General features: G+C 43.5%; 1 protein-coding gene across 1 annotated transcript; it reads right to left on the bottom strand.

The window, feature by feature from the left end:
* Nucleotides 1–32,690: 32,690 nt before the first annotated feature.
* Nucleotides 32,691–114,290, bottom strand: LOC126481634 (uncharacterized). Its single transcript, XM_050105532.1, has 5 exons — nucleotides 114,172–114,290; nucleotides 96,971–97,098; nucleotides 64,823–65,047; nucleotides 51,324–51,394; nucleotides 32,691–33,163 (listed from the first exon to the last, which is right to left on the bottom strand). Exons 1-5 carry the CDS (start codon nucleotides 114,287–114,289, stop codon nucleotides 32,764–32,766), a joined length of 942 nt encoding a protein of 313 aa, XP_049961489.1. The 5' UTR covers nucleotide 114,290; the 3' UTR covers nucleotides 32,691–32,763.
* Nucleotides 114,291–123,934: the final 9,644 nt, after the last annotated feature.

Raw genomic sequence — 123,934 nt, 5'->3', positions numbered from 1 at the left:
ACACCGTCAATTTGCTCAAAATATTCACTATTGAATAAAAAGTAGTTAAGGAAAGGGAATGACGAAATAGCACTGTTACGCCAGCTTTATACTTACTGCTGATGAGTGACAATTAGTTCATAAAAGGTACCCTAGGGAAGAGTGAGATGACATCGAAGCTTACTAATAATTCCGACTCGTTGAGGAGAAGTGCCTTCCGTCTATTAATAAAGTTGCTGGAGTTGCGAATAAGATGTGAACACTTCCCTGCGAAACGTCTCAGTAAAGACGCAAGATGTCTAGCTACGTTACACAATGGAGCACCGATATTGCTCGCAATTGAACTTAATGGTAGACCTTCTTTGTGTATTTTTGGAAGACCATACAAACGTGGTGGAACAGAGTTGCGAGGTCTTAATCGTTCTGCAACTTCTTGTGAAGGAAAAGAAATATTCAGCAAAGCTGTTGCTTTTCTTTCTACTCTCCCTAGGGGGTCTTTATCAATCTAAATCTTTTGGTCATAGATCTATCTTGGTAATGACACAGTGGCGTTTCTCTTATCCGCTGGAAGGACCACCGTGTGGGGATCTACTCGTAGCTTGCGTAGGACGGTCCTTTCCATTGAGGAAATGTTACTCATCTGGGGTAAAACTCTTGTAAGTGCGCGCTGCACTGGGAAGAGGTCTAACTGCTTCTTCAACAGCACTAATAGAATCAGTTAAAGGCAAGGTTCTAGGTGTAGGCGCTAAGTTCAAGCTATCAGAGTTTTTTGGAGGGGAGCCTCTTGTAGCTGTAGATGTAGGAAACATACAGCTGATCTCAGTAGTTAAGGACCCTAAGACTGTTGCAGTTTCAAGTAGAAAGAAGGTTCTGTTGTAAGACAGTTCACATGGTAGAGGTGTAGGCCAGCAGTTACAGGAAGTGTTGGGGAGTGAGTACCAGGCCACCAACCTTATGAAGCCTAGTGCAGAGTTGGCTCAGGTGACTGTTAACATAAGGGCATTACATAGGAATTTTACGAAAGAGGATTAAGTAGTGGTTGTGCGTGGAAGTGGATATACTATTGACAGGGGCAGGGAGTATGATGTAGGTGGTGACCTGGAAAAGATAGCTACTGAAACTGGTGGCACAAATCTGCATTTCGTGCAACTGTTTCAGCGTCGTACAGTTAAGCGTGTTAACGGAGTGCTTGAGAGAGCAACGAAGGTGGAGGGCATGGCTCCCATTGAAGTGGTACCAGTCGAGTCCATCAGCAGATCGGGTTTCACTAGGCATGGCCTACACCTCAATAGGTATGGGAAAGGGAAGTTGGCAAAGCTTTTAGGTGACGATGTAGTGGGCAGTGGTGGTATCACCCATAAAAAAGTTCCTGTAGTAGCTGGTGTCAAGGTTGCATCTTTCTTTAGACTGAAGTCGGCTGATAGGTATCCTTGCTTAAAGGAAGTCGCTCTAACAAGGGAACCACGTTCGAAAAACGTCAGGCATTCAAGTAGTGACTGAATTATCATATTTCTTAGGAATATAAGATGTATTAGAGGTAAAGTTACTGAACCGATTATAAATCTTGACTTTGACATTATTAATATCTCAGAGCACCACTTCAATGATGTAACAATTCAGAGTCTTTCGTTACCAGGATACAGATCAGGTCGTTGTTTTTGAAGGATTCTTTGGGGAGCAGGGAAGCAGCCATGTACATAAAAAACAGTATTCCACTTGAGTCTATAGATGTGTCAGAGCACTGCTTGGAACAGATATTTGAATGTTGTGCATGGACACTTCAATGTAGTGGAATTAAACTTCTAATTGCTTTATTTATAGGTTCCCTAACTCTAACTTCACAGCATTTCTGCTTAAGCTAGAAAGGGTTTTTGGTTCACTTTATAGAAAGTACAAAAATTAGTTGTCATATCTGGTGACTTCAGTTTTAATTATGTATGGGATTGTGCAAGAGAAAAGATGTTGGAAGATCTTCTAAATCCATATGATCTGATGCAGACAGTATATTTCCCAGCAATTGTATTGTATGGAACTGGGGACCTAGAAACGACAGACATGCTTCGTCCCCACCATAGCCCACAGAGGTACCCATCCCACAACAGGCTACAGCTGTCCACTCACCCTACCGCCGCCCCACACCGAACCCAGGGTTATTGCTCGGCTTCAATTTAGGTCGTAGGTCCATTGTCTTGAGGCTGTAATGAACTGTTGCCAAAGAACTTGTGTTACGTAAGTAACTGGCTCGTTCTCTGTCTACGGAACAGAAAACGAGAAACTATCAGTTACGAATATATAAAACATTCTCGGTACTCTCGCCGTGTCAGTTCTGGTTTTCTCTCTCAACATAAATAACTGATTACTCTTTATTGATCCTTAAACCGATCTAGACATTTCTGTGTAACATTGAGATATGACCGACCACTTAAGACAATGCATCTTTACCCAATATTATTTTAATTCCATACATCCTCCCCCCCCCCCCCCCCCCCATGAACTATGGACCTTGCCATTGATGGGGAGCTTGCGTGCCTATGTGATATAGGTAGCTGTACCGTACATGTAACCACACTGGAGGGGTGTCTGTTGAGAGGCCAGACAAACATGTGGTTCCTGAAGAGGGGCAGCAGCTTTTTCAGTAGTTGCAGGGGCAACAGTCTGGATGATTGTCTGATTTGGCCTTGTAACATCAAGAAAAACGGCCTTACTGTGCTGGTATTGCGAATAGCTGAAAGCAAGGGGAAACTACAGCTGTAATTTGTCCCGAGGGCATGCAGCTCTACTGATGGTGAAATGATGATGACATTGTCTTGGGTAAAATATCCCGGAAGTAAAATGGTACCCCATTTGGATCTCCAGGTTGGGACTACTCAGGAGGATGCCATTATCAGGCGAAATAAAACTGGTCTTCTATGGACTGGAGCGTGGAATGTCAGATCCCTTAATGGTGCAGGTAGGTTAGAAAGTTTAAAAAGGGCAATGGATAGATTAAAGCTAGATATAGTGGGTATTAGTGAGGTTCGGCGACCGGAGAAACAGGACTTTTGGTAACGTGAATACAGGGTTATAAATACAAAATGAAATAGAGGTAATGCAGGAGTAGGTTTAATAATGAATAAAAAAATAGGAACACAGGTCAGCTTCTAAGAACAGCATAGTGAACGCATTATAGAAGCCAAGATAGACATAAAGCCCACACCCATCACAGTAGTACAAGTTTATATGCTAACTAGCTCCGCAGATGAGGAGATTGAGGAAATGTACGATGAGATAAAAGAAATTTATGAGATAGTGAAGGGAGCTGAAAATTTAATAGTCACGGGGGACTGGAATTCGATAGTAGGGAAAGGAAGAGAAGGAAAAATAGTAGGTGAATATGGACTGGGTGAAAGGAATGAAAGAGGAAGGAAACTGGTAGAATTTTGCACAGAGCGTAATTTAATCTTAGCTAACACTTGGTTTAAGACTCATGAAAGAAGGTTGTTTACGTGGAAGGACCTGGAGACAGTGGAAGGTTTCCAATTGATTATATAATAGTAAGATAGATATTTCGGAAACAGGTTTTAAACTGTAAGGCATTTCCAGGGGCAGATGTGGACTCTGACACACTCTATTGGTTGTGAACTGCAGATTAAAACTGAAGAACCTGCAAAAAGTCATGAATTTAAGGAGATGGAACCTGAAAGAACAGGAGGCTGTAGGCAGTTTCGGAGAGATCATTAGGGAACGACTGACAAGAACTGAGGACAGGAAGGCAGTAGAAGAAAAATGGGTTGCTTTGAGAGATGAAATAGAGAAGGCAGCAGAGGACCAAGTGGGTAAAAAGACGAGGGTTGTTAGAATTCCTTGGGTAATACAGGAGATATTAGATTTAATCGATGAAAGGAGAAAATAGAAAGATCCAACTAAAGAGGTAGGAGAAAGGGAATACAAAGGTCTAAAAAAATGAGATGACAGGAAGTCCAAAATGACTAAGCAAGGATGGCTAGAGGACAAATATAAGGATATAGAAGCATGTATCACTAGTGGTAAGACAGATGATGCACACAGGAAAATTAAAGAGACCTTTGGAGAATAGAGAACCATCTGTATGAATATCGAGAGCTCAAATGGAAAACCAATCCTAGGTTCAGAAGGAAAAGCAGAAAGATGGTAGAACGATAGAGAAGGTCTATACAAGGGAGCTGAACTTCAAGACAACATTATGGAAATGGAAAAGGACGTAGATGAAGATGAGACGGGAGATATGATACTGAGTGAGGAATTTGACAAACACTGACTTAAGTAAAAAAAAAGGCCCCAGGAGTAGACAACATTCCGTTAGAGCTACCAGTAGCCTTGGGAGATCCAGCCATAGCAGATCTCTTCCATCTGCTGCGCAAGATGTATGAGACAGGTGACACACCTGCAGACTTCAAGAAAAATATAATAATTCCATTTGCAAAGAAAGAAGGTACTGACAGGTCTGACAAATTACCGAACATCTGTTTAATAAGCTACGGTTGCAAAATACTAACACGGATCCTTCACAGTAGAATGGTAAAGCTTATAGAAGCCGACCTCGGAGAAGATAAGTTTGGATTCCGGAAAAATGTAGGAACACGCGAGGCAATGCTGACCATACAACTTCTCATAGAAGATAGGTCAAGAAAAGATAAACCTATGTTTATAGCACATGTAAACTTAGAGAAAGCTTTTGACAATGTTGACTGGAATACTCTCTCAAATTCTAAAGGTGGTAGAGGTAAAATACAGGGAGAGAAAGGCTATTTACAAATTGTACAGAAACCACATGGCAGTTATAAAGAGTCGAGGGGTCACGAAAGGGAAGCAGTCGTTGAGAAGGGAGTGAGACAGGGTCGTAGCTTATCCCCAATGTTATTCAATCTGTGTATTGAGCAAGCAGTAAACTAAACAAGAAAAATTTGGCCTAGGAGTTAAACTCCAGGGAAAAAAATAGAAACTTTGAGGTTCGCCGATGACATTATAATTCTGTCAGAGACAGCAAAGGGCTTGGAAGAGCAGTTGAATGAAATGGACAGTGTCTTGAAAGGAGGATATAAGATGAACACCAACAAAAGCAAAACGAAGATAATGGAATGTAGTCGAATTAAATCAGGTGATGCTCCGGGAATTAGGTTACGAAATGAGACACTTAAAGTAGTAGATGAGTTTCACTATTTGGGAAGCAAAATAACTGATGATGATTGAAGTAGGGAGAATGTAGATTGTAGACTGGCAATGGCAAGAAATGTGTTTCTGAACAAGAGAAATTTGTTAACATTGAGTATAGATTTAAATGTCAGGAAGTCCTTTCTGAAAGTAATTGTATGGAGTGTAGCCATGTATGGAAGTGAAACATGGACGATAAACAGTTTAGACAAAAAGAGAATAGAAGCTTCCGAAATGTGGTGCTACAGAAGAATGCTGAAGATTAGATGGGTAGATCGCGTAACTAATGAGGAGATATTGAATAGAATTGGAGAGAAGAGAAATTTGTGGTACAACCTGACTAAAAGAAGCGTTTAATTGGTAGGACACATTCTGAGGCATCAGTGTACCAGTTTGGTACTGGAGGGAGAGTTGGGGGTAAAAATCGTAAAGGCAGAAAAGAATACAGTAAACAGATTCAGAAGGATGCAGGTTGCACTAGTTACTCAGAGATGAAGAGGCTTGCACAGGATAGAGTAGCATGCACAGCTTCATCAAACAAAAACAACAACAACAAATAAGTTAATGAAAGTAGTACAGTTTGAATTATTCTGTTCTAATAGGCAGTGGACAGTCTTATGTTAACCCACTATTTCTTTTAATTATTTGTAATACCTGCTGGAAACTTGGATTAGCCATTCATTATATGTTATAAAGAAACATTACAAAAGAATTTTTTCTCTTATCTCTTATCAGCGCATTTTCGTCGTTTTATCTTTTCCAAACAAAAACACTTGCGTCATTTATATGTCTTTACAGCTTTATCACCACTTACATATCCTATCAATGCATTGCCATCCTCTGCACATCTCAACACTTCGGTGTCATACCAACGGCCACTTAATAATGTAAATATATAAAAAGAATCATAAACCTCTAAACACGTTTCACATGGAGGTGGAGATGAAGGATCATTTTCTATTGGCACAGCTAAAGGAAACAGATGCAAGTAACTCAAGACAGCAACGTCTGATTCCATTGACTGAGCTATGGTCTTAGATTGTATGACTTCAGATTTTCTTGCCTGGTCCTTGGTTCAACAATCGTCAGTCTGTAAAATTGTTTCGTTCGGCGGAAACCACTTAGCATTATTAACTCCTGTTCTAAAGCACCACATACAGCTATTCAGTTCGACACAACGTTGACTTATTTCTTATCTTGAGATAATGTACGAGCTGTATCTTTGTTTTGCCACTTAATCTTACATACTCTCTTATGCTGTCATGTGCATTTAACTGGTTTAGCACAGTCCTCTCCAGCTGCTGCTGCTTGCTCACATTATCATTTAACTTTTTCCCCCTTATATATTCGTTTATAATAGCCCTAGTAGTTTTCACGTTAAAGAACAAATGCTCCACTGTAATATAGGTGCTTGGTGTTTAGCTTAAATACGAGTGTTTCTCAATACAACGTTCAATTCTGCTCTCTTTCCTTTGTATCTATGATTCAATGTTTCTGTGTATTATGGTCTAACCATGTATATTGTCAAATATCAGTTTTTTTTTACCTGTGCTTTACCGAAAATGTTTCCTGCTTGGTTAATTGTGGTTAGATAATCATTATTTGTTATATCCAATATGTAATGCTTTTGTCCTACTTTTTGATAATGAAAAAGATTAAAGATGACTGAAAAGGAAGTGAAGTAATCCCATCACTTAATGTGAGCACCTGGTAATCATCATTTACCTGGCAACATGAAGAACCCAGTGGCTCTCGGAGGTTTTGCTCATCTTAGCTGTTAGTAGTGAAGAAGATTAAAGGTGAAAGATTTAGTTCAGAATGGTCGAAGTGGAGGAAGTAACACCATGAAAGGAAAGTGAAGTAATCTCATCACTTAACTTGGGCACCTGGTAACTATCAACAGTCTGGTGACTCAAAGAACGCAGCTGCTCCCTGAAATTAGTTACTCATAGCATCTTTTGATGTCAACAATACTTTAACTCATTTGCTAGCTCCAGTTTTTACATTGGCTACCTCCACTGCACTGTGCGCACTGTTCTCATTATTTTTTTGAACTTGGGGTTAATGTTGGAAGACCTACATCTTGAACTCATTAGTACCATCTCATCAACTTGTTGCATCTTTTTCGTACTCTGCTTATTGCTTATATCCCTTCTTTAGCTGTATATTCTTTGATTCTGCTTAATGTTAAATACCTCTTTAGATTGACTGGCATCTTGTCTCTCCTTGGGAAACTTACCAGCCATTTAACAATGCTAAGTACTCCTCCTCCAGTTAATAATTCTTGTTGCGCTGTTTCCATGGAAGACTGGGGCAATTCACTGATGACCCAAATTCTTTATATAATCTACCTGTATGATACTTGATAGACATATATATTTTAAAAAGTCTATTAAGCTTCCTCATAATTCATTCACTCATATTTGATTGTGGGTGGTATTTTGATATGTAAATAAGTTTTATATCAAAATTATATTGCAGACTTTTCCAACCCTCTGATGTACATTTTGATCTATTATCACTAATGATTCTATCTGGTTTACCTATCTTTATTACTTAATCCTTTTTGATCCTGCCTGTGACTGGCTTACCTGTAGCCTATCTTAGTGGGTACAGTTTTGCATGCTTTGACAGCACATTCGAAACAACAAACAAATATATGTATCTTTGTGATGTGAGGAGTGGGCCATAGAGGTCAATGCACAGAATATTAATTATTTTTGCTGGGATCATGCTGTGTATCTCCACTTTCGGTTCTTTTGTTTTTTGACACACACACACACACACACACACACACACACACACACACACACAATACAGGTTTTAAAATTTTGTGTACTCTCTTTTCTCAGTTATTAAAGGAGCAACGTTCCTTAATTTTGTCCACAGATTTCTTGGCACTAAAATGAGCATATGTAAGATATATAAACCACATCAACATTTCAGCTTTATTTTCTGGGCTACAGACATTCCACCGTTTCTTTTCGTGATCTGCCATGTTATATAATATCTGTTTCTGTATGACATCATATTTCCTTACTTTGTCATTCGATTTCCTGTTCCATTCAGCTTTGATCATTGTTATGGTGTCATCTCTGTTTTGTTCTCTTTTAAATTTTTCATTTTACACTTAGGCTTGTCTTCATGTTTTATCTTTGTTAAATACGACATGGAGACTTGTTTCTGCCCTGAGTCAGTAAACCTGCGTTTTCCATACCCAGTGCAATCCGAATGATGAACCTGCAACAGTGTTACTTTCTCCTGGCAAATACCCTACTGTGAAATTGTACTTTCGCAGCTAATGCTCACCACGTTAGTCTGTTATGATTCAGTCTACAATCTAATAGAAATGACAGAGCTTAATGGTCTGTAAACACCTTTGCCTTTCTTCCCATAACGCAGTGTCTAAATTTCTTAAAAGTCCATACCGCTCTAATGCCACTTTTTCACTTATGAAATATGTTCTCTCCCATTTATTTAGGACATGACTAACAAAAAACTTCCTTTCAACAGTGTATTCACTTTCCACAAATTAACAGAGGTGAGATCCAAGGCCATATACTGAACTATCAGAAAAGATACAAAGAGTTACATTTAAATCTGGATGTGAGAAGTGATACAGTTAGGTATTTCATCTTTTATTTTTAGGAATTCTTGATCACACTCTTTTGTTCAAATCCAAGTGACATTTTGCGTCCTTAGTTCCTGTAAAGCATTTGCATTAAGTGTTTGGTAATTTGCGAATTTTCAGTAGAATCCTGTAAGACCATAGAAGGCTTTCATTTGGATTTTAGTCTTAGGTCTTGGAAAATTTCTGATAGCTTCTAACTTGTCTGCATCTGGTTTGATGCCATCAGCTATGGTGGGCTCTAGGAATTCAATCTCTCCTCTTTAGAACTGGGCCTTCTCTAGGTTTACATTAACGTTTTTTTTCTCACATAAAGATAGAACTCGCTTCAAAATGTCACTGCGCTCCTTCCAGTTATTTGATGTGATAAAAACGTCATCAATATACACCATAATTCTACTTAATAAGTGCTCACATAGCATCTATAATATACATACAAAAGCAGATGAGAGTATCTTTAACCCAGTGGCCATACTCTGAATTGATAGCTTTGTACCCCATAGATGAATATAGTATGTTTTTGAGAACTTTTTTGTAGCAGAATCTGCCAGAAGCTGGCTATCAGGTCAATACTTGTTAATACCCATACACCACTGAGCTTTCATACAAGCTCCTCTAGTACCTCAGGCCTATTCATTTGTGGTACAATGACCTTCTTTAAGGCTATGGAATGCATACTGAACCATTTTTCTTTGGGACAATTACAAGCAGACTGTAGTAATTACTTCCAGGGCGCTAAATAATCCGGCATTCTGTCATTCTTTTTATCTCCTTATCTGATGCTTTTCTTTTTGCTTGCCAGACGGAAAATGATTTAAATTTAGTCGGATCGTGACGCTTAATCTGGAAACCATGTACAAAACCTTTATGTACGCTGGTCTCTTCAAAAATTCTTTTTGGTCTTGAAGCAGTACTTCTTTCAGATCACGTGCCTCATCCTCACTTAATTCTTCAATATATCTGACCTTTTTTCTAATACTGACCTTTATGTTGACCTCTTCAGGTGGTGTCACTCCTGCATCCAAACACATACTTTCTTCCACTCTGAGATTACAGTACGTCTTTTCCCTGGCAACATGTTCCTTAGCATTATCACAGTTACTTTCGGTGTCCTCATTTCTCTCAAAACTAAATATTTTTACTACCTAATCATCTTTTCTCCCCATTACGCCCTCAGCAAAATTTATCATTACCCTATAGGCTGTTAGCCAGTCTGTTTCCAGTATTCACTAGATCAAGCAGTAGTAAAAATAAACGGACACAGTGCAGAAATTACGGACACAAGAGGCAGCCGTTCAAAAATCAGCAGTGACTTGGGAAGCTCAAATCTGGTTTACAAGAACAATGCACAGACCTGAAGACAGAGATTGACGAAGTATGTCAGGCTGTGTCCTCCTCAATTAGAAGAACGTCTGCTAGAAGAAAAATATAAAACCTCGGTACAATAAACATGTCAAGAAGTGATCAGCACTGTTCCCTCTACGGTTATTAATGACAGTGGTGCTACGATAAAATTTCATACCGAAACAAGAGTTACATACAGTCACATTCATGTGACAGTGTAAGCATGCATTCTCACTGTTGGAATCTGAAAAGCAGAAAATCAATATGTACATTAGTTATTTGAAGATTTTTCAGGAGTGTCAAGTGACTTTTCTTAGTAAATTTTGGTCACCAGAACAGCAGTGGGTGCTGGAATCAAAGTAGTTGACACCACCGAATTATAGCCATGGTAGTGACATGTTCCATGACATTCTGCAAAAATACTGGGAGCAGAAGACTTTGAGGATCCGCCCAAGGATGCTGAGTTGATAGATATTTTAAAACACAGATTGCCATTAATATTTCTCACCCAGTACAAGGACAATGAAGCTTTCAATAGAGAATGGAAACGTAGAATGTGAAGTCATAGCATAATTATAACTGAGACGAAAGAAATTTTACAACGCTCTACAGAAGGATGCAGCGCAATAATCCAAGAGGATTAGACGAATGTAGGTCATATTAAGATCTCCAATAAGAATATCGACGTGATTTTCAAGAAATGACAACTGGGTAGTGCGTCAGGTTTGATTCCATGCAGAAACAGTTGCACCTTCTGACTGTCTTTATTTCAAGTGGTTAACAGTGTAGCACTCAATCGCAAACACTGTTTATTGGAAATCCAGATTTTGGTTTGTGTGTGACCATCTTCAGTTCTAAAAGAAGTATTGGAACCAGTTGCAATAAGATATAATGCATGCCTTACTGTGTGTACAGTTGTATAAGCTTTACAAGCGAGTCAGTTATAAAATACCTATCAGCAAATGTAGTTTAAAACGTTATAGCTACTTATATGTACATATAGCCCCAACTGCAGTATTCATGTCGAAGGTTGAGTTCACGTAGAGGCCAATATTTACAGTTGGTACACAGCTAGCTTCAGTGTATGTCATACCAGTATAGAGGGCGGTCCATTGATAGTGACTGGGCCAAATATCTCACGAAATAAGCATCAAACGAAAGAACTACAAAGAACGAAACTTGTCTAGTTTGAAGGGGGAAACCAGATGGCCCTATGGTTGGCCCGCTAGATGGCGCTGCCTTTGATCAAACGGATATTAACTGCGTTTTTTTAAAAACAGGAACCCCTATTTTTTATTACATATTCGTGTAGTACGTAAAGAAATATGAATGTTTTAGTTGGGCCACTTTTTTCGCTTTGTGATAGATGGCACTGTAATAGTCACAAATGTATAAGTACGTGGTACCACGTAACATTCCTCCAGTGCGGACGGTATTTGCTTCGTGATACATTACCCATGTTAAAGTGGACCGTCTATCAATTGCGGAAAAGGTTGATATCGTGTTGATGTATGGCTATTGTGATCAAAATGCCCAACGGTCGCGTGCTATGTATGCTGCTTGGTATCCTGGACGACATCATCCAAGAGTCCGAACCGTTCGCCAGATAGTTACGTTATTTAAGGAAACAGGAAGTGTTCAGCCACATGTGAAACGTCAACCACAACCTGCAACAAATGATGATGCCCACGTAGGTGTTTTAGCTGCTGTCGCGGCTAATCCGCACATCAGTAACAGACAAACTGCGCGAGAATCGGGAATCTCAAAAACGTCGGTGTTTAGAATGCTACATCAACATCGATTGCACCCATACCATAGTTCTATGCACCAGGAATTGCAAGGCGACGACTTTGAACGTCGTGCACAGTTCTGCCACTGGGAACAAGAGAAACTACGGGACGATGACAGATTTTTTACACGCGTTCTATTTAGCGACGAAGCGTTATTCACCAACAGCGGTAACGTAAACCGGCATAATATGCACTATTGGGCAACGGAAAATCCACAATGGCTGCGACAAGTGAACATCAGCGACCTTGACTGGTTAATGTATGGTGCGGCATTATGGGAGGAAGGGTAATTGGCCCCCATTTTATCGATGGCAATCTAAATGGTGCAATGTATGCTGATTTCCTAAGTAATGTTCTTCCGATGTTACTACAAGATGTTTCACTGCATGACAGAATGGCGATGTACTTCCAACATGATGGATGTCCGGCACATAGCTCGCGTGCGGTTGAAGCAGTACTGAATAGCATATTTCATGACAGGTGGATTGGTTGTCGAAGTACCATACCATGACCTGCACGTTCGCAGGATCTGACGTCCCCAGATGTCTTTCTGAGGATATTTGCTATCGTGATCCACCGACAACGCCTGACAACATGCGTCAGCGCATTGTCAATGCATGTGCGAACATTACGGAAGGTGAACTACTCGCTGTTGAGAGAAATGTCGTTACACGTATTGCCAAATGCATTGAGGCTGATGGACATCATTTTGAGCATTTATTGCATTAATGTGGTATTTACAGGCGATCACGCAGTAACAGCATGCGTTCTCAGAAATGATAAGTTCACAAAGGTACATGTATCACATTGGAACAACCGAAATAAAATGTTCAAACGTACCTACGTTCTGTATTTTAATTTAAAAAACATACCTGTCACCAACTGCTGGTCTAAAATTGTGAGCCATATGTTTGTGACTATTACAGCGCCATTTATCACAAAGCGAGAAAAGTCATCCAACTTAAACATTCATATTTCTTTACGTGCTACACGAATATGTAATAAAGGTGTGGGTTCCTATTAAAAAAAACGCAGTTGATATCCGTTTGACCTATGGCAGCGCCATCTAGCGGGCCAACCATAGCGCCATCTGGTTTCCCTCTTCTAGCTAGACAAGTTTCATTCTTTGTAGTTTTTTCGTTTGACGCTTATTTCGTGAGATATTTGGCCCAGTCACGATGAATGGACCACCCTGTATAGCTAGCTTCAATGTACATCATACCAGTCTATAGCACCATCTACATATGTGATTTTTGGCAAATTATGCCAATTTTATTTTGCAGTTTGCATCTTTTATCATTTTAGTTATTATTTTATACTTTTATAAAGCTTTCACACATAAATCAAACAGGGTGGTTATAAATAAAACCAGGCTCTCATATTTACAGTTATGGATGTGTGGTGGTGATTTTGTGAGCTTAACAGTTACATCAGTTATTGTTGCATACTTTACACTTACACATAGTATAAAAAATACAGTAAATATTACCCAAAAGACTAACAGTAATAAATTTATTAAAACAGTGCTAAATTATATGTATAATTGAAGGAATTAGAACAGATAAAAATCGTGTTGTAAGATGTCATACCAGCAGCAGTATATTTAAGTTTTTCACTCTATCTCTGATGGTGATGGTGGTCTGTAGGAGAGCATAACCCTTTTCAGCCAATACTTGTAGTTTGTGCTTTTGTGACGCCATTTATTTAGGACAGTTGGGTGATTATTTAATTTTGTAGATTTTTCATTGCCTATGGAGGGGTAGTTGAGAGGATATCGTTGTCATTAAGTTGCCTGTGTTCCAAATTTTGGCACTTGCCCTATGGCTGAGGGAAAAACCTCGCACTCAAAAAAAAAAAAATAGCTGGGGCTCGTGCTTGTTGTTCAGCTTATATACTTTCATATTATCTCAGTGGTCTTGATAAAGTTATTTGAGATCTTGAAATTTTGTTGATCTAGAAAATTTCTGTTTGTTTGTATGGCAGACGAAAAACTTGAAATTCTAGTTGATGTCAAGAATATTGTCTTCCTCAACAGGAGTTGACTGATGTAATTTGGCTCAATAAGTTGTTCTCTCTCTATCAGGCTACTAAATCATCCCAAATCCTTGTAGGTGATCTTTTCCTGTTGACAAGTTGATTGATTTCTTCGTTATGCAGAGGATCTGTTGGAATGAAATCGATACTACACTCCTGGAAATGGAAAAAAGAACACATTGACACCGGTGTGTCAGACCCACCATACTTGCTCCGGACACTGCGAGAGGGCTGTACAAGCAATGATCACACGCACGGCACAGCGGACACACCAGGAACCGCGGTGTTGGCCGTCGAATGGAGCTAGCTGCGCAGCATTTGTGCACCGCCGCCGTCAGTGTCAGCCAGTTTGCCGTGGCATACGGAGCTCCATCGCAGTCTTTAACACTGGTAGCATGCCGCGACAGTGTGGACGTGAACCGTATGTGCAGTTGACGGACTTAGAGCGAGGGCGAATATTGGGCATGCGGGAGGCCGGGTGGACGTACTGCCGAATTGCTCAACACGTGGGGCGTGAGGTCTCCACAGTACATCGATGTTGTCGCCAGTGGTCGGCGGAAGGTGCACGTGCCCGTCGACCTGGGACCGGACCGCAGCGACGCACGGATGCACGCCAAGACCGTAGGATCCTACGCAGTGCCGTAGGGGACCGCACCGCCACTTCCCAGCAAATTAGGGACACTGTTGCTCCTGGGGTTTCGGCGAGGACCATTCGTTACCGTCTCCATGAAGCTGGGCTACGGTCCCACACACCGTTAGGCCGTCTTCCGCTCACGCCCCAACATCGTGCAGCCCGCCTCCAGTGGTGTCGCGACAGGCGTGAATGGAGGGACGAATGGAGACGTGTCGTCTTCAGCGATGAGAGTCGCTTCTGCCTTGGTGCCAATGATGGTCGTATGCGTGTTTGGCGCCGTGCAGGTGAGCGCCACAATCAGGACTGCATACGACCGAGGCACACAGGGCCAACGCCCGGCATCATGGTGTGGGGAGCGATCTCCTACACTGGCCATACACCACTGGTGATCGTCGAGGGGACACTGAATAGTGCACGGTACATCCAAACCGTCATTGAACCCATCGTTCTACCATTCCTAGACCGGCAAGGGAACTTGCTGTTCCAACAGGACAATGCACGTCCGCATGTATCCCGTGCCACCCAACGTGCTCTAGAAGGTGTAAGTCAACTACCCTGGCCAGCAAGATCTCCGGATCTGTCCCCCATTGAGCATGTTTGGGACTGGATGAAGCGTCGTCTCACGCGGTCTGCACGTCCAGCACGAACGCTGGTCCAACTGAGGCGCCAGGTGGAAATGGCATGGCAAGCCGTTCCACAGGACTACATCCAGTATCTCTACGATCGTCTCCATGGGAGAATGGCAGCCTGCATTGCTGCGAAAGGTGGATATACACTGTACTAGTGCCGACATTGTGCATGCTCTGTTGCCTGTGTGTATGTGCCTGTGGTTCTGTCAGTGTGATCATGTGATGTATCTGACCCCAGGAATGTGTCAATAAAGTTTCCCCTTCCTGGGACAATGAATTCACGGTGTTCTTATTTCAATTTCCAGGAGTGTACTTTGAGAATAACGTATGAAGATAATGCATATTTGAATTTTGGAAAAATAAATTTTGTAGGATTGTACTGCAAGAGAGATTCTGTAACTCCATTGTTACATAGTCTGTTGAGTCCATGTCTAGTGATTTTTTTCTCTTATTCTGTGTAGCATGTTCTTTGTTTCAAGTGTTTCGTAAAGGGAATTTGCTGGGAAGTCACAGCATGGATCTCCAATTATTCGAAGCATCCTCATGTCAACAGATAGAACTTTTTTTCTTTGATTAGATAACATCATCCATGCTCGAGATCCATATTCGAGAATGAGTTGGACAAATATTTTGTATGTGAGAAGTACTAGTACAAGGTAGTGGTTGTTCGGCTCCACATGTTCGGTATTTTATGAGATGTACTAAATTAAATCGTCTTTCAGCTGTTTAAGCATTTGAGAAATGTTTTTCTGAGAATTTAAGAGTTCATCTAGATAGATTCCGAGATGTTTTACGTTTGGTTGTGGAGTAATTTCTTGTCCACAAAGTCGAAAGTTGAGTTTGTGGGGGTCCTGTTGTTGGCGATTAGTAAGATTTCTATGTCTAAAAAGGAAGTTAACTTTTTGTTGGATTTAGGTCGTATTCTCCATTTACTCAGCTAGCTGATGTAGCTGTTGGACTGTTCATTGATTGCACTGCAGGTGGGTGCATGACACCAGTGAATGGTGTCATCCACATACAGGGCTATGTCTTCATTCCACCACCTGGATCTTAGAATGTCAGCGGTATACAGCGTATATAACAATGGGGAGATGACGGTGCTGTGAGGGACTCCCGCTTTGGAAATAAAGAAAAACTATTTTTGATGCCCTACTTGTACTTTACTTTTCTGTTTCCAATGAGATTAGCTATTAAGTGCCCTATTGATGGGAAATTGTATTTTAGCATTTTGTGACGAAATCCTGCATGCTACACCTTATTAAAACCATAAAGTCGTTTCTTCGGTGACTGTTTTGCCCATAATTCCCTTTAATTTATTCCAGAAGAGTGTGGGGTTAAGTGGGTCAAGTCCTTGTGACTCACTTTAACAATGTTTGCTCTGAATTGGCGAATTTCTGATCTGATTTGATTGTTGAGGTGGTTCCATTCAGTTTTTGCCCTTTCATTAGAATATCGTTTAATTTGTCCATATAATTTTCTTTTTTTCTTTAATTGGGTTAAGAATATGTTTAGGAAGCCCGTCCTTATGTTCTGTAATGGTTTTCTTTGCCCCATTGTTAGTGACAGCAGATTGCATCTTTTGGACGATTAGGTCAAAGTCTTCTGTAGTATTAATGCCTGTCAGGGGCTTTTTTCTTAAAAACTCTCTCCTGAAGTTCTCTGTATTAAGGTTGTTCGAGTCGATGAAAGTTTTGCTGTTGTGGTCCTCATTTAGATGTGGGTAACAGCTGTTGTTTTTGTGATGATGGGGAGGTGGTCACTGGAAATGCTATCACCTACTTCCACTTCACTGCAGAGACCAACAATTTATGGTGTGCAAATAATGTGATCAACTACAGAGGTTCCGCCGTGATTAATGAAAGTAGGTGAATTATTTTCAATGTGGATCAGATTGTTGTTTAGAGCTGCAATGAGGAGATTGCCGTTTTTGTTGTTGATTTTGTCACCAAGAACAGTGGATCTGCAATTAAGGCCTACTGTGATAATTGCTGGGCCCCATGTTGTTGTTGTGGTCTTCAGTCCTGAGACTGGTTTGATGCAGCTCTCCATGCTACTCTATCCTGTGCAAGCTTTTTCATCTCCCAGTACCTACTACAACCTACATCCTTCTGAATCTGCTTAGTGTATTCATCTCTTGGTCTCCCTCTACGATTTTTACCCTCCACGCTACCCTCCAATACTAAATTGGTGATCCCTTGATGCCTCAGAACATGTCCTACCAACCGATCCCTTCTTCTGGTCAAGTTGTGCCACAAACTTCTCTTCTCCCCAATCCAATTCAATACTTCCTCATTAGTTATGTGATCTACCCATCTAATCTTCAGCATTCTTCTGTAGCACCACATTTCGAAAGCTTCTATTCTCTTCTTGTCCAAACTATTTATCGTCCATGTTTCACTTCCATACATGGCTACACTCCATACGAATACTTTCAGAAATGACTTCCTGACACTTAAATCAATACTGGATGTTAACAAATTTCTCTTCTTCAGAAACGCTTTCCTTGCCATTGCCAGCCTACATTTTATATCCTCTCTACTTCGACCATCATCAGTCATTTTGCTCCCCAAATAGCAAAACTCCTTTACTACTTTAAGTGCCTCATTTCCTAATCTAATTCCCTCAGCATCACCCGACTTAATTAGACTACATTCCATTATCCTTGTTTTGCTTTTGTTGATGTTCATCTTATATCCTCCTTTCAAGACACTGTCCATTCCATTCAACTGCTCTTCCAAGTCCTTTGCTGTCTCTGACAGAATTACAATGTCATCGGCGAACCTCAAAGTTTTTATTTCTTCTCCATGAATTTTAATACCTACCCCGAATTTTTCTTTTTTTTCCTTTACTGCTTGCTCAATATACAGATTGAACAACATCGGGGAGAGGCTACAACCCTGTCTTACTCCCTTCCCAACCACTGCTTCCCTTTCATGTCCCTCGACTCTTATAACTGCCATCTGGTTTCTGTACAAATTGTAAATAGCCTTTCGCTCCCTGTATTTTACCCCTGCCACCTTTAGAAATTGAAAGAGAGTATTCCAGTCAACATTGTCAAAAGCTTTCTCTAAGTCTACAAATGCTAGAAACGTAGGTTTTCCTTTCCTTAATCTTTCTTCTAAGATAAGTCGTAAGGTCAGTATTGCCTCACGTGTTCCAGTGTTTCTACGGAATCCAAACTGATCTTCCCCGAGGTTGGCTTCTACTAGTTTTTCCATTCGTCTGTAAAGAATTCGTGCTAGTATTTTGCAGCTGTGACTTATTAAGCTGATAGTTCGGTAATTTTCACATCTGTCAACACCTGCTTTCTTTGGGATTGGAATTATTATATTCTTCTTGAAGTCTGAGGGTATTTCGCCTGTTTCATACATCTTGCTCACCAGATGGTAAAGTTTTTTCAGGACTGGCTCTCCCAAGGCCGTCAGTAGTTCCAATGGAATATTGTCTACTCCGGGGGCCTTGTTTCCACTCAGGTCTCTCAGTGCCCTGTCAAACTCTTCACGCAGTATCGTATCTCCCATTTCATCTTCATCTACATCCTCTTCCATTTCCATAATATTGTCCTCAAGTACATCGCCCTTGTATAGACCCTCTATATACTCCTTCCACCTTTCTGCTTTCCCTTCTTTGCTTAGAACTGGGTTTCCATCTGAGCTCTTGATATTCATAAAAGTCGTTCTCTTATCTCCAAAGGTCTCTTTAATTTTCCTGTAGGCGGTATCTATCTTACCCCTAGTGAGAGAGCTTTATTGGTAGATCCTCAGTGGGATGTACATAATATACAGTTTCAAAGAAGATTGGTTTCCCATATTCTCCTTCTATTTTTGAACAATTGCTTGGTGGGTGATCAGTTTTTCTGATAAATAAAGTTGCATAATGATCAGTTGTTTTCTATGAAAGATGGCGACTCCTCCTTGTGAATGTCAAAAGGACCCAAAGTCTTTCTGCTTTTTGTTGTCTTCTCTGATAGGTGCTAAAACTACTAAACTTTCTGATACACCACGTACAAATGTGGGAAGTATATCTGAATCCAGAAATTATGTATTCATGTATTATCTAGAAGGAATGTAATCATAAATAGGTCGCTATTGTCAGCTCAGTGCGTGTGTCGGTATGGGCCCATAGCAGCCAAATCACCGTGAGTTTCAAATAATTCCCAAAAATCGGAATTTCTCATGGCCACCTACTCATTAAGCAGTGTCTGATAAGAAATAGCTGATGGTAAAAAATTTCGAACTCTTCCAACGTGACCAAAGGCCTACCCTTCTCACATGGATGGAGTACCTTCATAAGCGAAGACATAATTGGTACACCACACCCACTTTCAGCAAGATAGGCAGAAATAACTGACACCACTGATTAGTTCACACAATCACCACTATGTGTGTATGGCTGTAAAATGTGAGACCCTGTTGTTAATTAAAGCCACATTATTTGCTTGCTGTGGATAAGTTTTTTAAAAGTATAAAATAGTAAATAAAGTGATAAGCATGTAAATTGTAAAATAAAGTTAATATAATTTGTCAACAGATCACACATGTAGACCGGTATGACATAACACTGGAACCAGCTTTGTAACAACTCTAAACAGCGGCCTCAGTGTGATGTCAAGCTTGGACAGGAAAAGTCCAGTTGGAACTCTGTGTATAATTATATAAGTGGATGCAATGTTTTAACTTACATTTGCTGGTAAGTATTTTGTTACACATAAAGCTCTGCAACTTTACTTATAGTAAGAAATGCATGTTCCTTATTTTAACTGGTTCTTATATGTCTTTTAACGCTGAAGATGACCATACAAGCACAGAAATCTGGATTTGCAATAAACATTATTTGCGACTGATTGCTGTACTCTTTATGGCTTGGGTAGTTCTCGATACATCCCAGCATTGAGGAAGAAATGAAGACGATATTTTGCCACATGGATCACAGGAAAACACATTTAGTTATGGATGCTAACCACTCTGAAACTAATTCTACGAAACTAACGTAATTTCTCACGGAAATGGTCCTCACTGTACCACTTGTCGTCTGCCTGTCACTCCATTTCTTGTGTCATTCCTCAGTTAATGCAGTCTCAACCTAACTATGAAGCGAATCTTGGCATGGAATATCATGGCTTCTGAGGCAAGACATGTCACAACTTATCTGATCAAGAAAATATACACTTAACGAAGACTCAAACAATTTTTATAAGGCAGTTCACTGCACCTCTCTTCACTTTATTTTTTCAATCTCATTTTCTTTCTACAAGCCGATAACATAGAAAACCATTTTCTTTATTAAATACTTCCAGCTTTTTCGTTTTGTTCATCTAGATACTGGAATTGTGAATAGTATTTCATTTCTCATGTGGGAGAACGCTACTAGGAAAATACGAGGCCCTGGTGCAATATTTGCAGTATATCACAAAAGCAAAGCAAATAACAAAATGAATATTAAGAAGAAAAAAGTGCAAAATACATTACTGCAATTGGAAAAGGGCCTACGCTTGAATGAGAATAGGTTATCTTCCAGTGTTAGTGGACGATGTCAAGGCCCCCTGTTACTCTACATGAGCATTCTGCAACTGAATTGTGATTTTAGAACTCCAAACTCGGCACAGTTAATTGGTCATGATGTCATTGACCTAATCGCTCATTTACATGCACACTGACTTACATGCAAGCACATGATGCACACCGACAACGAGCAGTCGATTTTGACCAAAATGCCACTTGAGTAAAGGTGGCTTAAAAGAAGAAATGGGAACGGCGGCTCCGAATTTCAATGAAGACAGCAACACCCTAGGAATAGGGGACAATACTACTGAAGTTTCTGTTGAAATTCGGATGGAACTTGATAGTTCAACAAAACTCCTGAAATGTGAGGAAGAATAACGAAGCCAGTATTAATGAAATGTTGCATATGCCTACTGAAATCAGACTTTACAAGTCATTTAGAATAAAATCTCATTCAATTCTGTTTGCAATTATAGAATGGTCAGACCGTGAATACATTATCCCCATTCACGCTGTTACGAAACGATCTGGGCTAGTTTGGACGCTGGAGAGATAAATAGAATCATCCTTCCATAAATTTGGAAGAGTTTGATAGTTGCCTCTTCATCTACAATTTCAACTTTTGCTCAGTATTTTTGCTTTTCTTCAATCACGATTTGTCTTTCCAACATTTGGTATGTTTCTACTGCAGTCAACTTCGATTAGCTGAAATAAATTCTTTCATCAGTCTCTTTCTATCTCCACTGTTGCATTTCGTATCTTTGGAGGTCGATTTAGGTCACCAAGCAATGGGAATCGTTCACAGTTTTTGGAACCGTGCGGTGCTGTAATCGAGTGTATTTTCACCTTTCGGGTCCTGATTTTCTTCTGGTTCCGTTCTGTTTAATTTGGAAGGCGGTCTGGCTTTATCTAGCGTTGGTGCAAACTGGTTCAGGGTTTCGGCAATCATATGAAAAATGGTTGAAATCTTTTCAGCTACTTGCCTTGGTGACAATTAGGCAAACATAGAGCATATATGAGAAGTGCGTTCTAAATATCTGCACAGTAAACTTGCAATTACTTCGAATCTATACTTGCAATGATATCCTCCTGCATGGTGAAATGGAAACTCTTAAGATGCTCACTTTTTGTTAAATGGAAGCTGATTGTAAGAGCAAATATTATCTTTTAAATCCATCATGCTGCTGATTGAAAATTATCATCCTCTGTAGCATTAAAAAAGAGTCATTGCCTGGTTATAAGTTGTGTATTAAGTGTATTTTGCTCTTTGTGAGAACTTATTTATGTTTGCTACTTTGAAGACTCATGAGGACTTTGTAAATCACTTGCATTATTTTGAGACCAATATACATACATATTTATAATTTTTCTGTGAAGTATTTTGTCCAATGTAAGCCATTTCATTTATTATCTTTTCTTAATGCAGCTACAGCTGTCATGCCACAATATTGTGAATTCTTGCTGCAGGTGACTTCATCAGAAAATGGTCAGATATGGCACAAACAGGTAACTAAATTAATTACATTCTACAATCACAAACCATCAGCAGTAAAAATTCTGTTCCTTTGACTTGAATTAAATGAAGCAGCAGAAGACTGTGTTTTTAAGATGTGTTTTGGAGTTAGTGGTCTAGGAAATTATTGGTTTGCCGCACGGGGTACCCATGCAGTCTCAGGTGCCTTGCCATGGTTCGCACTTCTCCCCCCATCGGAGGCTCAAGTCCTCCCTCAGGCATGGATGTGTGTGTGTGTGTTGTCCTTAGCGTAAGTTAAAGTTAGACTAAGTAGATTGTAAGCCTAGGGACTGATGACCTTAGCAGTTTGGTCCCACAAATTTCCATTTCCAAGTATTGGTTTCAGTTTTCTCTCAATACTAGATTCAGTGAGTACAAATAATAGGGAATGCCCTCCTTTGCACTGCTTGGGACCTTAACAGAAAGCAAACAAACTGTAATTTTTGGTTAGCTTATTTGTTATTTAATGTTTGTTCATTTAGCTACACAAATTTCATTTTTTTGTACATACATCAAGTAAGCATGTTTGCCTGTCACTATTCTACATATGCACCTTAATCCTTGTTCCATAGATCATGAATACGACATTTTGTTATGATGTGGAATGTGTCACTTTAACATAAGTTTTCTTTACATAAATTAATTAATTAATTAATTATTTTTACAGTTACTACTTCATATCTAAGAATTCATCTATTGAGTGGGAGTTGTCAGTCAGAAATACTTTAATTTGATTTTAAATGTTGGTTGGCTATCTGTCAGACTTTAAACACTTTTTTGCAAATGACCAAAGATTTTTGTGGCAGCATAATTCACCTATTTCTGTGCCAAAGTGAGACTTAATCCACAGTAATGAATATCATCCTTTCTTCTAGTGTTGTAGCTATGCACTTCGCTGTTATTTTTGAATTGGGATGGGTTATTAATGACAAATTTCATAAGTGAATGTACAGGGCTATTACAAATGATTGAAGCGATTTCATAAAATCACTGTAGCTCCATTCATTGACATATGGTCGCGAAACACTACAGACACGTAGAAAAAATCATAAAGTTTTGTTCGGCTGAAGCCGCACTTCAGGTTTCTGCCGCCGGAGCGCTCGAGAGCGCAGTGAGACAAAATGGCGACAGGAGCCGAGAAAGCGTATGTCGTGCTTGAAATGCACTCACATCAGTCAGTCATAACAGTGCAACGACACTTCAAGATTAAGTTCAACAAAGATCCACCAACTGCTAACTCCATTCGGCGATGGTATGCGCAGTTTAAAACTTCTGGATGCATCTGTAAGGGCAAATCAACGGGTCGGCCTGCAGTGACCGAAGAAAAGGTTGAACGCGTGCAGGCAAGTTTCACGCATAGCCCGCGGAAGTCGACGCATAAAGCAAGCAGGGAGCTAAACGTACCACAGCCGACGGTTTGGAAAATCTTACGGAAACGGCTAAAGCAGAAGCCTTACCGTATACAGTTGCTACAAGCCCTGACACCCGATGACAAAGTCAAATGCTTTGAATTTTCGGCGCGGTTGCAATAGCTCATGGAAGAGGATGCGTTCAGTGTGAAACTTGTTTTCAGTGATGAAGCAACATTTTTTCTTAATGGTGAAGTGAACGGACACAATGTGCGAATCTGGGCGGTAGAGAATCCTCACGCATTCGTGCAGCAAGTTCGCAATTCACCAAAAGTTAACGTGTTTTGTGCAATCTCACGGTTTAAAGTTTACGGCCCCTTTTTCTTCTGCGAAAAAAACGTTACAGGACATGCGTATCTGGACATGCTGGAAAATTGGCTTATGCCGCAACTGGAGACCGACAGCGCAGACTTCATCTTTCAACAGGATGGTGCTCCACTGTACTTCCATCATGATGTTCGGCATTTCTTAAACAGGAGATTGGAAAACCGATGGATTGGTCGTGGTGGAGATCATGATCAGCAATTCATGTCATGGCCTCCACGCTCTCCCAACTTAACCCCATGCGATTTCTTTCTGTGGGGTTATGTGAAAGATTCAGTGTTTAAACCTCCTCTACCAAGAAACGTGCCAGAACTGCGAGCTTGCATCAACGATGCTTTCGAACTCATTGATGGGGACATGCTGCGCCGAGTGTGGGAAGAACTTGATTATCGGCTTGATGTCTGCCGAATCACTAAAGGGGCACATATCGAACATTTGTGAATGCCTAAAAAAACTTTTTGAGTTTTTGTATGTGTGTGCAAAGCATTGTGAAAATATCTCGAATAATAAAGTTATTATAGAGCTGTGAAATCGCTTCAATCATTTGTAATAACCCTGTATGTATTGTGAAGGTACTGTGAATATCCAGAGTTCCTTAAATAAATGTCTGCAAGGTGATCTTGGGTGGGCTCCAGCTATTATTCTGATTACACACTTTTGTGCAATGAATACTTTCTCTCTTAATGACGAATTGCACCAAAATATGATGCCATATGAAAGCAGTGAACGAAAATAGGCATAGTGAAACGTCCCCTTTGAACAATTATACAGGACTGTGCTTAAACTGACACACAATATTTTGTTAGCGCAACGCAATCTGACTTTCAATAATCCCTACAAAAGAATGGGCCCTGACTAACAGTAAACTATACCTTTCACAAATCACTTACCTCACAAAAATCTTCGCTACTAAAGCTACTGCAATACAGCGAGAGCCACTACTGCCAGCTAAATAAAAGATTCAAACTATGGAAGGCACTAACTACTGATAGGGATAGTTAGCAAATGAAAGATATTAATAGAGAACAAACAATGTATTTACCTTGATATCATCATATATAAATATAGCAGTTCATGACAAATTTCAAAACTCCGCCATCTCTCTCCCCACATCCACCACTGCTGGCGGCTCACCTCCAACTGCGCAACGCTACGCGCTGTTCACAGGCAGCTGCCTAACACTACAATGGCGAGTATTACAACAATGCAAAGCAGCCACAGACTGCACACAGCACAGCCAGTGATTTTCATACAGAGGTGGCGTTACCAATAAAAAAACCTAAACAGCCTACTTACATAGCCCCCTTGCTCCCTACAAGAAAATTTTACAAATTTTTTTGGGCATTGGCCAATACATATTTGTTAAAATTTTTTTTCACAATTACAATAACAAAGATATCAAATGCACACACTTATTGATACAATGTTGGTCAAAAGCTAAAATTTTCTCACAGTCTATAAAGATAGTCCTGATTCATCACAGTAAAATAGCAGTGTTTTTCTCAAAGTCTGAGCTGTAAAAGAAAATGCACACAGAAGTAGTGGATTTCCATGCTGTCTTGAAGAAGTAGTGTTGTCCTTCCAACGGAAAGACAGTGCTGACTCTCGACATGCTGACAGAGCAAACCCACTGCAGAGTCATTCGAAGTTTTGAAGAGTATTGGTAGGTAGGTCATCACAGAGCAGACCCACTGTAGTCCTGGTATAGATTACGGTATTGGTGGGCCACCAGAGGTGCAGACCCACTGCAGTCCTTGTAGAAATAATGGTACTGGTGCCAGGGTCGCCTATGTAAGTAGGCTGTTTAGGTTTTTTTATTGGTAACGCCACCTCTGTATGAAAATCACTGGCTGTGCTGTGTGCAGTCTGTGGCTGCTTTGCATTGTTGTAATACTCGCCATTGTAGTGTTAGGCAGCTGGCTGTGAACAGCGCGTAGCGTTGCGCAGTTGGAGGTGAGCCGCCAGCAGTGGTGGATGTGGGGAGAGAGATGGCGGAGTTTTGAAATTTGTCATGAACTGCTATATTTATATATGATGATATCAAGGTAAATACATTGTTTGTTCTCTATTAATGTCTTTCATTTGCTAACTATCCCTATCAGTAGTTAGTGCCTTCCATAGTTTGAATCTTTTATTTAGCTGGCAGTAGTGGCGCTCGCTGTATTGCAGTAGCTTTAGTAGCGAAGATTTTTGTGAGGTAAGTGATTTGTGAAAGGTATAGTTTACTGTTAGTCAGGGCCCATTCTTTTGTAGGGATTATTGAAAGTCAGATTGCGTTGCGCTAACAAAATATTGTGTGTCAGTTCAAGCACAGTCCTGTATAATTGTTCAAAGAGGACGTTTCAATAGTAGGCTAATTTACTGATAATGTTATCACCAAAATTTGAAAAAATCCTATTAGCATAAGTAGCTGAGCCTAACCCTTTCATCAGATAATCGATGTGTTTCTTCCAATTCAATTTCTCATCAATGCACACACCCATAAATTTTGAGTATTCTACCTTAGCAATAGACTTCTGTTCATAGTCTATATTTATCAATGGTGTTATGCCATTTACTGTACAGAATTGTATAAACAGTGTTTTCTCAAAACTTGGTGAGTCATTTGCAGAGAACCACTTAATAATTTTCTGAAAGACATTATTTGCAATTTCCTCAGCTGATTCTTGCTTCTTGGGTGTGATTACAATACTTGTATCATCAGCAAAAAGAACTAACTTGGCATCTTCATGAATATAGAGTGACAAGAAGTTAATATATATTAAGAACAATAAGGGATCCAAGACTGAACCCTGTGGGACATCATTCTTGATACTTACCCAGTTATTGGACTCTGCTAGTTTTTGTAGACTATCTGTACTGTTAATTTCAACTTTCTAAATTCCTCCAGTTAAGTATGAATTAAACCATTTGTTCACTGTCCCACTCATACCACAATACTTAAGCTTATCTAGAAGAATTTCATGATTCACACAATCAAAAGCCTTTGAGAGATTAAAAAATATCCCAATGGGTGATGTTTGGTTATTCATTGCATTTAATATTTGATCAGTGAAAGCATATATAGCATTTTCTGTTGAAAAGCTTTTCTGAAAACCAAACTAACATTTTGTTAGTACTTCATTTTTACAAATATTTGATGCTACTCTTGAATACATTACTTTTTCAAGAATTTTGGATAAAGCTGTCAGAAGTGAGATTGGGCCGTAGTTGTTAGCATCAGATCTATCCCCTTTTTTATGCAATGGTTTAACAATAGCATATTTCAGTCTATCTGGAAAAATTCCCTGTTTCAGTGAGCTACCACATATGTGGCTGAGAATGCTACTTATTTGTTGGGAACAATGTTTTAGTACTCTGTTGGAAATGGCATCAATGCCATGCAATCTTTTACTTTTGAGTGAATTCATTATTTTCCTATGGTGGTTTAAATTTCAGTTTTATCAAATTGTGTAGGTACTACCTCTTCCATATACCGCCTTGCATTTTCTAATGAATAGCTGGAACCTATTTTGTCTACAGGACTTAAAAATGATTATTAAAATGTTTTCTACTTCTGACTTCTTGTTAACAAACTGTCCGTTGTGTTTGATAGAAATACAGTCTTCCTATACTCTCTGTTGCCCTGTTTCCCTTTCAAAAATATTCCAAATTGTTTTAATTTTATTATCAGATGTACTAATCTCAGACATAATGCACATATTTCTGGACTTTTTAATAACTTTTCTTAATACAGGGCAGTAGTTTTTATAATGTTTCATTGTTTTGGGATCATTACTCCTCCTAGCTATAAGATACATTTCCCTTTTATAGTTTCAAGATTTTTCATCCCTTTAGTAAGGCATGGTTTTTTACATGGCTTCTTACAGCTATATTTCACTGTTTTCTTAGGGAAACTGTTTTCAAATATGCTCACAAAGGTATCATGAAATAGGTTAAATTTGAAATTAGCATCATGTTCCCTGTACACCTCTTCCCAGTCTAACTGTTGCAAGCTTTCCCTAAAATTTTGAAGATTTAAACTGTTAATAGAACACACTATTTTGGAGGACTGTTTTGCATTACTGTATGGAGCAATATCATATACTGCAACTAGCTGTGCATCATAATCAGACAGACCATTCTTAACAGGAAAAGTTTTTATTTGATTAAATTTATCTTGGTCTATGGAAACGTTATCTATCAGTGTGCTGCTTTCCTGTACCACCCGAGTAGGAAAATCAATAACTGATATCAAATTGAAACAACCAAGTAATACTTCAAAGTCAAGCTTTCTATCTGACTCTTTCAGAACATCTACGCTGAAACCCCCACAAACAATAATAACTTGCTTTCCTTTGTCTGACAGATAGCACATCAAAGAATCCAGGTTTTTCAAAATAGTTGAAAGTTTCCCACTGGGAACCTATACACGGCTACAATTATAAAAGTGCCTTTATTTAGTTTAAGCTCACATGCACATGCTTCTATGTGTTGCTCTATGCAAAATGTTTTCCAAATTTTTCACAGTATGACTGATTTTAACATATATGGCAACTCCTCTCTCAATAGTGTCTCTACTTACATTTGCTGAAAGCTTATATCCACTTACATTTACCATTTCCATACCTGTGACTATATGATGTTCAGACAGGCATAGTACATCTATCTCACCCTCAGTTTCTAAATCTTCTATACAAACAAGAAGCTCATCTACTTTGTTTTTTAATCCCCTGATAGTCTGATGCAATATATTAACCTTATTTTTTACTGTGCTTTTATGTGAGTCTTGTGACATACTAACATTATTTTTAACTGTACTGTTATGAGAATCTTGTGATATTTTCACATCACTAGAACCTGCCTGTCTGAACCTTTCACTAATCTAAGTTGCAATCAATGTAGGATGACTGGATACTGATCTTAACCGAAAAAAGTACTCCCATGAGTTTCAGTGCCCCCCCCCCCCCAAAGATTTTGCTATCATTCCAGCCAGTTTACCCTTCCATTACCTATTGAGATGCAGGCCATGTCTTGTGAAGTCCCACCTACCAATACCATCAACAGGAACCAAACCTAAGCTTGACAAAGAAGCCACCTGAAGCAGCTGATATAGCTCCATATTGATCCTCCTGATAGAGCTGTTCAATTGGGGCTGGTCATACTGCATGAAAGCAGGAACCAAGCCAACATTTGTATGGTTTGTTGCAGTGCTATTTTTACCAGGTCACACTCAATATTGTAGCACTGATCCCTATCAATACTGTTTCCCTCTCCACCCACTACCACAACATGATTTTGCTTTGTAAAACCTTTGCACAATGATCCTACATCCTCTATCACTTGGCTAAGACATGCACTGAGCTTGAAAATACTTGTGACCTGGTACCTGTTACCTAATTTTTCCTGCAAAATCTGGCCCACACCTCTTCCATGGCTACTACCTAACAACAGAATTTTCCTCCTACTTTCTACTTTTTTGCAACAATTGGTCTCTTTTAAATATTTGCAGTCAGCATTTCCATTTCTTTTCTGGGGTGTAAAAGTTCATATGTTACTGCCTAGCTTAGTAGATTAGGACTCTACTTAACTACTCAAGGTAGTAGCTGGTTTTTAACAGACAGACAGACAGACACACACACACACACACACACACACATACACACACACACACACACACACACACACACACACACACACACACACACATCCTTACATCTGGGTGCCTACACTATGTTATAGAGCATGGGTTTTTATCGTTGCTTTACAGCCACAAATTCTTTAATTTAAAGTGTAATCTTGTAGTGTCACCAGCTTTCTTCTGGTGATGCCTGAGATGAAAGAATTTATCAGTCTTCTGATTCAGGACTATTGCAAATCATTGCTCTTAGTGTTTTATCAAGCAGTGGGTAAAACATACATTTTTGTGTGTCATATGGTATACTTATTGCTTTCTCCTGACTGCTTTACAGCACCAGTTTGTGTCATTTAATAGCAATGCCTATAAGCTTTCACATTAATTTTTCATTTCATGCTGTCACTACTCTCCATACATATTAATGTACCACGAGTAGACAGTAGTGTAAGATGATGGTGTCTTCTGTGGTTTTGGGTATATTTCATTTAATGGTGAAGATTAACATGAATCTCTTGTACAATGTGTTACATGATTCATATATTTCATTTTGTAAACATTGTGTCTGTAAAAATCTTAGATCTTAAAATTAAGATAATGGGAGGTAGGTTTCTAAATATGTTTGTGTAACAAAACATAAAGAGACTGAAAAGATGATGAGTGAAATTTATTGGCCAACTATTTTTCATATAGTTCATGAGATACTTCTTAAAGCATATAATTCACACTGTGACAAAAATGAAATGTTATGTAGTTAATAATTCAATGTTTTTTTTCTAGATTTGCAAATTTTGATCAGTGGAAACAAATTTGTTTTTATATAATGGTAACAGCTATTTGCAACAGTGGATTTTCCTTGCCTTCATGATGATTTAAGCGAATATGTCTAGATGTAGAAATATTTGTATAGCAACAACTTTGTAAATAAGTACACATATTTATAAAGATTCTTTACCAATAGAGTGATTGTAAAATACATAGGAGAGCACTGTAATGAAGTAGACATTATCGTTTTGAAAATTGGTAACAGTGTTGATGATCTTGCATTAATATTCTATCATGCACTAAGCAAGTTCAGGCACATCACAGACCTGCATTATCCAGAGGGATAGATTGGTGTGCATGTTTTGTAGTAAACTAAGAAGGCCACAGATGAGAGTTTCATTAAGTTTGATTAAAACACCTGTTTTGAGTTCTGAAATCTTTAGCTGAGGCATTGTTTCTAAATAAATTGGTGCTCTAATACATCACATCTTTAAGCACATAGCGGCGCATGATGTCAGCAACATACACAAGATCCTGAAGTAAATTGTCAGTTAATAAGTGAAATATTTTAGTTCACTAAGTGAGGTAATTTCTGGGATGAACTAAAGTAAAGGCAGTTACAAGCAGGGACAGGTATTTCTGATAATAATAAAAGCTTAAAATAAAATAAAAATAATTATAGACAAAATGGAAAGAAAATATGAAACAACAAAAAATGTTTACTATAAAATTCATGTCAGCAAATGCAAAAAAAGGATTACATGCTAGTTAAACCAAAACACCCATATGGAAGTGAATGCTTATTACCAACATATAAAAAGAACAACTAAAAGTAGTGGAGAGGGTAATCTTGAGGAAAATTCCATGTCCATTATAAAGCAAAGACTCTTGAAATTTAAGAACTAATGATGAAGTATATCGAAATATAGAAAACATGACAGAAATATTAAAGAAAGGAAGACTGAAATATCCGGGAAATTGACCAGGTTAGATGACAATAGGCTGACAAAACTGATGTCCAAGTAACTCTGGAAATATATATTAACAACAAGTTGGATCTGAGAAGTTGAAAAATAATTAGATATACACCACATAAAATCAGAAGAAACAGCAGAAAGAGATATTGTCAAAAGAGTTAAATTTGGAATTCCAACAGAGAAATGTAAAATGGTGTGAAGCCAGAGACATGGTGCAAAGATGAAATAGTATTGGAAGAAAGCAATAGAGGAAATAAGGCTTATTGTTATGTAGGTAATAAAATGAGAATTAAAACATGTGAAAGATTAACAGATGAAATTATAACAGACATAGGAATTAAACAAAGAGACTCATAAAGCCCACAGCTTAATAATGAACCACATTATTGATGCCATAAGAAGAAAACCAAGAAATGAAATGGGAAACAAAAGGATAAACATTACATGTGTTGATGATAATACTATAATGACAGCGAATGATGAGAATAATTTACAAATGTTACTTCACCAATTTAATAAAAGCACTACACAATATAACATGCAAATCTCATCTAAAAACAATGGATATAGTAATATAAAAAAGCTAAGCAACAAAGGGTAACTGGATACCTGCAAAATACTGTATGGAGAAACAATTTTATGACAACTGAGGGGCATCCTGTTATGACATGCTGCAAAAAACGAAAATGGAAAATATAAAACAAACATTATGGGGGTGGATATGAAGTTGCTAAGACAGATTTTGGAATACAAGATATAAATAAATGGATAAAGACAAGGAAAAGTAACTGGAAGGACCATGTAGAAAGGATGGACCGACAGGACTAGTTAAAATTTTTAATTATAGATGACTGCAAGGGAAATACGTGCATGGACGATCACCCCAGAGATATAACAGCAGTTGTCCCAGTAAATCCACAGTACACCAACATAATGAGGATAGCAAACAGAGGGCAATCCTAGTCAGCAGAAGAAGAAGAGGAAGAAGGAACTGAAATTATCATGTGGTCCTTAGTTGGCCAAAAAAGAAGGAAAAAATAATCAAAATAAATAAATAAATGTAATATAAGTCCTCTAGTTTAAACATTTTTCAATGTGTGCATGTAATTTTAATGGAATAAACTCTGTAAGTGTAGTTGTAAGTAAGGCTAAAAAGCTAATTCATGTGACCTCAATTATTAGGAGACTCCGTATGGTTGGCATAACAGCCATTCTTTTCCATTTGCTCAGTGTCACGTCTCTTCACAAATAAATAATGTTGTACATTAGGTTTAGAGACTTGTAAAGATGTTTATTGATTCGACAACAGACACACAAGAACATAAGCTGCAGAGAAATGAAGAGCTCTAAAATTAATGTACTGAACTAATAGAATCCAGATGCAGCAAAAGGATGTGTGTCGATAGTAAGGTGATTGCCGTTAAATCTGAACGTCAGTGGCTTCTGTGTGTACTCAGAAAACGGTCTTGCCAGCAAACCGGGACTGTGGGGAGGTGGCCTTCTTGAGGGCAGAGCGGCGAGGCATCTCGTCTAGTGGCGGCGGTTCGCGGCGCAGTGCGTCCTTGGCGTGCGGCGGCGAGCGCCCCAGGTATGGGGGTTCCCGTGCCAAACGCGAGGGTTCCCGCGCCAGCTGTGGGGGTTCCCGTGACAGCTGTGGGGGCTCTCGCGACAGTGACTCATTGTCGTAGTCGGGCTCCGGGATGGCGTTAGTGCGTGGGCGGCCAGGCGGTGGTGGGCCCAGGCGGAAGGGCCGTGGGATCTCCACTGTCGGCGCAGAGCGAAAGGACGACCAGGGCAGTGGCCGCGGCGCTGTGCCCACCACCGGCGACTGCACGGCCCACGGCGACGACACCCTGCGAGCAGAGCACACTACATGAGCAGCTGATAAATGACGACACGTTTGCTTGTTGGTGGCCGCTATATAGGCTCACAAAATACACTGCCTGTAAAAAACAAGTGAAGCACCCAGAAGATATGGCAGAATGTGTAGTGTAGCTTTGTGCACGTACACACCATCAGTGGGTAAGTAAATGATTAGAGCTGCAGCACAGGTAGAATGGCCATCAGAGAGTATTAGAGTTGTTCAGATTTAGTGTTGTTACCAGGCCTGGTAAGGTATAGAAGACACACAAACAGCATCAGATGTTGAGAGATCACTGTGAAAGATGCGGAGATGCCATTTACTCTTGTGACAAAGCATTGCCACAGTCTGAAATCGACCTCATTGTGGGTCTCCATAGAATCGTACAATATCCAGATTTGTGAGGCATTTGGATGTGAAAGTGGCCTGATGTGGGACTGCAAGCGAACATGAGACTCGTCTGGTTGAAAATATCTGACCTTCCCAAAAAGAAGATCGTTGTATTGTGTACCAAGTACATTCATAACCCCTTCACATTTGTGCCTGCCATTAGATAATAAGTAATGGCTCCCTGTAATATTCCGTGTCGTACCTCACCATTGGTTGAAGGTTAGTAACAGCCAGATTGTAGTTAATAACAAAACATTGACAACTGCATCTGGAATGGTGCCATGACCAGGAAGCATGGTGAATGGCATCACACTGTGCTCAGCAATGACTGTCATAGTCGAGTATGGTGGAGACCTGCGAAGAGATTAAATTCTTCCAATGTTTTGGCGAGGCATAATGCTGTTACTCATGATGTGATGGTGTAGGGAGCTATGAGATACGTTTTCAGGTTGCAACTGGTAATGACTGGGAAAACTTTGACGGCACAACGGTATGTCACGGATATCATGCTTCCTCATATGCACCTCTCATGCAACAGTATCATGGTGCCATTTTTCAACAGGATAAAGTTCATCCATGCATCCCACATCTGTCTATGAAGTGTACATACGATGCTCAAAATCCTAGATCTGTTCCCAAAAGAATATATGTGGGACCAGCCAAGATGTCAACTCCATCCATATCGCAGTATCCAGGTTATCAAGGAGCAGTTACAATGTTTGTGGTCCAGCTCGCTTCAGGAGGGGATAAAACAGCTTCATGCTACCCTTGCCAACCCAGTCGGTGCACGGTTCCTCACCAGAAAGGCTGCAACATCACACTGATAAATGGGCTGCCAAGTTCTTTCTATACTTGACTCGTTTTTATAATCACTGCAATAACTTCACATAACTTGTTTCATTTCGTTTCCACCTCCTCTACGGGGCGCTTCGCCTTTTTTTTTTTTTTTTTTTTTTTTTTTTTTTTTTTTTTTTTTTTTTTTTTGCCAAGCCTTGTATTAGTCACACCTCGAAAGTGGTTTTTATGCGCCAGTCAGCCTGAAATCTGTTCTGTACTCTAAGTCTATTTAGAGACGTGACACAGTGGTAGAAACGATACATCGCATTTCGACGTGCCCATCACCACACAGTGAATTAAGTTCCCCGACTTATTGATGTGCTGATGCAGGCCGACCAAAGTGTCTCCAAGGAATGAAGAACCACCCGCTGCCATGTAACACATGGTATGAACGAATGGCGGTCACAAAAAAAAGTCTTAACGACAGTGCGCGGAGAAAAGCGTCACACCTTGTCAATAACAATTGCTTTCAAAACCTAGAGGAACTGTTGTTGTCAGAGAATACAGGTCCAGGTATTTTACAACCCATGACTTGGACCCGCTCACGTCTTCCTTGCATGCACAGAACAGCACACTTACAGAGGGTGAACAAGTATACGAAAACTAGACACAGTACCTTGCTTAATACGGTGAAGGAAACCAGTCGGCATTCGAAACAGCTTCCAGTTCTCTCTGAAAGGCTAAACACAGGTCCTGTATGGTTTTCAAGGAAATCTTGGTCCTGTAAAATATCGGCAAGTTCAGGCAACGATGAACAATGTTGATAGTGATCACGTTCCCTTCTATTCAAACTAGACCACAAAGGCTGAGTAATATTGAGATCTGGTGATTGAGGTGGCCAAGGGGATGGGAAAATTCTTCCTCGTGCTCACCAAACCAGTCCTGGACGATGCGAGATGCGTGAGCAGGGGTCCTGTCGCCTTCGAACACGGCATCAGCATTGGGGAAAAAAAGCATTACACTGTGGGATGGACATGATCAGCCAAGATAGTAACACAATCCTTGGCTGTAATGGAATACCACGATGTTTCTGCCTAAATTATCACCAAAACCCCTCCATGTTTCACTGTTGTGTCGTAAACTCTACCAGAAGTTGGAAACCGTGTGAAGCAAGACTCATCCGGCCAGTTCACTTTTTTCCATTGCTCCAGCGTTAAGATTTTCTGGTTTCGCCACCACGTTTGATCTGTTACTGGCATTTGCATCACTGATGAGTGGTCTTGGAGTTCCAGTTCAAATGGCTCTGAGCACGATGCGACTTAACTTCTTAGGTCATCAGTCGCCTAGAACTTAGAACTAATTAAACCTAACTAACCTAAGGGCATCCATGCCCGAGGCAGGATTCGAACCTGCGACCGTAGCGGTCGCTCGGCTCCAGACTGTAGCGCCCAGAACCGCACGGCCACAACGGCCGGCAGTTCCAGTTTGCCCTGATATTCCTCGCTTATGGAATGACCTTCGTGTTGTTTTGGTACTGACAGATGTGACGTCTCCTGGCAAGACATTCACAAAATGGTTGAAATACATGTGAAAAAAAGAAACATTTATCTGTATTATTATTATTATTATTATTATTGTTTCATTTCTGTATGAACGGTTGTCGATTATGTAGACTCTGTAAAAAAAGAAATAATCTTTTTTCATTTTTATTTTTGTGCAATAATTATGTATCTATATTTTGCAAATAACGTCTGTGGTCGGCGAGTATAGATTCGAAGCAGACAATGATAATTAAAAAAGATAAAAAGGATGCATATTAAATTGCCTATAAATAGTGAAGGTTAAAAGATTACTCTCTCCGTCTTCTTGCAGCCGTTCAAGTTGTAAGAGCCTGTATCGCTCAATTGAGTGCTTGGTTAGCTTTCTTTTGTTCCTTGTTTGAGAAAGACGCCATTGGAGGCTGACGAATGAAAAAGGTGTGTACTTTAAATTTATGTTGATTTTTGAATACAGAAATTGTTAAAAATACTTTTAATAATTTGTTGCTAGCTTGCCCAATATTTCATTCCACATTTTTTGTCGTTTTCAGCATATTTAGAATTTTTTATGACGTAGAGCTGTGCAGCGATCGCGGGAGCCACTGTTGCGGCAAATTCAAATTAAATTGAATGAAAGCAGTTTTCCCGCAACTAAGCAGGCAGGTAACGGTACATTAAAATTATTTCTTTCAGCTTACCAGAGACCTGAGAAGTGAATGGTCGATTTTATTATGTCATTTTCGGGTGGACAAGGGCAACTGCTATTACAATATCAGTGACGTAAATAATTTAAGTAAATCAGAGCAATAAAATTTTACTTGTTTGATATCAAAGACGGCTTTGATGAAACCTGTTCTGGCTAATAATACAAAAACCAAATTTAATTTTTAGTTTCATGCTCTCGTGTTAGTAGTGGCAATCAATAGTTCGTATATTAAAATATTCACTGCAGCTTTTACGTTTAGCGAACATAGCATACTGTAACTTCTGTACGTGTAATAAGAGTAATTGCCGGCCTGTGTGGCCGTGCGGTTCTAGGCGCTTCAGTCTGGAACCGCGTGACCGCTACGGTCGCAGGTTCGAATCCTGCCTCGGGCATGGATGTGTGTGATGTCCTTAGGTTAGTTAGGTTTAGTCGCATAGTGCTCAGAACCATTTTAACCAATAAGAGTAATTTTCAGTGCATTTCAGAGATGAAAGTAGAGAAGGACATGCTTAATTTCGTAATTAGTTACAGTACTGATAACGTGTTTCATTTCTAACAAGCCAGGTCAGGGTTATATAAAAATAGTTTGCAAATTAAAGATCATACGTGCACAGCAGGAAATCTTTTAGTGTTGTGCGAATCCCCACGTAATAGATCAAGGTGCACAAAGTTAAAATATTTTCAACTGCAGAAACTAATCGTGAGAATAGCATTTTATCTGTTGTGCTCGCAACAATAAGCAATATACAGTTAATTAAAATATTATGCCATATAAACTGCATATAAAGTCAAAAGCGCGGTGGGGACTACGCGATACAGAGCTCGCCGTCGCGACGTTCTGTTCTGCAGTGACTTTTGCAGCCGTAGTCTTCTTATTTTTCGTCACTTCTTCAGTGACTGCCTGTCATCATTACTCAACGCACACTTCCGTCAGCGTTTAGATTTAACGGATGATCTTTTCCCGGTTTCCCTGTATGCTGTAAAATTTTCGACACAGTGCCTCTGGTAACACCAAAAATTCGCCTACCTTGGTTACGGAAGCACCCAACATACGAGCAACAGTAATTCGTCCACGTTCGAATTGACTCAGCTCCGGCATTATGTTTCCACAACTATACAGAACACTCGTCTGACCATGACTGATACTTACAACGTATTGAGGGCATTACATAAGTGCCGTTCGTGGTCAAATACATCATCGCAACGTGAAGGCTTGGCTAGCGTCTATATGTTCAGCCATGCCTTTCTCCCGGTGTTTTGTTTCCATGTTTTTGCCAATCTCTGTGCGTTATTGTTAAGACGAACACTTAAGGCACCCTATCGCACCTTCACTGCCCCACTAAATCACCTGACCTTAATCCCATAGAAAATGTCTGGAACTACCGGGAACAGCGATCTATATGTTCCAACCAATACCCCGCAATTTGGTAGCTCTACGCTATGCAGTCACCAAAGAGTGTCTTCAGCTGGTTTTGCCATACGTGAAGAAACATGTGAACTCTGTCCCTCGTCGAATTGAGGCCGTCATTAACACTACAGGCGTTGTTACACGTTAGCAGTGTGTTGTCTACTCCAGGAAGGTGAGTAATTCTGTGTCTTTTGTGCTTATCAACATGTAACAATATCAATATGCCCTATCATTTCTTTAGAAATATATACAAAGATCTTTGATCCGTTGATGATATGATGTACGGTTATTTTTATTGATTACTACTTATTACGCGTCATTGGTTAATAATCTGCCCCATATACTAGGTGAGATGAGGAATAAAATCGATCTAAGGTTCAAGTTATTTTTATGTCACCCCTTCACTGCCTAGCCTGTCCCTAAAGATGCTAAAAGTCTCTTAGCCAACACTAAGTCATACACGTGCCAAGTTCGTTTGACATTGCGCCAGTGCTTATTTGTCGACCCTCATCTCCAACAAGTAAGGTCTCTAAGAGTGCCTTACCCTTATCTTACTTTTTCGTAAATAGCAATCCATATGTGTGCCAAGATATGTTGAAGTTTCACCATGCATTCCAGAGTTACACCGATCAGCCATAACATTATGACTACCGACTTATTATCGATACAGATCCTTCCATGCGGTAGCAGTATCACCTGGCGAGGAATGACTGCTAGTGAGACACACGCACGGTGCAAGTGTGTAGAATGGGGAAGGCACACGATGTATGCGAGTTTCACCAACACCGACTCAAAGGAAGGGCTCGGCGCTTGTTGGTGACGTCACGTCAGCTAGGCACGGCGAACGCCAGGTCTGTTGCAGGCAGAAACGCCTGGGCGACCTGATCACTATAAATCACTTATTTTTGGACAAAATGTTTGGTATTTTTTTGGATTCCGAAGTTTTATTTAGATGAAAGATTTTCTTACTATCATAAAGCTACAAATGAAGATCATAGTTCTGTATTACTGAATCCTGCCGAAACAAACGTAGATCAATATGAGAAGATGCTTTGCCCCATTCCAAGCTTCGGAAATTTTACATTCAAGTAACTATATTTACTTGATCCATTTCGTTATCGAACCTTACCCCAACCCCCTTACAATTAACTCGTTTCTTTTATTTATTTTTTTTATTTTCGTTTGACATCGTCACTGGAAATGTGAACTAATTTACGCGTGTAAATGTCCAACTGTTGCCAGTCAATAGATTATAGTCGTTTTCAACGAAAGGAATTCTAAACAGGAAACAAAATAGCTTCATACATCGAAAATACTGCTGAGCTTAAACTTTTTTAAACATGCACATTAGAAAAGATAAATATTCCGCTCTTGCAACTGGAAGGAAAAACTTTATAAGATAAAAAAAAATTATTTGATAAAACAAGTATCTCTCTTTTGCCTCTTCTTCTGTCCCCCACCCCCTCGCCTAACGTGAGCAATCGCAAGATATTTCATTAACATTCAGTGCTCCTCACCCCATAGTCAACCAAGATACCTAAAGAAGAGCACCAATATGTTCACAGTTTCTTGTAAAAGCAACCCAGTACAAACGTAACTTCCTCAGATTTACAAGTAAGGTAAAGAAGCACGAATTCTGTTGCTGCTAGACCATGAAGTTGTTTTTGTATGTCAATCCTTAAAACAGGTGGAAATTTAAGTTCACGAGTACACTATTTGTTAAGAAGTGTAATGAATTGCACAATTAACTGATTGCAGAAATCTCTCAGAACAATGTGTGTTGGTCAACTACCGCCAATAGTTTCACATTTTCCTGTGTCAGAGAGGGAGACACCACCATTATGAGTATACCTGCAACAGACCTGGCGTTCGCCGTGCCTAGCTGACGTGACGTCACGAACAAGCGCCGAGGCCTTCCTTTGAGTCGGTGTTGGTTTGACCGAGGGCGGATTGTGGTGGTCCGGAGGCTCGGCACGAGCATTTCGTAAGTTGCACGACTTGTCGGGTGTTCGAGGAGTACTGTGCTGAGTGTATTCAAGTGGCGAAACCAGGCTGTAACCACATCTTCCCGGCCTACAACGTATGAATGTATAATGAGGGGTGACCGTCCAACAACACGTCCCGACATCCTGGGGTTGGACGGTCACCCCTCATTACATATGTCATACGTCGTAGGCTGGGAAGACTGACAAAATAGGACAGGCGACGAACTGTGGCGAAACCAACATCAGACTTTAATGCTGGGCAGAGTACAAGTGTGTCTGAACACACGGTTCACCGAACACTCCTATCGTTGGGCCTCCGCTGCGGACGACCCAAGCATGTGCCAATGTTAACACCACGACATCGGCAACTACGACTGAAATGGGCACGCAACCATCGGCGCTGGACGTTGGCGCAGTGACAGAGCGTTGCATGATCTGATGAATCCTGATAACTTCTTCATCATGCCGATGGGAGGGCGCGAATCCGTCGTCTTCGAGGGAAACAGCTCCTTGACACCTGTACTGCAGGACGGAAACAAGCTGGCGGCGGCTCCACCAAGCACTGGGGAATTCACTTGGGCATTTTTCAGCAAGATATTACAGAAGTAATGACACTTTCTGCGGACCTGGCCATCATTTTGCAGGACAATGCTCAAGCACGTACGGTGCAAGCTGTTACTGATTTGTTTGACTGATGGGGCTGCTAAGTAATATACCACCTACTGTACTCCCCTGTAAGCCCTCGTGAGTTCAACTAGATTTCTAAACTGAAGGAAACACTTCACGGCATTCGCTTCAGAACTGCTACAAATTTGTCGGGCAATAGACCGCGCCGCTTGAACTGTCAACACAACTGGCACTGCTAAGAGTATCCTCATCGCTGGCCACAGTTTATACACAATGGTGGTGACCCCTTAGAACGTCAGTAAAACTTTGAAACACGTATCTATTTTTTATGAGCTGTAAATGAATAGTTGCCACTATTAAAGTTCCAATCCTCGTATAAAGGAAATCTAGATTATGCTACAGGTTCAGTAACAATGGAAGTAGATGGGAGTAAAGTGATGGTCTCCTTTATTGGCGAACAGGGTTGACAATGGAAGAACAGAAATCAATGCCAATAGGTTACTGCAAGAAGAAAAAGTACATTTAGGAGCATAATGAATGAATACGAGATGGCAATGGAGATAGATCGTGTAAATCTTCACGGAAAATGCACTCTTTGCAATGTCAGGTTGCTGACGATCGTCAGATTCCCCAGTTATTCATTTACTTTTAGTGTTGTCAATCTTCTTCTTATACCAGCCTGAACTGTGTCTTTTATTTTTGATATTCTTCACTTTCAGAAGACAGCAAGGCCTCAGGGTACGTGCAATCTTCGCAATATCACATCTACATCTACATCTATACTCCGCGAGCCACCTTACGGTGTGTGGCGGAGGGTACTTATTGTACCACTATCTGATCCCCCCTTCCCTGTTCCATTCACGAATTGTGCGTGGAAAGAACGACTGCTTGTAAGTCTCCGTATTTGCTCTAATTTCTCGGATCTTTTCGTTGTGATCATTACGCGAGATATATGTGGGCGGTAGTAATATGTTGCCCATCTCTTCCCGGAATGTGCTCTCTCGTAATTTCGATAATAAACCTCTCCGTATTGCGTAACGCCTTTCTTGAAGTGTCCGCCACTGGAGCTTGTTCAGCATCTCCGTAACGCTCTCGCGCTGACTAAATGTCCCCATGACGAATCGCGCTGCTTTTCGCTGGATCATGTCTATCTCTTCTATTAATCCAACCTGGTAAGCGTCCCATACTGATGAGCAATACTCAAGAATCGGACGAACAAGCGTTTTGTAAGCTACTTCTTTCGTCGATGAGTCACATTTTCTTAGAATTCTTCCTATGAATCTCAACCTGGCGCCTGCTTTTCCCACTATTTGTTTTATGTGATCATTCCACTTCAGATCGCTCCGGATAGTAACTCCTAAGTATTTTACGGTCGTTACCGCTTCCAATGATTTACCACCTATGGCATAATCGTACTGGAATGGATTTCTGCCCCTATGTATGCGCATTATATTACATTTATCTACGTTTAGGGAAAGCTGCCAGCTGTCGCACCATGCATTAATCCTCTGCAGGTCCTCCTGGAGTACGTACGAGTCTTCTGATGTTGCTACTTTCTTGTAGACAACCGTGTCATCTGCAAATAGCCTCACGGAGCTACCGATGTTGTCAACTAAGTCATTTATGTATATTGTAAACAATAAAGGTCCTATCACGCTTCCCTGCGGTACTCCCGAAATTACCTCTACATCTGCAGATTTTGAACCGTTAAGAATGACATGTTGTGTTCTTTCTTCTAGGAAATCCTGAATCCAATCACAAACCTGGTCCGATATTCCGTAAGCTCGTATTTTTTTCACTAAACGTAAGTGCGGAACCGTATCAAATGCCTTCCTGAAGTCCAGGAATACGGCATCAATCTGCTCGCCAGTGTCTACGGCACTGTGAATTTCTTGGGCAAATAGGGCGAGCTGAGTTTCACATGATCTCTGTTTGCGGAATCCATGTTGGTTATGATGAAGGAGATTTGTATTATCTAAGAACGTCATAATACGAGAACACAAAACATGTTCCATTATTCTACAACAGATCGACGTAAGCGAAATAGGCCTATAATTATTCGCATCTGATTTATGACCCTTCTTGAAAATGGGAACGACCTGCGCTTTCTTCCAGTCGCTAGGTACTTTACGTTCTTCCAGCGATCTACGATAAATTGCTGATAGAAAGGGGGCAAGTTCTTTAGCATAATCACTGTAGAATCTTAAGGGTATCTCGTCTGGTCCGGATGCTTTTCCGCTACTAAGTGATAGCAGTTGTTTTTCAATTCCGATATCGTTTATTTCAATATTTTCCATTTTGGCGTCCGTGCGACGGCTGAAGTCAGGGACCGTGTTACGATTTTCCGCAGTGAAACAGTTTCGGAACACTGAATTCAGTATTTCTGCCTTTCTTCGGTCGTCCTCTGTTTCGGTTCCATCGTGGTCAATGAGTGACTGAATAGGGGATTTAGATCCGCTTACCGATTTTACATATGACCAAAACTTTTTAGGGTTCTTGTTTAGATTGTTTGCCGATGTTTTATGTTCGAATTCGTTGAATGCTTCTCTCATTGCTCTCTTTACGCTCTTTTTCGCTTCGTTCAGCTTTTCCTTATCAGCTATGATTCGACTACTCTTAAACCTATGATGAAGCTTTCTTTGTTTCCGTAGTACCTTTCGTACATGATTGTTATACCACGGTGGATCTTTCCCCTCGCTTTGGACCTTAGTCGGTACGAACTTATCTAAGGCGTACTGGACGATGTTTCTGAATTTTTTCCATTTTTGTTCCACATCCTCTTCCTCAGAAATGAACGTTTGATGGTGGTCACTCAGATATTCTGCGATTTGTGCCCTATCACTCTTGTTAAGCAAATATATTTTCCTTCCTTTCTTGGCATTTCTTATTACACTTGTAGTCATTGATGCAACCACTGACTTATGATCACTGATACCCTCTTCTACATTCACGGAGTCGAAAAGTTCCGGTCTATTTGTTGCTATGAGGTCTAAAACGTTAGCTTCACGAGTTGGTTCTCTAACTATTTGCTCGAAGTAATTCTCGGACAAGGCAGTCAGGATAATGTCACAAGAGTCTCTGTCCCTGGCTCCAGTTCTGATTGTGTGACTATCCCATTCTATACCTGGTAGATTGAAGTCTCCCCCTATTACAATAGTATGATCACGAAACTTCTTCACGACGTTCTGCAGGTTCTCTCTGAGGCGCTCAACTACTACGGTTGCTGATGCAGGTGGTCTATAGAAGCATCCGACTATCATATCTGACCCACCTTTGATACTTAACTTAACCCAGATTATTTCACATTCGCATTCGCTAATAACTTCACTGGATATTATTGAATTCTTTACTGCTATAAATACTCCTCCACCATTGGCGTTTATCCTATCCTTGCGGTATATATTCCATTCTGTGTCTAGGATTTCGTCACTGTTCACTTCCGGTTTTAACCCACTTTCCGTTCCTAATACTATATGCGCACTATTTCCTTCAATAAGAGATACTAATTCAGGAACCTTGCCCTGGATACTCCTGCAGTTTACCAATATTACGTTAACTTTTCCTGTTTTTGGTCTCTGAGGACGGACATTCTTTATCAACGATGATAATGTCCTCTCTGGTAAGCCGTCAGGTATTTTATCGTTTCGCCCAAGGGGGGGTCCCTCTAACCTAAAAAACCCCCGTGTGCACGCCACACGTACTCTGCTACCCTAGTAGCTGCTTCCGGTGTGTAGTGCACGCCTGACCTGTCTAGGGGGGCCCTACAGTTCTCCACCCAATAACGGAGGTCGATGAATTTGCAACCATTATAGTCGCAGAGTCGTCTGAGCCTCTGGTTTAGACCCTCCACACGGCTCCAAACCAGAGGACCGCGATCGACTCTGGGCACTATGCTGCAGATATTAAGCTCAGCTTGCACTCCGCGTGCGATGCTGGTTGTCTTCACCAAATCAGCCAGCCGCCGGAAGGAACCAAGGATGGCCTCAGAACCCAAGCGGCAGGCGTCATTCGTTCCGACATGTGCTACTATCTGCAGCCGGTCACACCCAGTGCGTTCAATAGCTGCCGGAAGGGCCTCCTCCACATTACGGACGAGACCCCCCGGCAAGCACACCGAGTGCACACTGGCATTCTTCCCCGACCTACCCGCTATTTTCCACGTGGTTAACGATCACCAGATGCCTGCGGTTTGGATAATAATACTTTAGTTTTCTTCTCTTGTAGTCAGTCTGGCCTATATCTTTCATCTTCAATATTCTTCACTGAGGAAGTAAGTAGACTGTATTAGAGATCAGTAGTTAATAAAGTGTTATGGATTTTGCAATAAGAAAAATAGCAAAGGAGATAAACTAATCAGTTCTGAAAGAAGTTTGTATGAGATACTTGGCGATGGGAGGTATAATGTTTTGTGAAAACGTGTGGTGGTACTTGGAGTAAGTATTTATAGATTCTCGGATTCGACTAGTAAAAGCACTTCAAATGTGGTGCTATCAAAGAAAATTTTAAGTTGATAAATAAAGTACGAAATAAAGAAGGGCTAAAGAGAATAGATGAAGGTAGAAGCAGGTATTTGTAAAGGGGAGGGGGAGGCGATGTGGGGGTCACAATCCTCTTCCGAAAAATAACATGTCACAAAAAGCCTTTATATAACATTTTAATTATAAATTTTAGAAGTTCCCCAGAACATAATCACGGGTTGCGCCTGTTTGGTTATCGGTACAGCTAGTAGGGGATCCAGGAATAGTTCAATTTGTGCTGGAAGGAGCGACAGAGAGGAAATGTGGTGTGGGTAGATAAAGACTAGGACATGCAAATCACATTATAGAGGAAGTTGCCTGTAATAATTACACAAACAATAAAAGAGAATGCAACGTGTAAAAATTAGGCAATGAGGAAAAGAGACCTCCAAAAAGTCACTCGAAACACAGTTGATTTAAAAAAAATCTTTGGTAGACGAGAAAGAAGAAGTGACAGAGAAAATTGACATCCTTAATGAGAACTATAAACCAAATCTATGGGTTATATATTTAGCGTGGGACTACGTTGGAGTCCATGGTTTGTTGAATAACTGATTTCATCAGCTAATGTATACCGAGCTGACAGAAGTCATGGGATACCTCCTTATACTGTGTCGGTCATCCTTCTGCCCGGCGCAATGCAGCAACTCGACGTGGCATGGAACCAACACTCGTTGAAAGTCCCCTGCAGAGTCTCTATAGCACCTCTTCCTATCGTACTATCTGTCTCACATCGGTGTCCAGCAAGCTCTTGGAATCCATCCTTACCCAGCGCATCCATCACCACCTCCACCAAAACCACCTCCTCCCCAACACCCAATGTGGCTTTCGACCTTCCTTCTCAGCCGATGACCAACTCCTCCGCCTCACTCATCTCCTCTCCCTCCAGCTTAACTCCCGTCGCTCCACCATTTTTGTCTCCCTCGACCTCGAAAAAGCCTACGACCGTGTCTGGCATCCTGGTCTCCTGTTTAAACTCCAAACCTACGCCCTTCCTGTCAACTACATCCATCTGATGGCCTCCTTCCTCTTCCACCGCCCCTCCTATGTTACCATCCATAATGCCAATTCCCACACCTTCTCTGCAGGTGTGCCCCAGGGCTCTGTCCTCTCCCCTCTCCTCTACCTCCTGTACACTGCAAATATGCCCCAACCCCCCCCCCCCACTACACCTCTTGCAATATGCCGATGACACCACATTCCTCACCCTCGATCCTACCCTCCAAAAGTCCCAACGCCTTATCCAGAATCACCTTGACCTTTTTGCTGCATGGTGTAACCAGTGGCCCCTGAAAATCAATCCTTCCAAGACCCAGGCGATCATCATAGGTTGTACCACTCGCTCATTCTGGCTCCTGAATTTCTCCCTTACCGTCTGTGCCCGTCCTGTCCACCTCACCCCCACCCTCACCTACCTTGGCCTCACCATTGACCGTCAACTCACCTGGATCCCTCATCCCTGCTCCATCCAATCCAAAGCCCACAACCACCTCCAACTCCTCAAACTCCTCTCTGGCCAGACATGGGGGTTGCACCCCTCTACCATCCTCCACACCTACAAATCCTTAATCCGTTCCATCCTTTGTTATGCCACCCACCTGGATATCTGCCCTTCCCAAATTCTATAAGTCCCTCCAGATCCTTGAGTGTCATGCACTCCGCCTCGCCTTCCGTATACACCTCCCGTCCCCCACGGGGATCCTTTATGACCTCATTCCTTTCCTCCATCTGCTCCTATTCCTGGAACATATCTGCATACTCTACACCTCCCGCCGCTTTGATCCTCCTCACCCCTTGGTTGCCCCTCTCCTCTCCCATCCCTGCCCCCTGCCACGCCTTCACTGTTGTGTCCCCCCTACCCTCCATCTCTACACCCTTCATCTCCTTTCCCAAGGTGGCTTCCATCAACTCCCCCCCCCCATATTATGCCCTCTCTCCCTCCATTTATCCCTCGTATCAACTCTGATCCTCACCCCCCCCCCCTCATTTCCTCCGTCCTTTTCCTGGGCTCCCTCTTCCCCCCCTTTCATTCTCTTTTTTCCCCACCTACCCGCTCTCTGCCCCCTTCTCTCCCCCAAGTCCTTTTGCATTTCCCATTCCCTCTCGCATCTACCCTGCCCCCCCCACCCCCCTTATGCGTCCTCTACCTCCTTCGGTTCCCCCCCCCCCCTTTCGTTTTTCCTCTCCTCCCTCCTTGTTTTCCCCCTAATCTGTCCAGTTTCCCCCCCCCCCCCCCCCCCCTCAAATGCCTTTGGCTATGGTGTGTCATCTTTGTGCTGACATTTTAGTGCAGTGTTTACAGTGAGTGTTCAGTGTTGTGTGTCTTTTCCGAAGTGTTGCGAACGGACATCATACTGTCGCTGGGTGTGATTTTTATATCTCTTGCGAACAGAAACCAGACTGTCGCCATGTTTTTTTAATTGTCTGTCTACTATGTTACCTGTCTGCTTCCTGTGTATTTCATTGGCATTGCCAACCCTTTGTTTTATGTTTTAACTTTCCACACTTTTCCGCCGTTTTACAATTTAAGTCACTGTTTTATCGCCTGCTTTTATTGTTTCTTATCTTCTTATTACGTTTTAAAAAGTCTGTAAGCTCCAGAGCAGCGCACTAAGCTGCTGCCAGCCCGCCCCCTTAGGGGGGAATCGAAATTCAATAAAGGAAAAAAAAGACTCTATAGCAGTCCATAATTGCGAAAGTACTGCCGGTGCAGGTTTAGCGGAACAACTGATCTCTCGATTATGTGCCATAAATGTTCGTTGGGATTCACATCGGGCGATCTGAGTGGCCAAATCATTCGCTCGAACTGTCCAGAACATTCTACAAACCAATCAAACAATTGTTGCCCGGTGACAGGGAGCACTGTCATCCACAACAGTTCCACCGTTGTTTAGGAACATGAAGTCCATGAATGGCTGCAAATGGTCTCCAAGTCAATGATTGGTTCAGTTGGACCAGAGGACCCAGTCCATTCCATGAAAACACAGCCTACATCTTTATGGAGCCTCCACCAGTTTGCTCAGTGCCTTATTGACAACTTGGGTTCATGGCTTTGTGGGTTCTGCGCCACACTCTAACCCTATCATCAGCTCCTACCAACTGAAATCGGGACTCACCTGACCAGACAACGGTTTACCAGTTGTCTAGGGTCCAACCGATTTGGTCACGAGCTCAGAAGGCTCGCTGCAGGCTATGTCATACTCTTAGCAAAGGCAATCCCGTCGGTCATCTGCTGCCACAGTCCATTAACACCAAATATGGAAGCACTTCGTACGTCCCACATTGATTTCTGCGGTTATTTCACGCAGCGTTGCTTGTCTGTTAGCACTGACGATTCTACGCAAACACCGCTGCTTTCGGTCGTTAAGAAATGGCCGTCGGCCACAGAATTGTCCGTGGTGAGAGGTAATGCCTGAAATCTGATATTCTCGGCTCATTCTTGACACTGTAGCTCTCGTAATATAGAATCCCCTAACGATTTCCAAAATGGAATGTCCCATGTGTCTAGCTCTAGTTACCATTCCGCGTTCAGAGTGTGTTACTTTCTGTCGTGCGGCCATTATCAGGTCAGAAACCGTTTCACATGAGTCACCTCAGTACAAATGACGGTACGGTCAATGCACTGTCATTATATACCTCGTGTACGCGACACTGTCGCCATCCGTATATTTTCATATCGCTGTCCCATGACTTTTGTCGTCTCAGTGTAAGCTCTAATTTGTCAAGTTTAAAAAAGACTGTGTGCTAAGAAACCTTTATTTCAGTTGCGTCCAGCTAATTTCCTGAATTAATATGGGCTAGAATTATGACCCAGAGGAGAAAGTTGGTGTGAACACATTGGGAGCCAACATAGCTGCCTTTACAGCATACTCTCGCCACAAGGGATATATGGCCGTCGAGAAGTTTCTAGATGTGAGGGCAGAGGAATACAGTCACCAGTTCCTAAAGTTCCTAGAACACCTGTTAAGACCACTCCTTCCCCGCAAGAATGGAACCGTCCTTTTCTCCGGGCTTGGCGTAGACGCAAAATACAAAATAGTGTGAAGCTTTTTTAGATCTAAAAAGCATTCTTTCTTGAGTTGCAGAGCTCGGCCCGAGGTAAGATGCAGGAATTAACACCGTACAGCACCATAGGTATTGTAAGAAACAGATCTAGCTGAAACAATAGTTACTCGTCCCTGAACTGAGGTCATAAGTAAGGCCGCCATCTGATTTTTGGGAAGTCGGCGTTGGGACTGGGCACTCGACGGTAGCTCGCGTGAGTGCTCGATGGGAACAACGACATAGTTGAAGAGATATTGTGAAGTCTATCATGACTAGAACTACAGAGAAACTGACAGACGCTTCTTCGCGCTGTATTACGCCGCCGTTAGTATCATCGGCGGAGTTTCATGCCAGCAGCAGCATTAACGCCGTTTTTTGGAGTTAGCGATGGCGGAGCAGCAGCGGAGCTTGCCTCATGTCTCATGTAAAGTTCCTGCAGGCTAGCGCCTCGTGCTCGGGCCTCGTATTCGCGTCTTCCTGGATCGTGTTAAGAAACGTAAAGTGCTCTAATATTTGCGAGTGGTGAAAAAAGCGGGTGGGACCCTCGTGGCACAACTACGATTTGGCTTTCTCTGCTTTGATGCCAGGTGCCGAGGTAACTGGGGAAGGGCTTCCAAAAATGGTTACCTATCAGAAAACCTACATTTCTTCCATAGTCCCATCCATCGAAGTCTTTTCATAACCAGAGCAACTGTTTTTCCTGTCCTTAACTGTATATCTGAGAGAACTCATCGCGTGATCATGCGTTTTTGAGAACGACAAGCAGGCAGGTCTTGCTGAACCCCAGTTCTCCACGCAGCAGAACTATAGAAAATGCTAAGGTAAGTGCGTTTAATTGGGGGTCCGTTATTATGATGTCTGGGTGCCATCAAAATAGTGTGGTTAGGTGTTTTGTTCACTCAGACAACGACAAAGGACGAAACCTGCTATGGTGTATTTACACGGAAGTGCCAAAGAAACTGGTACTCCTGCCTAATATCGTGTAGGACCCCCGCAAATACGCAGAGGTGCTGCAACACGACGTGGCATGGACTCGACCAACGTCTGAAGTAGTGCTGGAGGGAACTGACGCCACGAATGCTGCAGGGCTGTCCGTAAATCCGTAAGAGTACGAGGAGGTGGAGATCTCTTCTGAACAGCACGTTGCAAGGCATCCCAGATATGCTCAATAATGTTCATGTGTGAAGAGTTTGGTGGCCAGCGGAAGTGTTTAACCTCAGAAGAGTGTTCTTGGAGCCTCTCTGTAGCAATTATGGACGTGTGGGTTGTCGCATTATTCTGCTGGAAATGCCCAAGTGCGTCGGAATGTACAATGGACATGAATGGATGCTGGTGTTCAAACAGGATGCTTACGTACGTGTCATCAGAGATCCCATATCACTCCAACTGCACACGCCCCACACCATTACAGAGCCTCCAATAGCTTGACACTCCCCTGCTGACATGCAGGGTAATGAATTCATAAGGTTGTCTCCATACCCTTAGCCGTCTATCCGCTCGATGCAATCTGAAACGAGACTCGTCCGACCAGGCAACATGTTTCTAGTCATCAACAGTCTAATGTCGGTGTTGACGGGCCCAGGTGAGGCGTAAAGCTTTGTGTCGTGCAGTCATCAAGGGTGCACGAGTGGGCTTTCGTCTCCGAAAGCCTGTATCGATGATGTTTTGTTGACTGGTTCGCACGCTGACACTTATTAATAGCCAAGCACTGAAATCTACAGCAATTTGCGGAAGGGTTGCGCTTCTGTCACGCTGAACAGTTCTCTTCAGTCGTCGTTGTTCCCGTTCTTGCAGAGTCTCCTGGCGCAGTGACGTCGGAGACTTGCTGTTTTGCCGGATTCCTGATATGTACGGTACACTCATGAAATGGTCGTACGGGATGATAATCTGCCATTGTAGCAGCAGTAACCGGTCTACCAACTGCCCCAGACACTTATACGGGCGTTGCCGACCGCAGCGTGTATTCTGCCTGTTTACATATCTGTGTATTTGAATACGCATGCCTGTACCAGTTCTTTGACGCTTCAGTGTAGTTTGACGCGAATCCACTGAAGCACGCAACCACACTTCTACAAATTCAGAACTAGAAAGTAAATGCCCCAAATGATGGTTCCCTTATCATCCGTGTAATACAGGATACCGTTTAGTACCGGTACTTACCCGTCAGGTTTATCCCTCCGTTCACTGTACAGTGAGGTCAGGAAGTGGTGCTTCAGTGATTTTCTTTCATCCTGCAACAAAAATAATAACACTAACGTGAACAAATTGCTCCAAAAGGTCTTTGTCATCGAGTATTGTAATTGTGTGGTCTGCTGAGTGTAGGTTGCTTCTCAACTGCTCGACACAGAGTACACAGAGAACGCATTGTATGCTAATGTATATTACGCTATTTAAATCATGTTGCTCAGTTCCGACAGAGAAGAGTCAACTGGATTTCGAGCAAGGTAAAACATGTGCATTCAAAGTGCAATATGTTAGGCAGATTTAATGTTATGAGATATTGTAATAGAAAGGCAGTAACTTATAATATAACTGACACCACCAAAAACATTGTAATCTGTACCAATAATAAAACTGTAAAAATGTCGCGGCTACCTGTTAGTTTGCTTGAACACACTAGTCTCCAAAATCATTAGTCGAATTTTCATGGGTCTGTCACAAGTAACTTCGGCGTAGCTCGGGACAAAAAAGCAGGCTTCATTTAATTAAAATCGGAACACGAAAAAAGAGATATCTTAATTTAATCTAATATTGTCTGCTTAGCGTTGTAGTTCTAATATTTAATCATCACGGCATAAGCACCAGAGAAGCAATAGATGGCGCCGTTCGTTTCATAGTACACCAAATAACCAATAGATGGTGGTGTAAATTTTTTTTAAACTAAGTGACGTATTTTCGGAAGTTTTCGTCAGTTATACAATTAAACACCGTAATCTTATCTTAACGAACACAAACTAACAGCGAATTTAATTGGCTAGGACATGTGCATTTACTGATTTCGAAGCCGGCCGTTGTGACTGAGCGGTTCTAGGCGCTTCAGTCTGGAACCGCGCGACTGCTACGGTAGCAGGTTCGAATCCTACCTCGGGCATGGATGTGTGTGATGTTCTAGGGGACTGATGACCTCAGATGTTAAGTCCCATAGTGCTCAGAGCCATTTGAACTATTTTTTGAACTGATTTCGGTTTGTGTGTTAAATACTTAACGACACTGCTTTACTTCTTTCTAAAAATTTTTATTTTCTTTCCTTGGAAAAACGAACTTACTGAGTTTGCCTTACGATTTGGGTACCCACTTATCACATTCTGATTTCGTTTTGCTTACGAATAAAAATGCCTAAAAATGATCGAGTGTTTCTGAATACACTTGAACAGCTAAAAGACTGAGGCCTTTGCGATCTCAAGAATCCAATGAAGATCGTAAGGCGAGACTTGCTGCAGTTCGAGAACATCAGAGTGTAACTCGCTCTCTGGAAACTTGTTCCGAAAGTGACGTGCAACACATGTCTGATCGAGAGCATCATTCATTATCTCGCTCCTCAGAACTTAAAAGTCACTTATCGCCAACGTAACATCATAGAAACGAAAATTTTAGTGGGGAAGCGCGCAGGCGAGCGAGATTTTGCGCCCCGAATCCCACCAGTTGTTAATAATTTGTGATTTCACTTTAGACGTGCATACTTTCCGGTGAGCTTATTTTAAACCATGACCATAAACAAAACGCAGGACCAGACGATGCGTGTTGCAGGCATGGGCCTTACAGACAATTGCTTTTCACATGGCCAGTTCTGCGCGGATCTCTCCTGTGTTAGTGATGCAAACAAGCTCTTAGCTTGTGTCCCCAATGATACTATTTCAAACATTGTATACAAAGAAGCTTTATAAGTCAAAAATAAATACCACACATACGAAATCTTGGGGGAAGCTATATAAAAAAGAAAATACCGATGCAACGCTGGGTTTCTCAGCTAGTAAGGACTAAATTAATTTCACCTTAGTTGGAAGAACCATTGCGAAAATACTATTCAGTGGAGTACGAAGTTAATCATTCGTAATTTCCTTTTAAACTGCGCTATGTTTTCAACAAGTCGTTTGATATCTTTTGGAACGTTACCGGCCAACATCAGTGACGAGGAAATGAACTCACTGACCAGCATAGATAACACTGCTGCATCGAACTGCGTCGCTAAGTTACAAACAGCTTTTGTGTACCTGCAGAGATAATAAATGTTGAATACTTAGATCTTCACGTATCCGAATCCATTCTGTAGTAACATTAGAAAGCTCCTACCGTCTTTGCAGAGAGTTTTTTAATTCCTTGTATAGTTTTCTCCGAAAAGAACAAATTTGGACACAGCAAGGGACATCTACTTCAGTCTCATTTGCAAAATAATAAAAATAATCATCATCTGACTCGACAGTAATAAGCCATCCTGAAATCTACTGTCTGGTTGCAGGGTGGGCACATTCGCCTTTAGAAGGAACTTATTACCTCGAGGATGAGGTTGGCTTGTCTTCCACCTGCTCGTTACCCTTTGTAGCCCCGCTGGTCTTCGTTGAAACCATTCTGAGCAGCGACGAACAAAGACAGAAGTTCCGTGCAGATAGCTAACATCAGTTAAGGAAACGGTTCTCAAAAAAAATGCAGTCTCTTAGGTGGTATTAGTTGCTATTTGAGAGAGACGCAAGATTTCCTGGCCTGCACCCGCCCAGTTACTAATTCGAAGAACGTCAACAAACGTGCATGACTATCTAAGCGTTGCGCGCTTTATTTCTAGCACCCTTACGAGACGGACTGGCGTAAAATATGTGAATATAGACATTTATTTTAAACTGCATCAATTTTTCGTTGAAGTTATATGAATGAATCAAAGTTCAAAATCAAATGGCCAGTAAAATCTTTTTCCAATGCTGAAATACGTTTCTGTTGGTATATCTTCTTCTCATCGTATACGTTGTCGTTGTTAATGCAGTAGAACAACGGCTATTAATCATAAATATGGATGTGCTTCACAATCCTGTCTCGCAAGTAAACGCTTTGTACTCCACGCTAAACACCCATAATAGCTTCAGCTTCATCCATATTAGAACGAAATCCTCGTTTCAAAACACGCATTGCAGTTAGAATTAAGGTTATTTGTTCTTCATTCATCTAGACAATATCTGGTGCGTCTGGCTAAAACGAACTTCATTCCTGGTTTCCAGAAGTATTTGACATAATATGTTATACCTTAACAACTGACTGAACCAGAACACCTTGTAGTTTGAGAAATGTATGACTGACATATGTTTTTCTTAGTTGTAGGCCCATAAACAATTACAAATGAGCCTACGTCTGTATACTGATGATTAGTATACGTAATCCTTAGTTCTACACTGTTATTGGCATCAACAATGTTTAGTAAACTGTGGATCTGTAATCCTGGGGTAACAATAATCAACGGTCAAAGTAAGATCGGAACAGAAATCACGCGCATGACCTCAGAAATCGTAACATAGTGTCAGATACGTGCATGTGAACAAAAAACTAATGGTCTGTTTTGAGAATTAATCGAGTAACATACATGAAATACACTGAGGTGACAAAAATCGTTGGCTGGCTGCTGTGGCCGAGCGGTTCTAGGCGCTTCAGTCCGGAACAACGCGGCTGCTACGGTCGCAGGCTCGAATCCTGCCTCGGGCATCGATGTGTAAGATGTTCTCAGGTTAGTTAGGTTTAAGTAGTTCTAAGTCTAGGGGACTGATGACCTCAGATGGTAAGTCCCATAGTGCTTAGAGCCATTTGAACCATTTGAAAAATCACATATCAACGTACACATATGGCGCTAGTATCGCGTACACAAGGTATAAAAGGGCGGTGCCTTGGAGCACATACTCGTATAATTTGTAATCGGGCGATTCATGTCAAAAGGTTTCCGACGGAATTATGGCCACACGACTGACGCTGAACGTGGAATGGTTGTTGGCACTAGGCGCATGGGACATTCCATTTCGGAAATCATTAGCAAATACGATATTCCGAGATCCACAGTGTTAAGAGGGTGCCGAGAATACCAAATTTCAGGCGTTAACTCTCACCACGGACAATACAATGGCCAATGGCCTTCACTTTACGACCGAGTAGAGCGGCCTTAGCGTAGATTTGTCAGTGCTGACAGAAAAGCAATACTACGTGAAATAACCGCAGAAATCAATGTAGGACGTACTAAGAACGTATCTGTGTGCAGAGAAATTTTGGCAGCAGACGATCGTATGCCTTCCCTAAGAGTGCCATTGCTAAGAGAACAGCATCGCCGTCAGCGCCTCTCCTGGGCTCGTGACCATATTGGTTGGACCCCAGACGACAGGAAAACCGTGGCCTGGTCAGATAAGTCGCGATTTCAGTTGGTAAGCGCTGATGGTAGGCTTTGAATGAGGCGAAGACCCCCACGAAGCCATGGATCCAAGCTGTGCCGCCATCGGAGGTTCGAGTCCTCCCTCGGACATGGGTGTGTGTGTTGTCCTTAGCGTAAGTTAGTTTTAAGACAGATTAAGTAGTGCGTAAGCCTAAGGAGCGATGACCTCAGCAGTTTGGTCCCATAGTCCTTACCAAAAATTTTCACATTTTCCAAGCTGTCAACAAAGCACTGTGAAAGCTGGTGATAACGGTGTGGGCAGTGTTCAAATGGAATGGAGAGGGTTCTCTGGTCAAACTTGTAAGTAGGCTGTTTAGGTTTTTATGTTGGTAACGTCACGTAGCGCTCTGTATGAAAATCCTGGCTGTGGTGTGTGCAGTCTGTGGCTGGTTGGCATTGTTGGAATAGTCGCTGTTGTAGTGTTGGGCAGTTGGATGTGAACAGCGCGTAGCGGTGAGCAGTTGGAGGTGAGCCGCCAGCATTGGTGGATGTGGGGAGAGAGATGACAGAGTTTTGAGAGCGGATGATCTGGACGTGTGTCCATCAGAGACAGTAAATTTGTAAGACTGGATGTCATGAACTGATATATATATTATGACTTTTGAACACTATTAAGGTAAATACATTGTTTGTTCTCTATCAAAATTTTTCATTTGCTAAGTATGCGTATCATTAGTTAGTGCCTTCAGTAGTTAGAATCTTTTATTTAGCTGGCAGTATTGGCGCTCGCTTTATTGCAGTAGTTCGAGTAACGAAGATTTTTGTGAGGTAAGTGATTCATGAAAGGAAAATTTTTTGTTAGTCAGGGCCATTCTCTTGTAGAGATTATTGAAAGTCAGATTGCGTTGCGCTAAAAATATTGTGTGTCAGTTTAGTGTTGACCGGAATAGGTAAAGAGCGAAATGTCTGGGTACGTTCAGTTTTGCTCGGCTGTTTGAAAATCAAATAACGTAAGGGGTTTTCCAGCACAGTAATTCATTAATTTTTCTAAGGGGACGTTTCAAACTGAACTGATCATCGACTGAGAATGGCTATGTTTGGCTACTTGGAGACAATTTACAGCCATTCATGGATTTCATATCCCCAAACAAGGATGAAATTTTTATGGATGACAGTTCGCCATCTCACCGGGCCACAATTGTTCGCTGTTGGCTTGAGGAACATTCTGGACAGTTCGGCCAAATGATCTGGCCACCCAGATCGCCCGAAAGATCGAGTGGTTAATCCGTACACAACATCCTCCACCGGCACAACTTATGGAATCATGGGTGGTTACAGAGCCTACATGGCTCAGTATTCCTGTAGGCGACTTCCAACGACTTGTTGAGATCATGCCACGTCGAGTCGCTGCATTACGCTGGCTAATGGAGGTATCCCATGACTTTTGTCACTTCAGTGTAGTTGAAAACACTGATCACCTTACAGTTATCTGTGTATTTTTCAAAACCAGATTTTAATACAATTATAAGTGGCAATATATTGGCAACTGTTGCGCAAGGAAATCGGCACTACGTGATTCCATTTAGTGTATACTGATGGAAGTTTACCACCAAACAGTATACACTAAATGGTTAAAATGGCTCTGAGCACAATGCGACTTAACTTCTGTGGTCATCAGTCGCCTAGAACTTAGAACTAATTAAACCTAACTAACCTAAGGACATCACACACATCCATGCCCGAGGCGGGATTCGAACCTGCGACCGTAGCGGTCGCTCGGTTCCAAACTGTAGCGCCCAGAACCGCACGGCCACTTAGGCCGGCTGTATACACTAAACGCCAAAGAGTCAGCAGAGAACTCTAAAACGTCGGAGGTTCGAGTCCTCCCTCAGGCATGGGTGTGTGTTGTCCACAGCGTAAGTTAGTTTAAGTTAGATTAAGTAATGTGTAGGCCACTACCTAAGTAGTTTGGTCCAATAAGACCTTACCACAAATTTCCAAAAAGAACTGTAAAAGTTTTGGTGTCTGAGTGATCAAAGTAACCACGGCGTTCAAAGTGCCTCAGTTTACGGTAACTTGTTCGTAAATAACCTTTTCTGTTTATTATTGATATGTAGACTGATGCGCCAAAACGTGACGACCACGTCCTTAATAGTGCGTTAGTCCATCTTTGAAACGCAATACAGCATTTTACAGTATCATCAGATCCGACGCAGATTTATCCTGTTTTTCATTGCGGGCAAGCCTCCATCTCAAAATTCTGTGATGAGACATAGATGACCAGCATATTGTCACGTTACAGTGGTTGCACCGTTCTTGAACCTGTTTTCATAAATGCTCAATACAGCAGCACTTGAACAGCCGACTACTTCGTCAGCATGTTCGCCCCCAGGCGCCGTACGTCGAAGTCGCTCATGTCAGCGAATTTCCCCATTAGCGGTCCGTATTTTCGGTGGAATGAGTACCCACTTGACGGCGAACTCTTCCTAAGCACAGAGGGACGGCAGGCGTCAGGCGTGGGAACGGGGGGGGGGGGGGGGGGGAGGAGGGGAGCAAGACAAGTAAGTAAATGCTATTCACTTATTCCCCGCAGGATCGTCGTTGGGTGGAAGACGGTGCAACCTGGCTTGAGGACTGGCATGAGGTTGTGTGGAACCGGCGTCTTCTTCTGGTTGCTGCGGAAGAGCTTTGCTCCTGCAGAAAGTCGGGCCAACGAATAGTCGGCCGGTGGTGCACCTGATGGCCCAGCCTCTGAACGAGCCCCTTGGTGGACCGCTGTGCCTCGGCGTTGAAGATAATCATTTCCAATGAAATGAACACCCTTAGCTGCTTACAGGCGTTGACATACGTCAACGGGGACAGATGAAAATGTGTGCCCCGACCGGGACTCCAACCCGGGATCTCCTGTTTACATGGCAGACGCTCTATCCATCTGAGCCACCGAAGACACAGAGGATAGCGCGACTGCAGGGATTTATCTCTGGCACGCCTCCCGCCAAACCCACATTCTCAACGTCCAGTGCGTAAACAAAAACTGTTTACAACGTAACACAATGGCGTAGAGGAAGTCGAGACGAACAGTTTTATTCATGAAACTTGTTGTCTAGTACCTCAAACTGACCTACAAAAATGAGCTAAGTTACAGCGCTTGCGCGTCACGCTGTTTTTGCAACGTTTTCTCGCTCTGTACGTGTAAACTATTAGACCCAGAGAAAAAAAGATTGTGCAGTTGCCAGTAGGCTCTGTACAAATTTAGTTATATTTAGACGGTTCAACCATTTCGCAAATCGAGGATCTTGACGATTTTTGCCTGTTACCGACGTTAATACGATAACACAATGGTCCCTGCGACCAAGACTTTCGGCAATGTTTTAACTTCTAGTTTGAAGTCGGATAACAAATGACAAAAGAAATATTTTTTCGTTTGATATAATTATAAATTAACAAGTTTCTGATATTTTGCTTTTCCTGTACTGTGAAACCTTTCTTCTTGCCAAATTTCATGATCTTACGTCAAGGGGAGGGGCCCTACAGGTTTTAGCACAGTAAGTGAGTTTGCGACTAACAAAATATGTGACATAAATGGCCATATCTTTCGACTGCATAGGCTTAGAAACTAACGTTTATTCTATTGGCAAGGTATCATAGACCTTAGTATGCGACATAGATTTCAACTTCAAATGTCTACCTGTTCCTTAGAAAGAAGGGGTCTTAACAGACAGTCAGACAAATCATTTTTTCATTTGATATGCAGACTGACAGTTTTAGGATTTTTTCTTTTGGTTGTACTGTGACACCTTCCTTCTTGCCAAATCTCATGAATCTAGACCAACGGCAAGTACGCTGCGGCCTTTGATGAGTGAATTTGCGAGCACCAAGGTATGTGACATAAATGGCCGTATCTTTTGAGCGCATTGGCTCAGAAGCTTCACATTATTACATCGTCCAGGAACCGTAGACGTTTATATGTCGCCGAAATTTCAACTCCATACGTTTACCAGTTCCTGCGAAGAAGCACATATAGACAAACAGGAGGACGGACGGGCGGACAAAAAAGTGATCCTATAATAGTACGGTTTTTACTGACTGAAGTACGGGAACATAAAAATAAATAAGACCTTCTTGTTGGAAACTGAATGAATAATTTTGAACTGGAGTACCAGAGATAATACTGGAAATAATGCGTGGCGCGCACACGCTGTAGGTTAGGTGGTTTTTGTAGGCCAATTTGAGGTATTTTCCAGACTACACACACTATTAAGTATCAAATTGTTCGTCTCTACTTCATCTACACCACTGTAGTACTCTGTAAGTAATTATCGTTCACACCCTGTATAATTGCAACTGCATACCGCAGTCTACACTTGAGCTACACTATGTGATGAAAAGTATCCGGACACCCACGAAAAACATACGTTTTTCAGATTAGGTGCATTGTGCTGCCACCTACTGCCAGGTACTCCATATAAGCGGCCTCAGTAGTCATTAGAGATCGTGAGAGAGCAGAACGGGCGCTCCGCGGAACTCACGGACTTCGAACATGGTCAGGTAATTGTGTGTCACTTGTGTCATACGTCTGTACGCGAGATTTCCACATTCCTAAACATCCCTAGGTCCACTGTTTCGGATTTGAAAGTGAAGTGGAAACGTGAAGGGACACGTACAGCACAAAAGCGTACAGGCGGACCTCGTCAGTTGACTGACAGAGACCGCCGACAGTTGAAGAGGGGCGTAATGTGCAATAGGCAGACATCTATCCAGACCATCACACAGCAATTCCAAACTGCATCAGGATTCACTGCAAGTACTATGACAGGCGGGAGGTGAGAAAACGGATTTCATGGTCGAGCGGCTGCTCGTAAGCCACACATCACGTCGGCAAATGCCAAACGACGCCTCGCTTGGGGTAAGGAGCGTAAACATTGGACGATTGAACAGTGGAGAAACGTTGTGTAGAGTCACGAATCACGGTACACAATGTGACAATCCGATGGCAGGGTGTGTGTATGGCAAATACCCGGTGAAGGTCATCTGCCACCGTTTTTAGTGCCAACGGTAAAATTCGGAGGCGGTGATGTTATGGTGTCGTCGTGTTTTTCATGGAGGGCGCTTGTACCCATTGTTGTTTTGCCTTGCACCATCACAGCAGCGGCCTACATTTATTTTTTAAGCACCTTCTTGCTTCCCACTATTGTAGAGCAATTCGGGGATGGCGATTGCATCTTTCAACACGATCGAGCACCTGTTCATAATGCAAGACCTATGGCGGAGTGGTTGGATATCAATAACATCCCTGTAATGGACTGGCCTGCACAAACTCCTGACCTGAATCCTACAGAATACCTTTGGGATGCTTTGGAACGCCGATTTTGTGCCAGGCCTCACCGACCGGCATCGATACCTCTCCTCAGTGCAGCACTCCGTGAAAAACGGCCTGCCAATCCCCAAGAAACCTGGCAGAACCTGATTGAACGTATGCCTGCGAGAGTGGAAGCTATCATCAAGGCTAACGGTGGACCAACACCATACTGAATTCCAGCATTACCAATGGAGGGCGCCACGAACTTGTAAGTCATTTTCAGCAAGGTGTCCAGATACTTTTGATCACATAGTGTGTATAGCCGAAGTGCATTCTGCAGTACATGCTTCTATTTTCTTTTACGATGAATGCGTTTTCCTTAAGTTCGTTTTGAGGTTGTGTTATCCATTACAGCTGCAGTGCTTTTTTCTTTCGATATCCCGCTTTCTCTCCGATTTTCTTTTCATCTTTGACTGAGGTTCCTAGTCATAACCGAAATATTTTCTAGTCGGATGCAATAAATTCTCATAATAAATGGGGTCTTTTTTATTTTGGTTTCAAAATATGGATATTGATATACTCGTAATCACCATTATGTTTCCACTGAAGCGTGCGCACAGCTTCACTGGTCTAAGGCGTCGGCTAGCACCGTAATTTCCACTTTGCACCTTTTTTGCTCTATCGTCATCAGTCTTGAGGTATTATGATACCTCCAGATTTTATTTTTTTCTCGGGTGCGCAAGGAGCTGAACCTTTTCTGGCTTATGAATCATGTACGATACACATCACACTTGAGGAGCTCTCTTGTTCGTCACTCTGCCGTGCACCACGAGGTGTCAGCATTGATCCTGCAACTGCACAGCATATCACGTCGAAGTGAAGGTAAAGACATATCCTTTTCCGGTTACGGGTGTTTCCACCTGCTTTAATAACTTATTGAAGCTGTGCGGCAGGTCCTGGCGGAGGTTCGGGTCCTCCCTCGGGCATGGGTGTGTGTGTTTGTCGTTAGGATAATTACGGTTAAGTAGTGCGCAATCATAGGGACTGATGACCTCAGCAGTTAAGTCCCATAAGATTTCACACACATTTGAAAATTTTTGAACATTCCTCAGTTAATAACAAACTACAAATTAATATTATAACAGTTAAATAAATTTTAAACTTTTGGATATCATATACAGGAAGTTTCATAATGTTTGGCCGTCCGCCCCTGGTAGCTGAGTGGTCAGCGCGATGAAATGTCATTCCTAACGGCCCGGGTTCGATTCCCGGCTGGTTCGGAGATTTTCTCCGCTCAGGGCCTAGGTATTGTGTGGTCCTTATCATCATCATTTCATCCCCATCGACACTCAAGTCGCCGCCGTGGCGTCAACTCGAAAGACTTGCACCAGGCGAACGGTCTACCCGACGGGAGGCCCTAGCCTCGCGGCATTTCCATTTCCATAATGTTTGGACGATTTCAAACTTGAATAATGTGCGCTAAGAACAAGATATATCGACGGTGGTGCCAACTATAGCGCGGAGTATCAGGCTTCATCTCATACACAGGTCAGTAATCACGTCGTAGTGGTCGAAGCAACATTGTGCGTCCGTGGTGGAGTGCCATTTTCGCTATGGCGAATCTATCGTGCGAGTGCAACGTGCCTTTCGTGAGAATTTCAAGATTCAGCCTCGACATCCAGTTTCTGCTCGTGGAACGATATGGAATTGGGTAAGAAACTTCCGTGCAGCTGCCAGTGCATCGAACTGAAAGTCAACAGGGGCTCGGAAAACCATCGGCACTCCCGACAACGGACTAGCTCGCCTGATTCAACCATGGTCATACTTTCACTTACGGTGTTATTTGAAGGCGAGAGGGTACTCCGACTAGCCGAGAAGCTTGCAACAGAAGGAGGGTATGACGTCAAACGGGCCAACTTGGAGCAGGAAAGGCACCACAGGACATTTTAATTTTCACTGTCTATACTTTAACAAATAAGTATATAAAACTTTGTCAGCCTAACCAGGAAGGATTCAGGATTCACACTCATAGCAGTGGAAGTTCAAAAAAATAACAAAATAGTTCTTTTTACATGTGAAATTTCATTTTTTCACTTACTATTGGCTGCATTTGTTGCTATAGGTACATTTTTCTTCATAAGTAAGAGAGATTTTTCGATGCATTTTGCACTGCATACTAACCATACATACAGGTGTATGAAACTCAAGAATTAATTTAATTTATGAAAAAAATGAATGAGCTGTTACATTTTAAACATGTTTAGAAAAACTCAAATTTCATAGTTAATTATCTCAATTTTTACCAAAGATTTTAATAGATTTGAAAAATTCTAGAGTTTCATACACCTATAAGTATGGTTTGTAAGCTGTGCAAAATTCATCGAAGAATCTCTCTTACCTATGAAGAAAAGTGTATACAGCTACAGAAGCAGCTTGTAACAGTGAGAAAATGATGAAATTACACATGTAAAAAAATTATTTTGATATGTTTTTGAGCTTCCACTGCTATGAGTGTGGATCCTGAATCCTTCCTGGTCATGCTGACAAAGTCTTATGAATTGATCTGTAAAAGTATAGACAGTGAACATGAAAATGTCCTGTGGAGTCTCTTCTGCTCCAAGTCGGCCCGTTTGACGTCCTACCCCACTTAAAAGATCGAATCCACGATGAAACTTCGAGAATTCCTCCGGCAGTTAAGAAAGACGTGCTCAAAATATGCGTTGAAACGCCTCGAGTATAGTGTAGTCGCGAATGGTCGTCATCTGTCCGATGTAGTACTCTATAAGCAAACTGGAATAAATGCCTTACCATTTGTAGATTGTTCAACTTTGTTCCGTGATTAGTTTGTGTGTTATTCAGATTAGAAATTGTCAAAACATTGTGAAATATCTTGTATTATACCTGGGGACTCAATGTCAACTATTTTTATTTTTTAGCTTGTTTATTAGGCTTTACTGCCATGTTTAGAAAAACAGTTCAAAATACCCGACAGCAGGCTGCAAAGGCCTTACCTTTGTACAATTTGAGCAGTGCAAAGTGTTCCTTTGCGTCACTATTGACAGAAATTGCTTCACAAATTCCACAAAAAATTAAATTAAATTAGGACAAGTAAAGTTAATACCAATACATCTGGTAATATTAGGAAAGATAGAAATACTTCGAAAAATTTTGGAACGATGATTTTGTTTCAGTATAAAGAGTATATGTATCGTATGACTGTTTTTTTTTCTTTTGTCGTAATAAAGCAACAAGAAGCTATAAAGCTGTGTGCGTAATTGTCCTGTTTAAGTCCTGAGGTATCACATATGATACCATCTATAATAAATCACTATGTTTTCAATACATTTTTTAGGGTCATTCATTGTTAAGTAGAGCTAACACAAAGCAATTAACACAATAATGGCCCATTTATACTTTTAATATGTGCTCAGGACTGAAGAGGTTATGATACCATTTACCAATCGTTTCAGATGTAACTTGCGTAACACTTCTCAACTTAAATCAGGTTCAAGGAAATGTGCATCCTTGATGTGTCAGAGTTTGCTCTTAGTTGAAACTATAGGACATAATTAGTGAAAAATAATGTTATTTGAAAGTCTTAAGAGTATGAATCTTCACTGTAAGAAGCTTCTCGGCTTGGTATCTGACGGCGGTAGCTGTTCCAACAGTCGGATGGTATTGTATGACGTAGTACTGATAATATCTTGTTTCCTGTCACTGCCACCGTTACCTTTCAGTACTGCATGCAGCGAGTGTCTTCACTGAACACATCAAAAATTTAACCCATTTCCAGCCTAATTATATGGAACATTTCTGTGATTTTATCTTCACATGTTACGTCTGCTTTCATTCATGATTACATAGTCACACTGAACACTGTGGTGCCTGCTAGCTAAGCCCGACTAGTTCGGCTGAGCCGGAAAGCTGACGGTACTGACCGCGGCCATCGATTCTGCTGCTGCCATCAGCCACCAGGCGCAGAGTCTTCTTACCGTGAACGAGTAGTAAGAGTAGAGTGGGACGTACCTGATCGTCGGCATGGCAACCTCCACCGAGTGCCTGGAAACCCACCCAAAGCGCGGCGGCGACGTTGAGGAGCCACAGCATGTAGCCACGGGCGGCCATCGACATCATGAACGCCGAGTACGTCAGCAGCTCCAGGCCCGGCGTCGGAAAGCCCAGCATGGTTTCCACGTCCCACAGCTCAAGGCCCAGGGACTTTTGGATTTTCTTCACTGACCTTATTCTGCTCTGTGGACAGTCAAAGAGTAACTATGGAGACCAAGAGGTTGTTGCTGGACACTGCAGTGAGGCTGGATGTGACAGATGCACAGCGGGAACAGAAGACCGCGCCTATTAGGTTGCCAAGGATGCGAGTGTTATCTCATACAATTTTCTATTTCCTTTGACCAAAGTAATTTCAGAACACTGTCAGAAATGTCGGGCATAAAAGAAGAGAGACGCGGAAGGCAGAATATACTGGCGCTCAGGTTGATGCTATGTTCCTCGACTTCCCGAAGGCGTTCGATACAGTTCTGCATTGTCAACATCTTCTTGACTGTTCGTTAACGTTAATCCACTCCAGTACGGGTTCTCTTGTACACAAGATTCGGCAGTTTTATTTATTATTATTAACACTACTGGCCATTAAAATTGCTACACCACGAAGATGACGTGCTGGAGACGCGAAATTTAACGGACAGGAAGAACATACTGCGATATGCAAATGATTAGCTTTTCAGAGCATTCACACAAGGTTGGCGCCGGTGGCGACACCTAGAACGTGCTGACATGAGGAAAGTTTCCAGCCGATTTCTCTTACACAAACAGCAGTTGACCGGCGTTGCCTGGTGAAACGTTGTTGTGATACCTCGTGTAAGGAGGAGAAATGCGTACCATCACGTTTCCGACTTTGATAAAGGTCGGATTGTAGCCTATCGCGATTGCGGTTTATCGTATCGCGACATTGCTGCTCGCGTTGGTCGAGATCCAATGACTATTAGCAGAATATGGAACCGGTGGGTTCAGGAGGGTAATACGGAACGCCGTGCTGGATCCCAACGGCCTCGTATCACTAGCAGTCGAGATGACAGGCATCTTATCCGCATGGCTGTAAAGGATCGTGCAGCCACGTCTCGATCCCTGAGTCAACAGAGCAAGACAACAACCATCTGAACGAACAGTTCGACGACGTTTGCAGCAGCATGGACTATCAGCTCGGAGACCATGGCTGCGGTTACCCTTGACGCTGCATTGCAACAGGAGCGCCTGCGATGGTGTAATCAACGACGAATCTGGGTGGACGAATGGCAAAACGTCATTTTTTCGGATGAATCCGGGTTCTGTTTACAGCATCATGATGGTCGCATCCGTGTTTGGCGACATCGCCGTGAACGCACATTGGAAGGGTGTATTCATCATCGCCATACTGGCGTATCACCCATCGTGATGGTATGGGGTGCCATTGCTTACACGTCTCGGTCACCTCTTGTTCGCATTGACGGCGCTTTGGACAGTGAACGTTACATTTCAGATGTGTTACGGCCCGTGGCTCTACCCTTCATTCGATCCCTGTGAAGCCCTACATTTCAGCAGGATAATGCACGACCGCATGTTGCAGGTCCTGTACGGGCCTTTCTGGATACAGAATATTGTTCGACTGCTGCCCTGGCCAGCACATTCTCCAGATCTCTCACTAACTGAAAACGTCTGGTCAATGGTGGCCGAGCAACTGGCTCGTCACAATACGCCAGTCACTATTCTTGATGAACTGTGGTATCGTGTTGAAGCTGCATGGGCAGCTGTACCTGTACACGCTATCCAAGCTCTGTTTGACTCAATGCCCAGGCGTATCAAGGCCGTTATTACGGCCAGAGGTGGTTGTTCCGGGTACTGATTTCTCAGGACCTATGCACCCAAATTGTGTGAAAATGTAATCACATGTCGTTTCTAGTATAATATATTTGTCCAATCTGCATTTCTTCTTGGTGTAGCAATTTTAATGGCCAGTAGTGTATTTATATTTAACTTTGTAGCCCGTGCCCTTCCTGTCGCCATATCGCTATTTACCTAAGATAGGGAAGTCCTGGGCGTCACATGTCCCTAAATTATGTACTTTCTTCTGTGTGTGATCGTACACTGCCAAAAAAATTTTGTACACCTGGAAAGACAACATCGATTTTGGTCTAATGATAGCATTTGCCATATGGGGGATAATAAATGTGCTTATAATGGTTTCAACGTTGTCCACCAACAGATTGCATAGTGGCATAGCTCTCTGAGCGCCATCTATGTCTATCCTGTAACAGGGAATGCTTACAGCCAGAAGGCTTAGTGTGGCGCAGATGAGTGAAGCAAACACGCAACCACGGCACTGAGACGCACTTGTGCTTCCTACAACCAACTGAGCGAGTTCGAAAGGGGTCAAATTGAGGGCTACCAATTGGCGAGTTGGTCTTTTCTGAGATTTGACATACAAGTTGGACGTGCTGCGTGAGATGTGCAACGATGCTGTTATCAGCGGTCACGTGAGTATTCTCACACACGCAGACGAGGTTCTGGACGTCCGTGCAGCACAGAAGCTCGCCAGGATCGCCGTATTGTAAGGGCAGCAGTGGCAGACCGTACAGCTACCAGAACACATGTAAGAGGGCTTGTGAGCGCAGACGTTTTTTTTTTTTTTTTTTTTCCTTGGTGGGGTTTAAGGGCGCTCAACTACGGAGGTCATTAGCGCCCAGTCACAAGTGTTAGAGCACATGGAATCTAGTAAAACTCAAGGGGAGGGGGGACACCAGAAAGTCCGTACAAAGATGCAGATAAAATAAGTAAAAAAGTTAGATGTCTTTGGACAAGCCAGTCAAAGTTATAAAATGCAGAACACGAGCAGCTGCTCGAGCGTCATCAGCTAAAATATCCGGTAAAGTAGATGGCAAGGACAGGACAACACGAGATTGACTAAAGCGGGGACACGACAATAAAACATGGCGCACTGTTAATGCTTGACCACAAGGGCACTGCGGGGCTGGGTCACCGGAGAGCAGGTAGCGGTGGCTAAACCGGCAATGCCCAATCCGCAACCTTCTCGCCGAGACGGTCGGGAGGAGGTCGTCCAAGCAGTTGGGAGCGGTTTTACTGCCCGGAGCTTGTTTCCTTGGAGGGATGACCAAGCATCCCACCACAACGACACAAGCCTCTTACAAACAACCCCACGAACGTCAGATGACGGGACACAATTGGAGGCTGGCTGAGGCAGGAGGACTGCAGCCTTGGCTGCAGCATCAGCAGCCTCATTCCCAGGCACTCCTACATGTCCGGGAACCCACAGAAAGCTGACAAGAGAATCATTATCAGCGAAAGAATGGAGGGACTGCTGGATCCGTTGCACCAAGGGATGGACCGGATAGGGAGCTCCAAGGCTCTGAAGAGCACTGAGTGAAACAGAGCAGAGTACATACGATGAATGGCGGTGGCGGTGGGCATACTGAACGGCCTGATGGAGAGCAAAAAGCTCGGCCGTAAAGCTGGAACATTGGTGGAGGAGCTGGTATTTAAAGGTGACGGCCCCGACGACAAAGGCACAGCCGACAGCATCGTCAGTTTTGGAGCCATCGGTGTAAATAAAGGTGTGACCGGCAAGTCGAGCACGAAGCTCGACAAACCGTGAGCAATACACTGCAGCCGGAGTACCCTCCTTCGGGAGTGAGCTGAGGTCGAGATAAATATGAACCGGAGCCTGGAGCCAAGGTGGTGTCGGGCTCTCACCCTCCCTGAAGGTGGTAGGGAGGGCAAAATCCAATTGTCGAAGCAGGCGATGGAAGCGGACTCCAGGGGGCAGCAGGGCAGACACATACAACCCGTACTGACGGTCGAGAGAATCGGCGAAGAAGGACTGATAAGAGGGGTGGTCGAGCATTGACAACAGCCGGCAGTCATACCGACACAGCAGTATGTCGCGTCGGTAGGTCAATGGTAATTCGGGAGCTTCAGCATAAAGACTCTCAACGGGACTAGTGTAGAAGGCTCTGGTCGCAAGATGTAACCCCCGATGGTGGATGGAGTTGAGACGGTGTAAGAGGGATGGCCGAGCAGACGAGTAGACGAAGCTCCCATAATCCAGCTTCGATCGGACTATGGACCAATACAAGTGAAACAGGACAGTGCGATCCGCTCCCAAAGATGAACCACTAAGAACTCGGAGGACATTAAGGGAACGTGTACAACGGGCCGCCAAATAAGAGACATGCGGAGACCAACAAAGTTTCCTGTCCAATGTGAGCCCTAGAAACCTAGTTGTTTCCACGAATGGGAGAACAACGGGACCGAGATGTAAGGATGGCGGAAGGAACGCTTTATATCGCCAAAAGTTGATACAAACCGTCTTCTCTTCAGAGAACTGGAAGCCATTTGCCACGCTCCAAGAGTATAGGCTGTCTAGACAACGCTGAAGGCAGCGCTCCAGGAGGCATGTTCTCTGGGCACTGCAGTAGATCGTGAAGTCATCGACAAAAAGAGAGCCTGAGACATTAGGTGGAATGCAATCCATAATTGGATTGATCGCGATGGCAAAAAGGGCTACGCTCAAGACGGAGCCCTGAAGCACTCCATTCTCCTGGAGGAAGACGTCGGACAATACGGAACCCACACGTACCCTAAACTTTCGATCCGTTAAAAAGGAATCATTAAAAAGGGGCAGGCGACCGTGTAGGCCCCACCTGTGCATAGTGCGGAGGATACCTCCTCTCCAACAGGTATCATAAGCCTTCTCCAAATCGAAGAACATGGCTACCGTTTGGCGCCTTCGCAAAAAGTTGTTCATGATGAATGTCGACAAGGTCACAAGGTGGTCAACAGCGGAGCGGCGGCGACGAAAGCCGCATTGGACATTGGTAAGTAGCCGTCGAGATTCGAGAATCCAGATTAACCAAGCATTAACCATGCGCTCCATCATCTTACAGACACAGCTTGTGAGAGAAATGGGGCGGTAACTAGAAGGAAGGTGTCTATCCTTCCTGGGTTTGGGTATAGGAACAACGACAGCGTCACGCCAACGCATGGGGACCTGACCTTCGGTCCAGACGCGATTGTAGGTACAAAGAAGGAAGCTTTTGCCCGCCAGAGAAAGGTGTGCCAGCATCTGAACGTGAATGGCATCTGGCCCCAGAGCAGAGGACCGGGGAGTGCAAGCGCACATTCTAGTTCCCGCATAGTAAAGGGGGCATTATAAGTTTCCAGATTCAGCGAGTGGAAGGAAGGTCGCCGAGCCTCTTCTGCCTCTTTCCTGGGAAGGAAGGCAGGGTGGTAATGGGCGGAGCTTGAAACCTCCGCGAAAAAGCGGCCGAAGGCGTTGGAGACAGCCACAGGATCAACAAGGACCTCATTACCTGAGGTCAGGCCAGGTACCGAGGAGTGGGCCTTAATGCCCGACAGCCGGCGCAGGCCACCCCAAACGACAGAAGAGGGAGTAAAACTGTTAAAGGAGCTGGTGAAAGAGGCCCAACAAGCTTTTTTGCTGTCTTTGATGACTCTACGGCATTGCGCTCGGAGTCGTTTGTATCCAATACAATTCGCCAACGTAGGATGGCGGCGAAAGGTGCGTAAAGCACGTCGTCGAGCACGGATAGCGTCTCTACAAGCCGCGTTCCGCCAGGGGACGGAAACGCGACGTGAAGAAGAGGTAGTACGAGGAATGGAGCGTTCAGCAGCATTGATGATAACAGCCGTGAGGTATTCGACTTGACTGTCACAACTGAGAAAATCCTGGTCCGGAAAGATCGCCAGGGAGGAGTAAAGTCCCCAGTCAGCTTTGGGTATGTTCCAGCTCGAAGGACGTGGAGATGGGGTGTGGTGCAGGAGACGAACGACACAGGGGAAGTGGTCACTCGAATAGGTGTCAGAAAGGACATACCACTCGAACCGACGGGCAAGAGTGGTAGAACAGATCGAAAGGTCCAAGTGGGAGTAGGTATGAGTAGAGTCCGAGAGGAAAGTCGGGGCGCCAGTATTGAGGCAGACAAGATTGAGATGGTTGAAGACATCCGCCAAGAGGGAGCCTCGTTGACAGGACGCAGGAGAGCCCCAAAGGGGATGATGGGCACTGAAGTCACCAAACAATAAAAACGGTGGAGGAAGCTGAACAATTAGGTGCATCATGTCAGCCCGACTAACTGCAGATGACGATGGATTGCAGATGGTACAAACTGAAAAAGTAAAAGCAGAAAGAGTAATACAGACAGCTATTGCTTGGAGTGGGGTGGTCAATGGGATGGGATGGTGATAGACATCGTCCCGAACGAGCAACATGACCCCACCATGAGCTGGGATACCGTCCACAGGGGTGAGGTCATACCGCTCTGAGGTATAGTGGGTAAAGGCAATACGGTCAGTTAGTCGCAACTTGGTTTCCTGGAGACCAAGGACAAGCGGACAGTGCAGGTGGAGGAGCAGTTGTAATTCCTCCCGATTAGATCGAATACCTCTTATATTCCAATGTAACAGCCATCGCTAGTCAAAAAAAAAAAAAAAGGGGGGGGGGGGGGAACGAGACGGGGGAAGAGCTGGTCACCTCGACGGCCGCGGAGGGCCAGGTTTCGAGGGAACAACGCTACAACCAGCGGGAGGCGGATCCTGTCCCATCGAGTCGTCGCCAGCTGTGGCCACTGTCCCGGGTTGCGTAGGAGGGGCCAGCTGAGCGCCTGGCAGCAGAGCGTCCCGGTGATACCGAGGACGGCTGGGAGCAGCGACCCACGGATGGAGCGTCTGACGAAACACGCCGGGGTGGAGAGGGGGATAGAGACTTTTTCTTGGAGGCCTTATTGGAAGTCCAAGGAGGCACAGGGATGGTGGGCTGGACCCGAAGAAGGTCCTCACGCGCGGGGTCCATTTTGGAATGCCGGACCTCGGAAGCCGGAGTCCGGAACGTTTCGCCGATGGACGCCTGAGAAGAGGATCGCTTCTCAGGCGGCTGGGGGGGGAGGAGGAGGAAGGGTGGCCCCTGGGGCAGAGGGGGTAGGGGCTGCGGGGGAGGAGGATTAGGAAGGGAGGGATTTGAGAGGTGGAGGCATAGACCCCAGGTGGGGGGAGGAAGTGGAGGGGGGACAGGATAGGGGTGAGGATACTGTGGAAGGAGTGGACACGACTGAGGCAAACGAAGTGGTCAACGTCACGGGATGGAGGCGGGCATACTTCTTCCTGGCCTCAGAATAAGAGAGACGATCCAAAGTTTTGAGTTCTTGAATCTTCTTCTCCTTCTGATACGCGGGGCAGTCTAAGGATCTAGGCGAGTGGATGCCAGGACACTTAACGCACTGAGGTGGTGGGGTGCATGTATGTTCCTCACGAAGAGGACGTCCACAATCGCCACAAAGGGGCTCAGCCTCACACCGTGATGACATGTGCCCAAAGTGCAAACACCGAAAACAGCGCATAGGAGGCGGGATGTAAGGTCACACGTTGCACCGGTAGCACATCACCTTTACCTTCTCCAGGAGAACGTTCCCCTCGAAGGCGAGGATAAAGGCCCCGGTGTCGATGCGACGGTCTTTGGGGCCGCGCTGGACCCGCCGGACGAAATGCACGCCTCGGCGCTCCAGGTTGGCCCTGAGCTCCTCATCAGATTGCAGCAGGAGATCCCGATGAAAAATAACCCCCTGCGTCCTATTCAGTGCCAGATGCGGGACAATGGACACTGGTATGTCCCCTAGTCGGTCGCATGCCTGGAGCGCCGCCGACTGTGTGGCGGAGGTGGTCTTAATAAGAACTGACCCCGAACGCATTTTGCTGAGAGCCTCGATTTCCCCGAAGATGTCCTCGATGTGCTGAACAAAGAACTTGGGCTTGGAGGTGGCGAACGTCCCCCCATCGGTCCGAGAACAGACCAAATAGCGGGGGAAGTACTTCGCCCCAAGCAGGCGGGCCTGTCCTTCCTCCCAGGGAGTGGCCAAGGGGGAAAGGGCAGGAGAACCAGAACCAGAGACAGTACTTTTCTTTTTGAAAGACTTGGCCACAGAGCGACCTGAAGCATGTTGACATTTCGTCTGCGAAACGTCCACCCCAATATCACCCACTCCGACCAGGGGCTCTCCCCACGGGCGCCACCCAGCCTCAGCAAGGGCCACCTGGCAGGATGACCGTTGCCGGGAGTCCTGATGCCCCAAGGAGATGGGCATCTACTCCTTGGCCGATGTGGGGAGGGTGCAGCTCAGGTATCGGCAGTACGATCCCTGTGTTGTCAGGGGGCTACAACCTAGAGGGTACACGACGACCCCACCACAACAGGCTGGCTACCGTGCTGGATTTCGGGTGCCATGGGAAGTCCATCATGATCGTAGGTGCTGATGGGGACGCACTATGGGCGTAACTTTTACAACCCATCAGGCCTTTAGGCCCAATTTGATGAATAGTGGGTATGGTTACAACGCCGTTACAATGCTGAGTGCCAAGGTCTTAGTGCACGGAGGACCAGTGATACACCACATAAGGTGTCCTTCCCCAAAAGGCTCGAACTTCTGTAGAATTTTGAAAAATGGAGGTCAAACCCCAAGGAAGGCCGAAACGGTTGAAACTCCTTTTAGTCGCCTCTTACGACAGGCAGGAATACTGTGGGCCTATTCTTACCCCCGATCCCGCTGGGGGTAGCCCAGACGTGTCAGCACGAACTGTTACGAACCAGTTACTAGCAATGAGTCTGAGGGCAAGCACACCTGTAGCCCGTCTACTGCTCACTGCACAGCATTGACGTGCACTGCCCGATCAGTGCCGTCAAAGGGTCGCTTGGAAGATTTTTTTTTTTTGTGTTATGGTTTTAGGGTGCAAAAGTGCTATAGTCATTAGCGCCCGGTCTGTGACTTAGGAAAAGGTAAAAAAACCAGCAGTAAGGGGAGCGAAACTCAAAAAAGTAGGGAAACCAAAAACAAAAGGAAAGCTTAAAAAACCACTATAGAAGGGGGGTTGTTTGTCCCAAAAAAGAGCGTCAAATGACTGACGTCATCTCACTGGCACTAATGAACTCGAGAACACGATCGGCTGAGCGCGTGTCATCTGCTAAAATGGAAGATATATCAGGCGACAGCTGTAAACGGGCGCGTAACGGTGTAAAATAGGGGCACTCAAGTAAAAGGTGTCTCACCGTCCACAGCTGAGAGCAGTGGGGACAGAGTGGAGGAGGATCGCCGCTTAAAAGATGTCGATGGCTAAAAGGACAGTGCCCTATCTGGAGTCTAGTTAAAATTACCTCCTCCCGACATCGAGTTCGGGAGGAAGAGGTCCAAGCAGGAAGAGCTTTCACGTCCCGCAATTTATTATTGGTAAGTGTCGATTAATGTGCGTGCCATAAAAGAGCAAGACGACGACATAAAACACTCCGTAGATCGGCGAAGGGAATCATGCGAAAAGCTGGCTGAAGAAGAGAGACTGCAGCCTCGGCCGCTATATCGGCCGCCTCATTTCCGCAGATACCAACATGTCCTGGGATCCAGAGGAACGCCACAGAGGCGCCCCCCAAGTGGAGCAAGTGGAGGCAGTCCTGAATCCGGTGGACCAGGGGGTGGACAGGGTAGAGAGCTTGGATACTGAGGAGAGAGCTGAGAGAATCTGAGCAGATAACATACTGTATCCGCTGATGGCGACGGATGTATTGGACAGCCTGGAGAACAGCGTAAAGATCCGCAGTATAAACTGAACACTGGTCGGGAAGCCGAAATCGATTTGGGGTGTCGCCAACAATATAGACACTCCCAACACCAAACGATGTTTTTGAGCCATCAGTGTAAATAAATGTGGCATCCTTCATTTGTGCGCATAGAGCAGCAGATGCCCGACGATAAACAAGAGAAGGGGTACCATCTTTGGGAAACTGACAAAGATCACGGAGTAGGTAGGTCCAGGGCCGGAGCCAAGGCGGTGCTGTACCCCAAGTTGTCAAGAAAGTCTTAGGAAAGTGGAAGGAAAGAGAATGGAGCAGTTGACGGAAGCGGACTCCCGGTGGTAGTAGGGAGGAAGGGCGGCCTGCATACCCTAAACCCAAGGAGGCGTCGAAAAAAATGTCATGGGCTGGATTAGCAGGCATGGAAGACAGATGGCTAGCATAACGACTCAGAAGGACAGCTCGCCGATTGGACAGCGGAGGTTCAGCAGTCTCAGCATAAAGGCTTTCCACAGGCTGGTGTAAAAAGCTCCAGACATTAAACGTAATCCTCGGTGGTGGATAGAGTCGAGACGCCGAAGAATAGACGGCCGAGCAGAGGAGTAAACTATGCTTCCATAGTCCAATTTAGCGCACTAAAGGCGCGATAGAGGCGGAGAAGGATCACTCGATCCGCTCCCCAGGAGGTGCCATTCAGGACACGGAGGGTGTTGAGGAAGATGAAATGGCGCGCCGTAGTCTTCAGCCATGACAGTGGATTCTGCCTGCAACTGATGGTTGCTTGCGCGTGCGATGTAGACCTCGTGAGTGCCATCTGTAGTGGGCTTTCGTCCAAGACACACTGGTCCCACGGCAGGCCTTATGATGTGGGATGCGAAATGCTACAACTCTCATTCGCCTTCGGTGTTTCCGACGGAGACGCTAACCAGCGCTCATAAAGTGCAGAATGCTGTTAGACCTATTATTTTGCCGTTCTTGCAACAGGAAGGTGACGTGTTGTTCCAAAAGGATGATGCTCGCCCACACACTGTCTGTGAAACTGAAAGTGCTCTGCAGACGTGCAGCAAGTTCCCTGGCCAGCACGATCTCCGGATTTGTCTCCTTTAGAGGAAGTGTGGGATATGATGGGACGAGAAGTGACTCTTGAGACTCGTCAATCAACAACTCTTACAGCCGGCCGCTGTGACCGAGCGGTTCTAGGCGGTTCAGTCCGGAACCGCGCTGCCGCTACGGTCGTAGGTTCGAATCCTGCCTCGGGCATGGATGCGTGTGATGTCCTTAGGTTAGTTAGGTTGAAGTAGTTCTAAGTCTAGGGGACTGATGACCTCAGATATTGAGTACCATAGTGCTTAGAGCCATTTGAACCAACTCTTACACAACTATGTGAACAGGTCAAGCAGGCTTGGTGTTATGTTGGCAGAAGAGCCAACACTGTGTTACTAGTGGAGGCCGAAATGCACGCGTTTTAGCTCTCGTAGGCTGGCGTGAGGAGGGAAGGACTATACAGACGTGAGGTCTGGAACATGACAAGGAATTATAATTCAGAAAGCGGACGTAATTACTTTGATACTTAACTTTAATCCATTAATGATGAACGTCGCTCTTGACGGTACATGATTCACAATATGATCTGTTCAGAATACATTCATAGTAAGTGAGTATGGCGCCTTGCTAGGTCGTAGCAAATGACGTAGCTGAAGGCTATGCTAAACTGTCGTCTCTGCAGATGAGAGCGTATGTAGATAGTGAACCATCGCTAGCAAAGTCGGCTGTACAACTGGGCCGAGTGCTAGGGAGTCTCTCTAGACTAGACCTGCCATGTGGCGGCGCTCGTTCTGCAATCACTGATAGTGACGACACGCGGGTCCGACGTATACTAACGGACCGCGGCCGATTTAAAGGCTACCACCTAGCAAGTGTGGTGTCTGGCGGTGACACCACACTTGACATAACGTATCAAAAATGACTCGAAGCACTATGGGACTTAACATCTAAGGGCATCAGTCTCCTACACTTAGAGCTACTTAAACCTAACTAACCTAAGGACATCACACACATCCATGCCCGCGGCAGGATTCGAACCTGCGACCGTAGCAGCAGTGCGGTTCCAGACTGAAGTGCCTAGAAGCGCTCGGCCACAGCGGCCGGCCATAACGTATCCCGAAATAGTATTCGACCTCTGTACGATCGACTGGATGCCGGATTCAGAGCCTGCGTTGCCGCCCGCGGAGAGTACACGACTCACTAGTATGACTGTTTTAGCCTGGAACGATACATGGTACCTCAGAACCGATTGTGTTATTGATCTGTAAATGTAATCGTTTCATATACTCCATATCCACTGCCGCAACAATAACTCTTGAGTGAAATGGAAAGCTCTAAACAGGTGTACTAATTTCTTCTGGCAGCGTATTTTAACTAGATATTTGTGTGGTATATTGACTGAGGCAGAAATCTGGAACCAGCCCAGCATTTGGCTAAATGCGCGTGGGATACCGTGTAAAAACAACACTCAAGCTGGTCGGACATTAGACGCAGTCATTAGTCCTCGGTGTCGATTTGGTACACATCTGGCTCGCCTGCCTCCCTTGCAAACTAGAGCATTGCGTGTTATGCTATACGAGCATGTTAGCTGCGCATTGTAGTCTAATGGACAAGATACGAGTGTGCGGAATATCAGAGCAGCTTTGTGACTGGACTGAGGAGTGCCTAGCAAACGAACACAGCATGTCATTCTTAACCAAGAGACGTTTTAAATGTAAAGCTGCTTTCAGCCATACCAATGTTCATTCTTATATACAAGATGATTATTATTAGCATTTGAAAACCACCGAATCGAAGTAGATGACAGTGAGATGAGTAAATTGATATAAGGCACATGCGACCATAAATATGGGAAATACCCCAAAAGTAGACGACAAATATTGAACATGCCACGTCACCAGATGACATACCTCGCTGCACGTTTAATGGTTGGGCTTGTCATTCTGCTCTCGCTGGTAGAGGGCAGTGCTACACATCACTCCAGAAGGATAATCTGTTTTCGTGAATGTAAACCATTATCGTAGTCCCGTATGCGTTGCCCCCTAGTGGCGAGGGTAGGATCGACAAGCCAAACCACTGCACGTATTACCGAGGTGCGTCATCTGATGACGTCACATGTTCAACATGAGTCATCCACTTTTGGGGTACTTCCCGACATTTGCGGCTCCATGTGTCTTGTATTACTGTCTCAGTGCTGCCTTTGCGGCTAGCCACATCTAACCTACAAGTGGCGATGGGACGGAGTAGTAAGCTAATTGCATGTGGAACGGGAGAGTTGCACTTAGAATTGTAACATTAGGTATGGCAGTGATTCCGGGGCAATACTATCTGTCTACGCTTGCTCTTTCTCTATTTGGCTTTTATGTCTGGTGGGGTAAAGGCGGACACTACGCCATCTGCAGCAGGCGAGAGCAAGGCAGCGAGGAGCCGCGACAGAGGTCATTCCATTGGCACGGAGGCAGCGATGTCTTGTCATAGCCGGACAGTGAACTCGTGGCAGGGAGAAAGCGACATAAATGGGCTTTATGCGTCCGTATAGTTGCTTTACGATATATTAATATGAGGCTACGATAGTTAATTCACGTACTGCAATCAGCTTTAAAGTCATTTAAGTTTCGTACCACAATTCAATTAATTCCATTAAGCTAGAGACAATATTACCAAGTACGTAATTGCGTTTGACTAAATTTTTTGCAACACGGTAGCTATTTCTGATTACTCTTTGTACTATTATGTCTTTCCTTGAAGTTCACGAACAAGTGTGAGCATTCCTAAAGATCTAGGCAATCCTTATGATAATATAGATCAAACATACTAATTACAAACCGTGGTTATACGTATAACATCTCCGTTGTGCTATAGAACCTATATTCAGGTATGTGGTTGTAGAGCATTATTCTAACTGTATTGTAAATCGTTCTTGATTATTAAAGGCACAGAGTACACTCGGTTTCATGCTGTTCAGTACACACAGCGGTACGACACGGAAGATTTGATACTGAATCCGCTGCAGAGGAGAGTTTCCGCTGGGAAAGTTAAACACCCTCACAAAGTTACGCGGACATTTTAAATTCTCAAAAGGGAAGGAAAATCACACCAGCGTTTCCTCTTGTTTAATAAGCTGGGAACAAGCCTAGAGCTCTGTATGGCTACTAATATCATTTTCTGGGACGTAACAGAACAGGAGGGGATTCGAGTGGATAATATCTTCTCTGACAGATCAACAAATAACCGCTAACCCTGACTAGCCGCTGGTAGCTACGACGCCATCTCGCTTTTTTAACTGAGACTGGCTTCATGCACATTTTAGGAATGTCACAATAACGTTAGACTTTACTTAAAACCGTAATCATCATCATTTTTCTAGTTACTTCATTTCTTTCGCAATTCGGGAGTGGATTCTCATTAAAGTGAATCTTGTGTTACCATGTCTCGCTCGTTATCTTGCCTAGTGCACGTATTAGTTACTGTAGATGTCTGAGTTGCACATCTCCTTGATGAAGGGTAAAGCAATTATCTCTGCCACTTCATTTAAAGTTGATACAGTTGCGATCTCTCGATGTGACACCTCTTTTATACCCTCTTTTCCAGTGCATTACGGGCAAATCACGTTTATATTATGTACACTATGTGATCAAAAGTATCCGTACACTCCCGAAAAACATACGTTTTTCATATTAGGTGCATTGTGCTGCCACCTACTGCCAGGTACTCAATATCAGCGATCTCAGTAGTCATGAGACATCGCGAGAGAGCAGAATGGGGCGCTCACGGAGTTCGAACGTGGTCAGGTTATTGGGTGTCACTTGTGTCATACGTCTGTACGCGAAATTTCCACACTCCTAAACACCCCTAGGTCCACTGTTTTCGTTGGGATAGTGAAGTAGAAACTTGAAGGGACACGTACAGCACAAAAGCGTGCAGGCCGACCTCGTCTGTTGGCTGACAGAGACCGCCGATAGTTGAAGAGGGTCGTAATGTGTAATACGCAAACATCTATCCAGGCTGTCACACAGGAATTCCAAACTGCATCAGGATTCACTGCAAGTATAATGACAGTTAGGAGGGAGATGAGAAAACTTGGTTTTCATGGTCGAGCGGCTGCTCATAAACCACACATCACGCGCGTAAATACCAAACGATGCCTCGCTTGGTGTAAGGAGCGTAAACATTGGACGATTGAACAGTGGAAAAACTTTGTGTGGAGCGACGAATCATTGTACGTAATGTGGCGATCCGATGGCAGGGTGTGTGTATGGCAAATGCCCGGTGAACGTCATCTGCCAGCGTGTATAATGCCAACGGTAAAATTCGGAGGCGGTGGTGTTATGTGTGGTCGTGTTTTTCATGGAGGGGGCTTGCACGCCTTGTTGTTTTGCGTGGCACTATCACAGCACAGGCCTGCATTGATGTTTTAAGCACCTTCTTGCTTCCCACTGTTGAAGAGCAATTCGGGGATGACGATTTCATCTTTCAACGTGATCGAGCACCTGTTTATAATGCACGCCCTATGGCGGAGTGGTTAGACAACAATAATATCCTTATAATGGACTGGCCTGCACAGAGTCCTGACCTGAATCCTATAGAACACCATTGGGATGTTTTGGAACGTCGACTTCGTGCCAGGCCTCACCGACCGACATCGATACCTCTCCTCAGTGCAGCACTCTGTGAAAAACGGGCTGCCATTCCCCAAGAAACCTTCCAGCACCTGATTGAACGTATGCCTGTGAGGGTGGAAGCTGTCATCAAGGCTAAGGGTGGGCCAACACCATACTGAATTTCAGGATTACAGATGGAGGGCACCACGAACTTGTAAGTCATTTTCAGCCAGGTGTCCGGATACGTTTGATCACATAGTGTATAACTCAGACAGTTTAAACCTTCATCTGCATTTTGTTAGTTTTCAACGTAGATATTCACTATGTATAATTTTACCGCTTGTGAAATAAAGGTGTAGCAGTTGATTTCCTTTTGCTATTACAAGGGGTATTCGGAAAGTAAGTTCCGATTGGCTGCGAAATAGAAACCATTGTGAAAATCAAAAATGTTATGTTTGCAACAGTTAGCTACAACTTCTAGCTACTTACGAGTATCTACATAGTCGCAGCTCCGCTTTAGACATCTGTTGCAGCGTTGTACCAACTTTCCAACATTCCTCGTCATAGAAGGCGGTCGCCAGTGCTTTCTGCAAACTTTCCATGCTGGTCTACAGCTGTGCCATAACGTTGCCCTCATAGCCAGCGGTTCTTGTGAGTAAAGAAGAAACTCAGGGGGAGCCAAATGCGGGCTGTATTGTGGGTGATCAAACAGTTCCCATCGAAAACGCTGCAGGAGCGTCTTCATTGCCCCTGCAGAATGCGGCTGAGAATTGTCTTGAAGTAGGAAATACATGACAGATACGTTATGTGGGCTGCACAGCTTCAGTAAAAATTTCTCACCAGGCCCACGTACTCGGCGGGAGATACTATTTTTTTAGGCATCTTTAGTGCTCATTGTGCTCGCAGAACTGAAAAGAGTAACGTGACGCGATCGACAGGCATACTAGAGACGCTGCCCAACACATCTGTGCAGAGCGTCATAGGAATTTCAGAGTCGTTTCCGTTTCGCGACCGATCGGAATTTATTTTCCGAACAACTCCCGTATTTTGCAGGTTCACCTCACGACGCATGAGCATTCTGATAAATCGAGAAACGCTTATTGAGTTGCAGTCATGAGACATTGGTAATAACTAGTTCTTCTTTGCATGCTACCAGTTACAGTTGCTGATAAGGTAGACTGATAGATACTGTTGCACCAATCGCTGTTTATCAGATATTATGTGCAGTAATCTTGTGCGCTACTACCATGTAACATAAAGACAACATTCTCAAATTATGTTTTCGCTCTGAAGCTTTAAGGTCTTTTGTACTCTAACAAGGAAACATCACCAACTTCACCTCATATTTTAAGGAGAAAAAAAAGCACACATTAAAGATATCAAGATACCAGCCATAGCAATCGATCCCTCGCGAAATTCGGTCGTAATATGATAGTACGCAGTTATGACTTTCTGGAAGTACAGATTCTAAATTTTACGTGGACACCCCTCGTTTGACACTAGCTCTGCCCGACATCAGCCGCCTAATGTCTGAGCGCGAATGGATGCACAGCAGAGTGAGAATCAGAGCCCTCCTATTGGGATGTTGAAGCCTAGGGAAGAGGAGGGGAATGGTGGGCATATCTGCCCAACGTATTTTGTAATGTTGCTTGAGAACACATGTCCTTTTACGCAACAATTAGTAAGTAACATGAGCACGTAAAATGAAACCCTTACATCAATATTATTAGAACAGTAGTCTAGCACTGACATTCTGCAGCTTTACATATGCCTCAGAATCAAAGTGAATGAACCGAAGCAACTTAAGAATTATTATAAAATGAATTTAATGCCAATTAGTTGAAGAAAGGTGCATCATCTGCAAATGTGTTTCACTTTAACAGTGCCTGCTTTGAACTCCAAAGAAAATTAATGGACAATAGCGACAGTGTTACGAAACTTCTCTAATGACACACTCATTCGTTTCATTCATGTTAACTGCATTTGTGAGTAGCAACATAAAAGTCTCCAAAGCAAAGAAATCTCTGGCACCATCTAAAGGTAAGAAACCACGCACTTTGACACAATGAGCAGAGCACATTACAAGTGTCAAGATACGATGCACTATGAAGGAATAATTGAAGGTTTTACTTAAGACAAAGACCTACACAAACTGAGCAAGTGAATAACGCGTGGTGCGCCTTTAGCCCTTAAGCAAGCAGTTATTCGGCTTGGCACTGATCGATGCAGTTGTAGGAATGTCCTCTTGTCGGCTATCGGGCGAAGTTCTGTACAACTGGCGCTTTGGATCGTCAAAATTCCGAGCTGTTTGGAAGGCCCTGCCCATAATGCTCCAAACTTATCATTTGGGGAGAGATCCGGTCACCTTGCTGGCCATGGTGGGATTTGGCAAGCACGAAACAAGCGGTAGAAACTCTTGCTATGTGCGGGCGGATATAATGTTGCTGAAATGTAAGCCCAAGATGGCTTGCCATGACGGGCAACGGAAGGGGGCTTAGATTATCGTCGACGTACCGCTCTGCTGTAAAGGTGCAGCGATGATAACCAAAGGGGTCGTGCTATGAATGAAATGGCACCCAAGACCATCACTCACGGCTGTAGGACCGTATGGTGGTCGACAGTCAGCTTGGTATCCTACCGTTGTTCGGGGCGTTTACACACACGTCTTTGCTGGTAATTGGGGCTCAGTTCGAAGCGGGACTCATCACAGAAGGCAATTCCAGTCCAGTCAGTGAGACTGAATTGTCATTTATTTTGATAGCAGGACACCTTTGGCTGTCATCTGCTGTACCCTTACAGCACAGCGGTACGTCGATGATATACTACGCCTCGTCTGGTTGTCCCTCGAGGCAAGCCACCCTGGGCTTACACTTCAGCAAGATAATGTTCGGGCCGGCCGGTGTGGCCGTGCGGTTAAAGGCGCTTCACTCTGGAACCGCGTGACCGCTACGGTCGCAGGTTCGACTCCTGCCTCGGGCATGGATGTGAGTGATGTCCTTAGGTTAGTTAGGTTTAAGTAGTTCTAAGTTCTAGGGGACTGATGACCACAGATGTTAAGTCCCATAGTGCTCAGAGCCATTTTTGAAGATAATGTTCGACTGCACACAGCGAGAGTTTCTACTGCTTGTCTTCGTGCTTTCCAAACCCTATCTTGACCAGCAAGGTCGCCAGATCTTTCCCCAACTGAGAACGGTCGGAGTATTATGGGCAGGGCCCTGCGACAAGCTCGGGAGTTTGATAATACAACGCTACAATTGCACAGAATTTGGCACGATGTCCCTCAGGGGGATATCCAAGAACTCCTTCAATCAATGCCAAGTCAGATAACTGCTTGTATAAGCTACAGAGGTGGACCAACGCGTTACTGACTTGCTCAATTTGTGAAGCTCTTTCTGTTGAATAAATCATCTAATTTTCCTGACATTGTAATAATTTATTTTTCTGTTCACGTACATCACATCTACCGATTTCCGTCCCATTCCGATAATTTCGAAGTGCTGCGTCGGTCTTTTTTGTGTTTGAGGGTATTTCACAAACGTCTTACGCACATCACTTGCTTCGCAGTACAATATTTCGCGCTCAGGCATTAAGGGGTTGCAGTAGGGTGGAACGAGTGACAAACAAACGGTGCACGCGAAAGTTTAAAAGCTGTACTTTCAGAAGGTCACAGCTACGTACTATCAGAACTGTGCCCCCCAATTTTCGCGCGGTATCGATTTCTGGAGCCGATATCGTGCTGAAATGCCTTTCTCCCTTAAAATATAAGGTCAAGTTTACGATGTTTCGTTCAAGTCAACAATTAGATAACAGAAGACACCTCTACTGCACAGCTGGACGCTACAAGCAGATGGGTGGCACTTGTTCAGTTTCTGATCACTATTTAAGGAATTATTCACAGTATTCAGTCACTAACTACGCAAGCCCATTTTCCTAAGTAGCCGCATTATGAAAGTGCATGTATATGTGTGAATATTTCTATTAAACTTTACGAGTCAGATAGCGTTCCCAAATTATTTTCTGGGGCATAAGAATAATACGTTTTGCATGGCTTATGGGAGTCGTCATTGCTTTTTTATTATCAGACTCGTATTTCATACTTAGTATAATATGGAAGACTGATAAGGAATCCCTTGAATGCAAGATCGCAAAAGGCCAATAATGTTTACGGTATTCGACGCCCCATATATTGTCTTCCACGCAACCACATTACAAGGCGCTAATGATAACAGGAGTGGGACTGGAGGTATCCAATGGTGAGCACAGCATGAGGCTACGGACCGTAGTTGAACTGCTTAGTCGACGAGTAACTCACAACAGTAGTACAGTGCTACTGATGTTGATACAAAGCGGAGCAATAGAAGCGATAAACAAAGGAAACATAGCATTATATCCACAACAATAGTTGCTGAAGCTGACATTTCGTCAGAAAGGAGCCCAAGGATTTTCGCAGAGTCAGAAAGAAGTGGCAGATCAAATAATAGCGTTTTTGCAAGATGAGTCGGTGGAAAGTGTGGTGTCGTATACATTCGACTGTGCGGATAATGTACACTGAAGAGCCAAAGTAACTGGTACACCTGCCTAATGTCGTGAAGGGCCTCCGTGAGCGCGCAGAAGTGCCCGACGTGGCATGGACTCGACTAACGTCTGAAGTAGTGCTGGAGGAAACTGACACCATGAATCCTGCAGGAATGTCCATAAATCCATAAGACTACGAGGGGATGGAGATATAGCACGTTGCAAGGCATCCCAGATGTGCTCAATACAGTTCACGTCTTGGAAGTTTAGTGGCCATCGGAAGTGTTTAAACTCAGAAGAGTGTTACTGGAGCCACTCTGTAGCAATTCTGGACGTGTGGAGTGTCGCATTGTCCTGCTAGAATTGCCCAAGTCCGTCAAAATGCACAATGGACACGAGAAAACGCAGGTGGTCACACGGGATGCTTACGTACGTGTCACCTGTCAAAGACATATCAGGGGTCACAAATCACTCCAACTGCACACGCCCCACACCATTACAGAGTCTCCACCGGCTTGAACAGTCCCCTGCTGACATGCAGGGTCCATGGATTCATGAGGTTGTCTCCATACCCGTACACGTCCATCCGCTCGATACAATTTGAAACGAGACTCATTCGACCAGGCAACATGTTTCCAGTCATCAACAGTCCAGTGTCGGTGTTGAAGAGCCCAGGCTTGGCGTAAAGCTTTGTGCTGTGCAGTCACCAAGGGTACACGAGTGTACTTCGGCTCCGAAAGTCCACATCGATGATGTTTCTTTGGATGGTTCGTACGCTGACATTTGTTGATGGCCCACCATTGAAACCTGCAGTAGTTTGCGGAAGGGCTGTACTTCCGTCACGTTAAACGATTCCGTTCAGTCGTCGTTGGTCCCGTTCTTGCAGGATCTTTTTCCGGTCGCAGCGATGTCGGATATTTGATGTTTTACCAGATTCCTGATATTCACGGTACACTCGTGAAATGGTCGTTCGCGAAAATACTCACTTTATCGCTACCTCGGAGATTCTGTGTCTCATCGCCCGTGCGCCGACTATAACAACACATTCCCACTCACTTAAATCTTGATAACCTGCCATTGTAGCAGCAGTAACCGGTCTGACAACTGCGCCAGACACTTGCTGTCTTATATAGGCGTTCCCGAACGCAGCGCCTTTTTCTGTCTGTTTACATATCTCTGTATTTGAATACACATGCCTATACTAGTTTCTTTGGCGGTTCAGTTTACATGAGGCGTACAGTGACGAAAATACGTGATTAATAAGCGAAAGTGATACTGAAACAGTTGGCCAGTCAAGGTAACTCGTCATCCTTTTCAGACAAGGAGCCACAAATCCCGTATTCAGTGAAACGTAGTGAAGCACAATCGTTGTCGTGGGAGCAGGTACTAAACGAAGTTACGCACGTGGAAGATCATTCCCAGCATACAAATAATAAAAAATATTAAAAGATTTCGAGTAAGTCTGGAGCAATATGACTGTGTAGTGCATAATAAAAACCAGGTACTGTATATTTAAGGGAGGACAAGTCGCACTTGTTACAAAAACTGGTGTTTGCGCGTTTCAAGGATTCTCAATACAATTTACAGGTTTTGCATGATTGTGACCTATTACGTTACGCACATGAAATTGCGGGCGACATTAGTTACAGTGATTTCAAGGGAAGCAGTGGATGGGTGCATAACTTTAGACAGTGCTACAGGACTGAAAGACGTAAGATAACGAAATTTCAAACGAAACTTCAACTTAAACATGCACAGCAAACTGCGAAATTGGCCCGAAAACTTTTAGATGACATAAACGTTTACTCCGTCGCTCAATAAGGAATTTGTTTTGGAGTTTGATCAATCGGAGTTTGAAGAGGAAACGTGTATGAAGGGAACCCTGAAGATTAGAGATGCATCAAGAACATCAGTGTCTTAACGCATTCGTACACAATTATTCTGACTTTAATCTGGATGGTAAATTGACTGGAAAGTTATTTATTCTTCTGTGAGTAGTTGGAGGAGCTCTACCCCTTTCATGTGTGCGTGACCTTGCGAGGTCAACAATCACAGTAAGCAAGAGTGGGAAACGGGCGTAAGAGAACTGAAACTATGGTGTGAGCACTACTTTTGCCCAGTTGTTGTCGTTGTTGTTGCGGTCTTCAGTCCTGAGACTGGTTTGTTGCAGCTCTCCATGCTGCTCTATCCTGTGCAAGCTGCTTCATCTCCCAGTACCTACTGCAGCCTACATCCTTCTGAATCTGCTTAGTGTATTCATCTCTTGGTCTCCCTCTACGATTTTTATTTACCCTCCACGCTGCCCTCCAATACTAAATTGGTGATCCCTTGATGCCTCAGAACATGTCCTACCAACCAATCCCTGCTTCTAGTCAAGTTGTGCCAAAAACTTCTCTTCTCCCCAATTCTATTCAATACTTCCTCATTAGTTATGTGATCTACCCACCTAATCTTCAGCATTCTTCTGTAGCACCACATTTCGAAAGCTTCTATTCTCTTCTTGTCCAAACTATTTATCGACCATGTTTCACTTCCATACATGGCTACACTACATACTAACACTCTCAGAAACGACTTACTGACACTTAAATCTATACTCGATGTTAACAAATTTCTCTTCTTCAGAAACGCTTTCCTTGCCATTGCCAGTCTACATTTTATATCCTCCCTACTACGACCATCATCAGTTATTTTGCTCCCTAAATAGCAAAACTCCTTTACTACTTTAAGTGTCTCATTTCCTAATCTAATTCCCTCATCATAAGCGACTTAATTCGACTACATTCCATTATCCTCGTTTTGCTTTAGTTCATGTTCATCTTATACCCTCCTTTCAAGACACTGTCCATTCCGTTCAACTGCTCTTCCAAGTCCTTTGCTGTCTCTGACAGAATTACAATGTCATCGGCGAACCTTAAAGTTTTTATTTCTTCTCCATGGATTTTATTTCCTAATCCGAATTTTTCTTTTGTTTCCTTTACTGCTTGCACAATATACAGACTGAATAACATCGGGGATAGGCTGCAACCCTGCTCACTCCCTTCCCAACCACTGCTTCCCTTTCATGTCCCTCGACTCTTATAACTGCCATCTGGTTTCTGTACAAATTGTAAATAGCCTTTCGCTCCCTGTATTTTACCCTGCCACCTTCAGAATTTGAAAGAGAGTATTCCAGTCAACATTGTCAAAAGCTTTCTGTAAGTCTACAAATGCTAGAAACGTAGGTTTACCTTTTCTTAATCTAGCTTCTAACATAAGTCGCAGGGTCAGTATTGCCCCACGTGTTCCAATATTTCTACGGAATCTAAACTGATCTTCCCCGAGGTCGGCTTCTACCAGTTTTTCCATTCGTCTGTAAAGAGTTCGCGTTAGTATTTTGCGGCCGTGACTTATTAAACTGATAGATTTTGCTCAGTGTTTGGTCAAAATAACTTGGTTTTTCTTGATTCCTGGTTTGCGTATAAATGTCACACTCCTTCAGAGCAAACTACCCCTCCTGAAAATTGTGCTATGTTGTATTTCATAGCAACTGTAACCACTGGACAAATTCAGCCTCGAACGTTTGTTTCTTCCCGTGCCTGTAAAACATATTATAACACTATCTGCTTCTACGCCTTAAAGAGAAGTCAGCTTCACGATAAGCTCCACGACAACCGTTTCGCATTCGGTTACATACCATCACATTCCATTAGTTCTCATCACCCCGTTACATCTATATGATGCTATACGCATTTCTTTAAGAGTGGTTACCTAGCTGAACGTCATGCACGGTTTGTAGCAACCAAGGATTTCACCTCCTGTGAACCTTTGTTAAGGCTGTGGCGCCCCCTTTTTCATCCAGTGTTCATGGTGCAAGCTACTGGCTTGTTTTGAACATTTCTTGGATGTCGACGATGTCCATTTTGTGAAGTGTAATACATACATCTCGTGGGAGGTTGATCTCTGGAGGCCGGCCGGAGTGGCCGTGCGGTTCTAGGCGCTACAGTTGGAACAGAGCGACCGCTACGGTAGCAGGTTCGAATCCTGCCTTGGGCATGGATGTGTGTGACGTCCTTAGGTTAGTTAGATTTAAGTAGTTCCAAGTTCTAGGCGACTGATGACCTCAGAAGTTAAGTCACATAATGCACAGAGCCATTTTGATCTCTGGACCCCCAGGCACTCATTTTCTGTCGCGCTCCTGATGTGCATGGTGAGTCATTAGCACCTAATATTTTTCCTGTCATAACTGTTAACAAAACATTTTTAAATAAGCCATACTAAAGATAGAACTTGTGACCTCGAATTCAATGGGTTCCTTGTGACGGAAACCGAACTGCGCTCCCAGGAGAGGGTGTGGCTTAGGCACATTAATGTTTTCCTCAGCAAGTGTTGCAGGTTAGTGGTACGGACTCGTTCGACAAATAGAGATACCTGAGAAAAGACTGTGGAGCCATTAGTTAACTGTAGGCGGTGTTGGATAAAAAATGCTGACCTTCCTAATGTTAATTCATGCCAAAATATTTCTTTTGTTTCAGTGCAATTTTGATAGTCGTGTTTTTATGCGACTTTTTGCCTGTTGACTTCCTGTTTCGTTGCTGTGGTGATTAGCGGTGAGAGCTGCTAGTGGTCAGCCGGAGGCAGTGTATGAACTGTTAATGGTGTACATATTCGAGTCCAGCGGTCGGACTTTGGAATCTTTGTGATAATAATTGGAGTGTTGCAGGACATTAATTACTAACTTTAAACTAGTTAGAAGTTTAACCCCTTCTCGCGGGACGAAGAGAGACTGGCGAGCTTTATTTTGATTGATTTGTTAGTCTAGCGGAATTGGGAATAAATGCGGGTCCACCAATAAGGTTTCCAGTTAAATCCGTGGAGCAGTACCTGGTGTAATTTGTCTCGTGCACTGCACATGGAGTATGTCGATTTTGGCCGTGGACGCGGGTTTGCGGGTTTGATCCTGCGCACTACCACGGAAGCTCCCAGGCACCGAAAGGGAACGTTTCAGTTTATAGCGATTCCTTCAGAAAGTCGGTGACTCAAAGTAGAAGGTATTGCTGGTGTGTGACGCAAAGCAGAGCTACAACGAAGAAGGATGCCTAAGCATGTTGCTAATTTAGACCGACATAGTGCCTTTTTACACCACAGAATTTTAGCACAGTATTAATCTCCAAATTCCGAGCAAAGAGAAATACAGAGGGGTCCAAAAAAATGTATCCACTGTTTAAAAGTCCATAACTTGCAAACTAATTGACGGAGTTGTCTCATTTTTGGTGAAAGTGTAGCTTAAAGTCCAAGATATCACTGTAGGTGTTCGAAATGGTCACCATTAACATCCAAACACAAACGATGCCGCCGAACTGCAGCACGAACTACTGACTGCTGCGTGTTCAGTTGGATATTTGCACATGAATGTACGATGGATTCTCGAAGTTCATCCAATGTGCGTGCCTTTTGTCGATAAACGACGTCCTTCAGTGTTCCCCACAGGTAAAAGTCCAGAGGAGTTAGGTCTGGGGAACGTGGTGGATACTCCACAGCACCTCTACGGCCTATCCATCTTCCTGGTAGATTTTCGTCGAGATATGCCCTAACACGATTTTGGTAGTGGCCTGGGACACCATCTTGTTGAAAGCAAACTCTTCCGTCTCCATACAAGTCTCGTATAGCAGGTAAAATGGATGCTTCTGAATGTACACCTCACTAGCAACTGTGACGTCAAAGAAGAATGGCCGAATCAAGCCCCAGTAAGACAACCCACACCACACATTTACTCCTGGCAAATTCACGGCTTGTCTACATGGACTTTCCGATTTTCGGCGGCCCAGTAGATGCAATTGTGGGTATTTACTGTACCATTGAGTTTGAACTGTGCCTCATCAGACCACACAATCATTTCTGCAAACTCTTCATCGTGGCGCATCATGTTAGTAAACCACTCGCAGTAGTCCATTCTACGATCTGGGTCGTCCTCGTTCATTGCATCTAGCAATTGTGGGATGTAGCACTCCCACTTTGCTGCCTTCAAAATTCGCCAAACACTTGAGCGACTCACTCCAGTTTCACGGGCACACTGTCTGACCGACTTCTGTGGTGAGCGAGCGAATTGTAACACACGACGGGAGTTAGCTGGACTTGTTACTGTTACAGGTCGTCCAGATCGTTGTTTGTGTACATCTTTAACCGAGCCTTCGGCTTCAAATTTGTCTCGAAAGCGACGAATCGTTAAACGTGTCGGTGGCTCTGTTTGATACTCATTTCGTCATTGCCGTTAAACCTCATTAATGTTTTCGTACTTAAAATACCACTTCAAAACTGACTTCCCTTCATCGAACGTAAGGCTTGCGCCAGCCATGTTTACTCGAATAACTAGGTGCAACTAAGAACAAAACACTGACTATCTGACGACTGACAACTAACAAAACAAAACAACGCAATACAACGCTTGTATAGCGATTGCCGGCACTACAAACTGTTACATTACCAAAGATGAGACAACTCCGTCAATTAGTTTGCCAGTTATAGTCTTTTAAACAGTGGATACATTTTTTTGGACCCCTCTGTATAGGTCATTAAAATATGGTTCGGAATCTAAAGTCTGTACTTAAAGATGTAGGAAGCAGAGGCCTTGTTGTAAAAGCCTTAACTGCCAGGAAACATGAGGGATTATCAAGTTCAAATTTGGTAGGAAGCTGTTTTTCAGAGTCAGAAATGGACGTATCAAATCTCTCGTCGATACTTCGTTTGGTAAAAGAAACACTGAGGAAAAACTTTGCTAAAATTTTAACCTGGAACCAAAATTTTGTGCTTCTTGTCAACAGGTGGGTAGACATACACGATCTAGTCACTTTACGGTGACCACCGCATTTGTTCCACGTCAACGTGCAGTAACCACTCACAGACGGCAGGTGGCATCACTGAACAGTAGAGGGTTCATAAAGCGTGTCTGGGGACGCGGACGACAGTGCAATCATTGCCATAATGCGGAAACGGAACGACTTATCTGATGTCCAAAACGGCATTGTCATTGGCTTTCGGGCCAAGGGTGGAAGCATTTCAGAACGTCTAAATTTGCAAACTGTTGACGTGCCGTGTTGGTTGAAGTATATCGTGCATGGCAAAATGGCCCATCCAAATTCGGCGCTGAGCCATCCATGGTGCACCATAGGCCATAGATGACAGGGGTGAATGACTTCTGCTGAGATGCCTACTGGCGAACAGACGTGCAGCTGTTGAGCAACTGACCGCCAGATGAACCAGGGGGCTACCAACGGTGTATCCACAACGACCATTCAGCGAATGTTGCTGCGTATGGGCCTCCACAGCAGGTGCCTGGTTCGTGCACCCGTGCTGACAGCTGTTCATTGGGGACGAACCCTGGCATTTGCATGACAATACCGCAACAGGGCGTCCACTGAGTGGCGACAGGAGGTCGTTCCAAATGAATCACGTATGATGCTCCATCGGACACCTGCTCGTTAGCGTGTTGTTGTGGTCTTCAGTCCTGAGACTGGTTTGATGCAACTCTCCATGCTACCCTATCCTGTGCAAGCTTCTTCATCTCCCAGTACCTACTGCAGCCTACATCCTTCTGAATCTGCTTAGGGTATTTATCTCTTGGTCTCCCTCTACGATTTTTACCCTCCACGCCACCCTCCAATACTAAATTGGTGATCCCTTGATGCCTCAGAACATGTCCCACCAACCGGTCCCTTCTTCTTGTCAAGTTGTGCCACAAACTCCTCTTCTCGCCAATTCTATTCAATACCTCCTCAATAGTTATGTGATCTACCCATCTAATCTTCAGCATTCTTCTGTAGCACCACATTTCGAAAGCTTCTATTCTCTTCTTGTCCATTCTCTTATCGTCCATGTTTCACTTCCATACATGGCTACACTCCATACAAATACTTTCAGAAACGACTTCCTGACGCTTAAATCTATACTCGATATTAACAAATTTCTCTTCTTCAGAAACGCTTTCTTTGCCATTGCCAGTCTACATTTTATATCCTCTCTACTTCGACAATCATCAGTTATTTTGCTCCCCAAATAGCAAGACTCCTTTACTACTTTAAGTGTCTCATTTCCTAATCTAATTCCCTTAGCACCACCCGACTTAATTTGACTACATTCCATTACCCTCGTTTTGCTTTTGTTGCTGTTCATCTTATATTCTCCTTTCGAGACACTGTCCATTCCTTTCAACTGCTCTTCCTGGTCCTTTGCTGTCTCTGACGGAATTACAATGTCATCGGCGAACCTCAAAGTTTTTATTTCTTCTCCATGGATTTTAATACCTACTCCGAACTTTTCTTTTGTTTCCTTTACTGCTTGCCTACAGATTGAGTAGCATCGGGGTGAGGCTACAACTCTGTATCACTCCCTTCCCAACCACTGCTTCCCTTTCATGTCCCTCGACTGTTATAACTGCCATCTGGTTTCTGTACAAATTGTAAATATCCTTTCGCTCCCTGTATTTTACCCCTGTGCAACAATTGTCAGAAGGGTTCATGGTGGAGGAAGAAACGCTATGGTCTTCAGAATATTGTCTTGGCATTCCCTTGGTGATCTTTTCATTGTGGAAGGCACCATGGAACAGCAGAAGTATGCATCTATCCTTGGGGACCACATCCACCCCAACATGTTTTTTCCTCGACGTGATGGCATCTACCAGTGGGACAATGCAACGAGTCACACAGCTCGCATTGTACGTGCGTAGTTCAAAGAGTACCAGCATGAGTTTACCGTACGCCACTGGCTACCAAACTCCCCACATTGAAACCGAATCGAGACTCCGTGGGACTACCTTGATTGGGCTGTACGCACCATGGATCCTCAATCGAGAAACCAAGGCTGTTGGCACGGCACTGGCTCCAGATCCCTGTCGGTGCCTTCCAAAACCTCACTGACCCTCTTCCTACACGCCTCGCAGTGGTTCAAGATGCAAAAGGTGGTTGATTATTCAGGCTTTTGTCAAGTGGTTAAATTAATGTGACTGGACAGTGTATACATTGTATAAAGAACATTGATATCCACTATTTGGAGAGAGACATGAACTTCTGATTGTTTCCTTTTTTATAGGTTGTTGCAGTTAAACGAGTGATATTTAAATATTTCTTGGAATTATTCTTTTTTTGAGCTATTTTTGCGTGGCGATCTTGCAGTACAACCTCATGTAGGACTGGTGAATATTTTCGTGTTGCCGACACACGACCTTCTACAATATTGCCTAACTGCGAGTTTAGGGCGAGCCCTTTTTTTACTACAACAATGACAGCGTGTGAGGTATAATATTACTTATTAATGAACAGAGAATTCGCATAACAATCACAATAGGAATTACTAGCTACATGAAGACCTGTCACATATGTTAAAAACAGTTCTAAGTAAAGGATCTTCTCTGATGTCGTGAGAACTGAATTTTCAATAATAACCACTGTCAGGCATAAATTGAATTTTACAACGTGTAGCTAACTAGCCTTTTCATTAGCCATTTTCAGTAACGAAGGCATGTACGTTTCTGCGCTCATCTAGCAGACACCAAAGAAGCAGCGATGAAGTTGAGGCCAGGCAGACAGAATATTTTCCCAGCACTTCAGATCTGTCTGACTGGTGCAGGGCAACTAACTGAAGACAGAAAATCTCTAGAATAGCCCCTCCTGAGTAGGTATTTCTGCTTGTATGCGGAAGAAGCAGACAAAACCAAAAGATTAAGAACATTTTATCATTTATCAAATAGCCAGGTTGAATGAAGCGACATTAAATGTGTTATTATATTTTCCTGCCCATTTCTCGACACTGCTGTGTTTATCGATGTCAAATGTACATGTAGTCAGTTTCAGGAACAAATGCATCCATTTTCAGGCAAATTTTAAGGCTGTGAGAGTCAGTCTAAATCCGACGGGGAGCGTTATAAAATAATTTTTCAAGAGCCAACGTAAGCGTCAGAACACGTTACCTCCTAGACTGACATAACTGGACTCTGTGTGTGTAAGGTGATTCAGGGCTTTTGTTAATATTCGAAAAGCGGTCTTACGAGGGCAATCCCAAAAGTAAGGTCTCTTATTTTTTTATAAGTACATAGACCTGTTTACTTCTACAATGGTTTATATCAGTTTACAGTTTGAACATTTAGCTATTTTTGGACATAATCACCATTTATGTCGATGTATTTTTGTAGACGCCGTGGCAGTTTTTGTATGCCCATGTCATAGCAGCTCGCCGCGATGCTGTTCCAAAAGGTATGAACCTCTTCTTTCGCCTCGTCGTCGGAACTGAATCGCTTTCCGGCCAAATGTTCTTTTAACCTGGGGAATAGGTGATAGTCACTGGGTGCTAAGTCAGGACTACAGGCTGGGTGGGTGATTATGCTCCACTGAAACTGTTGCAAGAGGGCAACGGTTTGCCGGGCCATGTGTGGGCGAGCGTTGTCACAGTTCATGTGTACGCCCTTAGTGAACATTCCTCTTCTCTGGTACTGAATTGCCCGTTTGAGGTTTTTCAGAATCTCACAGTACCTGTCAGCGTTAATTGTGGTCCCAGCGATTCATCTCCGACGCTGATGTGAAAGAAGAGGCTCGTAACTTTCTGAACAACATGGCGGCGAGCTGCTATGACATGAGCATACAAAAACTGCCACAGCGTCTACAAAAATGCATCGACAGAAATGGTGATTATGTCGAAAAATAGCTAAATGTTCAAGCTGTAAACTGATGTAAACCATTGTAGAAATAAAGAGGTCTATGTACTTATAAAAAAATAGGAAACCTTACTTTTGGGATTACCCTAGTATCACACTGTTAGGAGATAATATAGTTCGCGGATTTGAACTGGTTCCTCAATGTCTATAAGATGCCTGAAGATGGTGCCATTTGGCACCAATAAATACAGCTGAATGGAAAAAGGAAAAAGAGGGAACATAACAAGGTAATTATACTTATCCTCCATGTAAACTCTGATTTGATATGTAGGATGATCCAAAAGTGTTAGGACAAAGTTTGCGGAGTTGTAGAGGGTGCCTTGAGAACAAATCGAGGACAGGAACCCACACGCAGAAACGTCATCCAACGACGACGCAGAGCGTCGAAGTTATAAGCGTTGGTGCCAGCCACTAAGCCATATCTTCGGCAGCGAACATGACTTTGTAAGATGACGGACTGGAGGTGGAACGTATCGCAATGTTGTTTGTTATGCAGTGGTTACGAGGGATTGCCACGGCCACCCGTGGAGAAGATGGAGCAAGCTGATGCGTAGACAGGCCTCGTCTCCTACGAATGTGATGCTCTGTTGCCTTATTGGATGGAGGTTTCGGACACAGGTTTCGATCTGCAGATTATTTTCCTCCTATATACCAAAGAACATTGGAGATGTTAGAGGGTCCTAGGAGAAAAGTAAGCTACATGTGGAAACCTGTGTCCAAAACCCTCACCCACCAAGGCAACAGAGCATGCCATTCACAGGAGACAAGGCCTTTCTACTCAGCAGCGAGCTCCATCTTCCCATTGGCGATTGTGGAAATCAGTTGCAGTATTTGAATAACGAACAACACTGAGAGACATTCTCCCGATGGTCTGTCAGCGTGCAAAGTCACGTTTGGAGCCGGAGGGGTAGTCTAGTGGCAGGCGCCAGCGACTATAACTTAGATGCTATATAGCGTCGTTGCACGACTTTGCTGGTTCCTATCCTCGATTTGTTCTTCAAGACATCGTCTGGATCCCCTCGAAGTTTTTCACAACGTTTCTGGGACATCCTGTGTATACTGCTGGTCATTAAAATTGCAACACCTTCTTCAGTACTATCTGCCTTTTCTAACAACATCAAGACAGTCGTGGTACAACTTACATAATTACTAGAAACTCACTCCATACCCTTTTATCAGATGGTTGGGTTGGGTTGTTTGGGGGAGAGACCAAACAGCGTGGTCATCGGTCTCATCGGATTAGGGAAGGACGGGGAAGTCGGCCGTGCCCTTTCAAAGGAACAATCCCGTCATTTGCCTGAAGCGGTTTAGGGAAATCACCGAAAACCTAAATCAGGATGGCCGGACGCGGGATTGAATCGTCGTCCTCCCGAATGCGAGTCCAGTGTGCTAACCACTGCGCCACCTCGCTCGGTTTTTATCAGATGCGCCAAGTTTTTGCTACAATAATATTATTATTTCTAGTCAAATATTTTCTTTAACAGAATAAACGAATTAATTGTGGTTCTTGTTTAACGTAACAATCATTTAATTCCTAATTCATTATTTTGTAGGGTGAATAATTAACATATGTCAGACACAGTACCCAATTTCCAAACCTACAACCTGAGTCACACCAAGGTAACCCAACGAAGTGTATATGAATGAAAAAACTGAAGCTGGTTGTGTGATAGAGCGTTACACGGAATAGTTACCACTGTGTTGGAGTAGTCGACGCTGAAGTTGATGAAGATACCCAAGTCGCTGAGGCAGATGAAGCCGGTGATGGTCACCCAGCTCCACAGCACCCAAGAGCGCCTCTGCTCCATCACCCGCACAGCCTCTGCAACACGGAGCACACACTTCGGCTACCTGCTGCACAAACTGTAGCAGGACTCAGCTACACAGCAATCTAGTACATATGACCATAGATACATAGCAAACATCACTTTCATCTGATTTAAATTTACACTCATTCTCATAAATTAAGGTAAATGCTGATACATGGTGAAACAACGCTCTGGTGGGCGGTCTGCGGGTTTAAATCACCTCGGGGTATGACCATGCGGTGCATTTGACCTGCGGTCGTCGCACGGTGACGCTGGCAGCAGTTAACATACGCAGAGGTGTGTTGGTGGATGTCCGAGTACGGTGCAGCGAGTAAGTATGCAGACGTTTTCAGACGTGCGAGTGGTGACTGTGTGTTGAAAATGGCTCAAAGAACAAGTATTGATGACGTTATGAGGGGCAAATACTAGGGCACTGGAGGCTGGTCAAACACAGCAGGTCGTAGCATGGGCCCTCCGTATGCCACAAAGTGTGATCTCATGATTATGGCAATGATTCTAGCAGACAGGAAACGTATCCAGGCGCTACAGTACGGGACATCCACAGTGTACAACACCACAAGAAGACCTATATCTCACCATCAGTGCCCACAGACTGTCACGAAGTACTGCAGGTAGGCTTGCTCGGGACCTTACCGCAGCTACTGGAATAGTTGTCTCCAAACACACATTCTACAGACGACTGAACAGACATGGCTTATTCACCCGGCGACCTGCAAGGTGCATTCCACTGACCCTGGTCACAGGACAGCCCGTAAAGCCTGGTGCCAAGAACACATTACATGGTCATTGGAACAGTGGCCCCAGGTTATGTTCACGGTCGAGTCCATGTATAGTCTGAACAGTGATTCTCGCCGGGTTTTCATCTGGCGTGAACCAGGAACCAGATACCAGCCCCTTAATGTCCTTGAAAGGGACCTGTATGGAGGTCGTGGTTTGATGGTGTGGGGTGGGATTATGATTGGTGCACGTACATCCCTGCATGTCTTTGACAGAGGAACTGTAACAGGTCAGGTGTATCGGGACGTCATTTTGTACCAGTATGTACGCCTTTTCAGGGGTGCAGTGGGTCCCACTTTCCTCCTGATGGATGATAACGCACCGCCCCACCGAGCTACCATCGTGGAGGAGTACCTTGAAACAGAAGATATCAGACGAATGGAGTGGCCTGTCTGTTCTCTTGATCTAAACCCCATCGAGCACGTCTGGGATGCTCTCGGTCGACGTATCACTGCGCGTCTTCAACACCTACGACACTTCAGGAGCTCCGACAGGCACAGGTGCAAGAATGGGAGGCTATACCCCAGCAGCTGCTCGACCACCTGATCCAGAGTATGCCACCCCGTTGTGCGGCCTGCGTACGTGTGCATGTTGATCATATCCCATATTGACCGTGGGGTGCAACAGGAAACAGTGACGTTTTGTAGCACATGTGTTTCGGTACGGTTTTCTCAACTTATCACCAATAACGTGGACTTACACATCTGTGTCGTGTGTGTTCCCTATGTCTTTGACATGTGCCTATGCTATTTGCGCCAGTTTTGTGTAGTGCCACGTTGTGTGGCACCACATTCTGCAATTATCTTTAATTTATGAGAATAAGTGTGGATGTTTCTCAGACTTTGCTGTTTACAGGAGGAGACACTTGACGACAGGTCGCAAATACCAGGTGGTTACAATTAGAGTGCAGGTACTCCAGTCTGGGGTCTAATTACCGCACGCCAACGAAACTTGATAGGTATTCTAAAGCATTAATGCGGAAAGGAGTAACGCTGAAAAAAATTAGTCACAGTTTTGGCCAGCAGGTGCAAATCTGGGGCTATGAACGCGTGAAAGACGTTTATGAGCCGTGACGCCACTGAGTTAGCAGATTGTTCTGTCTGGCGCCACTGGCTCAGGTGTAGTATCGACTATCCGCCTTGTCGCCCCATTGCCAATATCTATGAGGAAGAGTTTGCATCTGTGGGTTGTGTACTTAGAAGGTTTTTGCTTGCCGATATATATTCTATTGTATGTTCACCGGGGGCCTAGAAATGCCGCAGCCGCAGTGGTCCACAATCCCTCGACGACCACCACAGTCCACTTCACCCCTCCGCCTCCCCATACCGAACCACTCTTTCAGGGTTACTGTGTGGTCCGGCCCCTCGGTGGACAGCCCCCCCCAGGGAACGTCTCACACTAGACGAGTGTAACGCCTATGTTTGCGTGGTAGAGCAATGGTGGTGTACGCGTACGTGGAGAACTTGTTTGCACAGCAATCGCCGACATAGTGTAGCTGAGACAGAATAAGGGGAAACAGCCCACATTCGCCGAGGCAGATGGAAAACTGTCTAAGAACGATCCACAGACTGGCCGGTTCACCGGACCTCGACCCAAGTCCGCTGGGCGGATTCGTGCCGGAGACCAGGCGCTCCTTCCCAATCCGGAAAGCCGTGCGTTAGATCGCACGGCTAACCGGGCGGGCTGCCGATATATAATACGAGGTTCGCTATCCCGAGAGAAGGCACGAAATTTGGGGTGGTAGCGTGACGAAAAGAGGTGGTCACGAGGTCCGAGCCGCCGAAGCCACGAGCTGCGCAAGGAGGGCCTGCGCAGAGGGAAAATACCGGAGTACTTCACCGGGGTCAGCGTCGACTACAAGCAGCAGGCCGACCTACCATCGGTTGGTTGGCAACATTCGTGTCGGACGACAACTCGTGGCGTGGCTGCCCTCTTTTACCTGGCTTTCATCGGCACCACTCACAAGGGAACCTCACCATCGCACCCCCCTCAGATTTAGTCATAAGTTGGCACAGGGATAGGCCTTGAAAAACTGAACACAGGTCAATAGAGAAAACAGGAAGAAGTTGTGTGGAACTATGAGAAAAATAAACAAAATATACAAACTGAGTAGTCCATGTGGAACGTAGGCAACATCAAGGAAGTTGTGAGCTTACGAGCGCCGTGGTCCCGTGGTTAGCGTGAGCAGCTGCGGAACGAGAGGCCCTTCGTTCAAATCTTCTCTCGAGTGAAAAGTTTAATTTTTTATTTTCAGACAATTATCAAAGTTCAGGCACTTACACATAATCAACTTCGCTCTCCAAAATTCCAGGACATGTTCAGATTTGCTTGGACATATGCCGGATTTGACGGTCTACACACGTAAAAATTTGAAAATGTAAAAAACATATGTTTTGACAGAGCACAGGGAAAAGTGTGCGAGTGTGAGACTTTTGGATTCATTTGTTGCCGTTTATATGCCAAACTCTTATGTTTTCATCACTTTTTTGGGAGTGATTATCACATCCACAAGAAAACCTAAATCGGGCAAGGTAGAAGAATCTTTTTACCCATTCGCCAAGTGTGCAAGTTAGATGGGTCGACAACATATTCCTGTCATGTGACGCACATGCCGTCACCAGTGTCGTACAGAATATATCAGACGTGTTTTCCTGTGGAGGAATCGTTTGACCGATGACCTTGCGATCAAATGTTTTCGGTTCCTATTGGAGAGGCACGTCCTTTCGTCTACTAATCGCACGGTTTTGCGGTGCGGTCGCAAAACACAGACACTAAACTTATTACAGTGAACAGAGACGTCAATGAATGAACGGACAGATCGTAACTTTGCAAAAATAAAGAAAGTAAAATTTTCACTCGAGGGAATACTCGAACCAAGGACCTCACGTTCCATAGCTGCTCACTCTAACCACGGGACCACGGCGCTCCTCAGCTTATCTTGTCCTTGATGTTGCCTATCTTGCGCATGGACTACTCAGTTTGTATATTTTGGTTATTTTTCCATAGTTCCACACAACTTCTTCCTGTTTTCTCGATTGACTTGTGTTCAGTTTTTCAAGGCCTATCCCTGTGCGAACTTACAACTAAATCTGAGAGGGGTGCGATGGGGAGGTTCCCTTGTCAGTAACATCTGCCCATGGAACTGCTTGCTGATAAAGGGAAATAGCATTCCGTAATCCTCATGGTGATTTGTTTCATTGTCTACCTGCCCTCCTTATTATTTTCTGGTATGTAACCAACCCTGAGAGCTTTACTCTGTAGGCTCTTTGGTCGTAAATATAGGCAGTAGTATTGTACTAAGACGCTAGTTGTCGTTTGGAAATTTGTCCCGCTATTATATTGCCTTTCCTTTCTGGTTGGTACCCGATCATTAATGTTCTAATTAATCAGCTCTTGGCCGTAAATACAGCCGAAAAATTGTACTAATGCACAAGTTGCCGTTAAACAAAAGAGAGACCTTGTGTTTAGATTTAGCTGTTAACCGGTTCAGTTCATTGATTGTAATTGCATTTCTCAGTCATTAGTTACAATCTGAACAACTGTTATACTAAGCTGTTCGTTTCTGTGTTTGAAAGACCAGTTCATTATTGGGGTATTTTAGCTGGATCTTGTGGTTTCGCCTAGTGAGTTCTCTTGTAATAGGTATTCACAAGTAATTTTTTAAGACGTTCCTTCAGATCGGTCTTAATAACTGACAATCAGTTTAACTTTGAAAATATCAACAGCCAACTGTCACCAGGGCTTTATTCAAAATAAAATTGTCAGAAGGGACGGGTTGGGATCCAGTCGCACCTTGGTTGCAACTTTCGACGTACAGCTTTCAAATTAAAATTTAAGTCATCTTTTCAGAGTAATTGAATCACTCTTGTCATCAATGGTGCTTATATAGTTCTTATGTCGTGCAGAAGGGCATTTATTAAGACAGACTGTGTCCAACGCGGCGGTAAACACCGCTGTTTTACCCGATAACGAATGGTTCAAATGGCTTTAAGCACTATGGGACTTAACATCTGAGGTCATCAGTCCCCTAGACTTAGAACTACCTGAACCCAACTAACCTAAGGACAACACACACATCCATGTCTGAGGCAGGATTCGAATCTGCGACCATAGCAGCAGTGCGGTACCGGACTGAAGCGCCTAGAACCGCTCGGCGACACCGGCCGGTCATCCGATAACGGGTGGGCTGCAGGTCCGGCCGTCTTGTAATCATTGTCATATTGTTTGCTGTTTTGAAATACAGCACTTCAAATTTCTTTGGTAAATTTTAAAAGCTTATTCAACTTAAGGTTTAAGGTCAAAAGAATTTTCCAAATTTGTTCATTTGTTAAGGAAAATTTTATGGTTAAATGCTTCGATTATCTGTAAAACACTGTTTATATATTTTAAATAAACAGGTTGTGTGAATGGGGGTGCTGCCTTCCACGTTTACCATAATGCCAGTAAGTACCACGTACCAGAATAGAAATGTTTTTGAATGTAATGGATTTGGAACGGGGTATGTTCAGAAAAGGTCAAACAAGAGAGAAAGGCATACTGTTGATTTTATTATTAACAGTTTGTTCAATGTGAGGATCAGAGACGTCGACTAGATGCTGCACAACGCCAAATTTGCACCTGGTGGTCAAAACAGGAAGTAATTTTTTTTCAGCTTGTGTCTCTTCTACAATAATGAGTTAGTTATCTATCAAATTTCACTGTCATATGATTGGGAACCCCCCCCATGAACCATGGACCTTGCCGTTGGTGGGGAGGCTTGCGTGCCTCAGTGATACAGATAGCCGTACCGTAGGTGCAACCACAACGGAGGGGTATCTGTTGAGAGGCCAGACAAACGTGTGGTTCCTGAAGAGGGGCAGCAGCCTTTTCAGTAGTTGCAAGGGCAACAGTCTGGATGATTGACTGATCTGGCCTTGTAACAATAACCAAAACGGCCTTGCTGTGCCGGTACTGCGAACGGCTGAAAGCAAGGGGAAACTACAGCCGTAATTTTTCCCGAGGGCATGCAGCTTTACTGTATGACTACATGATGATGGCGTCCTCTTGGGTAAAATATTCCGGAGGTAAAATAGTCCCCCACTCGGATCTCCGGGCGGGGACTACTCAAGAGGATGTCGTTATTAGGAGAAAGAAAACTGGCGTTCTACGGATCGGAGCGTGGAATGTCAGATCCCTTAATAGGGCAGGTAGGTTAGAAAATTTAAAAACGGAAATGGATAGGTTAAAGTTAGATATAGTGGGAATTAGTGAAGTTCGGTGGCAGGAGGAACAAGACTTCTGGTCAGGTGACTACAGGGTTATAAACACAAAATCAAATAGGGGTAATGCAGGAGTAGGTTTAATAATGAATAGGAAAATAGGAATGCGGGTAAGCTACTACAAACAGCATAGTGAACGCATTATTGTGGCCAAGATAGATACGAAGCCCACACCTACTACAGTAGTACAAGTTTATATGCCAACTAGCTCTGCAGATGACGAAGAAATTGAAGAAATGTATGATGAAATAAAAGAAATTATTCAGATTGTGAAGGGAGACGAAAATTTAATAGTCATGGGTGACTGGAATTCGAGTGTAGGAAAAGGGAGAGAAGGAAACATAGTAGGTGAATATGGATTGGGGGACAGAAATGAAAGAGGAAGCCGCCTGGTAGAATTTTGCACAGAGCACAACATAATCATAACTAACACTTGGTTTAAGAATCATGAAAGAAGGTTGTATACATGGAAGAACCCTGGAGATACTAAAAGGTATCAGATAGATTATATAATGGTAAGACAGAGATTTACGAACCAGGTTTTAAATTGTAAGACATTTCCAGGGGCAGATGTGGACTCTGATCGCAATCTATTGGTTATGACCTGTAGATTAAAACTGAAGAAACTGCAAAAAGGTGGGAATTTAAGGAGATGGGACCTGGATAAACTAAAAGAACCAGAGGTTGTACAGAGATTCAGGGAGAGCATAAGGGAGCAATTGACAGGAATGGGGGAAATAAATACAGTAGAAGAAGAATGGGTAGCTTTGAGGGATGAAGTAGTGAAGGCAGCAGAGGATCAAGTAGGTAAAAAGACGAGGGCTAGTAGAAATCCTTGGGTAACAGAAGAAATATTGAATTTAATTGATGAAAGGAGAAAATATAAAAATGCAGTAAGTGAAACAGGCAAAAAGGAATACAAAAGTCTCAAAAATGAGATCGACAGGAAGTGCAAAATGGCTAAGCAGGGATGGCTAGAGGACAAATGTAAGGATGTAGAGGCCTATCTATAGATACCGCCTACAGGAAAATTAAAGAGACCTTTGGTGATAAGAGAACGTCATGTATGAATATCAAGAGCTCAGATGGAAACCCAGTTCTAAGCAAAGAAGGGAAAGCAGAAAGGTGGAAGGAGTATATAGAGGGTCTATACAAGGGCGATGTACTTGAGGACAATATTATGGAAATGGAAGAGGATGTAGATGAAGATGAAATGGGAGGAATGATACTGCGTGAAGAGTTTGACAGAGCACTGAAAGACCTGAGTCGAAACAAAGCCCCCGGAGTAGACAATATTCCATTGGAACTACTGACGGCCGTGGGAGAGCCAGTCCTGACAAAACTCTACCATCTGGTGAGGAAGATGTATGAGACAGGCGAAATACCCTCAGACTTCAAGAAGAATATAATAATTCCAATCCCAAAGAAAGCAGGCGTTGACAGATGTGAAAATTACCGAACTATCAGCTTAATAAGTCACAGCTGCAAAATACTAACACGAATTCCTTACAGACGAATGGAAAAACTAGTAGAAGCCAACCTCGGGGAAGATCAGTTTGGATTCCGCAGAAACACTGGAACACGTGAGGCAATACTGACCTTACGACGTATCTTAGAAGAAAGATTAAGGAAAGGCAAACCTACGTTTCTAGCATTTGTAGACTTAGAGAAAGCTTTTGACAATGTTGACTGGAATACTCTCTTTCAAATTCTAAAGGTGGCAGGGGTAAAATACAGGGAGCGAAAGGCTATTTACAATTTGTACAGAAACCAGATGGCAGTTATAAGAGTCGAGGGACATGAAAGGGAAGCAGTGGTTGGGAAGGGAGTAAGACAGGGTTGTAGCCTCTCCCCGATGTTGTTCAATTTGTATATTGAGCAAGCAGTAAAGGAAACAAAAGAAAAATTCGGAGTAGGTATTAAAATTCATGGAGAAGAAATAAAAACTTTGAGGTTCGCCGATGACATTGTAATTCTGTCAGAGACAGCAAAGGACTTGGAAGAGCAGTTGAATGGAATGGACAGTGTCTTGAAAGGAGGATATAAGATGAACATCAACAAAAGCAAAACAAGGATAATGGAATGTAGTCTAATTAAGTCGGGTGATGCTGAGGGAATTAGATTAGGAAATGAGGCACTTAAAGTAGTAAAGGAGTTTTGTTATTTGGGGAGCAAAATAACTGATGATGGTCGAATTAGAGAGGATATAAAATGTAGGCTGGCAATGGCAAGGAAAGCGTTTCTGAAGAAGAGAAATTTGTTAACATCCAGTATTAATTTAAGTGTCAGGAAGTCATTTCTGAAAGTATTTGTATGGAGTGTAGCCATGTATGGAAGTGAAACATGGACGATAAATAGTTTGGACAAGAAGAGAATAGAAGCTTTCGAAATGTGGTGCTACAGAAGAATGCTGAAGATTAGATGGGTAGATCACATAACTAATGAGGAAGTATTGAATAGGATTGGGGAGAAGAGAAGTTTGTGGCGCAACTTGACCAGAAGAAGGGATCGGTTGGTAGGACATGTTCTGAGGCATCAAGGGATCACCAATTTAGTATTGGAGGGCAGCGTGGAGGGTAAAAATCGTAGAGGGAGACCAAGAGATGAATACACTAAGCAGATTCAGGAGGATGTAGGTTGCAGTAGGTACTGGGAGATGAAAAAGCTTGCACAGGATAGAGTAGCATGGAGAGCTGCATCAAACCAGTCTCAGGACTGAAGACCACAACAACAACAAATGATTGGGAAAATGTTGGTACTTTCGGTTGTGTCCGTTGAACAATGGAAGGAGACTGTACTTGGTACGAATCTTTTTCAGAACTGTGGGCAATAGTATTGTAAAAAATTTCAGTTTACCAGAAAGTAATGTGTGGTAGTAGTTGTATTCATATATATACACTATAATAGGGAAATTTGACGTATTGTGGTATTGCAGTTTAAGAACCAAAAAACATAATTCCCAACATAAGCAGTTACAGGCACTGATAAGCAAAAACTTTATGACCACAGCCCAGCGCAACACTGAAGCTCAAATGCTGGCACTGCTGGCGGTGAAAGCGGAGCAGAGGCGAAGGGAAATTATTCTAGTGTCGATAAGGGGCGCAAATGCGGAAATCGACTGACACAAGCGACTTCGACAAAATGTATTTTGTTAAGGCCAGGTTCTCATTTCAAATGGTCGAAAATTCGATTTTTATATTGAATTATTTTAAGGTATATGTGTCTAGAATGTTGGGACGAAAAGGTTTTTTTTAATCTGTGGGTTGCAAAAGTTTCTACAGTCCATTGTCCGAAGCAGTGTCACGGCCGCCGTGAAAGCTCACAGCCGGAGACGCCCGGGTCAGCAACAAACTTATCGTGCAATGACGCAAGTTCACAAAATGATTTATATTCCAGTGTGCATGCAAACATATTCGCCGAAAAAGCTGACGAACAACGTGTACAGGCAGCCGAACGCAGCATATCCAGTTCAGCCAGATCGGCTTTTGTCGCCAAGAAGAACGAGGGAATTGCTCTCCGGGAACACTTCGAGTTAGGGGAAGCGTTGATATACGGTCGTGCAATTGCAGACAAGTACGAAAACACTTTTTTTAATGAAATTTTGGTCAGAACTGGTCAAAACAAAATTTATGGTCCTCCATATTGGATTACCCATTTTGAATTTTCAAAATCTAACTTCAGATTTGTGTTCAGCAACATCAAAAATACATAATAACATGTAGTTTTTATGCAACAATACAACTAATGCAGCAATGCAACTAATAGTACATATAAAAATTTCCCCTAAACTTTAAAGACGTTTTTCCCTGGAAACGATTTTTCAAAACTGTCAAACATAAAATAAACATAATTTAGTTTATTAACTTCCACCTTTGACCTCCGAAAAGTAAACACTTTTGTTGGCATCTTATGCCTGTAATATAGGAAATTTGTTAACATTAACTATTTTTTGTGAAGACATAATGAGTGAATCGAACTCAGAGTTAGCACCATATCGTTAAATCTAAGGTTATTTCATTTTGGGTATAAGCGCCCATAAATTTAATGCAGAGTCGACTGATGATATCCATTTTTGATTTCAGATAACTGCTGAGGGGCTACACAGCACGCAGTCTGCGTACTTCAAACTCTCAGGCCCTTGATCAAACCATTGTTAAGGGCGCCATTTTGTTTTTTGTATTGAAAATCTAGAATAAAGTTCAAAGTATGATCAATCCTAATCCCCAAAAGGATCCTTTGTACGTTTTTAAATTGTCTCAAAAAAATTCCAAACCTTTGCCTAGTTTTTGCTCATTTGAATGAGGACCTGGTCTTAAGGACAGGCGCCCGGTAACGAATTTCTCGAATACAGCGAATCTGTTTAGCTGTTTGCGTGTTCCTCTGTCGTGAGCGACAAGACGGTGGACGGCGACGCCTCACCACAGAATGTGGAGATCTGAGGCTCGCTTGCTCTGTAAAGCAGAACAGGCTACGATCTGTGCCAGACCTAAAGCAGAGCGAAGTGCGTGTGCAGGCACGAGTGTTTCAGACTACGATGTTCAGTGCACAAAGCCGAACACTGCGTTGCACAAAAGTCGACCTCAACGAATGGTCACATTGACTAAATGACGTCGTTAATTTGAAAAGCAGCAAGCTACTTGGCATGTCCCTTTTCACGGAATATGAAAATTACACTGTACTAAGAGGATAGTGAGGAGGCAGACTATTATGATGATGGCTTATAAAAGCGAACTGGGCTGTAGGGACTGTATGTACTGACCTCTAACTGACGTCATATCTTAACTACATTTAACATGGTTCAGTTCTTCTCTTTCTTTCCTTTCTGAGAATGTTTGGGAACAGGACGCACGCTGGATCTGGGGAAGGTGGGAAAGGCAAGTAAGTGTCCGACGTAATGAAAATGTGGGCCTAACAGCCAAGCAGGTACTCTGGCATTAGCATAGGACTGGTAGCGTAAGGTGCTGTCTCCATGAAAGTTACATCGCCAGGCAAGCCCTGGGAGACCAGTGCTATTGGTTCGTTTACGTCTCCAGCCTAGCGGTTGAGCAGTGCCGAGTGGGGAGGGGGGAGGGGGGGTGGAACTTTAATCAGCATGACACCGGGGGTGCTCTGCTGTATTCTGAAGACTGGCTTTCGCAGAAAATAGTATAGCACTTTCCCAAAGATCCACAGCATGCCACAAAATAAGAGCCTAGCCTCGAGAAAAGTTTTCTTTCTGGGCACAAAAAGTTGTGATTATAAAAATGCCTGTGACATCAGGAAGATGGATCACTGGGAGCAGATTTTTGGAAGAGGAGGATGATCGAAAAGCCATTGGAGTTTTAAGGCAACGCGTTTTTCTTGGTGGAATTTTCGCGGAAGACGCACTCACGCCATTGGCGGGCTGAATGCTCTTATACAGCGATTGGTAGTCACGTTGTGTTCGGTGGGAAGGAGAATGCCGGCTGTATGATTCGGCTAGAAAATTTGGGAGTTCGTTAGGGGACAGAGACGAGGTGCGCGTGGCAGAGTTCGTCCAGAGATGGTGACATGGGCCGATCTAGGAATGTGTTCGAGATTCAGGGCTCGTATCGGTGGAACCACGTCCCTCCGTCCGTACTAGAGAGGGACAGTCAAGACGACAACACTCTGCATACCTCATCCTGATAACGCACGGTGAGCATTATTAGCAGCACTAGTATGCGTTTCTCAGTACAGAGGTCAGGCTATCAGCCAGTGTGTTCAATTAGTTAGAAGCTTGTGCGTTATTTCTGGAATGTCAGTTGTGTCTAAAGGGCACATTCTCAAGCCATTCAAGTAACTCTGAGAACTAACAAGTTCACCTGCTGTAAACCATGCAGGGAAGCTTTGTAATATTAGCTGTGATTGGTAGATAGTCAGATGCATTTCATGTTTGTCTTTTTAATGGAATAAATTAATCTGTTTGCTTAAAACTTGCGTATGTTAACACCTTCTATTACTCATTTTAACTCTTACGGGAATCGTCACCTTAGTGGGCGCGAGTAACGAGTGGATGGGCAAATATCTATTAGGAACATTACGTAGGTAGATTGTGGACAGTTGGGAATGTGTGTCTCAAGGGAAGCGTGCAAAGGATAAGTCCCTGCAGTCGCGCTATTCATCTGTGTCCTTAGTGGCTCAGATGCCTGCCGGCACGGTAACTCAGCGTGTTCGGTCAGAGGGTTAGCTGCCCTCTGTAATAAAAAAAAATAATAATAAAATAAAAATAAAACTGCGTTAATCGATCAACAACGAACTTAAACGGAACTCTTACGACGTCCGCCCCGAGCAGATGCAACGAACAAAAGTGAACAAAATGATGGATACAGCGTCTGCCATGTGCCATGTAAGTAGTAGATCCCGGGTTCGAGTCCCGGTCGGGGCACACATTTTCAACTCTCCCCATCGAGATATATCGACAACACCTGTCGGCAGCTGAAAATTTCAATTAATTATCATTTGTTCTAGAGAAGCTGCACGGTCATTAATGGTATCTGTTCTTTCGAGAACAGTTACTATCTTCATATGATATTGTGTAGTTCACCACTATACGCTCCACAGCTAGGGCCATAAATTCTTCCGTTTCGTTAATCCGTTTGTGGACAGTAATTCAGCTTGCGTCTTGAAAGGTGTGTCCGGCTCTTGCCTTTCTGGGTCAGGGTAACCATTTGAAACACTTGCAGGATTTTGCAAATTCTGATTGCAGTTGGCACCAGATCATCGAGATTGCACTTTGGATCTATGGAAGCGTGGCGCCTGGTCGGTTCCTCTCAATTATCGTGTCGGGATCCGCCACCATTCAGGTGAACAGCTGCTCCAGAGGTACACTGCGCCACGGACGTAGGCCGGTGGCGGCAGTATTAAGCCATGGGGGACATCACGTGGGTTTCCGTAGGACCTGTGGAAGTTATCGAAGCCATCATGACTACTGTGAACTACGTGGGCATTATTACGGACCAGGTGCGTCTCTTTCATGGTTCACGTCTTCCCTGAAGGCGATGGCATCTTCCGGCAGGATAAATGTGCGTCTTACAAGGCCAGACTCTTACTATAGTGGTTTGAGAGGGAAGATAGTGAATTCATACTGATGTATTGCCCAACAAATTCGCCTGATTTGAATCCAGTGGAATACACTTGGGACGCTATCGGCTGTCAGCTCCGTGAGCTCAAACTATAGCCCCGCAATTTAAAGGCGGTGTGTCCGTAGACATTTGGCGCCATATACCTCCGGAAACTACTGAGTCCTTGTCTAGTTCATACCACACGGAATCGCTGTTGTATTGCGTTTCAAATGTGAATAAACACCTTGTTAAGCTGGTGGTCACAACATTTTGGCTCATCAGTGTATTTAACTGCTTACTTTAGGTTCACTCAGGTGGTACACTGAGTGAGACAGTGAGAGAGAGAGAGAGAGAAAGAGAGTGTGTGTGTGTGTGTGTGTGTGTGTGAGAGAGAGAGAGAGAGAGAGAGAGAGAGAGAGAGAGAGAGTGAGAGAGAGAGAGAGAGAGCGTGAGAGAGAGAGATTGAGAGAGAGAGAGACAGGGAGAGAGAGAGCTAAGAGAGATAGGAGAGAGAGAAAGGGAGAGAGAGAGAGAGAGAGAGAGAGAGAGAGAGAGAGAGAGAGAGAGAGAGAGAGAGAGCTAAGAGAGATAGGAGAGAGAGAGGGGGGGGGATGGCATTTAATTATTGACAGTATTACTAAATTACTTTGCAAAATGTGATTAAGATAGAATGTAGACACACACATGATATTTGAATAGTCTTGGGAACATTGTATTACAAATTTATTGCGTATTTAGTGCCATAAAATTTATTACAGCCTGTATCCTACCGAATATCCAACTGTTTAAAATAGCGCGACGTCATTCAATGTATCTCTACAGCACTGTTCTGTTTCAACAATCTTGCTAAGATATTGTTTCATAATCGTGGCACTATACTTACAAGTACGAGGGTAATCCCAAAAGTAAGGTCTCCTATTTTTTATAAGTACATAGACTTGTTTATTTCAACAATGGTTTACATCAGTTTACAGCTTGAACGTTTAGCTATTTTTCGACAAAATCAGCATTACTGTCGATGCATTTTTGTAAACACTGTAGCAGTTTTTGTTTGCCCACGTCATGCCAGCTCGCCGCCATGCTGTTCAGAAAGTTATGAACCTCTTCTTTCACTTCGTCGTCGGAGCTGAGTCGTTGGGTCCACAATTAACGCTGACAGGTACAGTGAGACTCTGAGAAACCTCAAACGGGCAATTCAGAACCGGAGAAGAGGAATGTTGGGCAAGGGCGTACACATTCTCCATGAGAACGCTCGCCCACACCTCACTCGGCAAACCGTTGCTCTCCTGCAACAGTTTCAGCGGAACATGATCACCCACCCATCCTATAGTCCTGTCTTGGCGCCCAGTGACTATCACCCGTTCCCTAGGTTAAAAGAACATTTGGCCGAAAATGACTTACAAGTTAGTGGCGCCCTCCATCGGTAATGATGGAATTCAATATGGTGTTGGCCCACCCTTAGCCTTTATGACAGCTACCACTCTCGCAGGAATACGGTCAGTTAGGTGCTGGAAGGTTTCTTGGGCAATGGCAGTCCATTCTTCACGGAGTGCCGCACTGAGGAGAGGTATCGATGTCGATCGGTGAGGCCCGGCACGAAGTTGGCGTCCCAAAACATCCCAAAGGTGTTCTATAGGATTTAGGTCAGGACTCTGTGCAGGGATGTTAATGTCATGTAACCACTCTGCCACTGGCCGTGCATTATTAACAGGTGCTCCGATCGTGTTGAAAGATGAAATCGCCATCCACAAATTGCTCTTCAATAGTGGGAAGCAAGAAAGTGCTTCAAACATGAATGTAGGACTGTGCTGTGAGAGTCCCACGCAAAACTACAAGGAATGCGAGCTCCCTCCATGAAAAACACGACCACACCACAACACCACCGCCTCCGAAATTTACTGTTAGCACTACACACGCTGGCAGATGACAATCACCGGGCATTCGCCATACCCATACCCTGCCATCGGATCGCCACATTGTGTACCATGATTCGTCATTCCACACGACGTTTTTCCACTGTTCAATCGTCCAATGTTTACGCTTGTTACACCAAGCGAGGCGTCTTTTGACATTTACCGATATGTGTGGCTTATGAGTAGCTGCTCGACCATGAAATCCAAGTGTTCTCACGTTCCGCGTAACTGTCATAATACTTGCAGTGGATCCTAACTGTTTGGAATTGCTTTTTAATGGTCTGGTTAGACGTGTGCCTATTACACATTACGACCCTCTTCAACTGTCGGCGGTCTCTGTCAGTCAACAGACGAGGTCCGCCTGTACGCTTTTGTGCTGTACGTGTCCCTTCACGTTTCCACTTTACTATCCATCGGAAACAGTGGACTCAGGGACGTTTAGGAATGTGGAAATCTCGCGTACAGACGTATGATACAAGTGACACCCAATCACCTGACCACGTTCGAAGTCCGTGAGTTCCGCGGAGCGACCCATTCTGCTCACTCACGGTGTCTAATGACTACTGAGGTCGCTAATATGGAGTACCTGGCAGTAGGTGACAGCACAATGCACCTAAAATGAAAAATGTATGTTTTCGTGGGTGTCCGGATACTTTTGATCACGTAGTGTATGTTTGAAATTATGTGTAACGTTTGTTGTAAGTCACTAAGTGTCCCATGTGCGAATACTGGTTGAATAAATTATGCATATTCGAGCGTCATGCGCTACACTGCTTTTGCACCACCACCACCACCACCACCACCGCCACCACCCTTTTCATATGTATGTGGTTCTTACCCCCACAACGAATCTTTTCAGGCAGGAAGTGCTATGCGTACCAAGTTTGGTTGAAATCGATCCAATGGTTTAGGAGGAGATGAATACAGGGTGTATCATAACTAATGGTTTAAACGCATACAGTTGTAAGTACACGATGTTAGAAGCAAAAGAGTCTCAGTAAACATAGGGTCGAAAATGCATACCTTAAGAGTTACGAGCAATTTTTCATCATCGATATTGTGAAACAAATCTCTTCTACTGCAAGTTCTTTGCTTTCCATATTTTGGCAAGTGGTAGTGTGGACCAAAATAAGAAAAAAATGTCCAGCAAAAATGTGTTCTAAAACGCATACCTTAAAAGTTACGAGCACTTCATCATTAGAAGAGTTGTGTTTCAAAGAAGCAAAGATGAACAAGTTCTCATAGCTCTTAAGGAATGAATTTTAGGGCACATGTTTACTGGACTTTTTTTCCTTGGTTTTGCCATACTAGCAGTTTCCAAAATACGGAAAGCAAAGAACTTGCAGTAGAAGAGATATGTTTCACTGTATCTAAGATGAAAAATTGCTCGTAGCTCTTAGGGTATGCATTTTCGACTCTATGTTTACTGAGACTTTTTTGCTTCTAGTATCGCGTACTTTCAACTGTATGCGTTTACCCCATTAATTATGATACACCCTGTATACATACATTTTTTAATATGTATGGATTTTTGGTTAGAGCAAGGGACCCCTTTCTTCCACATTTTGCAGTGGACAGTCCTAGAGTCCAAGACGGTAACATACATGTTCACAGGGCTGCAAGCTTATGTTCCTTATTTATGAATACTCGCCCCTCCCCTCCCCCTCTCCCCCACACTCTGACAGATAGATCACTCCACCTTAATCCCGTAGAAATGTCTGGTGCTATTTGGAAAAGTGGGTTGAATGTAGCAGTCAATATCTTTACAGTTTGGTATATTTAGAGCGTCTAGCCACAATGAGTGGCTTGAGTTGGAGATGGTGTACCTCCAAGACTTGTGCACTCTCTGCAACTCCCAGTTGAACTATTATCAAGACTATAAGTTATGTTTCACAGTATTAGGCCCATATCCCCTAGGGTTCACAATTTTTTTGTCTGGTGTGCTTAATTAGCGCTCCACTGTTAACGGCACAGGTTCATCGTTTCGCTGCGAAACTTCTTTCTCACATCGAAACGAAAGTAGTTTCTGAAACGTGGTAGATATGAGAGATACTTACCCCATACTAGGAGGCTGGACGCGACTACCCAGAGGAAGCTCGTCGCGATGATAATGCTGTTGATTATCAGAAGCCCTTCCGGTGGTGTGAGACCCACCGTCTGAGACCTATTGGACATCGCGCACTCGTCACCTGCAAAATCACACAGTACGTCACACGTAGTACTGCACAGGCGTTCTTAGTCGCGCAGTTAATGCAGAAACACATTCCTAGAGGAACTGTGCAAATACGACAGTTACATCGTGCTACACTGAATAAAATGTAAGCTGAATGGAATTAACTAATTCTTATCATTACTATTGTGCCGGTAGCGGACATCAGATAAAAAACTAAAAGTTAGCTCTGGCTTTTGTTTTACAAAGGAAATTAAAAGAAATTCATTGCAAACTTACATATAGTGACATGAAGGAAGTAATACACTGGTGTGCACTACTTCACATGATGTGTCAGAAGGGTTACGGTATAGTACACAAGGTAACTGACAAAATACGCGCTGAAAAGAATAGAAATGACACTTTCATTCAATGATAATGACACTCAAGTTCCCGCGATTTGGCTCTGAGCACTATGGGACTTAACATCTGTGGTCATCAGTCCCCTAGAACTTAGAACTACTTAAACCTAACCAACCTAAGGACAGCACACAACACCCAGTCATCACGAGGCAGAGAAAATCCCTGACCCCGCCGGGAATCGAACCCGGGAACCCGCGCGCGGGAAGCGAGAACGCTACCGCACGACGTTCCCGCGGTTTATGATGGTCCCCTGGACATTACAAAAAGTGGGACGATGTTCTTAATAGGGTGAGTGATTAGCACGAATAGCAGTGCATACCCTGCGACGTGTTGGCATGCTGGCAACATGTGCTCCTGTGGAAGGGCGTTCTATTGGTTCACCAACGCGACTGATAAATGGTGGATAGTCTTTGGTGCATGTGGACGTGCTGCCATACTTATCTCCAACGCAACCCACATGTGCTCGCTGGCGTTTAAGGGGACCACACCGTTGTTCACGTGGAAAAAAAATTGATTTTCGGTTTTCATCATATTTTGATAGATTAAGGTTTTATTTAAGTACTCTGAAAAGGATTTTGCTGAAATTTTTTTTTTTTCGAGTATTTAAAGAGCATTTTCCTACCACGTGTGTTTTTATGCCACGCCCAATTTTCTGTCACCCACTTTTCTGCATATATTTTAAATCTTTATATCCCCTACACTACATGTTAGGAATTTTTTTTTTATTCCCGAGTGTGTTAGCTATCCTTGGAATGCAACTGTCGGTATTCTTTTGTTTCTGCTGTTTGTAAACAGCAGGCTTTCAAACACGCGGTTAGTTTTGTTCACATGTGACTGCCAGCAGTTGTTATAGAAAACTTGCAAGTATACTATGTACAGGCAATTAGGAGAAATAAAGAAAATCTGGAGGCAATGAAGAGAGATGTTTGGGCCATATTCTTCCAAAAGTCCTCTACTGTTGATAAGCCATGTCATGGATTGTGTCCATCAGGAGAAAATTCGTGATGCAAATACAATAGGGCTCAGGCAACTCGAGAATCTTATTCTCACCAGCTTTCTCTTCCTGCTGCTGTTATTACAGCAATTAAATCTGTTTTCAGAGACTTGGCTCATCCTGACCTTCTAAGGAAATGTCTGCATGGGCAAACACAGAACCCAAATGAATGTTTCAACAGCATAATTGGGAATCGTCTTTCTACAACTGTATTTGTAGGCATGCATACAATGAAACTAGGATTTCATGATGCTGTTATTACATTCAATTGTGGTAATATTGGCAAGTGTTGGGTACTGAAAAGCCTGGGAATTAATCCTAGCGAAAATACGATCATTGGGCTGCAACATTGCGATAAAATGAGGATATCCGATGCAGACATAAAATGAGGATATCCGATGCAGACAGGTCTGCCAAGAAAGCAAGGCAAACATCCAGGAAGATGAAGAAAAAAAAAAAAGCTGGAAGACCTGCTAGAGGCCAGAGAAGGGCCATCATATGCAGCACGACAGTTTTAATTAACTGTAAGTAAAAAATTTCAAAAGATTTTTCTTTAAAGTCCATTTCCCGCAAAGTAAAATTTTCAGTACAGATGCCCCATCATACGAGAAACTATAATAGATAAATGAATGAAATTTTCAGAGACTCTGCATAACATAAAAAGCCACCTCTGGTTCTACATTCATTAATACTCCCCCATTAAGAAGTTCATAAAAATATATTTCCTGCAGAAAAAAACTTAATATTTTTGTTAATAAATTTAAAAAAGTATTTGTTAATAACTTTAAAATGGATAAAGTAGATTTATTACAGCTGACTCTATTAGCATCATGTAACATACAGTAAAAATATTAAGGTCCTGCATCAAATAGTTTTTCTCAGGAATGGGTCAAATACTTGCCTAAATTAACACAGGTTAGGTAGGCAGGGTGTGGTCTCCTTAAGACAATGGGAACGGGCAGGGCAGTCCACTCGCCGAATTTGTCCTCGTTCCAAGAGCTCTTCCACGCTGTTCGATCCGATCGCACATTGTGATCCTAAAAATGAAGTCGGGGGAAATGCATTCTTGGAAAGACGCTCATGTGAAAGGCGCACAGTGTCACAATAACGGTCAGTGGTGAGAGTACCGTTTTCAAAGATCTGGAGACAACTACGGCAATGCAACATTGTATCCACGCATACCATAATACCTGCACCAAAATGATCACGTCCGACAATGTTCCTGGGTGCATTACGTGTCCCGATCTATCGCCATATGAGGTTACGTCCAGAATCATACTGAACGTTATCGTTTTTTCCCTTTATTGATATTCGATTACCCTCGAAAAGGCGGGCTGGCAGCAGCTTAGTACGCCGCTCTTCAGCCTACAGAATTTGTTTTAAAAATGGTTCAAATGGCTCTGAGCACTACGCGACTTAACTTCTGAGGTCATCAGGCGCCTAGGACTTAGAACTAATTAAACCTAACCAACCTAAGGACATCACACACATCCATGCCCGAGGCAGGATTCGAGCCTGCGACCGTAGCGGTCGCTTGGCTCCAGACTGTAGCGCCTAGAACCGCACGGCCACTACGGCTGGCTTTGTTTTGAAAAGTGAAGATAATAAATAATAAAAGCAGGCGATAAAATCGGTGACTCAAATCGGAAAATGTGGAACTTAAAACATGAAACAAAGGGGTTGGCGATGCTAATAAAAGACACAGGAAGCAGACAAATAAAATGATATTTAAAAAACACGGCGACAGTCTGGTTTCTTTTCGCAAGAGATATAAAAATCACACCCAGCGACAGCATGATTTCTGTTCGCAACGCTTTGGAAAGACGCACAATACTGAACACTCACTTGAACACTGCACTAAAAAGTTGACACATACATGACACACCACAGCCGAGGGCAGATGGGGGAACCTGTACTGATGATGGGAAAGAAAAGGGGAAGGAGAGGAAAGACTAAGTGTGGGGGTGGGGGGGGGGGGGAAAGGAGCCGACGGAGTACGAGGACTCAAGGACTCATAAGAGGGGGGGGGGGGCTAGACAGATGTGAGAGGGACTGGGGAAAGGCAGAGGAGGGGAATGCAAAAGGACTTGGGGGAGAGAGAAGGGGGCAGAGAGCGGGTAGGTGGGGAAAAAAGAGGATGAAAGGGGGGAAGAGGGAGCCCAGGAAAAGGACGGAAGAAATGAGGGGGGGGGGGGTGAGGATCAGAGTTGTTACGAGGGATAAATGGAGGGAGAGAGGGCATAATATGGGGAGGGGGGGGGAGGAGTTGATGGAAGCCACCTTGGGAAAGGAGATGAAGGGTGTAGAGATGGAGGGTAGGGGGGACACAACAGTGAAGGCGTGGCAGGGGGCAGGGATGGGAGAGGAGGGGGGCAACCAAGGGGTGAGGGGGATCAAAGCGGCGGGAGGTGTAGAGTATGCAGATATGTTCCAGGAATAGGAGCAGATGAAAGAAAGGAATGAGGTCATAGAGTATCCACGTGGGGGTCGGGAGGTGTATACGGAAGGCAAGGTGGAGTGCATAGCGCTCGAGGATCTGGAGGGACTTATAGAATTTGGGGGGTCGCATATCCAGGCAGGACTGGCATAACAGAGGATGGGACAGATTAAGGATTTGTAGGTGTGGAGGATGGTAGAGAAACCCCCATGTCCGGCCAGAGAGGAGTTTGAGGAGTCAGAGGCAGTTGTGGGCTTTGGTATTGGATAGAGCAGAGATGTGGATCCAGGTGAGTTGACGGTCAATGGTGAGGCCATGGTAGGTGAGGGTGGGGGAGAGGCCGACAGGACGGGCGGAGATGGTAAGGGAGAAGTCAAGGAGCCGGAAGGAGCGAGTGGTAGGACCTACGATGATTGCCTGGGTCTTGGAAGGATTGATTTTCGGGCCCCACTGGTTACACCATGCGGCAAAAAGGTCAAGGTGATTCTGGAGAAGGCGTTGGGACCGTTGGAGGGTAGGAGCGAGGGCAAGGAATGCGGTGTCATTGGCATACTGCAGGAGGTGTACAGAACGGGGGGGGTGGGGGGGGGGGGCGTTGAGTGTTATCGTTTAGGTGGTCCAAATGTTGTAGTGTGGGGAGGTATAATATTGCATGGGCGTACTGATCTACAAATCTTTGAAAACGGCACGCTGTAACACGACGGCCTATTGTAAACGGAAGAGACACTTTATTCAGTCAGAAACATGCGACCGCGGACGTACAGGCAGCGGCTAAGGTTGGGTCATGTTCTTGTTCACAGCTGAAATCAGGTGGGCACGAACACTTGGAAGGCCAGTTTCGCACTGTGCTCCACAGATGGGCGTTGTCTCTGGACTTCCACTGGCCGCTAAGGTGACCGCGTGACCGGCAAAAATCTTCCGCAGGGGCGCACAGTGACTGCTCATGGTCGCTTTCCGCGTCCAGTGCAAAATTAAAGCTTACTCCCAAATTAATAAATGTTGAACCATATGTGTCACTGAAGATCCAGTAGGTTCACTTGAAGCGGAAAAGATGGACGATTACGCTTGTGAAGATTCACTTTAGTTTTAAGCTAGTGTAAGTTAAATGTTACAAATAAGTCCAGAACTGTAAAAGTGAATATTTCTGCAGTGCATTACGCGATTGCAACAAATGAGGTGTCCAAGGATACATCTCATAGAACTGTATCGGACTGTGATATTAGATTTACTGAAACTATTCACATATTTAAATGAGATGCCGATAAGTGGATTTCGCGCAGTGAAAAACAGCTCTTCTTACTAAGTAAATAGAGAAAAATTAAAAGTGGCAACAGTACTGCAACTTCAGATACATAGGAAATTATTTAATGTATAGCTTAAATTGTTTGTTGATATTTACACTTGTAAGTCCGAAAATGGAGAAAAACCATGGAAATTATTGTTTATACGAAAATAAACTGTGGCAGATAAAACAAAACTGATAACAGCACAATATTTCTCGGAAAATTTCTGTGTCATTTGATGTATCATATGGGTATTAAAGGTTAAAATTAAGAATCAGCTGTTTTCCTGTTCAGTAGTTAAATGTCTTCAGTGGTGCTTGACCGACGTTTCCTGGGTGATCAGCGGCAATCTGGAGGAGAGTCCAGGTTCAGACACCGTTGGAGGTAGTCAGGCTATGTTAGTCTGTGTTAGGAGAAAGTTATGGCCGGCCGGAGTGGCCGAGCGGTTCTAGGCGCTTCAGTCTAGAACTGCGCGACCGCTACGGTCGCAGGTTCGAATCCTGCCTCGGGCATGGATGTGTGTGATGCCCTTAGGTTAGTTAGGTTTAAGTAGTTCTAAGTTCTAAGGGACTGATGACCTCCAATGTTAAGTCCCATAGTGCTCAGAGCCATTTGAGCCATTTTTAGGAGAAAGTTTTGTATGATGAGCGGTGAAATAGCCGCCATTTTGCGTGTGTGTGACTTATTCAGAGATCCTTGTTTCAGACAAAGATATTTTTCGGCATCTTACGAACCTGTTACTTTTCGGGTTGCGTGCGATACACGCCGCACTTATAAGGTTTCAGTGTGTAGCCATGGTGAAATTTGTAGTTTGATATACTATGAAAATTTAAAGATTTTCTAAAAATAGCTTGCGTGATTAATCTTGGTTTATTCAGCCGCCTCCCAGATCTTACGAAAGTCGGTGAGGCTCGGAAATCAGTTTGTTGTGAACTGTGGCTTTCGATTTTTCTATGATCTTATTGAAAATAAACTCGAGTTTGTCAAGCTTTAAAGAATACGTGAGTGCGTACGTTATTTTTGCATAGCAGATCCTGCCTGCATTTGTATTAAATACAGACAGCAAAGGACTTGGAAGAGCAGTTGAACGGAATGGACCGTGTCTTGAAAGGAGGATACAAGATGAACATCAACAATAGCAAAACGAGGATAATGGAATGTAGTCGAATTAAGTCGGGTGATGCTGAGGGAATTATATTAGGAAAATGAGACACTTAAAGTAGTAAAGGAGTTTTGCTATTTGGGGAGCAAAATAACTGATGATGGTCGAAGTAGAGAGGATATAAAATGTAGACTGGCGATGGCAAGGAAAGCGTTTCTGAAGAGAAATTTGTTGACATCGAGTATAGATTTAAGTGTCAGGAAGTCGTTTCTGAAAGTATCTATATGGAGTGTAGCCATGTATGGAAGTGAAACGTGGACGGTAAATAGTTTAGACAAAAAGTGAATAGAAGCTTTCGAAATGTGGTGCTACAGAAGAATGCTGAAGAGTAGATGGGTAGAACACATAACTAATGAGGAGGTATTGAATAGAATTGGGGAGAAGAGGAGTTTGTGGCACAACTTGACAAGAAGGAGGGACCGGTTGGTAGGACATGTTCTGAGACATCAAGGGATCACAAATTTAGCATTGGAGGGCAACGTGGAGGGTAAAAATTGTAGAGGGAGACCAAGAGATGAATACAGTAAGCAGATTCAGAAGGATGTAGGCTGCAGTAGGTACTGGGAGATGAAGAAGCTTGCACAGGATAGAGTAGCATGGAGAGCTGCATCAAACCAGTCTCTGGACTGAAGACCACAAGAACAACAACAATCTTTGTAGAACATTGGGTAAATTGCGACGAATGTGAGTTGGCGCCCCATTGACGAAACGTAGCCAAGTCCAAGCACATTTACGGGGGTCACATTGAAGTGTTTCTGCTATGTAATGTGTGGGTAATTCTTTTCGTGCAGTAGCACGTGGGGGCGCTGAGCTGATACAAAACTTGTGAACAGCTTATTATAACTTCGGTTTTCGGCGAGTTGATGAGAGAGTCTGTTTTACTTCGTCATCCACTCCACATGCGTATTCCCATAAAACCCTACGGTCGCATCACTCACGGGTCAGTTTAGGTGACAACACTTCATGCCTTCCCCACGTGCGCCTTTTCAGTGGTGCATTAGGCCATGACTTCCTTTTTATGGATGATAATGTGCGATCGCATGGGACGGCGCAGATGGAAGAGCTCTTGGACCCAGAATATATATGGCGCATGGACTGACCTGCCGTTCCCTCAACTTAAGTCCCATCTAGCAGTGTGTGTTTCGTTGGGAAGACGCATTACAGCACGTACCAATGCTCGAAAGGCCATCCAGCAGTCGTCAGCCGTTCTGGTGGAGGAATGGAACTCCCTACCACAAGAACTAGATACCAATGACAGTGGGCCGCCAATGGTATCCACAGGAGATTAGCTAACAACACTCCTTCTTCTGCATCAGAGTGGGAATATTAGCCTATGTCTATGGCCCAACAATGGTAGCCATATGAATTTTAACCAATACTGTCACTTCTCCAGCTTTAACGCGCGAAAAATCCTCCTTTATAAGAGCACGCGACACTCGCCTCTGACAGTGTTATAACGGTAGTGGACACCAGAAGATCCTGAAGAAGATCCCAGCAGAGGGGTCGAAAGTCGATTATTTTAGAAGAAACATGACGCGGCCTAATAACCCATAAGATTTTAACTTATTACCAACTTTGTGGTCAACGTGGGAGCACTTTGAATGGGACGCACTGCTGTCCGTGATGGTCATAAAACCTATTAAGAAAAATTTCCCGCCTTTTTCTATGTGCAGAGGAGCATCATAAATCGCTATAACTTCAGCGCAATTATCGTCTTTGAAAAAAAGTTTTGCGGAAACGACACTTTTGTTATCATTGCGTACTTCTTTCGGTTACCTTCTGCACTACACTGTATCCGTTCTTTGCATCGTGCTATGTTACTTAGCAGTGACATATCATGTGAACTTTCGTTCTTAAGTTTTATTCACTAGTGCATAATAATCACAATAATAATAATAATAATAATAATAATAATAATAAACTCTCAAACCATGTCAGTTCATAGCGTCACTTCAGTTGGTATTGTGTGTGGCAACAATCGTAAAGTAGTTTTAAAATGAATTTTGTACAATTTTGTTTTTTTTTGTTTGTGATTAATGTGAAACGTTGTAGCATAACTTTTAGCAAAATTCTCACTCCCTACCAGACGTATTCATAAAATGTCAGTTTTATTGAAACCAATCATAGAGTTAGACCAAGAGGTGAATGCACTAAGCGGTTTCAGAAGGATGTAGGTTGCAGTAGTTACCCGGAGATAAAGAGGCTTGCACAGGGTAGAGTAGCATGGTAGCACGGAGAGCTGCATCAGACAACTCTTTGGACTGAAGACCACAACCACCACCACCACCACAACAACAACAACAGCAACATGGATGTCATAAATGACTTTCTTCGTGGCTGTCATTCACCACTGTATACGCAGAGATAAAGTAGTTCCAGTTGTTTGTAGTGTTGTACTCAAGTATTTAACACTTAACATAAATTCTAATGTTGATCCACCTCCTGTAAGATAAGTCTTTCTTTAATATTTTTCCTCCTCTTCTAAATTTCATTGCTTTCATCTTCGAGCTTGTAGGTCATCTAGGCACATGGAGAGGCTGACCTTGTCATCTGCATACATAAGCAGTTTCACGTTTCTTGTGTCAAGAGTCCAGCCAATGTCTGCTGTTATTATATTAGAGAGTACTGGACTCATTGGATTTCCTAGCAGGAGCCCTCTTGTTTGGATGATTTCCTTTGATGTCAATGTGCCATCTTATATTGATACTTTGTGTTAATCAGTAGAAAGAAAGTTAAGTTCGCGATTTGCATCGGTGTTACACCAACGGTCTATTCAAGAAATAATACCATTGCAATAAAAAGGAACATATGTTGTTAGATTCTTTTAATCATTTCTTCTGCCCTTTCTGGACGCTCAGTGATGCAGATGTAAGCTCACCCCACTGTACCCCCTGTACGGTTCTTACGAGTACCAATGTCGTGTTTAATTCAAGATTGTATAACTGTTCAAATGGCTCCGAGCACTATGGGACTTAACATCTGAGGTCATCAGTCCCCTAGAACTTAGAACTACTGAAACATAACTAACCTAAGGACATCACACACACAGCCATGCCCGAGGCAGGATTCGAACCTACGACCATAGCGGTCGCGCGGTTCCAGACTGAAGTGCCTAGAGCCGCTCGGCCAGAAATTGTATAACTAATTGACCTATTATTCCCTTTGCGTTAACTGAGTCATAAAATATTTTTTTGTCATTTTAACTAAGTTGGAGGCGGCTCGTTTCGTGATGCAACGTGCGAGCACCATCAGTGCTCTAACGTTAGCTATTTTATTACTGAAAGTCGAGCCTACAATTTTAACACTAAGTCTGACAGTCTGTCTTTCAGAACATTTTCCTGTGTGTGAATGCTAATTTACTTACATGGTCAC

This window comes from Schistocerca serialis, chromosome 5, assembly GCF_023864345.2.
Source record: "Schistocerca serialis cubense isolate TAMUIC-IGC-003099 chromosome 5, iqSchSeri2.2, whole genome shotgun sequence".
NCBI lineage: Eukaryota > Metazoa > Arthropoda > Insecta > Orthoptera > Acrididae > Schistocerca > Schistocerca serialis.
This window is presented reverse-complemented; position numbering and strand designations above follow the sequence as displayed.

What these genes read in the sequence shown, in the direction of transcription:
- LOC126481634 (XM_050105532.1), bottom strand. Translation starts at nt 114,289, where the DNA reads ATGTCCAATAGGTCTCAGACGGTGGGTCTCACACCACCGGAAGGGCTT. An exon ending in TCGACTACTCCAACACAGTG is followed by an intron (nt 65,048 to 96,970) that starts GTAACTATTCCG and finishes GACTGTCCACAG; the next exon opens with AGCAGAATAAGGTCAGTGAA. An exon ending in CGGAGGGATAAACCTGACGG is followed by an intron (nt 33,164 to 51,323) that starts GTAAGTACCGGT and finishes CTCTGCTCGCAG; the next exon opens with GGTGTCGTCGCCGTGGGCCG.